Source organism: Gossypium hirsutum, chromosome A06, assembly GCF_007990345.1.
Source record: "Gossypium hirsutum isolate 1008001.06 chromosome A06, Gossypium_hirsutum_v2.1, whole genome shotgun sequence".
NCBI lineage: Eukaryota > Viridiplantae > Streptophyta > Magnoliopsida > Malvales > Malvaceae > Gossypium > Gossypium hirsutum.
The window spans coordinates 117,506,562-117,650,740 of record NC_053429.1 but is presented as its reverse complement, the minus strand read 5'-3'; the positions used below and the strand labels follow the sequence as shown (position 1 = coordinate 117,650,740).

Sequence of the window (144,179 nt, the reverse complement as noted above, 5' to 3'; positions counted from 1 at the left end):
CGATATATGGAAAAGATGGAACGTGGCATGTAGAAGTCCTAAGAAGCCTTAGAAACAAGAAGAATTCGAACCCCCTTCAAACAACTCTAATTTACCCTCCAAGAAAGAAAACTTGGCAAGAAAAAATTAAAGATGATCCCCACAATATGAAAATATTGTTAAAATTCCTCTAAAAGAAAACTCAAGAAAAATTCTTAAAAAAAGAAAAACTCAAAAAGAAGTTGAATAATAACCAATTGAATGAATTATGTACAATGCAAAGGCCTTTATATACCCTAGCTAAATAAATCTAAATAAAACTCTTAAGTATACTAGAAATCTAATTAACCTAAAGAATAAGTAGTTTTAAACTAAACTTTCTTGTTGACATAAAACTCTTAAATAACTTAAAATACTTAATAATTATAAAAATTCAGAATAATAAAATAATAAGAGCTGATAAATATAATATTAGGCTTATATATAATAAAATTTAAGCCTAAAACTCGAATCCAATATGATTTCAACTCAAATTAAAAGCCCGAAACTAGTAATTTCCGTCATAATCCTGTCTAGAAATTTTGCTCGCACGGTCTTCACTAAAACAATCATAACTTGATTTACCAAACTCAAAATCGAGTGATTCAAACAGTGTTTCGAAGCTAAGAGATAGATCTTCGAACACCATGAGACATCTTAACCAAGAAATGAATAGATCCATCTAAAAATTCGCTGCAAGTCTAATGATTTTCCAAACTTGAAAATTAGCAGTTTCAGAGAAAGAAATTTAATAAATTTCACCCCATCTGTGCATGTATCATTCCCCCTTTCCTCGAAAAAGTTCATCCTCAAATCTTGTCTTTGTTTGAATAAGAAAGAATCTTTATCATAGGTGGATGATTTAATAGAGCTCGTCGTAAAGGATAAATAAATTCCTGAAAGAATGGAACATGTCCACTAGACAAATTCAAGTTAGGGTTAGTGAAAACATAATCATTCCTCTCTTTCAAATAGGTTCTCTTTTTCAATGTGAATTGAACTCTCTAATTTTACCTCGTAGAAATTTTCACTCACCAAAATTGGACTACTAAATTGACTTTTATCGCTCAAGGTCTCTTATCTCTCAATTTTTTTACATGAATTATCCTTACTTCCCTTTAACCCCTCACAAAAAGTTAGTAAATTGAATTCATCATAATACAACTCTTTAAAAGGATAATTAAGGTCTAAATCGTCCAAATTTATAAACTCTAGGAAACAATTCTTACTATAAACTTTTGTTGGTTCACAATGTTCACTCTCACTTTCATCATAGTTCGTACTATTAGTATCAACTTCTTCGACATCAACTTTGAAACAAGGTGCAATGTTAGATATAGACTCAACAATAGGCATAAAATTACACTTACTGTATTTACAAATGGTGTCACTCGAAGTTTCTTGCTCATTTACATCATCATCGTCAATGATAGCAGTAGACGAAAACTTCTCAACAGGCTCTGTGTCATACTTACGTTCCTCGGCTTGCAATGATGTTTTCTTAAATGAATATGTTGGACATTCAGATGCTTTGTGATCCTCGCATTACACCACATGCACTTGCTAGCTCGTTCTCTTTGTTCTACCATAAGTCATTTAAGCTCGCAGAAGATGTAACACCACTAACCTGTAACTGTCGCCGAAACAGGGTTACGAAACATTACCAGAGTTTACAGAACAAAATAAAGATAATTCATATCATTTACTATTCATATCCAAAACTAATCATATCGTCCCTTGAATGGACCCTCGATGCCCGTCCGTTGAATAGACCCTCAATGCCCAATTTATGCATTAGAAATAAGTAGGGAGTAAATCGAGGACTCAGAAATTTTTTCACAAAATTTCAAATTTTTTCTTATGTACAAAGGTCACATGCCCGTGTGAGTAGGCCATGTGGCTCACACGGTCAAGTGACATGCCCATGTCTCAGGCTGTGTGGGCATTCGATGTGAAGCACACGGCCGTGTCCCAACCTGTGTCATTACCCGTGTAACTCTCTGACTTAGGTCACACGACTAGCCACACGCCCGTGTGCTAGGCCATGCGGTTAATTTTAATTTTCGAAATTTAGGTGCAGGTTTCACACGGCCAAGACACACACCCGTATTCTAGGCCATGTGTCACACACGGTTGAGACACACGCTCGTGTCTCTGCCCATGTGCCTAATTCTGAGCATTCTGTTTCTCAATTTTAAGATGTAGAGGACACATGGCCAAACCACATGCCCATATGCTAGGCCGTGTGTCTACCCGTGTGGACAAAACAAAGTCATTTCTTAGCTTTATTTTTTACCCAAATTTTGTCTTTTACCTACAACAACACTTGCACATATATACCAACCAATTACAAGCATTAAACCAAGCAAACATTATTAACATACATAATAACATTACATACATTCATATACCCAACTTACTATTTTAGTAAAAAACATATATTTTACCTTAATTCAATCTAACCATACCATATATATTAAGTATGACATAACATTATAATAATATATCAAAATATGCCATTACTAGTCATTCCAATGGCTAGATTACAAACATCCATTTAAATGCCAACATTTGGCCAAGTTGACCTATACATGCCAATATATCAAAATAAGTTTACTAATTATACCAAAATGCTCCGACTGATCTCCAACCTTTATGAGCTTCCAAACATTATAAAACAAAGGAAATAACACCTAGTAAGCATTTAATGCTTAGTAAGTTCATATAACATAAATTTACTTACTAATCATATTCATTTAAAGTATGCATACAAATATGTATTTAAAACTATATGGCCATTTGCCTAATACATAACTTCAACAAACATGTTAGTCACTTATTTTATATAAACATCAACAATAAGGATTAGCTCATCAAATATAAATATTTAATTCCATGTAATTCATGTATATACAAGTATTAATTCATCTTAATTTCACATATTCTCATGTAAGAATTTCACCCGTTGAATCATTTAAAATTTCAATGGATACTTGGATAATACACTTGAAGTGCACAATACTATAAATCCGTCAATTCATATCTGGGAGTGCTTTTGTAAGCACTTAAACAGAAAGCTCTCTCTTAAGCTCACATAGAGCCATTTCGGGAAGCTCATAAAGAGCCTATTGGGAAGCTTGTCCGGGCTATATAACGGGAAGCTCATAAGAGCCATAATCTGGACGTTCACAAAGAACATGTAACGTGAAGCTCCGAATAGCCATATATTGAAAAATTCAAGCAAGCATTATTGGGAAGCTCACTAAGAGCCAATTTAACAGGAAGCTCATGAAGAGCCTATAATCGGGATGCTCATAAAAGCTAAGGTGTGTCCACAACAAATGTAGGATCACAACCTATCAAGACGCTCCGAAGAGCTATAACCGGAAGCTTGCACGAACCTTATACATGAAGCTTGAGAAGGCTTATAATGGAACGCTCTTTCGATCTACGGTATGTCCGCAACATATGCAGGACCACAACCATTTTCGAAAACAGAACCCTGTATCCAATCGAATTTCATTCATTCACACGGGATTTAAAATTTATCAGGTATTTTCCAAATATGTGATCAAATTTCATATACATGGCCAACACACAATTCATATACAAATCATTTAAATCAATTCAAACATATAATTACACAATTAAATTACATGAACTTACCTCGATACTTGTTCGTATATGATAATCTACTAATCGGAAACTTTTTTGTTTTCCTCAATCCAACTCAGTATTAGGTCTTTCCGGATCTATATAAAAAAATTTAATATCAATTTAATCCATTTTATACTCAATTTAATTCAATTCACATCCTAGGTAAAATGGAAAAAATACCATTTTACCCTTATACTTTTCATAAATGACAATTTCATCCCTAAGCTCGGAAAATGAAATTCATGCAATTTAATCAGTATTCCAAGCCTAACTGATTTTTACATATAATATTTACAGCACATATATTACATAAAAATTAGAAATTTTCCATAAATTTTACATATTTACAATTTAGTCCTTAAATCACAATTTCATGAAAATTCATTTTACAAAAGTTGTTTATCTATCAACAACCTTTTATTTTCTAAAATAAATTTCAACTTTTCAGCATATTCATCCATGTCAAAACTTTTTTACTTTGTTAAATTTTCAAATTAATTCCAAAAATAGATAGATTAGGCTATCATTATTTCAAATATATAAAAATTACTAAAAACGGGACAAAAATACTTACCCAATTGAACCAATTAAGATTGCTTGAACACTTTTCTCTTTCCTAGGGTTTCTATGTCTTAATTTGGGGAAGATGATATAAAATGATAAGATTTTTCTATTATAATCTTTTATAGTCCTTGCCCTTTTCTAATTTTTCCATGGATGACTCATTAAAAATATCTACTAACTTTTAATAATGGTATAATTACCATAGAAGGACCTCTTATTTTAAATTTCATAGCTATTTGATCCTTCTAGCTACTAGAATTCAACTTTTGCATTTTATGCATTTTGGTCCCTTCCATAATTAAGTGATGATCGTTAAACTAACTAAAAAAAACTCAACTAAGGTAAGCACACCTATCGAACAGTAGTATAGTTATGGTGAGACCGAAAATATCATATCCACGAGGACTAAAAATACTAGTAATTACTATCTTTTTATTATCTAACCTAAGAGTTAAAAATATGTTTTTAAACCAAGACTAATTATCTAATTGACTTAAAGAAAATATGACAGATATGAAATTTGAAAAAATACTTTTGAAAACTGATGGAGAAGACAATACCCAAGGAAGAATCCACCTAGACTTCACTTATTACTTCTAAATTAGACGATTTATTTACTTGACTTAATCCGTAGAAATCCCTGATTTATGTTATTATCTCTCTCGAGACTAAAAACAACTGACTCTAGGTTGATTAACTAAAAATCTCTTTCTAAATAAAACCCCTATTGTTGCATTAACTCGATCTATGCATTCCCTTATTAGATTTGACTCAAATCCGGTAGATTTATGTCTTTCTATCCCTAGGATTGCATGCAACTCCGCTTAATTATAGAGGATCTATTCTTAAGCAGGGACTTTTTCTCCACCGAAAAAGCACATCAAAACCTGAATTGATATCCTGAAATATTAAAACAAGGATTAAAACTCACAATTAAGAATAAGAACAAGTATTTATCATATAATTCAAATAGTAATAAGATCTATTTTAGGCTTCATCTCCCCCAGGTATTTAAGGAGTTTAGTTCATAATGATAGGGGAAAACATCTCAAAATTGGGAAAACAACAAAACATAAAGAAACCCAAAGAACTTCTAAGGAAATTGAATAGAGATCTTCAGTCTTGAAGTAGATCCTACTTCCGAGCTGATTCCGATAGTTGTCTTCGAGTATTTTATACTTTCTCCTCTGCGTGCCCCCTTTGATCATCTTCTAAGGTGTTTATATAGACTTTGGAATGCTTCAAAACCCTCAAAATTAGTCTTTTTCGAGTAGAATTAAACTTGGGCTCGATAGGGACACGGTTGTGTTCCACGCTCGTGTGAAGATGCTCAAGCCGTGTGTAATTCTGAGTTGGTTTTTAGTCGACATGGTCATGACACACGGGTGTGTGACCTACCCGTGTGTCACACACAAGTGTGTGGATTACTCGTGTGGAAGTTCCTAAGCCGTGTGAAACACTGAATTAGGCCTATTTTATCCTTTTTTGGACTGTTTCTTGCTCTTTTTACTTTCCTAAGCTCTCTTGAGTATAAAACATGAAATTAAAGGATTAGGAGCATCAAATTCATTAAATCTTATGATAAATTATCCAAAAATATGCCAAACGTGAGATTAAAATATGTTACATTTGAGATTTATCAAATATCCCCACACTTAAGCATTTGCTTGTCCTCAAGCAAAATCCTCAACTCATAATTAAAATAAAGTCTTCTCAACTTATAACTCTCATCAATAATGGTTCGAAATAATCCACAAATAATCATACATTTAGAATTCAACTAAAAGAACATCAAAGTTTCAAACAATCCAAGTTGAGTATTTTAATCATAAAATTATAAGTATCTCCCCTTATTTAAATAATTACCTTTAATTCCAAATCAACAAGGGTTGACATCCTCACTAAAGATTCACTCAAATCACTCGAAGTGTTTAAGGTTCAATAATTATGCACTCAATAATCAAACATGAAAAGTTATTACCATAGGCTTGCATGAAAATCAAACCTCTACCACTATAAATGAGATGATACTCCAATCAAAAGGTCTTTAACAGGGTTGTAATGGGGCTTGGGTTAAAGGTGTGGATAAATGCTGAAAAAGAGGGTTAGAAATGAGATTAATTTAATAAATTACCAACTTAAAAGAAAAAAAAATAATTACTAAATTACAAACAAGTACTAGAATTAAAACTTTCCAAAAAGAAATGAACTTTCCCTAAATATAATAACTTTAACTTATCCAAGCTCTTTAAAACAAAATGTAATTGAATGAATATACAGTTTTTTTTTCTTTTTTTCTTTAATAAGAACAAGTATTTAGTACATAAATAAGATATAATTCAGTAACTGAAATGAATGAACATAGTTAGGTAACTAATCAAATCAAATTTTGATAAAAAGGGAGCCAAGGGGGAAATTCTTAATGAATCAAAAATAGGCTTATGGGTTAATATTAAGGGTAAATTAAGAAGGGGTTTGTAAGCCCAAGGGGGTTCACTAAGGGTTGACTATGAGGTAGGCATTTTAGAGAGTGAGTGGGTTAAAACCTAAGTGCCTTTATCATCTCGATATATCAAATCAATGGTGTGGTCTCGATATGTATAATCGAAGCAATTTCTAGATAACAAATCAATATTGACACACTTATAAACAACAATAAAAGTGAACAAGAAAGGGTATATGCTCTAAAGGCTCAATATCTCATAAAAATTATGGCTTTTGATGTCAATCCTGTGAATTCAAAACTTCAAGATAATACCTCAATTCAGGGAAACAACCTAGCAATTTTAATTCTCAAAAGTCAACTTCTCATGCTTGATTCTCTAATGTCTTAAAGTGAGACAATCAATGCATAATTACCTATGTTTTAATTCAAAACATATCAATAAAAATTATAAATCAATCAGAATTCACTCAAATAATAATATGGGACAATTATTTGAGAACGAGATGAAAATTCAGGGATTTTCTTATAATCATATAAATAACCTCGCCACTTAAGATGTACATTGTCCTCAATGTACAAAGATAGATAATAATAACACAAGCATAATATCATAGAATAGGGGGAGAAGTGAAACTGGCCTGAATTTGGATATAGTACTGGGAGTAGTGAAAGCGGGTTCATAGTCATTGTGAATGAAGCGCATGTGGAACTAGGCAAAGGTGAAGGTGGTGGTAGAGGTTGGATTCCACAATTATAGCGCCAAGCGAAGAGGTTATCGTGGTGATCGATGTCGTGATTGCTATGGTCGTGGTCGAGTATGACATGGAAGTCATGGATTCTCTTTACCCATAGGCTTGTTGGTATATTCCTGAGTAGCATCAATCGATTGAACCTTTTGAAACTGCGACAGCACCAGTAATATTGTAGGGAGTTATATCGATAGAGTTGTTATGGTTACTCATAGAAAAATAGCTATAAAATTAAGATATTTAAAATACACTAATCAAAGTCTTTTTAAAACATAAAAGAATGGAAATAGAAATAAAAAGAAAAATAAAAATAAAAACAAATGGAAAAGCAACAAAAGTGAAAATAAATGGACTCAAAAGTCCTCATCGGCAGTTGGATCGTGAGGTGGCGGTGCTGGAGGTGAAATGCGGAAATGCTGGCAAATCTGTTACAGGGTGCCTCTATGCTGTCGAACTGCCGAGTGCAATATTGCGCAAATCGATCTAGGTGGTCAAAAATTTTTTTCAATGAAGCAGCCGCATGTACTTGCGGTGACTTGGCAATGGCGGAGAAGGTGGGTCCTCATGAAATGAAGGGATATCATCAGGAATATCCAAAGAGTCATCTTCATCGGTGTCTCGTGCTAGTCGGTGTTGAAGGGGATCGAACCCGTGACGACTCTCTATTATCCTCATGTGGAGCATACTCGAGATACCCTGTGGAGACATCTGGCACATGAGTGTGAGCAATGAGGACTGTGCTGATGTGTTCAGGAGCCCAAAGTGTCAATCTAGTCGAGTCATGTAAGGGCCGATGCTGATGACTCCCTTTCGGTACCGTTCGATCTGATGGCGAAAGGCAAAGGCAATGAAGTAAGCGAGATCAAAAATATGCCTTTGTGTAACATCCCAAAATAGGGCCTAGTCGGAACAGTGGTTTCGGGACCATAAATTTGACGTTGAAATATTTATTTTATGATTATTATGAGGTTTAGAATATGAGTATATGCATGTGTTAAAGTTTCATGAAGAAATTCTATGAGTAAGGTGTCCAATTGGAAATTAAGGACCAAATTGAGTAAAGTGCAAAACTTGGATTCTAGAAGCAATTTGTATGAAATTGATTTAGATTATTAATTAGAAGTCCTTAAACAGCAATTTTTCCAATTTCTAAGTTTTTGGACAAAAATGGACATGTGTGGTTAAAATTTGAAAGAAAGGGCTTAAGGGCATTTTGGTCATTTGGCTAATTAATGAAATAAAATGGGAAAATAAGTCAAAATTCAGCTCACCTTCTCCACCTTGCTGCCGAAATTTGAGAGCCACTATACCTAGGGTTTCTTCACTTTTCAAGCTCAATAGTAAGTGCTCTCAAGCCCCGTTTTTAATGTTCTTCGTATTTTTAAAATCCCGGTAACTTACTCTCTCCATTTCTACCCATATTTTGAGTTAGGGTTCATGTATGTAAAGTGACCCATGTGTGACATGTTTATTCTTTGATAATTTATGGATGAATATGAAAGTTGGATGTGTGTTAAACATCTTTTTCTAGGTGATTTTCATGAAAAACCCATAAAATGACCTTTTTTGCAAAAGGTGTAAAATATGTGGTAGGAATGTGAAATAATGGAAAAATGTGGGCTACCATAAGAGTAAAGAACATTCATCTAGGCTTGGGTAATGTAGAAAATTCATGCATTTCATCATACGAGCCTAGGGACAAATCGTAAATAATGTGAAAGGTTAAGGGCAAAACGATCATTTTGTTCGGGGGTGAAATTTAGACTCGAAAAGAATAATGTGAGGTATTAATGATTCATTTTTATTGTTATTGACCCCTAGGAACAAATTCTGGAGGTTGATCGAGGAAAACAAAAGGTTTTGGAATAATCAAGATGCAAAACCGAAACGGATACTAGGTAAGTTCGAATAACTTTAAGTAAACTATTAATATGCCTAGTTACATCTGTTATGAATGTATGATAATTGGTTATAATGATGGCATGAAAATCCATGAAGTATGTTAATAATAATAAAATGATAATAAATGTCACGGTTGATGTCAAAAGGGAAATTCGATGGATAAACCATGGCTTACATAACTTGAGATCCTACATGTGTTGCAGAAAAGGATTTAGCCTGGACGGGTAATCCTTTGATCTCAAATATAGGAAGGATCTAGCCCGGACGGGTGTTCCTTGAGTGATCGAGTCTCCCGAAGAATATGTGTGCATTGTGGATTTAGCCCGAACGGGTAATCCGACTAGGGTCTGAATTTAGCCTAGACTAGTAATTCAGATTCGAGCTCATTATGGGTATTTGTCGCTTGAAGGGATTTAGCCTGGACTGGTAATCCCGACATCACCCTATGAGTTTACATTGCGGGGGATTTAGCCTGGACTGGCAATCCCGCTATATGATGTGAGGTTCGCGGGAGTGCATACTTGAGATGATCGCTCTTATGACTTGACGGAAAATGAATAATCCATCGAGACTTCTGAGAAACTCAGCGGGATTAACATGAGATATAAAAATGAAAATGTTGAATGATGAGCTCATCTAAGACAACTTAAATGGTGCATTGTTATGAGACTAACTTGTTGATTGAGTGCATGTGATAGGGAAACTACTTCATGCTTGTTGGTTTTATTGCCTAATATAGATGCATGCTAATTAATCGGTAAGTTTACTTTTCAGTTATTCGAGCTTACTAAGCATGTAAATGATTACCCCTCTCTTTTCCTTGTCTTACAAAGCTTGTGGACTCGCGAAGATTGTGAGACGGTTGGAGAGTCAACACACTATCATCTTGTCTAGCTTTGGTATATAGATACTCTTATTTTGTTCAATGGCATGTATAGGCCTTTTCTTATTTTGTTATATGTGTCATTTGATTAGCCAATATGAAGGCTTATAAAAGTATATATATTCACTTATATATGGCCATGGAAATTGGCTCATGTTGGTGTAGGTTATGACCTACCAAATTGTGCATGTTATGTTCCAATGTTCTTGTGATGATTAAATATGGTATATTACAATTAGCCATATGTAGCATGACCAAATTACATAGGGTGGTTAGGCCACAATTTTGGCAATGAGTTAAGATAACGAGCCAATCTTAATTGAGTCACAAGTCATGGAAATCTTTAAGATAAAGGGGACAACCTAGCATGTATAAAAACCGATGAGATGAGGTTTACATGCAATGAGGTATATTAAGGTCATTTAAGAGAATAATTTCACCATGTTAAGTGTTATTGAAAACTATAAGTGGATATGGTTATTAAAGGGTGACCTAAGGCTTGGAAAATAGCCTAACAAGGTCCACACGGACCGCCCCATGGGCGTGTGAAATGGTTGTGTGTCCCCTGCACCTAAAAATGTTAAGTCAGAATGCATGGTAGTAAACACATGGGTAGAGACACGACCGTGTGTCACAACCGTGTAGAGGGCACGGCCTAGCAAACGGGCGTGTGTCTTGGTCGTGTGCCCCTAAATGCATTCTGACATCATCAATAGAATGCTCGAGTTTTTGGACACGAGCAACCACACGGGCGTGTCTAGGCCGTGTGAAGGATACGGGCCAAGGACACAGGCATGTGCTTGGCCGTGCAAAAATCTCTCTAGGTTCGAAATAGAAAATAAATTCAATTAATTCCACACGAGTAGGGGACACGGGCGTGTCCCAAAGCACACGGGCATGTGCATTGCCTCTACACGGGCGTGTGAAGCTTAACTTAGAAAATTTTTCAAGAACTTTCTCAGGTCCTCGGTTTAGTCTTGAACCTTTCTCAATGTATATTTTGGGCCCCGTAGGCCCATAATAGGGATACTAAGATGTTGTTTGATTGGGTTCAAATTGGAACAAAATTTTAAAAATCGTATTTAAAAAAAATAATCGAGCACATGTCTGGTAACGCCTCGTACTTGATCTCGGTCTCGGGTACGGATAAAGGGTGTTACACCTTGCTTCATACTCTATAGAAAGTATGCGTCGTAAGTGTTAACGACGTCAGTGCTCTCTCGTCGCCCTGTTAAGGTTTGGGCTAAAAAGGCGTGGAGGTATGGCAATACTGAAGAGAGAGCTGATGACTTGGAGCGGCTAGGATCATAGATGCTGATAGCAGGCATGAGGGCTGCCCAACAAGAGGAAGGTGCATAATGGATGTGACGATGGTGATGGGGAAAATTGTTGGCCTTCATGAAGTCTTCTGTATAAAGTCCCAAGGCAACTACGAATTCTGGGACACTTAGTTGCCGCACAAAACCCCCAAGATGGAATTAGACTGTGCCTGGGTCGCCATACTCTGCCATAACCATCTGCAATTGAAAGGTTGAGCAAAGTTCCAACGTCAGCTCTAGGTATGTTGGCTCAATAATGTTGAACAACCAGTCCCAAGAATCGGTAGCGAGAAGGGCCCAAACTGAGTCAGCTAGGTGAGCTTGCTCTAATGCGGCCCAATCAATGCATCAGCCCACACCAAGGGGTCGGGCACGTAGAATCTGAAACAATTCCTCCTAGGGCCCTGGTGAAAATTGGAGGAATGGATGTTGTATTTCAGTGGTGGCACCTGATGAGGTCGCCTTTGATCCCTTTCACTTTTTAGAGGCGGGGACGGAAATTTTCTTGCCTCTTGTATTTGTCATAGTGTCTTGCGAAAGTAAACACAGAATTTAATTTGGACAAAACAACATAATGGGCAAACTAGTAAGCATCCAAGTTCAACTTTAATCAAACAGCCGAAATACATAGACTCTTAATATCTAGTAGAAAGCTAAATAAATGATTACTGAATATATATATACAGATGTGCCTAGCCAAATATGAATTAAATCAACAAAACAAATGACCCAAAAATATAAATGCAGAATATTGCAAACGTTTTAAAACTAACTTAGGCATAAAATTATCAATAAGAACCAATAATATAAGTGAAGCAATAACAATGTATAGAATTAATAGGATAAACAAGAATAAAGTAATACGAGTAATAATACTAAAAATAATAATAGTAATAAAACAACTAAAATAATGTAAAGCAACTAGAGGTGCAAAAGAGGAAACCGGTAGTGGTGGTCGGTGGTGGTCGCGACGGTGTACGGTGGTTGAATGGTCGGCATTACCGGTTGAAGGTATGGGTGGTTATGTAAGTGGAATGGGGGAAGGAGGGAGGAGAGGAGAGGTTTTGTAGGCTATGGGAGGTGAAAAGGAAGGAGAATAAAGAAGAGGCAAGTATGAGGAGGAAAGGAGAGTGGGGAAGGTTAGTCCCCGGCAGCTCGTCGGAGAATAGTGACCGGAGTGGAAAGGATGAATAGTGAAAAAAGGGGTGAGATGAGTGAATAGTGGAGGTTTAAATAGGAATGGGGGAAAATTAGGGTTAGGGATTTGATTTAAAAGGGGGACACGGTCGTAGAGGCCCAGTTTTAGGCTATACAGCCGTGTCCCACGCCCGTGTGTCACATTCTCAGCCCATTTTTTTGTGAAATTGTAAGTCAGTAACGTCCACGGCCTATAGCCACGCCCGTGTCCTAAGGTTGTGTGGAGCACACAGTCGAGTCGCACGGCCGTGTGCTCATTTATTCATTTCTCTCATGCCCGTGTTAGGTCCCACACGCCCGTGTCTTTGATTTGTGATTACTATATGATGATTCAATTCAGTGGTGCACACGGCCCGTGGACACGCCCGTGTGTCGACGCCGTGTGTCCAACACGGCCACATCGCACGGTCATGTACTGATTCGTTCGCTTCTCCTACGCCCGTGTGAGTGTTAACACGCCCGTGATATGTAATCAGGATTGCCCACGGCCGTGGCATAAGCCCGTGTTCCATTCTGACTTGTTGAAAGTTTCAAGGTTTGTGCAAGTTCCCACACGGCCTCAGGCATGCCCATGCTCATGACCATGTGACTTCCACGGCCGCCTTGCACAGCCGTGGTAATTTAACGCATGTCGTGCCTCTACTGATTTTTGGGAAATTAAAGTGCAGTTTCAGCACGGTATGGGACACGCCCGTGGCCCTTAGCCGTGTGGTGTACACGGTCGTATCGCACGACCGTGGCTATCTATCGCAACCCGTATGTCATCCTGTCTTGGAAAAATATTTGTCCTACTTTAACACGGCCATGGACACGTCCGTGTCTTCAATCTGTGGTGCGCACAAGGCCTAGGACACGCCCATGTGTCAAGTCATGTGTGTCAAAATACCTGCAGTTAGATTATATATAAAAAATGAAAGAGAAAAATAAACTAGATTAGTGGGGACAGTGCTCGGGTTGCCTCCCAAGGAGAGCTTATTTAAAGTCTAAGCTCGACTTTACCTTGTGAGCATATTCAAGCAAGTTCAGGAAGTCGTAGCTCATCTCCCTTATCTTCGAAATCCTTACTGTTATAAAGTTTGAGACGATGTTCGTTTACCTTGAAAGTGTCGTGGGTTGGATGACTTACCTCTACTGTGCCACATGAAAAAATGGTTTGGACTACGAATGGACTTGACCATCGTGATTTTAACTTCCCAGGAAATAATTTGAGCCTTGAGTTGTATAGCAGGATAATATCTCCAGCTTCAAATTACTTGTGTTGCTTTAAACGAGCATCATGGCGGCTCTTCATGGCTTCCTTGTATAATTGTGAGTTTTCATATGCATTTTCTCACCATTCATCTAACTCATTCATCTGCATCAATATCTTCTCACGTGTAAGTTTGGGATCCAAGTTTAGGAATTTTATAGCCCAAAATGCTTTATGTTCTAGTTCAAATGGTAAATGACAACTTTTCCCATAAATAAGTTTGTAATGAGATATTCTTATGGGGGTCTTATAAGCAGTTCTATGGGCCCATAAAGCATCAACTACTTTCACTACCCAATCCTTCCTATTTGGCTCTACAGTCTTTTCTAAGATATGTTTAAGCTCTCTCTTTGCGAGTTCGACTTGTCCACTAGTTTGAGGATGGTAGGGGGTAGTTGTTCTATGGTAAACTCCATATTTCTTAAAGGTTCTATCAAATTGAGCATTACAAAAATAAGTACCCCTATTACTGATAATTGCTCTAGGTGTTCCAAATCGAGAGAAGAGTTTCTTAAGGAACTTCACCACCACTCTAGCATCATTAGTAGGTAAAGCTTGGGCTTCCACCTATTTGGACATATAATCAACGGCTACTAAGATGTATTTATTCCCAAATGAGCTAGAGAATAGACCTATAAAATCAATACCCCATACATCAAATATTTCACATTAAAGCATATAAGTTTGAGGCATTTCGTATCGTTTAGAAATATTACCTATTTTCTGGCATTTATCACAAAAAGTAACATACCTGTTGGCGTCTTTGAATAGTGTGGGCCAATAAAAACCTGATTCGAGTGTTTTATGTGCGGCCCTAGTCCCACTGTAATGTCCTTCAGTCAGTCCTGAGTGGCAATGTTCTAAGATTTTAATTGCTTCTGACTTCGTAACGCATCTTCTAATGACTTGATCTGCAAATATACGAAAAAGAAAAAGATCTTTCCAAAAGTAATTTTTCACATCAGTAAAGAAGCGTTTCTTTTCCTAATGTGTCAACCCTTTTGATGCGACGCTAGCAGCAAAATAATTCGCAATGTCTGCAAACCAAGGTTTCTCTGAGTCAGATAAAGCAAAGAGTTGTTCTTCAGGGAATGAGTCATTTATCTTATGTTCATCAAGCTCCTTGAAATGTGGGCTTTCTAATCTAGATAGATGATCTACTGTAAGATTTTCTGCTCCCTTCTTATCTTGAATTTCTAAATCGAATTCCTGCAATAATAAAATCCATCTTATTAGTCGAGGTTTTGCATCTGTTTTAGTAAGGAGGTATCGAAGTGTTGAATGGTCAGTGTAAACAACTTTAGATAATATTAAATATAGTCTAAATTTATCGAATATAAAAACCACAGCTATCAATTCTTTCTTAGCCCTCGTATAATTTTCTTGTGTGGCTGTCAATATCTTACTAGCATAAGAGATCGATTGAAATGCTTGTCCTGTTGCTGTCCAAGAATCGCACCTATTGCAAAATCACTCGCATCACACATTAGTTCAAAGGGTAAATTCCAATCAGGTGTAACTACAATTGGAGCATTAATTAATTTATCCTTAAGAGTGTTAAATGCTCCTAAACATTCCTGGTTGAAATTAAAAGGCACATATTTTTCTAGTAAATTCGTTAAAGGCTTACCTATTTTAGAAAAATCCTTAATAAATCTTCTATAAAATCCAACATGACCTAAAAAGCTTCGAATAGCCTTAACTGAATTAGAGGGAGGTAATTTTTCAATGGTTTCAACTTTCGCTTTGTCAACCTCGATCCCCTTGCTAGAAATTTTGTAGCCTAACACAATTCCTTCACGAACCAAGAAGTGACATTTTTCCCAATTCATTACAAGGTTCGTTTCCTCACATCTCATTAGAACTCGTTTTAAATTTTTAAGGCAAAGATGGAAAGAGTCACCGAATATCGAGAAGTCATCCATGAATACCTCCATAATGTCTTCCATGAGTTCATCAAAAATGGCCAACATGCATCACTGAAAAGTAGTAGGAGCATTACATAATCCAAAAGGCATTCATCGATAAGAAAACATACCGTATGGACATGTAAATGTCATTTTCTCTTGGTCCTCTGGAGTTATTGGGATTTGGAAGTAACCCGAAAGTCCATCTAGGAAGCAATAGTACATATGTCCAGATTATCTTTCCAACATCTGATCAATGAATGGTAAAGGGAAGTGATCTTTTCTTGTGGCATCGTTCAATTTCCTATAGTCAATGCAAACTCTCCACCCCTTGACTGTTCGTGTTGGGATCAATTCGTTCTTCTCATTAGCGACAATAGTCATGCCTCCTTTTTTAGAGACAACCTATACAGGACTCACCCAAGAACTGTCAAAAATAGGACAAATAATTCCAGCATCTAGAAGTTTAATTACCTTAGCTTTTATGACTTATTTCATGTTAGGATTCAGTTGTTTTTGAGCTTGCACACAAGGTTTATATTCATCTTCCATTAAAATTTTATGTGTGCAGAAAGAAGGACTGATCCCTCTTATGTCAGAAATCTTCCAAGCTATAGCTCTTTTATGCTCATTCAACACTTAAAGTAATTCGTCCTTTTCGGTTGGCTGCAAATCTGAAGCAATGATCACTGGTAATATGGAATTATTTCTAAGAAACACATATTATAGGTAATTTGGTAGTTTCTTCAATTCCAATTTAGGAGGTTCTTCAACGGAAGGTTTTGATTTTAATTCATTGTTTACCTCAATACCCTCATAGCTCTTCTGTCTCAATGAAGGATCATTAGAATTTAGTTTAGCTTTTGTCTTACCTATCGCAGAATCATCGTCATTTACTACCTCTCCTTGGGTAAGACACAGTTCCAACGTGTCCTTATGTACGATTTCCTATAAAGAATTTTGGGTAGCATGATCAATAGAATCAATAAAATAACAGGAGTCATCTTGTTCTCTAGAAAATCTCATGGCATCATAAATTTTAAAAATAATCTCTTCGTCACCTACCCTAAGCATAAGTTTACCATCACCCACATCAAAAACAGCCCTAGCAGTGGCTAAAAATGGGCAACCTAAAATTAAATGCACCCCAACATCCTCATCCATTTCAAGCACAACAAAATCAACAGGGAATATGAATTTATCTACTTTTACGAGTACATCCTCGATAATACCTCTAGGATATTTAACAGATCTATCAGCTAGTTGAATACTCATCCTAGTAGGTTTTGGTTCCCCAAGGCCAAGTTTCTTGAACATGTTGTAAGGCATCAAATTAATGATAGTGTCTAAATCAGCTAGTGCCTTTTCAACATTTAAACTACCAATTAAGCTAGGAATAGTAAAACTCCCTGGATCTTTCAGTTTGGTTGGCAATTTATTTTGAAGTATGGCTGAGCACTCCTCGTTGAGTTCTATTGTAGACAACTCTTCAAACTTTCTTTTATTTGTTAAAAGCTCCTTCAAAAATTTTGCATATGTAGGCATTTGCGAGATAGCTTCAACAAAAGGTAAGTTAATATGCAACTGTTTAAAAAGTTCAAGAAATTTACCGAATTTTGCATCCATACGATCTTTCTTCAACTTTACTGGATATGGGATTGGTGTTTCACTTGTTTCAGGTTTTACCTCCTCATCTTCTTTTCTGGCAGCTTCTTGTGGCAGCTTCTTTTTAGATTCAACTAACACTTTCCCACTCCTTAGTATAACTACTTTCACATGGTCTTTTGGATTGGGTTCGGTCTTACTAGGTAGACTCCCTAGTGGTCTCTCTGAAATCATTTTAGCCAGCTGTCCTATTTGATTCTCGAGCCCTTGAATTGATGCTTGCTAATTTTTAAGTGCAGTTTCAGTATTCTGAAAACGGGTTTCCGCTACTGAAATAAACTTTGTCATCATCTCCTCAAGGTTCAGTTTTTTCTCTTGCTGGTAAGGTTGTTGTTGGAAGCCTGAAGGGGGTGGTAGTCTCTAATTCCCTTAGCCTCCCCATGAGAAATTTGGGTGGTTCTTCCAACCTGCATTATAAGTGTTACTGAAAGGATTATTTTGAGGTCGAAGATTATTACCCATATAATTCATTTGCTCGTTCTCCATGTTGGAGCCGTAGGGTGGGTATTCTGAATTGCTTATTCCACCTTCACTTGCATCGCACTGCATTACTGGATGTACCTGCGTAGAACCAAGTAAACCATCAATCTTCTTATTTAAGAGTTCTACCTTATTTGAAAGCATAGTAACCGAGTCGACGTTAAAGACGCCGATTACTTTTTTCGGCTTTGTCCTCATGACTTGCCATTGATAATTGTTCAGTGACATCTCTTCTATGAACTCATAAGACTCTTCAGGTGTCTTATTATTGATAGTTCCTCCAGTAGCTACATCGATCATTTGTCTAGTTGAGGGATTCAAACCGTTGTGGAAAGTTTGAACCTGTAGCCAAAGAGGTAACCCATGGTAGGGGCACCTTCTCAATAAATCGTTGTATCTCTCCCATGCACCATAAAGGGTTTCTAAATCCATCTACACAAAAGAAGAGATATCATTCCTCAACTTTTCCGTTTTAGCCGGCGAAAAATATTTAAGTAAAAATTTTTCGGTCATTTGTTCCTAAGTAGTGATTGACCCTCGTGGTAACGAGTTCAACCACTATTTAGCCTTATTTCGTAATGAAAAGAGAAATAACCGAAGGCGAATGGCATCATCAGAAACGCCATTGATCTTAAAGGTGTTGCAGAATTCCAAAATATTTGCTAAATGAGTGTTTGGATCTTCATCTTGCAAACCATCAAACTGAACAAACTGTTGTATCATTTGAATTGTGTTAGGTTTCAGTTCAAAATTATTTGCAGCAACAGCAGGTCTAACTATACTTGATTCAGTTCCTGTTAAAGTAGGTTTAGTATAATCATACATAGTACAAGGAACAAGATTCTGATTTACTAGGTTTGCAGTAACCACAGGAGGTAGCGGATTATTCTTATTATCAGTCATCTCCTCAATTGTAGTATGGATATTGTCCTCTCGCTCTTCCTCTATGTATTGTAGGTTTCGCCTTATTTCTCTCTGATTTCTGCCAGCTGTGATCTCAATCTTGCTGTCAAAAAGCAACGGTCATGACAGGTTTCTTCTAGTCATAAACTAGAGACACCTGCCAGAAGCAAACAGAAGAAAGATTAGAAAATAAAAATTAAACTAAAAACAAAAAGTAAATTGCAATAAAAGTAAAAATGGCTAAAGTAATAATATCAAGCTTCCTAATATCTTAGTCCCCGGAAACGGCACCAAAAACTTGATAATCGCTAAACTAACTAAAAAAAACTCGACTAAGGCAAGCGCACCTATCGAACAGTAGTATAGTTATGGTGAGACCGAAAATATCGTATCAACGAGGACTAAAAGTATTAGTAATTACTATCTTTTTATTATCTAGCCTAAGAGTTAAAGGAATGTTTTTAAACTAAGACTAATTATCTAATTGACTTAAAGAAAATAAGACAGAGATGAAAGTTGAAAAAATACTTTTGACAACCGATGGAAAAGACAATACCCAAGGAATAATCCACCTAGACTTCACTTATTACTTCTGAAATAGACGATTTATTTACTTGACTTAATACGTAGAAATCCCTGATTTATGTCATTATCTCTTTCGAGACTAAAAATAACTGACTCTAGGTTAATTAATTGAAAATCTCTTTCTAATTAAAACCCCTATTGTCGCATTAACTCGATCTATGGATTCCCTTATTAGATTTAACTCTAATCCATCAGATTTATGTCGTCATATCCCTAGGATTACATGCAACTCTGCTTAATTATGGGGGATCTATTCTTAAACAGGGACTTTTATTCCACTGAATAAGTACATCAAAACCTGAATTAATATCCTGAAATATTAAAACAAGGATTAAAACTCACAATTAAGAATAAGAACAAGTATTTATCATATAATTCAAATAGTAATAAGATCTATTTTAGGCTTCATCTCCCCTAGGTATTCAAGGAGTTTAGTTCATAATGATAGGGGAAAACATCTCAAAATTGGGAAAACAACAAAACATAAAGAAACCCAAAGAACTTCTAAGGAAATTGAATGGAGATCTTCAGTCTTGAAGTAGATCCTGCTTCCGAGCTGATTCCGATGGTTGTCTTCGAGTATTTTCTACTTTCTCCTCTGCGTGCCCCCTTTGATCCTCTTCTAAGGTGTTTATATAGACTTTGGAATGCTTCAAAAACCTCAAAATTAGCCTTTTCCGAGTAGAATTAGACTTGAGCTCGATTAGGACACGGCTGTGTTCCACGCCCGTGTGAAGGTGCTCAAGCCGTGTGTAATTTTGAGTTGGTTTTTAGTCAACACGGTCATGACACACGGGCGTGTGGCCTACTCGTGTGTCACGCACGGGCGTGTGGATTACCCGTGTGGAAGTGCCCAGGCCATGTGAAACACTGAATTAGGTCCATTTTGTCCGTTTTTGGCCCGCTTCTTACTTTTTTTGCTTTCCTAAGCTCTCCAGAGTATAAAACACGAAATTAAAAGATTAGGAGCTTCAAATTCATTAAATTTTATAATAAATCATCCAAAAATATGTCAAGCGTGGGATTAAAATATGTTACATTTGAGATTTATCATTAAGTACATAATCGATAAAATTTCTTATTAGAATTTTCATATAACATTCCTTTCCTAATGCAGACCATGCAATAATATTAAAATAAATTTTCTTTTTAACTCGGATTTGTGGTCCCAAAACTACTATTCTGATTTCACTGAAAACGGACTGTTACAGAAGATGTCATGTTTTTTGTACCAATTTCTTTCTTGATAAGTCCATGAATAATAGAAGGTTGAACGATATTGGAAACAACATGTCCTTGCTGGTTTTTTTACAAATATGACATCTATGCTTTGCCCAAGGTTTATTATTTTTAGTTTTCGTTTGAGCCAAAGTTTGGCTGAAATTTTGTTAAACTACCTCGTGATGAAAGACTTGAGTTTCCAATGTGTTGAATTTATTTTCCAAACGCTCTTGCGCCTCCTTGAAATTTTTCTGAAGTTTGTCGAATAATGTTGTAACTTGGTCCATGGTATCCATGAATGAATCATGCTCTTCGTCCTTACTACGTGTACATACCATTATTAGAGGCTGAAATCAAAACACTTAGAAAAAAAATAAAAATAAAAATAAAACCAAAAGCAAACCCCACTATTATGCACTCAGAAATAAAAATCAAATTATCAATGAAGTAAGAATTAATCTTCTGATTCTTTTAAAAGTGTTTATATCAATTAATCAGAATGCATTAGAATCAAACTAACAAAGTAAATCTAGTAGTATTATGAGTCCAAAATCAGCTAGACGCCAAAAAATTGTGTTGCACGCAGGTAGGAATGTGTAACGTGCTTTAACTTACTAACACAAAAAACAATAAAGTGTTAGAATGTGTAAAAGAACAATAAAAAGCAAAAACAAATGAAAACCTAAGACTAAGAGTCAATGAAATTCCCAGAAATTCGAAAACCTGAAAAAAAATTGTGAAGCAACTTGACAAACTTTGTTGAAGGTGTTCCCGATTTCCAAAAATCACAAAATTTAAATTGGAGCCTCCTCAAATAATGTATATTTGATTTGGAAATTTTTGCACGAAATTCAACCCATATGATTTTTTTTAGTTTGTTCTTTCTTCATATTTTTCTTTTTTGTACTTTTTCAATACTTTTTTTGTGGGAAATAATTTTTTATATTCTAAAATAGTGCCAATAAATAGTATGTAAAATTTCAAATCATTTGAAAAACATTTACCCGTTGAAAAATATTTTTTTTCCGAAAACTTTCTGGGTAAAACAAAATTGTTTTGAGGCTATTTGTTGGAAATCAATTTTATAAGAACACCTAAAATGCCTAAATCTAATACCAAATGATAAGGATGATTGCGGAATAAGAATAATAGTTTGTCCAAGTCGCAGATTTGACTTAAAATTCTAGACTTTCAAAAAGAAACTTGGATTTTGAAACAACCTGAAACACAAACGAATTCAAGTTAGATAAAAAAAATTGAAGAAAAAAATTGAAATAAATAAACTAAGATAAGTAAAACAGAACAATAAAGAAGAAAATAAGGAAGATAGATGGAAAAGATGGAACGTGGAGTGTGGAAGTCCTAAGCAGCCTTGATAATAAAAAGAATCTACAACCCCTTTCAAGCAACTCTAATTTCCCCTCAAGGAAAAAAAAAACTTGGTAAGAAAAAGTCTAAATATGATTCCCACAATCTGAAAAGATTGTTAAAACTATTCTAAAAGAAAACTCAAGAAAAATTCTTAAAAAAGAAAAACTCAAAGAGAAGTTGAATAATAATCAATTGAATGAATTGTATACAATGAAAAGGCCTTTATATGGGCTAGTTAAATAAATCTAAATAAAACTCTTAAGTATATTACAACTCTAATTAACCTAATTAAGAAGTAGTTTTAAACTAAACTTTCTTCTTGATATAAAATTCCTAAATAACTTAAAATACTTAACAATTATAAAAAATTCAGAATAATAAAATAATAAGAGCTTATAAATACAATATTGAGCTCATATATAATAAAAATTAAGCCTAAAACTCGAACCTAATATGATTTAAACTCGAATTAAAAACCTAAAACTCGTAATTCTCGTTATAATCCCGTCTAGAAATTCTGCTCGCTCAATATTCACTAAAATGGTCATAGCTTGAGCTCCCGAACTCAAAATCGAGTGATTCAAAGTGCGTTTCGAAGCTAAGAGATAGATCTTAGAAAGCCATGAGGAAATCTTATCCAAGAAATGTCTAGATTCCATCCAAAAAGTCGTCGCAAATCTGATGATTTTCCAAACTTGAAAATTGACAGCTTCGATTAATGAAATTTAATAAATTTCACCCCATCCGTGCATGTATCAGTTCTAGTTTTAACAGGTACATACACATAAGAAAGACAGTGAAAGCTCTAAAGTACTCAACTGAAAGCTTGTCTCCACTCCATGTTTCCTTTGGAGTCATATTTTTCACTACTCGCATAGGACTTCATTCAAAACATGTATTGTTTAATTAACTACATCAAGCCAGAAGGTCTTGGGAGTTTTCTTTTTTGAAAGAATACAATGAACCATATTCATTATGGTTCTATTCTTTCCCTCCACAACTTTGCACTTTTGTGGTGTGTATGTAGTTGTCAATTTTTTTACCAATCATGTTGTTATGTTAACTTAGCCGTTATTTTGGACATTGAATGCTAATTTGAATATGATAGAAAGCCTATTTAAAATATGTGCAACAAATTATAAACACATGTATACTTATAACATAAACATGTTGGATATGAAAAACAAATAGTATCAAAAAAAATTAGGAGGACCATTTTTTTTTCTATTTTTATTTTAAAAACATTAAATCCAAGTTAATGGGGAAGTTACACACATGTTTATAATTCAATTTGCGTATTTTAAATATGCTTCACATCAAAATTGAACTAGCATTAACACCCAAGCTAATGACTAAGTTAACAAAAGAACATATTTAATATGATATTGGTAATTTCAAAATTCAATTAGAATAATTTGAGGTTTAGAAACAATTTAATATATGTCGTACACGTACATGACTGATCACATTATTTTGTGTGTTCAAATTATTATGATTTTTTTAATGGAATTATGATAGTTTTATACTTTAGCAATTTTGTTTACGTAGATTTGACATGTTTATTTATATGCATCATATTTATGTAAATTTTCGGATAGTTCAAATAATGACTCATTTAAAAAATTATTTTATATAAATTATAATACATATTATAGTTTTATTGCGCATATTTTACTTTTAGTGTCATCAAATATTCCTTTTTCTTTTTTTTGACATGTCTTAATACATCTCATATTTTATATCTTTTATTATTGTTTGTTTTTAACTTTAAATTCATTTATTTAAAAATTAAATTATTACACATTAATAAAAAATATTATTATTTTTATAGAAAAAAATATTATTTAATAATCCAAAGCGAAATGAGAGAACATTCTACTGGTCTAAATTTTTAGGAAAATTAATATTTTAACTTTTTCTATGGACACATGTGAATCATTTAGGATTGCATAATAGGTTGTCGTATATGATTTCTTTTTCTTTAGCTATATATTTTTTTATAAGCTCAAAATTCAACCTAATTCATCTAAATAAATTCAATTTGACCATAAAAAGTTAAAGAATATAAACTCGAATTTGAGCAAAATTTAAAGTAGACATTAACTTCAAAACTTAAATAACCGACAACTTAAAATGATTTCAATCAAAATAGCCTTAATTTGAAATTATTGAAACTAATATTATGAGATAAGTCAAACCTAAATTAATCATAAAATTTTTAAGTTCCAACTTGAAATTTGAGTCTCAAAATTTATTCGAACTCAAAAATCAAACTTCAAACTTAAATGATGTGAACCCAAAATAAACTTAACTCGAAACAATTCAAACTTAAAATTAATATGAAATTGAAAATAATGTGAACACAAATCTATCTCGAAATAAACTGACTTAAGAATTTTACAATTTAATTTAAATCGACTCAACCCCAAACTAATTCAATTTTCCTCAATTGTTATATTACCCAAAAAACTGTCACGTGTAAATTTATTTATTATTTTAAATACCAATTGAAAACACAATAAATTTTAAATTTCTTTTTATAAAATTAAAAAACCTCACTACGACTATATCGAATAATTCTTCAATTTACATTTACTTATGTGCGGTGAAGATGAGATCTTACTAGTCTAGAATGCTAGTAGCACAGTAATTGAAAGCGTTAACTTCTTGTTGTTTTTCACATTGATATAATCCCTAAATCTGGTACTGATTTAGTCTTGTGGTAAAACCAATTATGATTCGCTCGCACAGTTCTGACTCTTGTTGTCCAACGCAATTGGTAATTGCATCAAATTGACATAAACAATGCCTTTCTATAAGGCAAACTTGACAATGAAGTCTACATGTCCCAGCCTCCCAGTTTCAAGCATCCTAATTTTCCAAATTATGTCTAACGGTTGCAAAACGTCATTTATGGACTCCAACAAGCACCTAAAACATGGTATGATGCTCTTACAACTTTCTTGGTGAAAGTTGGATTCAAAATGTCTGAATGCGACAATTCTCTAGTTGTCCTACATAATATGGGAGCTACTCTTTATATATTGATATATATGGACGATTTATTATTTCTTCGGTAATAATAAATCGCTTATTCAAAATGTTATTCAATTACTTGTTAAGCAATTTTCATTAAATATCTTGGATTGTTGCATTCTTTCTTGAATAATATTAAAGTTCTTTGTGATGAAAATGGGTTATTCTTAACTCAATCTAAATATAATCAAAAGGTACTTCATTATTATAATATGCACGAAAATAAAGGTATTCAATTGCTTATGAGTAAAGGTATTCAATTGCTTATGAGTATGTTTGAGACATTAATTGTTTATGATGAAGCTCCTAAAATAAATGCCAAGGACTATAGGAGAGTGTCCTAGAAAACTTCAATATCTATCTTTCACAAGACCAGACAAATCTTTCTCAATCAATAAGCTTACTCAATTCAGCAACTCCCCATCCGCCAATCACTAGAAAGCAATAAAAAGTTTCCTTCGATATCTCAAGGAAACGTCTTTTTTATAGCATACGTATTTCCTCTAAGTCCATTCTGCTCTCTACATGTATGACAATGTCGTTGGGCTAGTGATATCATCGATTGTTATTCTGTCATCGGGTATATCATCTATTTTGGGTCTACTCCAATTTTTTGGTGTTCTAAGAAACTAACACTACTTCTCATTTATTTATGAAAGTAGAATATAGTGCTGTAATTGTTGCTCTTTCCGAAACAAATTAGATAGCACACTTGCTCAAAGACCTCCATGTCTTACTTTCACCTTGCCATTGATTATATGACAATATTGGTGTCACCTATATTGCTACAAATTCAGTGCATCAGTCCAAATTAAAACATTTAGAAATTTATATTCACTTTGTTCATGAACAAGTGCGATGTTGTCAAGTTTGTTTTACTTATATTCATTCCCCTGACCAACTTGCTGATCCTTTCACCAAGATTTTGTGGAATTTTACCTTTCAATGAATCCTTCCCAAGTTAGGTGTTGTTGCACCACACCTAACTTACACTCATTATTTACTTTCTTTAATTTTTATTCTCTGCAAACTTTTTTTTTCTCTATAATGGGATTTTATGTAATTTTTATAATGATTTTACAGATGAATAAGATCTTCTCATGAGAAAAACAATGAGAAGGTTTTGAACTTTTGAATTACACTTTGTTTCTTGATTTCCATTTCACCCTTACTTTATCTCCCACAAACAAGTGATTAAATCATAAAACAAGTGATTTCCATTTCAGTGGTTAAGAAAAGGTGGATTATCTTTAGAACGATATCATAGCTTAATTAAACCCTAAACTTAAAAAAAGGAAAATACAACCATCAATAATAATCGAAGAAAAGGGGTTGTGAATTAATTGTTATTTTGGTATTCATAGCTGGGCTCATAACACGAAGCGGTCAAGAAAGAAAAGAAAATTATACTCCAAATATCTTTCCTTTCAATCTTTCTAATCTGTCAAATTGAATTCCAGGTCTCGCAGATATTGCAGTCTCTTTCTTTCCATTTCATTTTTCTTTTCTTTTTTGTTTAATCTATCACCTTCTTATCATGCAACTGTTGATGGATATGACGTAAAGTAATTCATAAAAAATAAAAAAGGGAAAAAGCTTTTGCTTAAGAACTGAAATAAGCCTACATTTTTATTATAGGATACTCAACTTATTGAGAATTAAGCTTACTTTAATATTTATATCATTTTCTTTTTACTATATCCATTTTCATCTTTTAATTTTAATATTCTAAAAATTAGATAATATGATGTTATAAGATTATACTACATTTGTATTTGAAATTTTATATAAATTTTTAAAATATTACAATTTTAAAGTGTTACATTCAATAATTTAATAACTAAATCAATAGTAAAATATATTAGACCATCAATTCTTATTTCAATCAATTCGATCGATTTAACCAATAATAATTAATTAATTAATTAAAATTTTATAAAAATAAAAAAAATTTATAAAACTCGTTCAACCTATATAACTGTCGATTTTTATCTTAATTTTTTATTCTTCCAAATTTCAAGTAATTTTTGAGTCAATTAATTTAATTTCTTTACTTAAACTGTTATATAGATCAATTATCGATTTGTCCAATCCTATCATATTTTAATAACATTAATTACATAATCAAATCTTAATAAAATCTAAATTTAGAGATCAAAATAGATCTATTGGTCAAATTTAAAAATAAAAATAAATAAATAATAGTATAAATTATTAAAATAAATAAATAATAGTATAAATTTAAAACAAACTAATTTATTAAATTTAGGGACTGAAAATTATATTATCCTTTTATTATATCCTATCAAGCGGCATTGCCACCCACATACATTCACTGCTTTTTCACTGCGTCAAAATTTATAAACCAGTGACGTCTCTCTTAACATTTCTCCTTTGCTTTTATTCTTATGCTGTTGTGATGGATTCGCGTACTATGCCCTCTTTTTTACCCCTTTATCTGTCTCTTCGAGCCCTAGCCCTGGGAACTTCTGCTCTTAGACCCCTAACCCTAACTCTAACCCTCACATAAAAACCCTTAACTCAGATGTTGCAATAAAAAGGGAAGAACCATAAGTTAAACCTTCTCTTTCTTTTTGGGTTTATTGGCTTTTATAGCAAAATAGCAGTATTAATGTTATGGAAAAACTAATATACATATATTATGTTTGAAGAAATGAAAAACGAAAAAGAAATGTTACTTTAAAAAAAAAAAGAAAAACGAAAAAGAAAGTTGTCCCACCCTAGGAACTCTTTTACTTTCTCTAGGTTTTCTTAATAATTTAGTTGTGGGACACGGGAATTTAAAAGTGATCATAAGTTAGATTTACATCATATTAATATATTTAGTTAGATTCTAAATATTAATTTAAAATTTTATTTAAATCCGTACATATTTATAAATGGCTAATTTAAGAGACTTGTTTATATTATTTTTAAAAATTTTAAATATGTATTTATATTATTTTTAATTTAATATTTAATGTTTTTATATATTTTTATTTATTAAAATATATATAATCACTTTAGTAATTTTTAATGTTTAAATCATTATTATATATTTAACTTTTATATGTTATAAATTACGTAATATAGAAAAATAGCATAACGTAAAATATTACTAACCTAAAAATGGGTCAAGCCGAGTTTGGATCTTGAATGTTCAAGTCTAAACTCGATCCATATTTTAAACGGACCTAATTTTTTTTGCTCAAACTCATTTTTCGAACTTAATATTTTTACCTAAATCCTTTCAAATTTCGAATAGATTTTCAAGCTTAAACAATTAACCGACCTATGAACAAGTCTAATTGAAGTTGAGTTATTTAATTATATAAAATATATTTAGAAAATCACACATAATTAAATATGAACCTGAGAAACTATAAATTTTAACATCTTTATTTTGCATTTTCAATTTTCAATTAAAATCTTATTTATATTTATCTATTCTTATAAATATATTTTATTACATAATTTTTTTTATTTACACTGCTCAGTATTGTGTTTTAATATGTTGTCAGTGGCCAACAACGTAAGGATGCAATAGTCAATCTCATTATTTTATACTCCAATGGTGAAAATTCAATCACGAAAGCCCTCTCTGATTTATGAGTTTAGAAAAATAGGGTAATATAATTTTATTTATATTTATTTTGGTGCCTCTAAATTTTTTTATTTTGATGCTTAAATTTGAAATATATAAAAATTTGATGATGTGATATAATTGGGGTCACATTTAATATTTTAATAATTAGATCAGTGGTTGAACATGTCATATCATTAATTTTTTATTCAACTAGTTTAATCGATTCAACTGACATATCAACAATAATTAAATAAGTAAATAAGAATTCATAAAAATCTAAAAAATATTAAAAAGTATATAAAAAAATCTTCAACTATTAATTTTTGTCTCGATTTTTTATTTTTACAAATTTTAAGTAATTTTTAAATCAAATGGTTCAACCCATTTGTTCAATTCATTATATGGATTAATTCTTAGCCCTACAACCTAGTCCTCTTATTTTCAGTACCACTAATTACATCATTAAATATAGATACTAAAGTAGAGCTAATTTTTAATTTTGAGAACAAATTATATTATAAAAAAAAACTGTCAAATGCATTTATTGCAGACTCTTAATTATGTTCAATGGTTTGTGTGATTTACACCACGAACATTAGACTTTGGTCCATCGTTGTTCTTTGGCTTTTATGATATTACAGTTAATATTAATAGTTACAATGAGACTATTAACTTTATAAAGCACGAGTGACTACTTTCATATCGACAATCCTTCTTTGAAATAACAAAATTATTAAGACGCTATCAATATTTGCCTTGATTATATGTAACTTTCAATGCAGCTAATGAGAGTTGGATTGGTTTAGTGCCGAGTCGAATTATCAAGTTGAACATGGAAGAAAATTTTGCAAACTGATACTGCAGGGTGTGCTGTATTGCGTACCAAGGTCTTTAGTGAAAACTATGCATGGAAAGTAGTTCAACAGAAAGTTTTGCATACATTCACATACGACTACAACACTTATGTACTCGATCCACTGCTTCCCTGGAAGAAGGACATGTATGTATGTTGTTTTGCCGTTTGTATAACATCCCTTTCAATGTAAGCAAGCTAAGCTAGCATAGTATAAGATTCTCCAATAATAAAAGACCTTTTTTTTTTCTAAATTTAACTGCAGCATCAGGATATATATATCGGAATGCATGAAATATTCTATATGCTAGACTTGTATTCATCGTGCACAACATGATATAGTCTTTGATAATGAGAGTTTGCAACCAAATCCCGTCTTGAAAGTGAAAGGAGAATATATATATGCTTATATATGTGAGCTAAAAAACAAGGATAGGTACCATGGTAGCGATTGCAGAAAGCAGTATTAATTCAGTAAGATAGGAGCATAGCATAAGAAGAAGGGGGTAGTGTTAGTGTGTGGCACAAAGAAATTTAGGTGGATTCATAGGGAGACAATTTGTTGAAGCTTGATTGGAGCCGTATCTAATGGACGCATGGTGCTCTCATACACACTTAGCTTTCATAGATGGGGAGAGAGAGAGAGAGAGACATTCGGGCTGTCCCACTTGGTTTACCAGCTTTTTGTAGTTGAAAACAACTTTATCTTTTCCATATTTTCTATGTTAAATAATTGCGGATTAGATGCTATGGGTGGGACTAACAATGAGTGTAAGAGATTTTTAATATCTCAAGGAAAAAAGATTTTGTCTAGCGTGTTCTGTTCATCTTCACTCCCCCTTGTCCTTTTATCTATCAAATTTTTGCCTCTTCCAAAAATCACACCCTTTATTACTCTTTTATTACGGAAGCTTCCATGAGAATAAAGTATATTTTATGATAAATTATTTATATTTTTCAGAATAATTGTATTGAGAAGATTTATTATTGCTGCTGGTGATGAAAACTCTAATTACAATAAAAAAATTCTTAAATTTTTTATGTTTTACAATAACATCAAACTTCAATTAAATTCAAAATTTAGCCTAATTAGGCTTTGAAATAGAAAAAAAGTTAATTTTATTACGTTAATTTATAAGATTAAAACTCAAAAGTTTATACTAACTTAATTCGTATTCTCCCTTATTTTTTCTCTAACCCTAATCATTTGGGCAAACAGTAATAACTCATCGACTCTCCCCTCTCTCCTTCCCTCCTCTTTGATCCTTTCTTTCATCTCCATCTTTTCATCTCACTTTCTTTCTCCTTTCTTTTACTTATTTCGGGCTCCTTTGTCCATCGTTGATCTTCATTTGTTAGTTGAGGTTGTTCTCCAACCTTTATCTTTCTCATTTCCTTTATAGGAATGAGAATAAAGTTGAACAAGGGCAAATATTGTTAAATTTATTATTGTTTTACAATTGACACATTTTATTCTATCATCCATCCACTCTATTATAAATAAATAATCTTAAAAATCATTATCACCTTCATAGATATTAAATGTATCATCTCTGCTTCATCTCACTCCACTTCAATTTAATTATTGTTACTTATTTTTAGTATTTGCAATTTTTTTTAAAATCAAATAAATATTTAAACATAAAATATATAGTTTTTTCTGTATGATGTTATTACATTTTTACCTTTTTAATAGCTTATATACACAAGAATAAAATGATAATTTTATATAGTAGAACAAGTCGGGTCGAGGCCTAGTAAACAATTATCCTAACCGTTCCATACCCATTATCCAAAATAAAAAATCCACCCCACCGGCCCCACATCCACTTTTCAAACAAAAAAATTCACTCCATTCGAAATGGATCAATTTGGGTTTTGTCATCTCTACTCCTTCCTCACCCATTTTCCCTCTTTCTTTCTTTTTTTCTCTCCCCCTTTCCTTCCATCCATCACCTCTCTTTCCTTTTTGCCATGTCTCCTTCTTCTTCATCCACTTTTTTTTTTTTACATGATAGGCTTGTGTTGCTCGAAATAATAATTTTCCTAAGACTTTGTCCCCTAGCTACTCCTTAGGAAGCTTTTTTGAGTCGACGAAGATCCAAGTTTTCTTGAGTCAATGGTGATTCAATGTTCTTGGGTATGTGGTAACTTGATTAATTGAGTCCAAACTAGTTTTTCTTTACATCTGATTTAAAGATTTACATTTTATGAGGTTTGAAAAGTTTTTGTGAGGGGCAAATTCATTGATGTCAGATCCAATACACTCATTCGTATATTTCATTCTAGTAGTTGAGCACCCAATGGCGTGGTTCAATACACCGATCCGTATTTTCATTATTATGGTTGAGCACCAATTATGTGACTTTCGCATTTTTATTAGTGTTATTTCGTAATGTTTGATATTTTCTCGACATGATTTGGCTTTCAACTAAGTATTTATTTAATGTATGTTTCTTTAGACATAATTTTCAATATACTAGTCTACATATCAATTAAAATTCTATTTGAAAAAAAAAACCTTGAACATTCACTTAAAAATATCAATTTTTTTTACTATTCAACCTAACAAATGTTGGTATTATAAATACTTTTGCAAGTTAATGTTATAGAGAAATAAAAACTCATTTCACCCTAAACGAGTTTAATATAACTTGGATCAATTATACTAGACATTCTCTAACTATTGTACATAATTTAAGTTAATCCCAAATTTCAAAATGTTATACTTGTATCATCAAATAATTTTATCAGTACATCTCTTTGTTAGCTTAGTCGTACCTTAGATATTAAATGTTTGTTTGGATCTAATGTAGAGCATATTTATAATATGTGATCAAATATTAAATCTGTATATATATACCTATTATATGAAAAGTCTGAAATTTTTAACAAAAAGAGAGAGAAATTTGAATTTGAGATGTTACAAAAAAAACATTGATTACACTATTTATTTTTAACACGATAGACCGAACTATTTATGCAGTAGGTATATGTTAGTAGTTTATAATGTTGGTATGTAGTAATATTTTTTTATCTAAAAAAATTTAACTAATTATAATTATTAACGGATAGATCATGTGTTGAAAATGCATAACTTTTGTATGTAAAGTTATTATATAAAAACATAACTTTATGTAAAATTACTTATAAAACATTACAACCTTATAAAAGATATCTTATTAAAAGATACATCCATATAAAAAGTATCTTATGAAAAGATACACCTATTGAATGATTATATCAATAACTTTTCTGTTAATCATTTTCATTATTTTACTTGGAGTGTTGAGGGTTTTGTTGTATTTTAAAAAAGAATTTCCATACCTTAAAGCCATCATATTTTAGTAACTTCATTTTTATTTTTCTTGTTTCAAGGTTATGATCTATTTTCTAATAATATACCCATGTTCTAAATATTCTTTGCATCAAATCGAATATGACATTTAGGGCTCAAGTTAAATTAAAGCTAATATAATGGCTTAGTTGATATGATATTAAGGAGGCGATACACTGAATGTAATATTACTTTTAGTAATATGATAAGATTGCGGGAACGTAATACGATTCAACATAGGGAACGTAATACTACTCAACATACTACTAAGTATGTTATATTATCTTTTATGATTTATTTGGTTGAAATGTAAGATTTTGTTGCAAGAATGTCCACTTATCCCTCTTCACATTTGAAGAAAATCCTATAAATCCTTTGAGATCTATTTACTACGGAATTTTTAAAATAAATATATATACCCTTATTGTTATTTATCCATGTTTTCTATTTAGTTTATTTATTTTCCTATTTTTACAAGATAATAAAAAATTGTTTACATATTGAAGTGGTATAAAATTAAATATATTTAAATTATTTTATAAATAATTATATATGTTTTAAAATTTACATTTAATTCATTTATATATTAAAATTGAGATGAATTAATTAATTTTTTATTTAAAATTAATTAAACATCATTAATTAAAAGATTCTGATCAAAAAATAATTTGATTAGAACATAAAATTAAAAAAAATAAAGAAAAAATTCATCTCAAAGTTAATATTATAAATAATTAAAAATTAAAATTTTAACATGTATTTTCATAATAAATTATTAAAAATAAACAAAATATTAAAAAAAGATAAAAACAAAATATAATCATCATTAATAACAATTTTTACATAATAACTTACAATTAATTAAACCTTAACTTAATAGTAAGATTAAGGCCCTAAGATCTCATGTTCATGTCTCACTCTATGTAAATCATAGGCAAGTTCTTAGTTTATATTTATTATGATTTATATTTCACTATATGTGGACTTTGTATAGTTTTATTCAGGTATAAGTCATATGTTAGTTATCAGTTTGGCCATACTTTATAATGATTAAATTTGATTATAGTTATTTGGATGTAGTTCTTTATAATTGTAATTGTGACTGTACATATAACATTAAAAAAATATTTACATATATTAATTTCAAAATACATTATGTTTAACATATGATAATATTAGAATATGGTGTAATTTATAACATAAATTAATAATAATTAATACATTTTTTATAGGTATTAGATTTTTATTATTTTAATTAAAAATGATTGGATATAAAGATTAAAAATTAAAAATAAATATAATAATTAATTAATAAATGGTAAAGTTGTTTTTTAATTTAAAATTCATTAGAAAATTAAACCCTAAAAGGTAAATGAATCGGACGACGGGTAAGTAGATTTTTGAATATATTTTTCGTACCTAAATTGTTCTTTTCATAAAATTTATTTTTAGCATGTATAAATAGAAAATTTGAAATAATTTCAAACGTTATTAGAATGCAAATTATTTCTTTCCCTGTAGATGAATTTTTGAAATTTACAATAAAATTAACAAAATAACATATATTTCTCAAAATATATATTAGAATTTATTTTTTAAAATAATTGTATTTTTGAAATAAAAAATTGTGATAAGTATACATATTATTAATTCCAATATGACGTAATACCTATTAAAAGTAGAAGTATTAGGTAAAGTTTTGTGTAAATCGAGTCGATCTAATCCAAAGATATCAATGTTAAGATAAGTTGTGTTGAATGCGTTAAGTGGCACTTGAAAATGCCCATTGCAAACAACCACTGAGGCAGTGAAGTTACTTGTCATATTTGAGTTGGCAATTTAATAAAGTAAAATCTTTGGATTAGTTAATGTGTTGATATTATGAAAATGTTATGGTATCTATAAAAACCAATTTGCGACTATTAAAGATTAGATTGGATTGGATTCGAATGAATCAAGATAGCCCTTGCTTTAAGGAGATTTAATCGAGATTGTGCTGCTGATTTTAAGAGATCATATCTTCGACAGATTGTGCTTTTAATTGTTTATATTGTAATAGCTATTTTCCAAGAGTTGCTTCGTATTCATTTAAATTCTATATTATCAAGTCGAAATTGATATATTCTTGGAGGTTTGTCTAGGTTATGTATGAGAGCATACTGAGAGCATTTGTATTCGTTCATTGAGGAGCTTTTTTTGTGACAGTGCAAACTGTTTTGTAAAACTTGTGTGTTTACTACCCAAATTCTAATGCGATGATTTGGAGGTGAGTGTTCTAGCATTTAGGTACAAATGTGAGATTTCTATACTTGGGAAGTAATAGAGTGTGATTCACTTGTTGTACTGTGAATTAAAGATAGTAAAATTACTCATGGAGTTAATCTTCACAGACATAGGAAAACCTAACTATGTAAACAAAGTCTTGGCATTTTTTGTTTTTGTTTGCATAGTTTTTGGCGTTGTCAAGCCATAATGACAGTTGCAATCAAGCACTTCCATTTGCCACTTTGATATTCAATAAACAACAACGGTAGGTAGCCACGATAAGTATTAATATAATTGAATCTAATTCATTTGATAAAAAAGATAACAAAGGTGTTGTTTGATAAACTAAAAAGTTAAGCATTGAAAATTAAAGTAAAGTTAAGCGTTGAAAATTAAAGTACGAAATTTATAGTACAATATTTTATAACTGTTGAATTTACATTATAAAATTGCTTGTTATGTTAGTAAAAATTAAATACTAAAAATAATTATATCATTTGATAATAATAAATCTTACTTTTTTATTGAAAGTTACTTATTTCTTAGTTTAATATTATTAATATTATTTTGGGAGTTTTGGATAAAAATTATATATAATAAATTGAACATTTCGTTTTATTAACAAAAGTAAATAGAAATTTGATTTTGAATATTGTTTTTAAAAATAAAATCAACTTATTTTTTAATATTAAGTGATAAATATCTATTTATTTTTTTCAACACTTTAAAAAAAACAAACTGAATTAAGTGAAAATTTATTACGATAACCAAACACATATAAAAAAATCAATGATTTATTAATCAAACGCTAAGGTTATGTTTGATTAAATGAAAAATTAAGATATAATAAACCAAAATTATAAAAAAAAATTGTAATAAAATCAATAATACCTTAAGGGTGCATCTAGTTAGTCAAATATAAGATTTTTGATAATAAAATTAAGGGGATGTAAGATTACAGATGAAATGTTGGATATTTTATATTACTTTATTGGATTCATTTAGCTAGAATGAAATATTTTAGTGTTTGATTAATAGAATGTAAAATCATCTAAAAGCATATTTTATTAATTATTATTATAAAATTTATTCTTTTTGAAAAGTTTAATTCATTCGATTTTTTAACTTTCAACTTTCATAAAATTGTGATAAATTATTGTAATTTTTATTTTTATTATAATTATTATAATAATTCATGAAAAGTTATTGCTTCACCGCTCATAATTTGTAAATCATACTTATAAATTTTAATCATAATCATAATTAAGATATTGATAAAAAAATCATTAAATTAAATATAATAATTATAACTTTAAAATATGGCATCTTCATATTGTTTCACCGTTAGGAGAATGAGAGTTTTTTTTAATTAGACTTCAATTTTATTTAAAAAAAAAGAGGAAATTGATTAAAATAATAAAACAGAGTAAATTTGTTCAAAATTTAAGATTACGTTTATAATCTGAGTTAACCTAATAATAAGTGATATTAATATTATTCTTATATTATGATATTTTGACATTCTTTAAGAATATAAAATTACGGGATGTTGGAATGTTGACATTTTAAACACTGTAATATCATTTTGAAATATAAAATTATAGGATAAAATGTTATCTTTGAATCAAATGCATCCTAATAATTTTACATTACATGAGAAATATGAAATACTGAAATTAACACGTATATTACCAAAAGATAGTTGGAAATGTGAATGTACCTACTTAAGATAATTTTTCAAAATCCAGATAGTTGAATGCAATTATAGAATATTACATTACCATAATAGATATAAATTTCCTTAAATTAAATATCATTTCATACTTTTTATAATATTTGAATTTAGTCGATTGAATCTTAACTCAATTTGTATAATTAGTGTAACTAAAAAAAACATGAGTTTAAATATTAAAACGTATTATTTTCTTATTTATAAATTAAAAATAATAATAGAATCTATAATAAAATTGTTAAAAAAATAAAAAAGTAAAACTGAAAAGAGTACGTACACTACATAACACAACATTTACATAAAATAAAAGAAAGTTGAAGAAGGAGAAGGAGAAGAGGAGTTTAATGAATTGATGATTTCGTGGCCCATAAAAACCTTTTCCCACTAGTTTGCCTTATAGTCTTCCTCGATTTGATCGTTTCATCCCTCTATTGTTGTATTATTATTATTTATCGGTTTCCTTTTTGTAATATATGGAGTAAACGATAAGATAACAAATTATAAACGTCTAATCTCCCTCACTTATCTGTTTTTTTCTCTTTGTAGTTTGCCAGTAAAATGGCAGTGCATCAGTTAGCGGTGCAAGAAAAGAGGGGAGAGTTTTCATCGGGAAGGTAAAGCTTTGCATATCCCCAGCCACAGGCAGTCAGCCACCAGTACTGCCTCAAACACACCCCCACTATTTCCCCCACACCTGCTTAATAGTAGAGCCATGAGATTTGAAGTTCTTTCAATGCCTTATTTTCTTTCTGCATAGCCCGCGTGCGTTCTGCAAACACACCAAACCCCCTTCCCCTTCCTTTTTTCTGTTTTTCTTTTCTTCCAAACAAGTGCAAAAGAAGCTCGAGAGACAGAGAGGATTTTGTAGTAGAAAGTGAGAATTAATGCTCTCTGCTAATGACTAGGAAGATCAACAAACAAACTCCCATTTTCCAAAGGAAATCTGAGCAGGCTTTGCCAGGTTAGCCCCAGAGAGTAAAATCCCACATTTTTCTCAAACTCCACTACCTCCTGCTGCTGCTGCTATCACTATTTAGGAGTTCCTATGAAAAGCCTGTTGTTTGTAGCATAAATCTTGGGAGAGTTGTAGAGATATTAACAATCTTTAGGGCAAAAAAATAGATTGCGTAGGAAAGAGAAGAGAGAGAAAATGGGTTGTGTTATTATATAGCAAAGCCCTTGAGGGAACAAACTAGAGGTGGAAACGAAAAGAAAGATAAGATAGTGAGAGATAATGGAAGGTGGTTCCAGTAGCACTTCTTGCATGATGGCTTTTGGACACAATAGTAATGGACTGTGTCCCATGACGATGATGCATCATCCCATGACTTCTCATCTTCATCCTCAACATCAACATCAACAACATCATCATCATCCTAATTCTGGCTCAAGCTCCTTATTTCTTCCCCAACCTCCCACCAACAATCAAGATCAGAACCACAATAGCAGCAGTGGATCCTCTATGATTCTAGACGATCAACACAACACCACCACCAGCAACAACAACAATACCGGATGTTATTTCATGGAGAGCAACGATGGAAGCTCTTCTGTCAAGGCTAAGATTATGGCTCATCCTCACTACCACCGTCTCTTAGCTGCCTATGTTAATTGTCAAAAGGTGAAAAACTTCAAAAATAGAAAAAAAAAAGCTATACTGATTTGACTTAGGGACCTGCTACCCAATTGCCCCATTAAACGCTCCCCATTCCAAATCTTTCTCATCGCTATATCCCTCTAGTTTCGAAAACAGGCTTTAATGCTTGTGCCATTGAACAATTTTTGGCTTATGAGGGGACTTCATTTTGCAACTATTAACACAAACTAGTTTCTCTAGTTTTGTTTGACTGCATCTAAAATATTTTTTTTTTTTGTGTTGAAAGTGAGAGGTCATTTAAGTCTTCCTGAGTAATAAATACGTAAGATGGAGACATGAGTTTTTAAGTTTTTCCCTAATAATTATGAAGATATATATATATTCCCTTTCTAACGGAAACAAAACCAAGCAGGTAGGAGCGCCACCTGAAATGGTGGCTAGGTTAGAGGAAGCATGCGCATCTGCCGCCACTATGGGTCCTACTAGGACCGGCTGCATAGGCGAAGATCCTGCACTAGATCAGTTCATGGAAGCTTATTGTGAGATGCTGACTAAATACGAGCAAGAACTCACTAAACCCTTCAAGGAAGCCATGCTTTTCCTCCAAAGGGTCGAGTGTCAGTTCAAAGCCCTCACCGTCTCCTCTCCAAATCCTGGTGATAACCTCTCTCTCTCTCCCTCCCTCCCTCCCTCCCTCCCTCCTTCCTTTGTCTTTGTAAACTGTGCTAATACCATATTAAATTTAAAACCAACATGCATGTCTATAGATCTTGGGACATGTAGCTTTATTAATTATCAAAACAATATATGCATTATGTTCTCCAAATTTTTGGTACACCTTGTGAAGTCATGTCGTTTGCTAGATACGGGACACTTTTTTTTCCTCCTTTTCGAAGTTCAACCTTAGAAGGAAAGCTTTGTCAACATATGCTAGTAAACATGGGAAGATGTCTTGTTTCGTTATGTAACTATGCTAGAAAAATAAGACCTTTGGCCAACAACGGGTTAACTTAGGTTTGGTATGTTGAAGATTGTAGAGTGAAGGAATATCTGGGGCAACGAACTACACTACTACCTAGTTTGGTTGCTAAGTCTTCTGAAAATGGAATAACAATGGAAACTATATATGCTGCACTGCTTGCTAGGGCTAGCCTACATCATGTTGTGAGGAAAGGTACTATAGTACTTAGAAGACTGAAATTATAACTATGCAGTCTATGCTGTCAAAGAGATTGAACAATACTTGTTTTTAGAAGAATTTAAGGTTTTGATCAAACTAGGGCTATAGATGGATTAGAGGCTTTAGTTTGGGGAATCAAAACCCTAGATTTGGGGTTCATTTGGAAGGGTTTTGCAAAGTGTCAAGGGACTGATACTTATTTTAACGGGTCGGGTATAGGGGTTGCCCAAGGATAGGGCCAGGGACAGGTGTCAGCTGAAGACTTGATTCCCATTTTGTGGCGCTTCTCAAAAGAATTTGATATTCGGAGGCTTGCTGCACTTGCCTTGAGTGATGGAACTCATTAAATTTGAAGCTTTTTAATCCATTGAGGCAGTTAATCATACTGGTTTCTATATATTATAAGATATTGTACTTAACAGGCCTTTAATTCCTAAGTTTATATAGAAATTATTATCCCCAAGAAATTGAAATGGATCATCCTTTAGTTCCTATAAATTAATTTCAGCAGTTTCTAGTTCATTTTCTGGTCCTAATTTTCAGGTTTCAATACACAACTTCATTTTTTAATGATTTAATGTTTTCTTCATGGTATATGGTATACCATTTCTGCCGTTGTCATGATCAACGTGTTGGCATCATGAAATTCCGGCTCCTGATTGTATGTTCAGTTCACCCACGTTCATTTGCTTTTATTATTTTAGACTGTCATTTAGGTTTTCTACAAATTAATCAAGCATTTGGGTTAAGTTCTTTAATTAGCATTTAGATACATCATACATTGCATCTACTAGTGGTTTGGGGTAGGTGTTCTTTCCTGTTTTCTTTTTTCTCTTGGCATATTAGAAGTTAGGGTTGCTTCATCTCATGAAATGTCTGATAATAACATTGTAGGAGGCATTAATATGAAACTCCATGAGACCATGGTCTTTGGTTTTCCGAAGTAGTAATTGAGGCATTGCATTATGGTGAGTCAAACTTGACTTTAGGGTGTATTCAGATTGCTATCATCTGAAATCTTATAAGGATCCCCGTCTCAAGATATGAAGTTTGACTTAACAGAAATTAGATCAGTTATATGATTCTCCCTTCTTTTTGTGTTGGTTCTCGAGAACAAGTGCCCTTAGCTTTAGAGAAAGCATGGCCAAATTCGGTTTAGAGACATCTGATGGACAGAAGTCTACTCAAAAGCATCTTAGGTCTTGACATGTGTTTTACATGATGCACACATTGATTCGGTACTAGGAGACATTTTCTTTTTGAAATTGCCTACTAATTCATTCTCTTTCAGCTTGTGGAGAGGGTGTCGACAGGAATGCATCATCCGAGGAAGATGTTGATGTGAACAACAATTTCATTGATCCCCTTGCAGAAGATCGAGAACTTAAAGGTCAGCTTCTGCGGAAGTACAGTGGATATTTAGGCAGTCTGAAGCAGGAGTTTATGAAGAAGAGGAAGAAAGGGAAGTTGCCTAAGGAAGCCAGGCAACAGTTGCTGGATTGGTGGAGTCGACATTACAAATGGCCTTACCCGTCGGTAAGTACAAATTGCAGAACTTTGCAAACTCGAAATGCATGCTTCGGCACATACTACTATTTGTGAGGAACAGTCTACTTGCTTCTTAATTCATGCCTTGGTAAAATATTACTCACTGCTTGCATTCAATGCAGTCTTGGGGGAATATATATTTTTCCTATGGTTCATTGTAAATCTGCAATTTATCTGCTAACCGTTGATCCATCTCTGACCAAACCGAAATTTCTAACAGGAGTCCCAAAAGCTCGCCTTGGCAGAGTCAACTGGTCTGGATCAGAAGCAGATAAACAACTGGTTCATTAATCAAAGGAAAAGGCACTGGAAACCATCTGAAGATATGCAGTTTGTGGTAATGGATGCTGCCCATCCACACTATTATATGGACAATGTTTTGGGCAATCCCTTCCCTATGGATCTCTCTCCAACGCTTCTCTAAAGAAAAAAATGTATGTGCTTCTATATTGCTGCTGCATTTACATGCAAAGCTGTCATATAATGTATTTGATGGAAGTATATTTATAGCATCGTATTATCGTATGCATGCATACCTCGTGTATGCGGTTCTAGGCTATTTATTATATGTTATTAAGCTGTGACTGTTAAAATCTAATATATATATATGTGTGTTTGATTTTTGTTTTTGTTTTCCATTGGAGGGGTAAATTGCTTCAAGAGAAATGTACTGTTGACATCGAACATGTTATTTTAGTTTAATCTGTTAACATTAATGCCATTGCCATGTTTGTAGCTCTTTTATTGTTTGTGTTTGAACTTTTTTTTTTTTTAACTTTTTAATCTCTCTGTGTTTGATTTTTCCAGAAACTTTTTAAAAATAAATTAAAAGCTTTATTGAATATATTTTGATTCCTAAGACAAGTTTTTGAGGTAATATAAAAATATTTTTAATGAAAAGAGATAAAAGACCCAAAGCATGAAATTAGAACATTTATTTTACTTGGTAAACCTACGTTCTTCTCCTCTCCAGGTTGCCTTCGAGCTTCCAGCCTTCCACCTTAACAACTTGATTTATTTTATTTGTGGATTTTGAGTTATTCTTTCTTCATCTTCATTTATTTTCCTTTTCTTGAATTTGAAGTCAAAGAAAGGTAGAGCTTGTTATATTATTCACTCTAAAAGCTTTTATGATCAACACATTTTTGCATCAAGGATTAGGTTTTTTGGTTGCTCATCCAAGATTTGCTTTTGGATCTGTTGTTGTGCCTGAGTTTGGGTTCAGTTTAGAATTTGTTTTTGTTCTCTTATTTCATTTGGGTTTGAGGCTTTTAATTTTTATTAGTTTTTGGATTGAGGCCTGCTAGGGTTGGATTTTTTAATTTTGGGTTTAGGGACTTGAGAAATAGCTATTTGTGATTCAATCGTGATTCAATTCAATCTTTAGTTTAAATAGTTTAACTACTTTCTCCAAATTGATATACTAATCGGTTCGGTTTAAATAACCATAGAAAATGGACATATTACATAATCATACTTTTTACTATTTAATCTTCATTGTTTTGATCTCTGCAAAATTGATATAAATAAAGTAATTATATTACAAATACACTAGATATAATGCTTGTACTTCTTTTGCAATAATACCTCTTTTATATAGCATAATCTTCGTGTATATTTCCTTTTGTATTAAAAATAATATTGAAATTTGAAATTATAAAGAACATAAATTATAATATTAAATTAAAAATAAAAAAAGGTAAATTGACATATAGCGATCATAATTTTCATGATAAATAAGAAAGACGTCTACACGAAATTAATAAATACATATAATATTAATGATTAAAATAATGGTCGAACAAAAACGGTTTTTTTCTAACCTTTATCTCATATGTTTTCAACTTCATGTAAAATGTGAACCTGCATTTATATTGCTTAAAAAGGAGTGTGCAACTGATGGTCGAAGTGGCAATGGGAGGCGACATTTCGTATGGTACTGCGATAAACAAAAAAATTGATGTTCACTAAATTAACTATAGTTACGACTAAAGCAAGCGCACTTATCAAACAATAGTATAGTTATGGTGAGTAGGAAATGTCGTATCCACGAGGATTAATAGTACTAGTAATTACCGTTTTTTCTATTATTTAGTCGACAAATTGGAGTGATTGTTTTTAAACTAAAGTTAATAAACTAATCTAACTAAGAACGTAATAGAGAATGAAATAGGAAAATAATCAAAGATAACCAATGAGATAGACAATACCCAGGAAAGAATCTACCTAGAGTTCACCTATTATTATGAATCTAAATTAAATGATTTATTCACTTGTATCTTGATCCGTAGAAATCCCTACATTATATTAATATATCTTTCGTCAAGAGTAAGAACAACTAATTTTAGGTTGATTTATGTCGTCCTATTTCTAGGATTGCATGCAACTCCACTCAATTATGCTAGATCTACTCTTAAATAGGGACTTTTGCTCCACTGAAATAACCACATTAAATTTGAATTAATATTTCAGAAATATTAAAACAAGAAATAAACATACATAATTGAGAACAATATTAAGTATTTATCGCGTAAATCAGAAATCAAATAATAAGATTCATCATAGGTTTCATCTTCCTTAGGTATTTAGGGAATTTAGTTCATAATCCTGAATAGAAACATCTCAAAGTTAGGATAACAACAAGACATAAAGAAACTCAATAAAACTTCAAAGAAAATTAAATAGAGATCTTCGATCTTGAAGGAGATCCGCTTCTGAGTTGATTCCGATGGCTTTCTTCGAGTGTTCTCTTCAATCTTCTATGAGTGCCTTCTTAGGTCTTCTTCTAATTGGTGTTTATAAACTTTAGAATGCTCAGAAAGCCTAAAAATTGAGTTTTTTTGTGTATTTGGGAAGCAGGGTGCGATATTGATATGGGTTGACACACGGGCATGTGGCCAGCTCGTGTGGATCCTGGAAAGAGCTCTATTTGTTCGGTTTTGACTTATTTTTCAATCCTTTCGCTCCCAAATGCTCTCCTAAGTATAAAAACATGAATTTAAAGGATTATGAGCATCAAATTCACTAATTTACAAAATTAATCATCCAAAAACGCATGAAGAATGAGATTAGAATATGTTACTTTTATAGCTTGTCAAATATCCCCACACTTAAGCGTTTGCTTGTCCTCAAGCAAAATCCTCAACTCACATTAAAAATAATATTTCTCAACTTGTAATTCCCATAAATAATGTCTCAAAATAATCCATAAATAAATAATCCATAAATAATCATGCATTGGCAATTCAACTAAAAGAGCACTAAAGTCTCAAACTCAAGCTAAAATTTTTAAACACGAAAACATAGGTGTTTATCCTTATCTAAGTAATTACCTTTAATTCAAAATTGACAAGAACCGACGTCCTCACTAAAGATTCACTCAAATCACTCAAAGTGTTTAAGGTTCAAGAATAAGCACTCAATAGTCAAATATGAAAAGTCATTACCATAGGCTTGCATGAAAATCAAATCTCCACCACTATAAAATGATATGATACACAAATCAAAAGGTATTTAAGAGGTTGTAATGGGGCTTAGGTTAAAGGTGTGGAGAAAGGCCGAAAAAGATGGTTAAAATCGATATCGAATTGATAAATTACCAAACTAGAAATATAACAAATACTGAATTAAAAACAAGTGCATAAATCAAGAACTATTCAAGAATAAGAAAACGAGCTTCTTTTCAAAATATGAATTTAACTATTCAAGCTCATAGAACTAAATAATAAACAAAATGTCAATATATATTTTTTCGATTTCTTTTTTTTCGATTTTTTTAACAATAAGAAATAATTCAACAAATCAAACAAAAGAGCATAGTTAGGCAACTAACCAAATCAAATCTCGACAAAAAGGGAGTCAATAAAATGGGAAAAACTCTCAACGAATAAAAAATGAGTTATGAGTTAACATTAATGGGTAATTTAAGAAACTGTGTGTTAGGCTCAACGGGGTTTACTAAGAGTTAGTTATGTGGGTAGGCTTTTTATGGGATAAGTGGGTTAAAACCTAAGTGCCTTTATCATCTCAGTGTATCAAATCAAAATGTGTGGTCTCGACATGTATAACCGATGCAAGTTCCAGAATAACAAATCAAATTGACACACTCATAACCAATAATAAAATGAGTAAGAAAAAAGTATGCTCTAAAGGCTTAAAATCTCACAAAAAATCATGGTTTTTGATGTCAACTTTGCAAATCTCAAACTTCAAGATAATACTTCAATTTAGAGAAACAACCTAAAAATTTTAATTTTTGAAACATAGCCTATCGTGCTTGATTCTCTCATGTCTTCCAGTTTAAATTAACCAATACACAATTATCTATAAATTAATCCAAAACACATCAATAAAAATCTCAAATTGATAAAAAATCATTCTAATAGAAGTATGAGAAAATTACTTAAACACAAAACATAATTTAGGGATTTTCTAATAATTATATAAATAACCTCCCCACACTTAAGATGTACATTGATAAACCGTAATTTATACATATTTTTATCCCAGGCTTAACACATTTATGGATGATTTCTCCTCAGATTTGGTGAATTCGATGCTCCTAATCCTTTAATTTCATATTTTATACTTAGATGAGCATAAGAGAGTAAAAAGAATGAAAAACGGGCCAAAAATAGAGAAAATAGGCCAACGTGGGAAATCAACATGGCCTGGACTTCCTTACACTAGTAGACCACATGCCCGTGTCTATTCAACAGACTCGAACACAGGTTGAAGCACTTCCACACGGGCGTGCCCCTGTCGAGCCCAAGTCTTGTCCTATTCGAAAAAGGCCATTCTTGAGGTTTTTGAAGCATTCTAAAGCCTATATAAACACCCAAGGAGGCACCTGAAAGCGACACATGGAGTAGGAGGCAAGGAATTACTCAAAGAAAGCTGGTTGATCCATCTCAGAAGTCGAATTATCCTTCAAGACTGAAGATTTCCCTTTAATTTCCCTTCAGGAGTTTTTGGGTTTTCTTTATGTTTTGTTATCATTATTCTTTTGAGGTGTTTTCTTTTACACTTATGAACTAAATCTTTTAAATACCTAAGGGGAATGAAACCTAAGACGAATCTTGTTATTATTTTCTGAATTATATGATAAATATTTGACTTGGAAATTATGAGTTCTTAATTCTTACTTTAATATTCCAGGATATTGATTCAAGTATTGATGTGCTTATTCAGAGGAGCAAAAGTCCCTGTCTAAGAGTAGATCTAGCATAATTAAGCGGAGTTGATTGCACCCCTAGACATAGGGCGACATAATTTTGCCAGATTAGGATGAAACCTAATAAGGGAATCCATAAATTGAGTTAATACAACACTAGGGGTTTTAATTAGAAAGAGATTTCAATTAATCAACCTAGGGTTAGACGTTGTTAGTCTCGAAAGAGATAATAATATAACTTAGGGATTCCTACGGAACAAGTCAAGTGAATAAATCGTCTGATTCAGAGTCAACTAACAAGTGAAGTCTAGGTGGAATTTCCCTTGGGTATTTTCCAAATCAATCAGTTTTTCCCAAAAGTATTTCCCCAATTTTCTTCCTCTGCATTCTTAATTTAGTTAATTAATTTAGATAAAACAAACCCCTTTTATTTTTTAGGCTAGATAATAAAAAGAGAGTTAATACCAGTACTTTTAGTTCCTTTGGGTTCGATATCCCGGTCTTGCTATAAACTATACTATTGTTCGATAGGTGCACTTGTCTTCATCGTGATAATAGTTAGTTTTTAAGTACGGTCAATTATAAATTCAAAACTTATCACAATTTGTTCAATCAAGTTTTTGGCGCCATTGCCGGGGAACTAAAATATTAGGAACGTTTAATTTTTATTCCTTTAGCCATTTATTTTATTGCAATTTAAATTTTATTTTATTTTTGTTAATTTTACTAAATTTTCTTTTATTTTCTTCTAACAGGTTTTTATAGTTTATGACTAGAAGAAACCCGCTAGGACCATTACTTTTTGATAGTGAGATAGAACACACAGCTCGTAGAAACCGAAGAGAAATTAGGCGAAGCCTACGTGACATAGAGGAAGGACAAGAGGACTGTAATAGGCCCAATTCACCCGGCCCATACATAAAACCAAAATAAAAAATAAAGTAAAAAAAAAATTAATTGTCCTAAGCCTGTTCACGAATAAAGGCCCAAATTTATTAATAGTCTAAGTCCTTTAAATAAAGCCCAATTTCCAACCCAAATAAAATAAGCCCGATTGGCCCAGCACATTTGGAGTCTCTGGAAGCCTCTTGCACTACAGCCTCAGCATCTTCTTCACTGCTCCATACAACATTAGAACCTGCGAGAAAGAAGAAAATAAGAATAACTGAATCCAGTAAATTGTATAGCTGGAAAAAGAAAATAATTTTGGATTTCTTTGTTATTTCATTAGATTTGGCTATAAAAGCCAAAGGAAAATACTGTAAAAGGGGGGATTATCTTCTTCTTTTCCTAGAAAGGGACCCGCATATTGAAAAAGCAGTAGAAAAAACCAAAAGAGGTGATTCAAGTTTTGCAGTTACTTTCTTTTAATTTTGGAGATCTTGTTTTTTTCTTTTGAAATATTTTTTTTCCTTTTCTTTTCTCTTATATTTTGCATGAATCGAGTAAAGAAAGGGGGGTACTTACCTCTGGCCTCTGATTGCATCTCTTCTGCGCATGGTCGGCCATCAAGCTTGATGGTGGTTCGGCGATGTCCCCGAATTGAATCCCTAACATTTGACTTGCTGTTTGTGAAAATGGCAGATTGCCATTCTTTTTTTTCTTCTTTTAATTTTGACTGCAAAATGTTGGGGGGGTGAGATCCGCGCGTCAACCAATTTTGCAACCCGGATCCGCGCCCTTTAGCTTCGAATGGTTAAATTGCGCGCCGAGTCCCTCTTATCCTACATTGATTTGTTTTTCAGCCTTGATTCTGTTTGTTTGTTTTTACATTTTCCCTGTGATTTACGCACTGCTGCAATTTGGTCCTTGTTTAAATGCCATGCTTTAAAGCTTGGGATATTTGTTATTTTAGATCCTTGACCATTGGTGCATGTTTCATCTTAGTTTAATCTTTGGTTTTATTAATTTTATTTGTTTATAGATCGTCCTCTTAATCTTATTTTTATTTCAATCAAGTTTTTATTTACTTATTTATGCTTTTATTCATTTTTATTTAAGATTTTATTATTTGTTTTTTAAAATTATCTTAACATAGTTTTAAATATTACTTTAACTTGTTATTTCTTTCATTTGTATAATTGCTTCTTGAAATTGTTTGGTTATGTTAATATACCTTTGCTTTAAAACTTTAATTGATATTGATCTAAAAATAATTTTATACATTGTTATTATATTGTTGGTGAATTTTACGTGTATATATATACATATATATATTTTATATGTTGATATATATTCTTTTAACTCTAAATATAATTTATTTCTTTTAAGTATTTTATTGAAATCGAACATTGTTTTATATTATTATTCTTGTATATATATTTATTTATATAAGTTTTCACCTTATATATTATTAATCCTATGTTATTTTATACATATAATTTTTATTTTTTTTAAATCTACTTGTATACGTAATTATTTTTTTAAATCTATTGCAAATATAATTTATGATAAAATTAATTTAATCTTATAATTCACATTTTAATTCCATGTTATCTTAGCATACAATTGTTTCTAAAATTTATTCATATGTAAATAACTCATATTAAATTATTTTTTTATTATAGCCCACGTTATCGATTTCATATTAATATTTTTTATGTATATATATTTTCCTCTTTTAAATTTATTTATGTGTATAATATATTTCTTTTAAGAACCATATTTTAAATCATATAATTTATTTATTGTATATATTGTCATATTTTATTATCCTTATACATGTACTATTTATATGTTTCATCAATCCAAATTAATTTATTACATGTAAAATTATGTTATATATTATTTGTTTTAAAATTTCCCTTTATAAATATAGCTTTATGAATATACACCATTAAATTTATGTATTTTGTAAATATAGTTTTTTTTACCTTTTTGTGTGAATGATTAGATTTTTTTTTAAGATTTGTTACATGTATAATTACTTATTTTTATATACATTATTAATTTCATGACATCTTTTACCAATAATTATTTCCAAATTTATTTATGCATGTTTTACAAATTTGCTATGTACATTATATCTTATCATGTGTTGTATTTGTCTTTTATATTCTATATATTATTTAAGTTATCATGCACATTGTAAAACTCTAAATAAAATTGCATTTAAAGTATTTTGCACATTATTCGATTCAAATGTTTTATTCTATAATATTATTTTAAATAAATCTCTAGTTTTTTTATACAAGTTTGTCAACTTATAATATGTGTTAATTAATTCGCCAATTTAAAAAAAAAGTCCTATAATATACTAAGTTCTAATTCCATTGCATTTTGTACATATTTTATGGATAATTTTATATTATGTCAAGTGAATTATTGTTGTATATCATTTTTATTGATTGTTCATCATCCATAATTAAGAATTTGTCACATTTTACTTAGAATAACTGTACATAATTGTGGATTTGTTAATTGTGACTTGTTGTGACTTATATTTCATGTTCATAAATTCTTACCCATGCAAACGTTTTGATACAATTCATTAAGCATTACATTTTAATGGATAAACGCGTTTTGAGCAAATTTCTAATTTTCTTTATCATTTAAAAATTTTGAAATAAGGTAATATCTAATATTTGGGGAATTCGGAAAATTATGCTCAATCGTACTGGGTATGATTTTTCGGTGAACTAAATATTTGGATAACCTTTTAATAATTTTAGTGTACGAATTTTCAAAAGTCAAAAATCAATTGTATTTAAAGGTATAAAGGATCGTATCCAATCGTACTAGGTATGATACTGCATATCTTTGAAACAAGAGATTTTTGACCACTAATTTGAACTATTCATGCATTTTAAAAAGAATCATACTTTGAAAATCTTCTCTTTAAAGAAAAACCTTTTGATATAGGGACAGCATCAAATCAATTTGGTACCAATTTTTGGGCTTAATGAGGGTGCTAACCCTTCCTCATACGTAACCGGCTCCCGAATCTATTTTTAATTTTTTTGTGGACCAGAATTGTTTTAAAATGTTTTATTAGGTGATCCAACCACACCTAAACAAAAGGTTGGTGGCGACTCCACATTTTTGGTTTCAAAAGTCGATCCCCATTGTTTTAAAAAATAAAAAGGGTTTCGACAAGGACGATATTCAAACCACAACCGAGGAGATGGCTGAAAATCAGAATAATCAACTTCCTCTTGTAGTTGCTGCAGATCTAATAAATCAGAATCCTACGCCTCGTACTATGTATGATTATGCTAAACCTACTTTAACAGGAGCCAAATCGAGTATAGTTAGATTTGCTTAGAGGTGTGCATGGGTCGGGCTGGGCCCATAAAAAAATTCAGCCCGTTTTTTAGGCCTGAGCCTGGCCCGGCCCGAAATATGAGCCTAAAAAATTGTCCAAGCCCGGCTAGGCACAAAATTGATAGGCCCGAGCCTGGCCCGGCCTGGCTCGACCAATATTAATTTCTTTTCCTTATTTCATTAAATAAAAATTTTAAAAATATAATAAATCAAATACATTTAAAAATACTAAAACAAAAAACAAATAAAAAATGAGACTTGTTTATTTGATAATTTTTTTTATATTTTTAGATATTTTACATATATTTTATTTTTATATATTTATCCCTATTTTTATAAACTTTTAAAACGTATCTTAATTATTTATATTATTTATTTTTCTTTTTTTTATAATGTTTTAAAATTGTTTTTTAGCTAATTTAGAACAATATATATTTTATAAAAGAAATTTTATATACACATGTGCTAAAAGAATGATATGTAGCGTGTGTTTCTTGTCTAAATTACCTAAAACAACTACCAGTTTTCTTTAATGATGTTAAAAAATAAATAAAATAAAATATTTGAAATATCAAAATGAAAGAGAAACGAGTATACTTGGTAGCAAATAGTGAATTTAAATTGTTTTAATTATTATAAGTTAAACAAATCAAGTTTTATAATTCAATGCTTAAACATGCCGCACGTAACAAATACACGCAAACTAATCATTCCTTAAGTGGGCTGTTGGTGGCCTTCTTAAAACAATATACAAATTAGAAATATAATAAAAAAGTGGTCATTAAAATTGAAACAAATTAGAACTAAAATAATAACCAAATTAATAATAAAATAAAAGTTTTACAATATCGAAATAATATTAAAAACGACAACAGATAACATAATAAATAGCTGCAAAAGAACAATAAAACACTACAAAAGTAGCACTAAAACAACACCAAGATAGCTTCAAAATAGCTCCAAAACAGCTCCAAAATAGCAACAAAACAGCACAAAAAAACAGCACCATACAACAGTAGTGAGAACAGCATCACCAACAACACCAAAAACCTGCAAAATATAATCAACCAACCAGAATATCTACACATTAACCAATCAATATATTTAATTTTATAACAAACTATAAATTATAAGCTAAATTAAATTGTCAACAATTAGAAAGGAAGGTAGCCTAAAAAGTAATCAAAGAAACATCATCCTCATCGTCCTCATCATCCTCATCGTCTTCATCGTCATCATCATTCTTGTAACAAATTTCTAACATGAAATAAGAACAAATAATTAGATAATCAAATTGATAAAAAATAATATAAAATTACAACAATAAAACGAGAGTAATAATTACCTGTTGAAAGTCCCTTAGCTCGCATCCAATCATCCAAGCAAACAACGGCTTGAACCGTTTTTGGCTTAAGTGAACTCCTCAAAGGTGTGATAACTTTCTTACCCATGCTAAAAGCCGATTCGGAAGCTACAGTCGATATTGGAATTGCCAAAAGATCACGAACCAATAATGAAAGCTTATTATATCAAACTGAACTTTTGCTCCAATAATCCAAAACATCTATTTGACTATTCAACTCAAGTGTCGGTTCTTCCAAATAAATGTCCAACTGTGACTTTTCACTCATAGTGCTAGATTCATTTAAATACTGTTTATAGTCATCACTCTCATCAAAATCTCCCCCAAAACCAAAATCAACACTATTAACATTGTGTTTATCCAAACTAGAATCAACAAGATTTTTATCTGAAACATTAGAACTCTTAGCCAAAGAGGAAGACGTGGATTTAGATCTCTTAACATACTCGTCAAACAAGAGTCTAAGATTGCTAAGAATGGTTTCAACAAAATCTGAAGCATGAATACCATAGATTGTAGTAAAGCAATACTGCACATAATTCAACTTGTAACGAGGATCTAAAATTGCAGCACATGACAATATCAATGAATACTCAGCCCACTATTTATTAAATTTCTCTTGCATTTGCTTAACCATTGGAGTTAAAAACGAATGAGGACCTTTAACTGTATCAAGCAAGAGCTTATGAACCTTCCAAACCCTTCTAAAATAAAGATTAGCCGTTGGATAATTAGAACCAGAAAAAACACAAGTCACATCATAAAAAACTTTCAAAAATTTGCAAAGAATAGCAACATTTCTGTACTCATCGTTAGAAAGTACAAATATTTGATAATCTTTATCTCGTTGGCCCCAATAATCTAGCACATCTTTATAGTAAAGAGAAGATTCAAGCATCAAATAAGTAGAATTCCATCCCACACACACATCTTGACGCAACTTTTTGGTTACATTCAAATGAAAACTTTTGTCGGCCACATCATAAAATCTTTTCCTATGAATTCTCAACTTTTTTATGTACTTAATTCCATTTCGAATCTTACCAACAACATCATCAGCAAGTTCCAAACCAGCTTTAACTATAAGATTCAATATATGTGCGCAACATCTAACTTGAAAAAAAGCACCATCACACAAAATAGCTCGGTTTGCTCGAAAATGATTTTTAAGACAAGAAACCATAACATCATTATAAGAAGCATTATCCAAAGTGATGCTAAAAATTTTCTTGTCTATACCCCATTGAGATAAACATAAAACAAGTTCATCCGCTATGTTCAAACTATCATACGGAGGAAATAAAGCTCTAAATCTTATGATTCTCTTTTGTAGCTTCCAATCTTTGTCAACCCAATGAGTAGTAATACAAATATATTCATCATTAGTATGATCCGAGTTCCAATTATCGGAAGTTAGACAAATTAAACCAGGTGCTTTAGCCAACTTTTCTTCAACAGATCTCCCTCTTTTGCATAATACATTAGGACATCCCTAGCAGCTGTATATCTACTTATATTCTTAAAATTAGGACTAGAAATTCTCATCATGTATCTAAATCCCGGTTCTTCAACTGTCCTAAATGCATGCTTGCTATACACAAGAAAAGTAGAAACAGCTTGACGACACTTATCTGCATCAAACTTGTAGTTTTTTATAAATGGAACACCTCCTAATGATGGTTGAGTGGCTATGGTGTATTGAGTGATGTCCTTATTAACTTTTTTCAAACAACTATTTAGATGACGTCTTAAATGAGAAGTTTCACTAGAAGATTTAGCAGAGAAGATAGTCTTACAGTGATTACATTGTGCCTTCAATTCATTTTTATTCTCGCATTCAAGCTTTGTCATTTCATCTCACACCATTGAAGTGGTAGACTTTTGACGTTTAGGAGCACTTTCATACTCATTAAACTCATCATCCACAGATATAGGACTGTTCGAACTAGCCATAGTCATAAAAATTAAGTCCTGAAATCCAAATAGACCAAAAGATAATTAATTTTCATACTAAAAATATCTGATAATTATAATACAATTTATAATTTTCATACGAAGACAATTTAATTTAAAGCTTTTTATTTAAATATAAATTAAAGTTTACTAACTTATTTAGTTCTAAATTAAAATTTTATGTTTTGGAATTTTATTTAAAAAAATTTTGAATGTTGATTTAAAAATTAAAATACTATTAAAATATAGTAAATACAGAAACAGAATAGAAGCATGCATCGACAGGAGTAAATTAATCCACAATTCCACATGCATTATTATTATAATAATAAGTATCATTACATTGGTTATAAGATTAAGTAGAGGTTGAGTATAGCATAATCCAGCAAATACACTTATCCTTTGGAATGCTCCTTAGTTAAATTGAAGCTTAATTAGAAGATTTACTAAATTCCCATATGATTGGATTTTTTTTAATTGAAAAAGAAAAGGAAAACATCGATATCATGATGAAGGACATTTCACTCACAAATCTACTAATGTATCCTAACGGAAAAAATTACGTGACAAATCAATTTCGTCAAACACTCCATTAAATAATAATAATAATAAAACATCAAAATGCATGCAAAATGTCAGTTATAATTTTTCTTTATTTTCAGAGTTAACCAAATTAATTATTGTAATAAAAATTAATTTAAACTCTAAGATAGTTTATATAATTAAGTAGCATTGATGATGCTTGGTTTCAGTGGTTGAAATTAAATAATCTAAGGCAATTAAATTAATGGTAATTGTAATTAGGTAGTTAACAGAAAACATATCAAACTTAATACCACCTACTAACCAAACATAATTAAACTTAAAACCAGGAAAACTAGTCCTTACTATCATGATGAATATGAGAATATGATTTAAATATGTAAAATAATTTAACTTTATATTTGAGTCTATGTGACATAAATGATATAAATAATTTAACTATTCCATACACGTTTCATTTTTGTATTAATTTTGCACTGTCAAAAACCTGCAAGAAGAAGATGCAGCAGTAAAGAAGAAGAAAAAGAAACTTACTGTGAAGAAGGGGCTTTCTGTGATAAAGGCACAGCAGCAGCCAGTAGTATGGGCCTATGGGGAGCCTTAGTAAGGACCAAACTTTGGGAGCACCGAGATTGGCTACCGAGACTGCAAATGAAGAAACAAAAATGAAGAAGTTGAGCTGAGCTTGAGGCTAGCTGGAGGTGGCCAACAGACACTGGATCAATGGATCGGTGGATTGGTGGAGGTGGTGTGAGCTAGGGATTTGGGTTTTGAAAATGGGAAAAAAGGAAGGAAGGCAGCAGCACTAACTGACAAAATGAAAGTGGAAAAAAAATGAGTAAAGTTAAAGAGTAAAGACTTAAAGTTAAAAATAAAAAATGATTAAAAAAATAATTTAATATAAAATTCGGGCTGGGCTAGGCCGGGCCCGGGCTAAAAAAATCTTACCCGGAGCCTGGCCCGTTTTCTAAACGGGCCTCATTTTTTGTCCAAGCCTATTTTTCAGGCCTATATTTTTACCAAAACCTTCCCATTTTTCGGGCGGGCCTTCGGGCCAGGCCGGGCCGGGCCGCCCAGCCATGCACACCTCTAGACCTGCTATTGCTGCAAATAATTTTGAACTGAAACCTAACATGATTCAAATGTTACAACAGTTTGTTCAGTTTGATGGTTTATAGGATGAAGATCCAAATACTCATTTGGCAAATTTTTTAAAGTTTTGCGACACATTTAAGATCAATGGTGTTTCTGACGATGCCATTCACCTTCAGTTGTTTCCCTTTTCGTTGAGGAACAAAGCTAAATAGTGGCTGAACTCATTACCACGAGGGTCAATTACTACTTAGGAACAAATGACCGAAAAATTCTTACTTAAATATTTTCCGCCGGCTAAAATGGCTAAGTTGAGGAATGATATCTCTTTTTTTGTATAGATGGATCTAGAAACACTCTATGATGCATGGGAGAGATACAAGGATCTATTGAGAAGGTGCCCTCACCATGGGTTAACACTCTGGCTATAGGTTCAAACTTTTCACAATGGCCTGAATCCTTCGACTAGATAGATGATTGACGCAGCTGCTGGTGGGACTATCAATAATAAGACACTTGAAGAGGCTTATGAATTTATAGAAGAGATGTCACTGAATAATTATCAGTGGCAAGTCATGAGGACAAAGCCAACGAAAGTAGCCGGTGCTTTTAGCGTCGATTCGGTCACCATGCTCTCTAATCAGGTAGAAATCTTAAATAAAAAAATTGATGGTTTACTTGGTTCTTCACAAGTTCACCCAGTAATGCAATGCAATGCAAGTGGAGGAGAAATGAACAATTCAGAATACCCATCGTATGGCCACAACATGGAAAACAAGTAATTAAATTATATGGGTAATAATCCTCGACCTCAAAATAATCCTTATAGTAACACTTACAATGTAGGATGGAGGAACCACCCAAATTTCTCATGGGAAGCCAAGGGAATCAGAGACCACCACCCCCTCCAGGCTTCCAACAACAACCTTACCAGCAAGATAAAAAGTCGAATCTTGAGGAGATGATGTCAAAATTTATTTTAGTAGTGAAACCCATTTTCAGAACACTGAAACTGCACTTAAAAATCAACAAGCGTCGATTCAAGGACTCGAGAATCAAATTGGGCAGCTGACTAAGATGATTTCAGAAAGACCACCAAGAAGTCTACCTAGTAACACCGAACCCAATCCAAAAAAGCATTTAAAAGCAGTTACACTAAAAAGTGAGAAAGTGTTAGCTGAATCTGAAAAGAAGCCACCACAAGAAGCTGACAGAAACAAAGGAGAGGAGGGAAAACCCAAAAACAACGACAATCCAATGCCAAAGGAATATAAACCACCAATTCCATATCCATCAAAGTTGAAGAAAGACCGCATGGATGCACAATTCGGTAAATTTCTTGAACTCTTTAAACAACTGCATATTAACTTACCTTTTGTTGAAGCTATATCGCAGATGCCTATATATGCAAAATTTTTAAAGGAACTTCTAACAAACAAAAGGAAGTTTGAAGGCTTATCTACAGTGGAACTTAATGAGGAGTGCTCAACCATACTCCAAAATAAACTACCAACCAAACTGAAAAATCCAGAAAGTTTTACTATTCCCTGCTTAATTGGTAGTTTGAATGTTGATAAGGCACTAGCTGATTTAGGCGCTAGCATTAATTTGATGCCATATAAAATGTTTCAACAACTGGTCTTGAGGAACCTAAACCCATTAGGATGAGTATTCAATTAGCTGATAGATCTGTTAAATATCCTAGGGGAATTATAGAGAACGTACTTGCAAAAGTAGATAAATTTATATTCCCTGTTGATTTTGTTATGCTTGACATGAATGAGGATATTGAAGTGCCTTTAATCTTAGGTCTTCCATTTTTAGCCACTGCTAGGGCTGTTATTGATGTGGGTGATGGTAAATTGGTACTTAGAGTAGGTGACGAAGATATTATTTTTAAAATTTATGATGCCATGAGATTTTCTAGGGAACAGGATGACTCATGTTATTTTATTGACTCTGTTGATCATGCTACTCAAGATTCTCTTCAGGAAATCGTACATAAGGACACGATGGTACTGTGTCCTGCCCAAGAAGAGGGGGTGGATGATGATTCTGAGATAGGAACCGAACTAAATTCCAAAAAACTCTCCCCAAGACCAATAGAATATGAGGGTATTAAGGTGAGCGATGAACTTAAGCAAAAACCCTCTATTGAAGAACCTCCCAAACTGGAACTTAAACAATTTCTGAATTACTTGGAATATGCATTCCTTGGAAATAATTCTACATTACTGGTAATTATTGCATCTAACTTGCAACCCAAGGAGAAAGAGGAATTACTTCAAGTATTAAGAGAGCATAAAAGGGCCATAGCTTGGAAATTTTCTGACATTAAAGGGATCAACCCTTCTTTTTGCACCCACAAAATTTTAATGGTAGATGAATATAAGCCATGTGTGCAAGCCCAAAGACGACTGAACCCCAACATGAAGGAAGTTGTTAAAGCTGAGGTAATTAAACTCCTAGATGCTAGAATTATGTATCCTATTTCTATCAGTTCTTGGGCAAGTCCAGTGCAGGTTGTTCCTAAGAAAAGAGGCATGACTGTTGTAGCCAATGAGAAGAATAAATTAATCCCAACAAGGGCAGTCACAGGTTGGAGAGTTTGCATTGACTATAGGAAGCTGAATGATGCCACGAGAAAAGATCACTTCCCTCGTCCATTCGTTGACCAAATCTTGGAAAGATTATCAAGGCACATGTACTACTGCTTCCTAGACGGACTCTTTGGCTATTTTCAAATCCCAATAGCTCTTGAAGATCAAGAAAAGGCGACATTTACATGTCCATACAGTTCGTTTGCTTATCATAGAATGCCTTTTGGATTATGTAATGCTCCTGCTACTTTTCAGCGTTGCATGATGGCCATTTTTTACGAACTCGTAGAAGATATCATGGAGGTATTTATGGATGATTTCTCAGTTTTCGATAACTCTTTCCATCTTTGCTTTAAAAATTTAAAACGAGTCTTAATAAGATGCGAGGAAACAAATCTTGTGCTCAAATGGGAAAAATGCCACTTTATGGTTCAAAAAGGTATTGTGTTAGGACATAAAATTTGTAGTAAAGGGATTGAAGTTGATAAATCTAAATTTGAAGCCATTGAGAAACTACCTCCACCTAAATTGGTTAAGGCTATTAGAAGCTTTTTAGGACATGCTGGGTTTTATAGAAGATTTATTAAGGATTTTTTTTAAAATAGCTAAGCCTATGACTAAATTACTAGAAAAAGATGTGCCTTTTAATTTCGATCAAGAATGTTTAGAAGCATTTAATACTTTAAAGGATCAATTGAGTAAAGTTCCAATTATAATTGCACCTGACTGGAATTCACCTTTCGAACTAATGTGCAATGCGAGTGATTTTGCAGTAGGTGCAGTTTTGGGACAGCAAAGAGATAAGCATTTTCAACTTATCTATTATGCTAGCAAAACTTTGATAGCCACACAAGAAAACTGCACCACAGAGAAAGCACTGGTAGCTGTGGTTTTTGCATTCGATAAATTTAGGCCATATCTAATATTATCTAGAGTTGTCGTTTATATTGACCATTCCGCTCTTCGCTATCTTTTAACTAAGATTGATAAAAACCTCGACTCATTTGATGGATTTTGTTATTGCAGGAATTTGACTTGGAGATTAAGGATAAAAAAGGAACTGAAAATCTCGTTGCTGATCATCTTTCCAGGCTTGAAAATTAAAGTACCAAAGAGCTAGATGAAGTTGAAATAAATTATTCATTCTCTGAAGAAAATTTTTTGCTATATCTGACTCTGAGGTAACTTGGTTTGCAGACATTACAAATTTTTTAGCCGCTAACATTATCCCAAAAAGGTTGACACATTAGCAAAAGAAGCGATTCTTTACTGATGTGAAAAACTACTTTTGGGAAGACCCTTTCATTTTCCGTATATGTGCAGACCAAGTCATTAAGAGATGCGTTACAAGGACAGAAGCATTGAAGAACTTGGAACATTGCCACTCAGGACCGACTGGAGGACATTACAGTGGGAATAAGACCACACATAAAATACTCGAATCAAGTTTTTATTGGCCCACTCTATTCAAAGATGCCAACAGGTATGTTACTTCTTATGACAAATGCCAAAGGACAGGTAATATCTCCAAACATGATGAAATGCCTCAGACATATATGCTTTCATGTGAAATATTTGACGTTTGGGGTATCAACTTAATGGGTCCATTGCCTAGTTCATTTGGGAATAAATACATCTTAGTAGTTGTTGATTATATGTCCAAATGGGTTGAAGCCCAAGCTTTACCTAATAATGATGCTAAAGTAGTAGTACGTTTCTTTAAGAAACTTTTCTCTTGATTTAGAACACCTAGAGCAATCATCAGTGATAAGGGTACTCATTTTTGTAATGCCAATTTGACAAGATCCTTAAGAAATACGAAATTCACCACGGAACAGCTACCCCTTACCACCCTCAAACTAGTGGCCAAGTCGAAGTGGCAAACAAAGAGCTTAAACGTATCCTAGAAAAGATAGTAGAATCGAACAGCAAGGATTGAGCGATGAAAGTAGATGATGTTTTATGGGCTTATAGAGCTGCTTTTAAGACCCCCATAGGAACATCACCTTACTGACTTGTTTATGGAAAAAGTTGTCATCTACCATTTGAGTTACAACACAAGGCATTCTGGGCTATAAAATTTCTAAATCTTGATCCCAAACTTGCAGGTGAAAACAGGTTGATGCAGTTGAACAAGTTAGATGAGTGGTGAACCAATGCATATAAAAATTCACGCCTATACAAGGAAGCAACGAAGTACCACCACGACGCTCATTTAAGACAATGCAGATCTTGTCCTGTTGTATAACTCGAGGATCAAATTGTTCCCTGATAAGCTTAAATCACGATGGTCAAGTCTTTTCGTAGTCCAAACTATCTTTCCATATGGCACAATAGAGGTAAGTCACTCATCACAAGGCACTTTCAAGGTAAATAGACATTGCCTCAAACTCTATAACGGTGAGAGTTTCAAAGACAATAGAGAGGAGCTACGGCTCTACGAACTTCTCCAAATATACCCACAAGGTAGAGTCGAGTTTAGACTCTAAATAAGTGCTTCTTGGGAGGCAACCCAAGCACTAACCTCACTAAATAGGGTTTAATTTTTCTTTAATTGTTCATAGTTTAACTGCAGGAAATTTTGACATTTGACAGGGGCAAACACAGCCTAGCCCACGGGCATGCTTTATGCCGTGCTCATACCACGGGCAGTGACATGGCCATGTGAAAACAGAGCAAACTTTTTTTCAAAACACAGGATTCGATACATTGCCACCACCGTGTTACATGGCTATGGGCAATCCTGTTAAAATAACACGGGCGTGCGACACGTCCGTCTCACCAACCGTGGTCAAGACTATCAAAAGTACACAAGCGTGCGCATATATGCATGGGTGTTGGAGAAACGAACCACATCGAGCACGATCGTGCGATACGACCATATGACCACACGGCCTAGACACACGGGCGTGTCCTCAGGCCGTGTGGTGATTTCTCATTTTGCAATAAACACGAGCTGGACGCAAGCCACACGGGCGTGTGACACGGCTGTGCGAGACCAGTGTTGGGTGACACGGCCGTGCCTATTTTTAAACTCGTTTTATTTTTATTATTTTACTTTTATTTCTATTTATTTTTGAAGACTCATGTCTTATATTTTTAAACTCTACCTATCTTTATGGTAATCATCGAATTATTCCCTTAACTCTCCTTCACAGTAGTGTCTTCTCATTTATCCCTCAGAATCATGCCTTTCCTTCAGCTTTATCTTCAATTCTTATTCTAGCTAATTCAAGGATTTCATCCACAATCTCAGGGCAGTTTCACTTCTTTTCCTCTCTTTCGATATTATATTTATATCGCTATTATATATCTTTGTACATCAAGGACAATGTACATCTTAAGTGTGGGGGGTCATTTATATCTTTATCAGAAAAATCCTTGAATTTTTTCGTATTCTCACGTGACTCACTCATATCACTATTAGAATAAATTTTGATTAACTTATGATTTTTATTGGTATGTATTAGATTAAAATATAGGCATTCATGCATTGATTATTTAAACTTTAAGGAATTATAGAATCAAGCATGATAAGTTGATTTTTTTTTTGAGAATTAAAAAAGAAAATTTTTAGGTTGTTTCCCCAAGTTTAGGTATTATCTTGAGTTGAAATTCACGGGTTTAACATCAAAAAGCCATAATTTTTTTCAGATCTTGAGCCTTTAGAGCATCTATTATTTCTTTCATGCTCACTTTTATTATTGCTATGAGTGCGTCAATATTGATTTGTTATTCTAGAACTTGCTTCGATTATGCATATCAAGACCACACATTTGATTTGATATGTTGAGATGATAAAGGCACTTAGGTTTAACCCACTCACTCCATAAAAGCCTACCTTCATAATTAACCCTTAGTGAACCCCCTTGAGCCTAACAAGCCATTAATTGATTTACCCTCAATATTAACCCATAACCCATTATTGTTGAAATCCCCTCAATTAATTTGATTCCTATTTTTGTCGAGATTCGATTTGAATAAATTGCTTAGCTATGTTTAATTTTTAGTAAAGTTCTACAATATTTAATTTGTTCTTAAAAAAATTATGAAATTATGTAATGCTTAGATTAAAACGATGTTATTCATGAAGAAAAGCTCAATTAGGAATGTAAATTTTCAATTGTAGTATTTTTCTAGTTAGGTAATTTTTCAATTCAATCTCGATTCTAACCTTCTTTTTCAGCTTGTGACCACACCCCCTAACTGAAGCCAAGTTACAACCCTCTAAAGACCTTTTGATTAATGTATCATCTCAATATATAGTGGTGGAGATTTGATTTTCACGCAAGCTTATGGTAATAACTTTTATATTGACTAATGAGTGCTTAATTTTTTGTCCTTAAACACCTTGAGTGATTTGAGTGAATCTTTAGCGACAATGTTGAATTATGTGATATTTTAAATCAAATGTGATTACTTAAATGAGGGGAGACACATATGTTCCTGTGATAATAAAAAAAAGCTCAACTTAGAATATTTGAACCTTCGATGTTCTTAGTCAAATTCTCAATGTATGATTACTTATGGTTCATTCTGATATATTATTGACAGGAATTATAAGTTGAGAAAAATGAATTCTTAATTGTGAGTTGAGGATTTTGCTTAAGGACAAGAAAACGCTTAAGTGTGGGGGTATTTGATAAACCGTAATTTATACATATTTTTATCCCAGGCTTAACACATTTATGGATGATTTCTCCTTAGATTTGGTGAATTCGATGCTCCTAATCCTTTAATTTCATGTTAGGAGAGTAAAAAGTGAGAGAAATAGGCCGAAAACAGAGAAAATGAGCCAACGTGGGAAATCAACACGGCCTTGACTTCCTTACACGGGTAGACCACACGCCCGTGTCTATTCAACAGACTCGAACACAGGTTGAAGCACTTGCACGCTGGCGTGTCACAATGGCGTGTCCCTGTCGAGCCCAAGTCTAGTCCTATTCGAAAAAGGCCACTCTTGAGGGTTTTGAAGCATTCTCAAGCCTATATAAACACCAAATGAGGTACCTAAAAGTGACACACGGAGTAGAATTACCCGAAGAAAGCCGATTGATCCATCTCAGAAGCCGGATTATCCTTCAAGGCTGAAGATCTCCCTTCAATTTCCCTTTAGGAGTTTTTAGGTTTTCTTTATGTTTTGCTATCATTATTCTTTTGAGATGTTTTATTTTACACTTATGAATTAAATCCCTTAAATACCTAAGGGGAATGAAATCTAAGACGGATCTTGTTATTATTTTCTAAATTATATGATAAATATTTGACTTGTTCTTAATTATGAGTTCTTAATTCTTACTTTAATATTCCAGGATATTGATTCAAGTATTGATGTGCTTATTTAGATGAGCAAAAGTCCCTGTCTAAGAGTAGATCTAGCATAATTAAGTGGAGTTGATTGCACCCCTAGACATAGGGTGACATAATTTTACGGGATTAGGGTGAAACCTAATAAGGGAATCTACAGATCGAGTTAATGCAACACTAAGTATTTTAATTAGAAAGAGATTTCAATTAATCAACCTAGGGTTAGACGTTGTTAGTCTCGAGAGAGATAATAATATAACTTAAAGATTTCTACGGATCAAGTCATGTGAATAAATCGTCTGATTCAGAGTCAAAAAACAAGTGAAGTCTAGGTGGAATTTCCCTTGGGTATTGTCCAAATCAATCAATTTTTTCGAAAAGTATTTCCCCAATTTTCTTCTTGTGCATTCTTATTTTAGTTAATTAATTTAGATAAAACAAACCCCTTTATTTTTAGGCTAGATAATAAAAAGAGAGTTAATACTAGTACTTTTAGTTCCTGTGGGTTCGACTTCCCAGTCTTGCTATAAACTATACTACTGTTCGATAGGCGCACTTGCCTTCATCATGATAATAGTTAGTTTTCAAGTATGGTCAATTATAAATTCAAAATTTATCACGATTTGTTCAATCATACATTATCATCAATGTACAAACATATATAATCATAGTATAAACATAATATCATAAGAGAGGGAGAAAACTGAAACTGCCTTGAATATTGGATGAAATTGCCAGAATGATGAAAAGCAGAATTGTAGACAAATCTAGATGTAATGAGTGATTTCGAGCACACTAATAAGAAAATAAACACAAATAGTGAAGAAGATTAAGGGGTTATTAATTCGATTAGAAACAACTATAAAAATAAAAATATAGTTCAAAAGATAAAAATGAAATAAGTCTAAGACGATAAAAATAAAAATAAAAATAAAACAAATAAACTTAATGTTCCTCATCATCAAAAGCTTCAGTGTTGTGAGTCGTCAGAGCAGAGGAGGAGATATAGAGATGCTAACAGATCTGCTGCAATGTCGTATCAATACTATCGAACAACTGAAAGCAGTGCTGCTCGAAGTGAGTGAACCACTCGGAGAGGTCTGCAAAAGTAGCATTAGAAGAAATAGGATGGTGACTCGAAGTTAGAGGATGAGGTGGGTCCTCATGATGGAAAGGGGCATCATCAGTGAAGTCCCCGGGTTCATTCTGAGAGTTAGAATGACATAATCGGTACTAAGGAGGACCTACTCTATGAAGGTGCCCGACCATTCTCATATGGGTCATGCTCGATCATCTCTATGGGGACATCTGGTCGGCGAGTGTAAGCGTAGAGGACTGCTCTGGCGTGTCGAGCAAGTCGAGTCACATAAAGGCCTAAACAGATAGGACCCTTCCTGTTGTGGTATGTCTGATGGCGGAAAGCGAGGACAATAAAATAAGCTAAATAAAAAATATGCCCTGTGGCCATACTCCATAAAAAATAGGCATTGGTAGTACTGATGACTCCAGTGCTCTCTCTCTTATCGGTCAAAGTATGAGCTAAAAGGACATAAATATACCGTAAAGCTGGAGGGAGAGAAGTTTCCTTAGAGCGATTTGTGTTATAAGGTGTCGTACTCGCCGAAAGATCCACCCAACAACTAGATGGTGAGTAGTGGATTTGCCGATGTAGGCGGAGGAAGTTCTTGGCACTCATAAACTCCTCAGTGTATAGTCCCAAAGCAACGTCGAACTTAGTGATACTCATATGGCGCACAAGGCCACCGAGTCTGAAAGTGATGGTGCCTGGCTCGTAATGAGTCATCATTTCATGCTGGAGAGTAAATGTCGAGTAGAAATCCAAAGTCATCCCCATATATGTGGGCTCGATGATATAGAAGAACTGGCCCCACGGGGCTGTGGTAATTAAGGCGTGTACATGATCAACTAAGTGGATCTGCTCCAAAGCAGCCCAATCAATAAATCGGCCAAAATCGAATGGTCGCAAACGAAGTAGCTGAAATAATTCCTCCTAAGGACCCGCTGAAAATCAGAGATAAGGGTGGTAAGCCTCGGTAGAAGCGCTCGAGGAAGAGGTTACGCCAGGTGTCTTTCACTTTTTTGAAGTTGGGATGGCGACCTTGGACTTACTTCGTGTGTTTTTCATGTTGAATCTGTAATAAAGCAATCAAATAATCAAGTATTAAAACAAAATGAAGTAGACGGGTGAAAAAAACATAATAGAAGCAAGCCAATAACTGATGCCACAATCGAAGTTAACATCAATAACTAAACAAATTAAAGAAATCGATAGTGAACAGGTTATAAACAAGAATTCGAAATACATATCAAAAGACATGGATTAGTACCAATCAAGAATAGTGGTACTAAAACTAAAAAGATGCTGTAAGAATCAAACGAAACCAAGAACTTTTAAAGCAATAAACAACAGTGTAAAAATAAGAATCATAAATAACTACTGAAACACATTATGCTAGACTAAAATTAATATTCGTAGACATAACAAAACCAAATGGAATAAGAAAAGTGAGAGGAACACAATATTAAATAGAATAAAATATAACGAAATAATAATTAGAATTGAAAAGAAAACTAAAATCAAAGCAAAAGAAAACTAAAATCAAAGCAAAAGAAAACAAGTAGATAATAATAAGAGAATAGACGAAATGAAATAAAAATAAATGATAAACAATTAAGAATAAAAAAATAAACAAATAAAATAATAAAATAAAATAAAGACAAAGAGGGGTAAACGATGGTTAATCGACGGTGGGATGGGGGTGATTTTGACAGGACGGTCGGAGGGATGTGACGGTGGAGCGTTGATGGGACATGGTAGGTCGTGTGCGTGGGTGCTTGAATGAGGGAAAAATACTAGTGATGTGGATAAAGGGAAAGGGCGAAGGGGAAGTTGTGTGGTGGTGTTGGGAGAGAAAGACTGAGAGAGAGGGTAGTTTAGTGAGCAGGGTGACGAGGTGGGGGTTTGGTCTACGTGAGAGTGTGGTACGGATGGCTTGAGTGAGGGAGAGGTGAGGAAGGAGAGAAATAAAGGGAAAGGGTGGGGGCGACGGTAAGGGTTTGGAGTCGAGCTTGAGGAAAAAAGAAGTGAGGGAGAATCGGGTAGGAGGAGGTGAGAGTGGGGGGCGACGATGGTGGCTAGAGTGTGGAGGGTAAGGAAGTGGCAGCGACTAGGGTTTGTGAGGAAGTTGGGGAAGAAGACAAAACAAAGGTAAAGAAAGGGGTCTAGGGTTTTTAAGGGTGACACGATCATGTAACGTGTTGGGCCACTCGGTCGTGTCAAAAGTTTGTATGGCTCCTTTTTAGCTCGTGTGTGTTTTTTTAAAATATAGGCCTAGCCTTCACACGACCTCAGACATGCCCATGTGTTCAGGCCGTTTGGCACACATGATTATGTCGCATAGTCGTGTGCAACCTCTTTCGCTTCTTTCACGCCTATGTGAAAGCCTACATGCCAATGTGGCTCGGCCGTGTCTCGTACACAGTCATGTGCCTTGCCCGTGTAACTCTCTGAATTGATTTAAAGATCGAAAAATTAGCTCCAGGATTCACACTGCCTAGGACACGCCCATGTGGCCAAGCTGTATTGTGCACATGGTCGTGTTACACGCCCATGTGGACTATTTAAACCATGTAACAGTCAAATTTTGGAAAATCTAAGTCCCAGGATCCACACGGTCAAGGACACGCTCGTGTGTCCAAGCTAGGTTGGTCAAAAACATTTTTTTAATTTTGAAACCTAATTAAATTTTTTAAAATATCATGAAATAAAATTAAGAAAATTAGCAGTGTTAACACTCGGGTTGCATTAAAAGAAGTGATTACTTAAATTCTAAACTCGACTTACCTCATATTCGCATGGTTATGGTGGTTCACAGAGTCGAGACTCCTCTTTCTCGATATCAATTCTATTATCAAAATAAGGTTTGAGTCGAGTACTATTTACCTTAAATATGCCGAATTTAGAATGAGTTACCTAGATTGTACCGTATGGAAAGACATCCAGTACCGTAAATTTGCATCAAGATCTAAAGTGGCAATTTGAGGATTTGTTTTATCTAGTAGTACTTTGTCCCCAACCTTAAATTGGTTCGTTCTATCCACAGGTTTGTCAAGACATCGTTTTGGCTCTTCATCACGTTTTTCGATTTCTTCTTGACATGTGTTTGTCATTCATCTAGTTCATTGATCTGTAACATTCGTTCTTCATGAGTCGTTCTGTTTCTGTCGTGTGGCTCCATTACTTTTTTTCAAGGTATTTCTTAAAAAGAAGGTTGAGCCACATGGTTACTCATATTAACAGAAGTCGTATAATCATCTCGATCACTAGATGTCTTAGCAGAATCACGAGCTTTAAGAGTAATTGCTTCATCACCTATACGAAGTATTTATTCACCTATACAAACATCAATAATAGTTCTAGCAATTGCTAAAAGGGGCCGATCTAAAATCAGAGGTACATCACCATCCTCATCCATGTCTAAAACAACAAAATCAACTGGGAATATGAATTTATCAATTTTTACAAGAACATATCCAATAATACCCCTAGGAAATCTAATGGTTCTATGTACTAATTGAATACATATCCTAGTTTGTTTAGGTTTCCCAAGACCTATTTGCTTAAACATTTTCTAAGGCATGGCATTAATACTAGCCCCTAAATCAACCAAAGCATTATTAATATTCAAACTACCAATGAAACAAGGAATAGTAAAACTCTCTGGATTTTTAAATTTGTTGCGTAATTTATTTTGCAAAATGGCTAAGCAAACTGCATTTATCTCCACATGCGATGAATCATCTAACTTCCTCTTGTTTTCCAAAAGCTCCTTTAAAAATTTAACGGAATTAGGCATCTATGAAAGAGCTTCAATAAATGGTAAGTTAATATGTAATTTTTTTAAAACTTTAAGAAACTTACCAAATTGTTCGTTTGTGTAGTCTTTTTTCGTCGCATTAGGATATGGAACTCGAGGTTTATATTCTTTACCAACTGGTTTTTGTTCATTCTGACTTACCTCAACCTTACCATTACTTATCACACTTTCTTGCCTCAGTTCTGATTCAGATTCAACAAACCCTTCTTCATCTCGCAGAGTAATTTCATGAATTTGTTCCCTTGGGTTAGTTTCATATTGCTAGGCAAACTACCTTGTGGTCGTTCTGAAATTAACTTAGCAAGTTGGCCTATTTGGTTCTCGAGCTATTGAATCGATGCTTGTTGATTTTTAAGCGCTGCTTCATTGTTTTGAAAGAATGTTTCTGACACCGAGATAAGCTTTGTCAACATATCCTCTAGATTCGACCTTTTCTTTTATTGGTAAGGTTGTTGTTGGAAGCCCTGAGGGGGTTGTGATATTTGGTTTCCTTGACCACTCCATGAGAAATTTGGGTGGTTCCTCTATCCTGCATTATAGTTATTACTATAAGGGTTATTTTGAGTTTTTGAATTATTACTTATATAATTTATTTTCTAATTCTTCATGTTAGGATCGAAGGGTATATAATTTCACTTCCATTTGCATCGCATTGCATCACCGAATGTACCTGCGTAGAAATACATAAACCATCAATTTTTATATTAAAGGTTCTACCTGATTCGATAACTTGGTGATCGCATCTAAGTTAAAAACACCGGTTGCTTTCATTGGCTTTGTCCTCATGACTTACCACTGATAATTATTCAGTGCCATCTCTTCTACAAATTCATAAGTCGCTTCAGGTGTTTTATTATTAAGTGTTCCACTGGATTTTGCATCGATCAACTTCCTAGTTGAGGGGATCAAACTGTTGTAGAATGTCTAAACCTGGAGCCATAGAGGTAACCCATGGTGAGGGCACAATCTCAATAAATCCTTGTATCTCTCCCGTGCATCATATAAGACCTCTAAGTCGATCTAAACGAATGAAGAGATATCATTCCTAAACTTGGTAGCCTTAGCTGGTTGGAAGTACTTCAATAGGAATTTCTCTGTCATTTGATCTCATGTAGTGATAGAACCTCGTGGTAAGGAATTCAACCATTGTTTAGCTTTTTTCCTTAACGAGAAGGGCAACAATCATAGGCGAATGGGGTCGTCAAAAACTCCATTTATCTTGAAAGTATCACAAACTTCCAAAACATTTGGATCTTAGTCTTGCAAACCATCGAACTGAACAAATTGTTGTACCATCTGAATAGTGTTCGGCTTCAGTTCAAAATTATTCGTAGCAATGGTGGGTCTCACAATACTCGATTTAGCCCCAGTTAGGGTGGTTTAGGCATAATTGTACATAGTACAAGGAGCAGGATTTGGATTTACAGGATTTTCAGCAACCATAGGAGGCAGTTGTGTAACACCTCTCACCTGTATTCAATGCTGGAACAGGGCTACGGAGCATTATCGAACTTATAAAAAAATTATACATTCACTTTTTCCACATGTTCACAATTCAAGAAATCATCATTCAATCTAAATTATAATGTCCCTAATACGAGCTTATGAGACTCTAAACATGCTTTGGAAGTAGTTTGGGACTAAATCGACAACTTTGGAAACTTTCACGATACCTTAAATTTTTTTCTCAAAACAAAGGACACACGCCCGTGTGGCCCAGCCGTGTGTCTCACACGGCCAATAGACACACTCGTGTCATAGGCCGTGTGGACATTCGAAATGGGAGCACATGGCCATGTCCCAGGCCGTGTCTAAACTCGTGTAACTCTTTAGCTTGGGTTAGACGGCCAACACGCACACCCGTGTGGCTAGCCATGTGCCCTAAAAATGGCCATACACACCCATGTGCCAGGCCGTGTGCTAGGCCGTGACAAACCTGGAGGGTATACTGACTTATGCCATACGACCAAGTCACATGCCTGTGTGTGAGGCTGTGTGAAGCATACTAACTTGATTTTAATTTCAACACCAGGGGACACACGGCCGTGTAACATAACCGTGTGTAACACACGGCCAAGACACACGCTCGTGTCTCTGTCCTGTGGACAAAAATAGGCTATTTACCAAGCCATTTTGCCACCCAAACATGCATGTACCTATACCACAATTCAAGGGCACCAACACAAGGCATAATTAAGCATTTAAACGAGCCAATTCAAACCTAATTCATGCATGTTCTATACCAAATTTCTCAATACACATAAGTTGCAAAATAGACCAATCCATTTATACCCAAAATCTCATAAACTTAGATCATCAATATGGCTACTTAAAACATATATTCTTTACCTTGATTCATAAACAAATAACATAACCAATATCAACATTCGACTTCCATAATACCAACTATTAATAAGCATCACATAACCAACCTCAATTTACATAACATAAACTACAGGCACATACACATATACACAAGCAAATTAACTCAAAATAAGCCATCTCTAATGGCTAATATATACAAACCATGACATAAACATTTGCAAGTCATTTCAAATGGCCAAAATCATTACCAAAACATAACCAACATGACCAAAGTCCCTATACATGCCATATACTTAAAATACCAAAGTTCATTGGTACCAAGTAATAGGTGGATAGTGTAAAGCGATCTCCGACGATCCCCGAACCCGAGCTAGCTTTGAATTCACTATAAAACATAGAAAAATAAACAATATAAGCTATAAAGCTTAGTAAGCTCGTATGAAATAAACTCGATATAATCATATCCACATAATTCAACAATTGATTATACATACATCAATTCACATCAACTAACAAACCTTTCAATTACTCATTCACAAAACTATATACCTACTTTGTCATTTCTTCGATTCAAAGCTAATATGGTTTATGCACATACCTGTACCATATTATACCAATCTCATTCTCAACCACATCATTCATTTACTCATTGAATCATTCGAAATAGAAGTCAGATAATCAGAAGTCTTGCACAATAAGTACCTATACCATGGCCCGAAGACAAATCAAGGTAACTTATATCCAAAGTACTGATATCATGGCCCGAAGCCAAATCAGCCGATAATCATGGCTTAGAGCCAAATTGGTATAACTCGCACCCGAAGTGCTAATATCATCTCCCGAAGCCAACTCAATGTATCCCTTAATGACATGTCATTAGTATCCTAAACTATTCCTAAGGTTCAACCGGGATTTCGAATGCTGAATTACCATCGAGTCATTTTCGAACTTATTCGAAGTCTCGTATTCATAACTTATACAATATCAAAACATTTAAAATACACTTAGAATAAAATTTATCACATACGAACTTACCTCGGATGTGAAAACAACGAAATAAGTCAATTAGTAAATAACTTTAGTTTTCCCCCGATATAGATCCGAATTCTGCTTTTATTGATCTAAATATATTCAAAATTAACTTATTTAATAATCTCTCTATTCAATTTAATCCAAAACACACATTTAAGCACATTTACACATATGCCTCTACTGTTTCACCACTTTTACAATTCAGTCCTTAATTAATAAAATCACAAGTTAATGAAATTGAAAATAAACCCATGCTATCCAAATTACTATTATACCGCTAGCAGCCCATATATTTCATTTATTTCACATTTTAACCACAAAGTCTCAACATTTCTCAATTAAATCCTTATTTTGCATTTTCACTAAAAATTACTTAACAAAACTTGTATATTTCACAACAAACATTCATAATCTATTATCAAACATCAAAACACTCATGTATTTATTAGTGGCATCATGCAAAATCTTTAAAAAAAATTGCAAAATAGTCCCTGGGAAGCTAGACCTAGTTGCAACAATTTCAAAAACATAGAAATCATTAAAAACTGAGTCAAAATCACTTACATGCTAGCAATTGAAAGTGTTGAATGCTTCAAGCTCTCTAATGGCTTTTCAAACCCATATTTTCGGTGGTGAATACTTAGTAGAGAAGATGATACAACATTTTCTACTATTTTACTAAGTTATTTTATAATTTATCATATTAACCTTTAATATTAATCACTTAAATCTCTTATTTAAGCCCATAAATGTCCATTTAGACAACCAATGATATAATTACAACTTAAGGGCTTTAACTTTAAGGTTCTATAGCTATTAGACACCTTTAGCTAATAGAACACAACTTTTACACTTTACGCAATTTAGTTCTTTTTATCAAATTGACTAATCAAACGATAAAATTTCTTAACTAAATTTTCACACAAACATATTATCATAATGTAGACATTAAAATAATAATAAAATAATTATTCTAACTTTGTATTTTTGGTCCCAAAACCATTGTTTTGATTTGACTAAAAACGAGCTGTTACAAGCTGATTATACTGGTTATAACCCATCTTTTCAGTAATAATAATAACGTCCTCCTTCTCGTCTACTATACTCTGTCAACTCTGCCTTCTCTACGATTTCTGCGAGCTACACTTTCAATCTTACTGTCAAAAAATAATGGCCTTGACATGCTTCTTCTAGTCATAAACGAAAGGAACCTACCAGAAGTAAATAAAAGAAAAATTAGAAAACAAAAATTAAACTAAAAACAAAAATGTAATGCAATAAAAATAAACGTCTAAATTAATAGAAATCAAGTGTTCATAATATTTTAGTCCCTGGCAACGGCGCCAAAAACTTAATGGTCACTAAACTAACTATAATTACGACTAAGGTAAGCGTTCTTATCGAGCAATAGTATAGTTATGGTGAGTAGGAAATATCGTATCCACGAGGACTAAAAGTACTAGTAATTACCTTTTTTCTATTATTTAGCCAAAAAATTGGAGTGATTGTTTTTAATCTAAAATTACTAAACTAATCTAACTAAGAACGCAACAGAGAATGAAATAAGAAAATAATCGAAGATAACTAATGAGATAGACAATACCCAGGAAAGAATCCACCTAGACTTCACCTATTTTTATGAATATGAATTAAACGATTTATTCACTTGTATCTTGATCCGTAGAAATCCCTAAATTATATTAATATATCTTTCGAGCGTAAGAAAAACTGATTCTAGGTTGATTCATTGAAATATCTTTCTAAAAACACCCTTATTGTCACATTAACTCGATCTATGGATTCCCCTATTAGATTTGACTCTAATTCGATAGATTTATCTCGTCCTATTTCTAGGATTGCATGCAACTCCACTCAATTATGCTAGATCTACTCTTAAACAGGGACTTTTGCTCCACTAAGATAACCACATTAAACTTGAATTAATATTTCAGACATATTAAAACAAGAAATAAAATACATAATTGAGAACAAGGATCAAGTATTTATTGCGTAAATCGAAAATCAAATAATAAGATTCATCATAGGTTTCATCTTCCCTAAGTATCTAGGGAATTTAGTGCATAATCTTGAATAGAAGCATCTCAAAGTTAGGATAACAACAAGATATAAAGAAACTCAATAAAACTTCAAAGGAAATTAAATGGAGATCTTTGATCTTGAAGGAGATCTTCTTCCGAGTTGATTCCAATAGAGTTCTTCGAGTGTTCTCTTTAATCTTCTCTGAGTGCCCCATTAGGTTTTCTTTTGATTGGTATTTATAGACTTTAAAATGCTCAGAAAGCCTAAAAAATTAGTTTTTCCTCGTATTTGGGAACCAGGGTGCGGTGTCGACATAACTGGCACATAGGAGTATGGTCAGCCCGTGGAGAAATGCCCAGGCCATGTGGATCTTGGAAACAACTCTATTTGTCAGATTTTGGCTCGTTTTTCACTCCTTTCGCTCCCAAATGCTCTCCTAAGTATAGAAACATGAATTTAAAGGATTAGGAGTATCAAATTCACTAATTTACATAAATAAACATCCAAAAACGTATTAAGAATGGGATTAAAATATGTTACTTTTACAGCTTATCAAGAACACAAAAATTTTGTTTACTCAACTTGATTTTCATACATCTGCTAGTCTAGCTTAACAAGTAAACATAATGTCTTTAATCTTAATACAACAAGTGATTTAAGTTTAATCACAACCTAATATAACAATCACTTTTGTACCTAAAAATTTAACTCACTCACATTTAAGTTACTCTTTTGAAAATTTAGGTTGTAAAATGAAGCAATAAAATTGTTTTACACTCTCACAAAAATGTTCCTCTATGAATTAAAAAGAGCTCTAAATACTCTGTGACAAAATCTATTCAAGTCTCTTATATATACAAAAGGCTCGAGACTTGTTAACATGATAGAGATTAATTTGATTTTAATTCCTATTAAACAATAGCTAAAATAAATAACTACAATATATTAATAAAGACCAAAATAAAGTGGATTGTTAAGAGCCATGTTTCCAATGTTCTTGATCCAATCTCTACAAAGCAAGGGATTCAACATATAAAATCATATTCAATCCAATCCAATCTTTAAAGACTCGTTCCACAAAATGGATCTTCAAATATAGGTCAACATATGTCCACAAAATCATTTAAGTGATTGTCCAATTGATTTGGTTAAAATATTTTCCAACAACAAGGTAAGTTATGTTTCTTATCAAAGTGCTAATTGAAGTGGCCACTTCTGTTGGAACTTGATAGCCACAAAAAACTTGCCTCGATGAGAAAACATGTATCAATGTTGAATAAGCCTTTCCTATTTAGAGCACAAATACATCTTCACAAAGTAACTCTTAGTCCATTTTAATCTGGCCAAATATCATCAAATCAATCATCATTAACATAAGGATACAAAATATCACTAAATCAACTCACATATCCATGGATTGCATATCTTAATTATAAAATTAATTGTCCTTAATATAAGGATACAAAAGATCATATAGTTAACTCATATATCCATGGATTTAATATTTTAATGTATAAGGTAAACAAACCACATACTAATTCTTGAAAAATAATATTGCTTGATTCAATCTCTTCTCTAATGACAAACGCGAGATTGGCTACAAGCAAATCATCAAAATATTTTGGTCAAACATGCCAAAAATTAAGGTAAGTTATGTGCCTGGTGTAGGGATAGTCAAAGTGGTCACTTTCATTGGCACATACACAACCACTTTAAAAACTTACCTCAACAACTCCCCTTTGACTTTTTTGACCAAAAACCCTACAACCAATTCTTCAAGTAGTAAACGCAACACAAGCTTCATCAACATCAAGTGTGAAACTCCCCCTCAAACTCAGCTTATTCTCCCCTTTTTTGGACAAAATTCCAAATGAATTTAGGGTAATTGCAACCGAAGAAACATCTATATAAGTTGAAGTTTTATCAACAACAAAAAATAATGACATGTGAGTAGCATCATGAATAAACAAATCAAATAATAACAACAACAAGCATAGAAAATAAAAACTCTCTATTTAATAATATCAACACTCTCTCTTTTAGTTGTAGCATCAATGCACTTCCCACAGTAAGATGTTTCAGAAAGGAACACAGAGGATACCAACTCATCAACACTTTTTTATGTGAGAGATGTAACTCGTGAAACAACAAAAATTTTTACCATGAGGTCCTGAGAGAGTAGTAATATCTTTATGTCAATATCCAAAAGTTGTTGCATCAGTTGCCACTTCACTCTTTACTTGTTCATCAATCAACTGTTGATCTTTTTTCACCGATATTTTTTTGGTTGAACCTTGAGTGAGTTGCAACCTGTCTTCTAACACTTCCCCTTCTTAGATTTTTTTTAAATCTTATAACAATATGGTTTGATATAATCAACCATGCTATAATAATGGCAAATAATCCTTATGATTTCACATTCCTTTATTTCATGTAATGACATTTCATTTTTCCTCCATACATTTTCTTACTTCCAACTTCGCGATGTGCCACGAGAAGTGAGCACTTCCATTGACACTTCAATTTTTTGAATTTGATCTCTCAAAATTTTGAAAAATACTCGGCAAAAGAACACTTCAAAAGCACACCCCTATTGTCCATGTATGGCTACCTTTAAATAGGCTTTGTATAATTTTATCCCAAGTCGAACTAGGATAAGGCAATAGTTTTCAACACATCCAATTTTACTTAATGTAAATCTTGATTAGCTCATTGGCAAATAAGTCTCTTGCTTGAAGTAAATCTGATCAATGACTTATCCTTTAAGATGTCAAGAAGTTCTAGTAAAAATAAAAGTTTTAATTCAAGTCGAAATTGTCAAACCCACATGAATAAGACTTTAAACCCTTTCAAATATACTTTCCTTGTTCATAAAAACATATACAACATGTTTTTTTATTTTCTGGTTAGTATAAACCTCTACTATTATATTTCTACGAGTCAAAATTGTCAACAACACAAGATATATTTTGACTACACTGAAAACAACAATAAAAGTTTCCAACATATCCAGTTATACAGATTTTAGATGTAATATTCTTTTGTTTGAATATATGTGCATGTGTGTTTAATATCTATAAAAATGATCTAGAGAGATTTTGATTTTGAAGAAAAGGAGAAGGGAGAAAAAGAAAATGAGAAGAGAGGAAAATAAATAAGAAAAAAGAAAGTAAAAGAAAATTTATTACATTGCTCAAAAAAGAAAAAGTATAGCGGCTATTTATATACTTTGATATAAAATTTTTGTCTAAAATAATGATATTAACTTGTCACATTAGCTTGCTATTATGTTGTTAATAAGAGTTAACAAGTTAATGACTATAACATAACAAATCGATAATGTTAGTGTTCATATAATATTTTTTTTCAAGTTTGATAAGCAAAACATAATTTAAACTATACTAAATTACTAAACCTAATGAATAAATTGATATTTCAAAAAAGCTATAAATTACATCTTTATAAATTGGGTTAGTGGACTTTAACCATTTATTTATTGTCCACTTCAATAGCTTTTAGGGGTGTGTATAATTTGATTAAAATTAAATTAATTAAATGGACAATATTAGTTCAATAAATCAGTCTTAAATGGACAATATTAGTTCAATAAATCAGTCTATCTCTGAAATTAGTCTTATCAAAATCATTTAATTTTTTTTAAATATCGGTTATATATTAATTTGGTTTGAAAGCAATTTATTATTAACTGATTAGTTAAAATTAATAATAAATATTATATTTTATATAAAAATAAAATTATAATAGAATGGACCCAACGATCAATTGAATTAATCGAAGTTAGTTTGTTTCAGTTAATTATTTTCGCGAAAAAGTTTGATTCTATTAATAGTAAAATATTTTAGAATTTCTATTAAATCGATTAATAATAGTTGATTTTAAATATTAACTAACTCATCTTTCGTTGTAAGTAATAGCTTCATCTAAATAAAAGTTCAGTTGATTGGCAGCCTAAATCAAATACTATAGTATCATTGGGGATTCTAAGTAAAGCCTAACACACAATTCTGTTTGACCCTAAGCACTAGAAATAAGAAATTTGTTTTGGAATTTAGTTTATTTATTTTTATTTTTAGGAATTTAGTCACTCTACTTATTAGATTTTAGAATTCAAGTAAAATTATTAATAAAGTTAAATTTTTTTATTAAATATATTGATATGACATTTTGAAATTAAAAAAATTGATAGCCATGTAAAAAAATAAATTTAAAATCCAAAAAAGAAAAGGGAACAAATTCCTTTAAATAAATAAATAAATAAGGGATTAAATTCTAAAGGTATGAAGTTTAAAACAAGGACTTAGAACATATTTTAACAAAAAATAAAACATGCAAAGACGAGCGGCAAGTGTGATGGGTTTTTTGCTATTCTATTTTTAAGACCACTTGTTAAACCCACTTTGCCTCTATTCTAAAAAATCGACGCCCCATCCCACAGACAACATTCTCTGTGCTTATTTCTTCAGTTTGGTTCCCTCCTCATCCATTTTCATGGTATGTTCTCGTTTCAGTTAGCATTTTATTTGATTGTTCCTATATTAGATTAAGAATTTATTAAGTTTTTTTTTGGAAGAATGGTGAAATTCATTAATCTAAGAATGCAGTTAAACTACTACAAAAGAAAAAAAAATATTGTACAGTAACTTTAAGCTATACAAACAAATTAACCAATGATACCCGAAAAAACACAAAGTGAAGCATTAACAGGATTAGTTCTATTGATTGGTCTTCCTCCTAAACAAGCCCACACAATCTCTTCAATCTGCACCAAGACAACATTTCAGTCAAGAAAGATGCCCCAAAATACCTCTTGTTTCTTTGTCCCCTTATAACATACAAATATGCACTCCAAGCAAGCTTGAGTATAGCAACAAGCAAGGACTTTCATTTTAAGTTTCAATATAGCCATGAATGGAGCAAAGGTGCAAAACTGACTGCCACACCTTCCTTGAAAAACTACATTCAAAGAAAATGTGATCACATCTCTCTGCAGCATCCATGCAGAAAAAGCAACAAGTATCAACCAAAATCCGAAAAGCAATCAAACGATCCCAGGTTGGGAGTCTATTAAGAATGATCATCCAAGCAAGAAGAGAATGTTTGGAAATATGCAAAAGGAACCATAGGAAATGGTGCCATTCCACCTTCATACCATGAGGTCTAATTGCCTCCCATAATCGAGAAGTACTTTCTTTAGCATTAGCAAACTGTTAAGAAGTGATTGCAACCAAAGGCTTCAACTTAAGCATCCTTCGCCAATTCTAGTTATTCATTGAAGTAAGAGCCACATCTAGAAAACTTCTACCCTTTAACACATATTCACTAACCCAAGCGATTCAAAGAGACCTCTCTCCTGCAGGCAAGGCACGAATAAGCTACAAAATACTAGTTTGATTCCATTCTACCACATTTTTTTAGCCTCAAACCCCCCTTAGATTTAGGTAAACAAATCGCCTTCCAACAAACACGAGCCCCTCGACTCGAGCCAACCTTTTATTTCCAAAAGAAGCTAAGACAATATTTATAGACCTTCTTAAAAACACTCTGAGGCATTAGAAATTGACGACTCCAAGAGGCTTGCACACTAAAGATCACAACCTTAATGAGTTGCAGTCTACCAGCATAACTCAAGTGCTTAGCAGACCACCCTTGAATCCTGTCCAGAGTCCTATTAGTTAAAGCAACACAGTCAGACTAAGACAACTTCTGAGAAATAAGAGGAACACCAAGGTACCTCACTAATAGCCTACCAGCTTTAAACCCTATGCAAGTAGTCATGAGAGTCAACTCCTCTTGAGGCGCCCCAACAACAAACAATTCACTTTTGGAGATATTGAGTTGTAACCCAGAAAGTAAGTAAAACTACTGAAGAACACAATAAACACTAGCCACCGAATTAGCAGTGCCCTAAGAAAAACAAGAAGATTATCGACAAATATTAGATTAGTCAACCGCACTCGAAGACACTTAGAATGATACTTGAAGAGAGCATTTATGGCAGCAACATCCAATAACCTGGACAACACATCCATTGCAAGCATAAAGAGGTAAGGAGACAGAGGATCTCTCTACTGAATACCTTTCCTCCTTCGAAAGAACCCCACAAGGCTTCCATTAAGGGAGACAAAGAACCGATGAGTAGTTAAATAAACTTCAATCACTTAAAGAACTTTTAAGGAAAGCCTTGAGCTCTAAGTACTGAAAGCAAAAAGCATTAGTGCAAATAATAAAACACCTTTTGAATATCAACCTTCAAGGCACATCTAAGAGAAATATGTCTTCTACCATACCCTCGTATTAGCTCATGAGCTAAAATGGTATTATTAGTGATACTATACCCTCTAACAAAGGCACTCTGAATATTAGAAATTAAAGCAGGCAGAAAATGAGTCATTCTATTAACCAAAACCTTGATTATGCAGTAATAAACTATACTACAATAAGAAATAGATTGAAAATCCTTTACATAGCTAGGATTATCACACTTGGGAATCAAGGAAATTGAAGTAGCATTAAAGGCAGTTAAAAGAGTGGAGGACGTAAAAAAGTACTGGACAACCTCAAGAAAATCAGGCACCACTATACCCTATGCAGATTTAAAGAAGAAAGTTGTGAAATTGTTAGGACCAGAGGCTTTCTGATTCCCCTGCCCAAAAATAGTTGTCTTTATCTCCTCATTGGTAATAGAGATAGCCAACACATGATGAGTATCACTAGACAATTTAGGAAGTAACTCTTGAAACAAAGAATCTAGGCATTCAACAACATTGGAATCAACTACACAAAGAAGATTTTGATAAAACCCCAAAATCTCTACAGAAATTTAATCAAAAGATTCTAACCAATTACTAGCTGCAAAAAAAAAGGGAAGTAACAGTGTGCTTATTCCTCTTAACTACAACAGTACTAAGAAAGAGATTTAGTGCATTGATCCCCCTCCTTGATCCACTACACTCGAGGTTTTTATCGATAAAAACATGCTTCAGCCTCTTGCAAAACCAAAAGATCAGCTCTCACCTAATCAGTATGACCATTTCTAACTAGATCATCTCGCAACAAAGCAAGTTGCAGGCTCTCCAGCTCTTCAGCCTTAGCCTTAACTCGAGTAAAAATATTACCAAAAGCCTTAATGTTGAGCATCTTCAAGACAAGCTTAAGTCTCTTAAGCTTGGTAAAAAACTTCAACATAGGATCACCTACCATAGTAGGCTACCAAGATTCAGTAACAAGCTACAAAAACCTATCATGCTTAACCCAAAAATTAAAGAACCGAAAAGGCTTTGGCAAGGATTACACAGGTCAATCTAACCAAACAATAGAAGGAAAATGATTCGAACAACCAAGAGCAGCAAACTCAACCCTTGAATGAGGCAAAAACTGCAACCAAGTTGCATTAACAAGAACACTGTCAAGCTTCTTCACAATCGGCCTATTCAATTGATTATTAGACCAAGTGAAAACAGGACCAAAATAAGCATGACCAAGTATTTCAATCTCCCTAACCAGAGCTTGAAAATCTTTCATATCAAAGTAAAAGACTGAGAATTATTGAAAAAAAGAACTTTCCTAAGGCGGAAGCTTGACATTAAAGTCACCACCTAACAACCATGGAGCATCACCAACATGGCCACTCATAGAACACAAGTGAGACCATCGCTCTCGACGAGAAACACCATCATTACAAGCATAAATAGCTGAAAAAAAGACTTTATGATTTTGCACTTGCACACTGCATGTAATATATTGACCAAAGACATACAACACATCCACAATACAAGCACTCTTCCAAATAAGCAAAGTTCTACTATTAACATGGTCATAATTGCAAACAAAGTACCATCCCTAAAAATACTTCCCCAAAATAACCAAAGCATTATTCCACTTAACTCTAGTTTCCAACAAACAACAAACATCAATCTTCAATCTAACTAACCTATCAACTACAAGTTTTTACTTTAGAGGATTATTAAACCCCCTAATATTCCAAAAGAGAATAATCATGGAACACGAAGAGAACGTGTACCTCCTTTACCACCTCTTTTTCCTCGCCCTTTAGTAGGAGAATTATTTATCTTCTTCTTACCTTTGTCAAGGTTCTCTTACTTTGTAGCTATCAAAGATCTCACAAGAGGAGCTACTGCCAGTGAGGCCAACCTAGGTTTCCGAGGAAAAAAATCAAGTTGTTCAGTTTCATTATCATCATCAACATCTTGCTCAACATCAATATCATTAGTAACAACATCATTAGAATCCACAAGCTTAACACCTAAAGCCTCAAATCTATTATTAGATCCCACAAGAAAAACATACTTCGATTTAAGAGTAGGGAAAAGTTCCACAACCACAACTTTACCCTTAGAGGAGACTTCAAAAGTTAAAGTCAAAGCTGCACCACCACTAGGAGCACTTTCATTTCAAACCACAACAGATTTTTTAGGAACAGAAATTTGAGCAATGTTTGCATCTGTAATGACCCAAAGTTTATGAGTATCGGAAAAATGTATTTCTGGGTTACCATTTCTATAAGATGAATTCGTAAATATTTATTAGAAATATTTACGAAGTTAGTAGTATGATTAATTGGATTTTTGGCTAAGAAAATTAGCTTGAATTAAGGCTAAATTAGTGAAAGGACTAGATTGAATATAGGGTAAAAGTTTAATTATAGACTAAAGAAAAGTGAAGGACTAAATTAGTAAATAAATCAGAAAAGGGACAAATGTGTGGTATAAATTAATACATTTTAAGAATTTTATTTATACAAATGTAAAATATATATGTATTTACTTATATTTTAAGTATAAGATATTTAATATATATAATAATATATTATTATAATAATATAATAAAATAGTTAAAATAAATAAAAGAAACAAAATAGAAAAAGAAAGAACAGAGAATGAAAACGAAATAGAAAGGAAAGAAAAAGAAAGGAAAAATAGGGTTTTGAGGTTTGAAGCTTAATTGCTAGCGTAGTACCGGGAACGTCATCAAAGAAGGGAAAAGAGAAAGTGAGCAAAGATAACGAATAAACTCGAGAACTACAATTTGTATTTCTATAAACTAAGCTTTTAAATTAAATGTTGTATATATTACTTTATTATGTTTGGTAAGCAAATTAAAGGTAAGTATTGTTAAATTTGAAATGTAATAACTGTTATACGAAAATTTGAAAGTAAAATGAAAACCCTATTAACAGTGTCGGGCTAGTCGGATATAGTTGGCATGCCATAGGATTGGAAGTGTTCAGGGATATTCCGACTTTGTGTCGATGAGACACTATAAGTGTCGCCTTACTGCTACTGTTACTATTACTGTTACTGTTTCAGATTCGTTCCAATGAGGTACTCTGTGTACCGCTACTGTTATTGTTACTGTTGGCCAATGAACCACTGAATATTATCTCGATGTGTGGGTTGGATCCGTATATCAGTCCATGTCCGAGTTATGTTAATAGGGGTAAACTACTGTACTGAACACTAAAAGATACTGAATGAAATTGTATTTTTCTTACTGAATATGATTTTATTGATAAATGATACTGACTGAATTGAATATTTTACTGGTTTTGATTCTAATGTTAAATGTTATTATGAAATGAAGACAATTAATTGAATGCTTATGATGTGTTTATTTATTGGATTCTATAGTTTAAGTATAAATACATAAATTAAGTATTGGTTTATAAAAATACCACTGAGTGTATACTCAGCGTACGGTTTGTTTTCACGTGCAGGTTAGGTACAAACGTAACTAACGTTTCAGCATCCAAGCCAACTCCTGAACTCAAATACTTGGTGATGTTTCTTAACCTAAAGAATGGCATGTACCTAGGTTGTTTTGATGTTATTTTATGTATAAAAGATATTAATAAAGAATGTTGATAATTGGCTCATAATGTAAAGTGTATGATATAATATAGTTTATTTTGATCTAATTTCAATAGTTCTTATAAATAAAATACATATGATAAATTGTTGTACTAGTGGTTTTAGTGTGTATTAGATATGTTTAATCATGTTTTGGACTGGTTGAAAGATTGTATTTTAAATTGATTGCTATTCAAGGTGTGCAGGGTTGGTAAATTTGAACTATAAGGTTCATTTTGAGTCCACACGGCATGTCATACGGGCATGTGATCAGACCGTGTAAGACACACGGCTTGCACACAGGCATGTTGATAGATCGTGTGTCCCCTGCATCCTTGAAGGTGAAGTCAGGATAGTACATGGGCAAAAGACACGACCGTGTGTCTTGGTCGTGTGAATGACACGAGTTTCAAGCATGGTTGTGTGTCAAAATCGTGTGAAAATGGCTTAAAAATGGTGAAAAATCAGTTTACCACATGGCCTAGCCACATGGGTGTGTGCCCAGGCCGTGTGCCCCTTTGTTGCTTAAGAAATTGCAAGTCAGAACTGCCCACGGGCTGGCCACATGGGCGTGTGCCCCTAACTTCAAGAAATTTTTTTCAAAGTTTTCCAAAGTTACCAGTTTAGTTCCAAATCACTTCTAAAGCATGTAATGGGCCCTGTAGGCCCATATTAGGGACTTTATGGTAAAATTTCAAAATTTTTGATTTGGAATGCAAATTTATGACTCGATTTTGTATAAATGCTAGTGTATGAGTTCGGTAATGCCTCGTAACCCTATTTCAGTGACGGATACGGGTTAAGGGTGTTATAGCATCATCTGGCTTAACTCTCCAAACTTTTACCTCATTCTTCTTAGAATAGTGCTTACCAAAATGACTGAAAGGTCGACACTGTAAACAACACATCAGCAGTTATGGTACTTCAAATCCAATAGAAACAAAAGAACCATCACACAATTCAACATTAATAAAACGAGGGAGTTCAAAATCAACAGAAATTTCAACACACGCCTTCGTATAAATAAGACGTTGCAAAGTTGTGATATTATCCGTATAAAAGGGAGTACCAAGTGCACTTGCAATGTAGCTAAGCCCTTTTTGAGTAAAAAGCTCTAAAATGACTTGACTTAACTGAACCCAAATTGGCATACTATCAAGGGAGAAATCCAATCTCTGGAGATTAGGCTCTCACTTTCTCAGCACCATCGACTTGGCCTGGATGTGCCAAGGGCTATAATTTAGAACCCAATCTCGAGCAACAGAAGAAGAAAATTGAAAAATAAAAAGATTTTCACCTACCATATTGACTTCAATAGCCCATTGTTTACTCCAAAGTATATCGACCAACTTCTACAGAGAACCAAAATTAATAGGCCACCCAAGAAATTGAGCCACAAGCGAGTGCTGCCACCTCCAAATCCCTTCATCAAACACCGCAGCTGGAGGATTGACAGTAACAAAACCACCATGGACTTTCAGTGGAAAAACTCCAAACTTTACTCAGAAGACGAATCGAAAAGCTTCCTTCAATCCAGAGCTTGTGAATAGAACATAACACAAAATCAAAGCCAAAAAGCAAAAATAACACAAGATCAATAAGAAAATGAAGAAAATTAAACCAACCCCCTCCCAAATCAAGAAGAAACAACAACGAACCAAAAGAACTCTTGCGTGCCAAAAGCCAGCTAATGTGCACCAAGATGATTCTCTTAACGTAATCCCTAACTCCGAACACTAAAAAGAAGCTTTGTTTCTACTCTATTAATTTATTAAGTTTATTCTTAAGATAAGTAATGATTCAATTAGCAACTGAGTTGAATTCCAACTCATTTAGGTTCTATTGTATTTGTAGCTTCTCAGCTTTTCAGGGGAAACTATTTTGTATTCTTTTTTGGTTATTCTTTTAGCTTATTTTAAGCTCATTATATATGAAATTTTATCAAATACTTCGTGCTCATAATATTAGATGCAGAAGTTTGAATTGGGTTTATAAATATATTATTAAAATATTTCGCTGAATTTATGATCTTTAGTCTCAGGATAAGTTTTTAACCGTGAGAAGCTTGAGGTGTGGATGAACAGGTGACTTTGTTCTTACTGCTATTGAATAAGTAGTTTCTGGTTTTTAGGACTATGGTTTGATATCTCAAGAAGGATTATACGTTCTTTTGGATCATTGTATGCCTTGGGGCTAAGCAATTCTGCAATTGTCACATCTCGTTCATGTCATGCTTCGGGTAAGAAAAATATACTAACGTGAAAATATTGTTCGTTTGCTTATTTGTGATTGCAGTACTTGACATACCTTTTTTTTGCTTTCTAACCAGACTCTAGTGGTCGTATTTCGGTAGATGACTTACTTATTGTAGAATATTTTAGCTTTTACAAGGTTTGTTGTCATTTTGTTTTTTTTTCCTTGAATGTATCTTACACAGAATCTATCTAATATGACAGGGAACCAATTTTAGAAAAGAGGTTGTTCTAGTGAACTAGTTAATGGTTCAACTATTTTAAGTACAGTTCATGGTTAATTTAGAAAGGATGGATAAGGATATATTATAATAAGCTTATTATTTCTGCATCTACCGGAGGTGCCAGAATACTCGTAATATACATTGTAAGATTTCTTTGTTTCATTCTGTTACTGCTCCCTTCTAGTTTGCGTTTTTGGTCTAGTAATGTCGCATGTTGTTAATGTGTTTAACATGCTAGCCTATTGTTTTCTTCTCTATCTCGGTCGTTCTTTGTATTTAACCTATACTACTAATATTTGATGTAGGATGGTCCCTTTGCTTGCCGAAGTTTTTCAACTACAATTTTGACTCTTCATTCAAGCGGATGTGCTTTTCCATCCAATTTACTGTCTTCAAACACTGTACTACCACCAGAGCGTACTATAAGTATGGGAAAAATATGAAACTGTATTCTTGTATGTACTATTTGCTTTTGAAAAAGTGATACTCGTAAGTAGTTGCACTTTCCTTTGTAGTAGTTTGAAACCAATTTGCTTTGGTTGGATTTTGGAAACCTTAGTGGTATTCTCCTTAGCTTTCTAAATGTTCTACAGATTGACAGATGGTGACCTACAATTTTTACTGGATCACTTCTTCTTCTTCTTTTTTTTTAAATTGCCTTATGTGGTTAAACTTGCCTCGAGAAATTGTCTTTAAAGATGCCAACTTTTGAGTCTGAGTCTCCATAGTCATTTATATTGCCTTCCATTTGGCATCTCATGCTTGTTAGACTAAGATCAGCTTATAAGCATTTTAGTAATAGGAGGGATAGGTCAGTATTATTGTAAAAAAATAGAATGTCGGTAATAACAATATATATCGTAAAGAAAAGAGAAAGAAAAATTAAAGAACACATAGATTTTCACGTGGAAAACCTTTCGGGGAAAAACCACAGGTAGAGGAGAAAAAAATTCACTATGTCGAATTCGAATGATCGCAAGAGGAGTAGACTATGTCTATTTATAGGCTTGTAAAACCGTATTCTAATAAGAGTGTAGTAAGATTGAAACACCTTATTCTAATCAGTATCAAATAGATGGAGTTTAATAAGGTTTAAAAAACCTTATTCTAAAATAAAATAAAAGAAGTGTAGTTCTATATGGATCTTACTTTTATTTTATTTTACCACTGTATTTTATTTAAATAAGGATTCGGGTCACTCAATTCTATCAATTTCCACCTTGACACAAATTCTCAATGAACAAGCTTTTCATTGCGAACTCTCAACGAACAAGTTCTCCACCTCTTCCATAAAACTCTTTAAGGGTTTAACTTCCACAATAAACACCAACCAAGCCTAATCAATGCTCAAATGTGGTTATAGGAAGTGGCTTAGTCATCATATTTGCAAGATTTTCATGAGTACTAATTTTGCTCATAACAATATCACCACGAGTAATAATATCAGGAACAAAATGATAGTGAACATCAACGTGTTTTTTTTCTCTCATGAAACATTTTATTTTTTGTAAGAAAGATGGCACTCTAACTGTTACAAAATACTGTACTAATTTGAAGGTCTTCATTGAGTTAACTAAAGATTCCTTTTAACCAAATGGCTTCTTTACAAGCATCAGTAATCATCATGTGCTCAGCTTCAGTGGTAGAAAAAGCGACTATAGTTTGCGAAGCGGCTTTCCAACTAATTGCACAACCTCCGATTGTAAAGACATAACCTGTGAGAGATCTTCTTCTATCAAGGTCTCCAGCCAAATCAGCATTAACATACTCAATAACTCCATGTCTAGTTCTTCCAAACTGTAAGCAAACATCAGTAATACCTTGTAAGTATCTTAAAATCCACTGTATTGCTTTCCAATGTTCTTTACCGGGATTCGGCATGTATCTGCTAACTGCACTGACTGTATATGATAAATCTGGATGTGAACAAACTATAGAATACATGAGAGATCCCATTACATTACAGTATGGAACATGTGACATGTACTCAATCTCATCATTTGATTGTGGAGACAAAGCCGATGAAAGTCTGAAATAGACCCTTCTAACTTAGGTACAATTTACTTTATTTTCTATCTCTATGAATCTCCATACCAAGTATCTTTTTTGCTAGTCCTAAATCTTTCATCTCAAATTCTTCACGTAGTTGGGCTTTGACCTTACTTATCTCTCATTTATCTTTCGCTGCTATCAACATGTCATCAACATAAAGGAATAGATACACAAAAGAACCATCACTGTTTTTTTAAAGTAAATACAACTGTCAAGGCTATTTCTTTTGAAATCATGAGAAGTCATAAAGAAATCAAACCTCTTGTACCACTGTCTTAGTGACTGTTTCAAACCGTAAAGGGACTTTTTTAGCAAACAAACATAGTCATCTTTTTCTGATACTGTAAAACCCTTTGGTTGATGCATGTAAATATCCTCCTCAAGTTCTCCATGAAAAAATAAAGTTTTTACATCTAACTTCTCAAGCTCCAAATCATGCATGGCCACAATACCAAGTAAAGCTCGAATTGAATTATGCTTCACAACTAGGGAAAACATATTTGTGAAGTCCATTTCTAGAATTTAACGATAACCTTTTTCAACAAGCCTTCCTTTAAATCTAGGTTCTTCAACTCCCAAAGTCCCTTCTTTCTTTTTAAACACCCATTTACAACGAACAGCCTTTTTACCTTTAGGAAGTTTCACAAGATCCCATATTCTATTTTTATGGAGTGATTCTCCTATTGCATAGCAAACATCCACTTTTTTGAGTCTTCACATGTAACTGCATCAGAAGAATTAGATGGCTCTTGGTTTGCATCTATATCTTCAGCCACATTTAAAGCATAAGCAACTAGATTAGCCTCGGCATACTTCTTTGGAGGTTTAATTTCTCTTTAGTTCTATTTTTGGCGATAGAGTATTGTGGTGAAGAAGCAACTCTATTCTGAATTTTTGTACTTGCTTGAGGAGTCAGCTCTGTTGTAGATTCTGAATTAATCTAATGCTTCAACTGCTTTTGATTTTCTTTTTTGGAAGAGTCTTTAAGAGATAAGTTAGGTAACATAGTAGTTTCATCAAAAATAATATCTCTGCTAATCGCAACTTTTCTATTTTTAGGATACCATAACTTATACCCTTTTATACCAGCTTTATAACCAAGAAAAACACATTTAATGGATCTCGGTTTCAATTTTCCATTATCAACATGAGCATACGCAAGACACCGAAAGATCTTTAAATCAGAATAGTCAGCAGGATTACCAGACTATACCTCTTATGGAGTCTTTTTTCTCAATGGAAATGGATGGAGATCAGTTGATCAAAAAACATGCAGTAGAGGCTACTTCGGCCTAAAACAACTTTGGTAAGTTGGCATTTGACAACATACATCGAACCTTCTCCATGATCGTTCTGTTCATTTGTTCTGCAATGTCGTTTTGCTGTGGAGTATGATGAACTGTCAAGTGTCTCATGATCCCTTCTGACTAGCACAGTTTATTAAACTCATCAGAACAGAAGTCTAAGTCATTGTCTGTGCAGAGGTATTTTATTTTTTTCCCCATTTTTTCTCAATCATAGTTTTTCAAGACTTAAATGCGGAAAACACATCGCTTTTCTACTTCAGAAAGAACGCCCAAACTTTTTTGGAAAAATTATCAGTAAAAGTTAGTATATAATTAGCTCCACCTCTCGAAGGCACTCTAGATGGCCCCTACATATTAGAATAAATATACTCTAACATTCCCTTCATGTTATGGGTTTCTCTGGTGAATCGAACTCTCTTTTGCTTCCCAAAAACGCAATGCTCACAGAACTTCAGTTTGCAAATTCCTTACCTATCAAAAAGCTCTTTTTTTTCTTAATTCTGTCATGTCATTCTCACTCATATACCTTGGGCTCATATGCTAAAGTTTAGTAATATCATCATCTGACAAGGAAGAGGAAACGACAGTTGCATCACCAGTAATAGTAGAACCCTGCAGAACATATAACTTGGCAGTCTTTCTGTGCCCTTTCATCATAACGAGGGAACCTTTGAAAATCTTCAAAACCCCATTTTCAGCTGTGTATTTGTACCCTTTTGAATCAAGAGTACTCAATGAAATTAAATTTCTTTTCAATTCTGAAACATGTCATATGTCACTAAATGTTCTGAAAACTCCATCAAACATCTTAACTTTAATTGTTTCAACACCTGTGATTTTACACGAAGCATTATTTCCCATCAAAACAACACCTTCAGACATTGTTTTGTAAGTTGTAAACCAATCTTGATTGGGACTCATATGGAAGGTGCAACCCGAATTAAGGATCCACTCATCGCTCACTTTAGAATTGTTGACAGAAGCAACTAAAAGTTCATCATCGCTAGTATTCTACAACATCAGCTTCACCGAAATTTTCTTGTTGTTTTCCCTTTTGATTCGCAACCTTCCTTTTGATCTTTTTCTGTAGCTTATAGCACTTAGATTTAATGTGCCCTTTCTTCTTACAGAAGTTACAAGTTTCACCTCTATTTTAAGACTTCGATCTACCTTTAATTTACTGCAACAATTTCGTTCCTTTGTCCTTCCACATCATCATCAGCATTCCGATCTTGTCTCCCACGAACAATGAGTCCCTCTCTTTAAGAGTTGAATTTAACCATAAAATGCTTCATCTTATCATACGAGGTCAAAGAATCATAAACCTCATCAACTGTGAGAAACTCACGGTTATATAAAATCATGCCTCTAAAGGTTGAATAAGACGAGGGCAACAAATAAAGTAGAATCAACCCTAGATCTTCCTTATCATATTGAACCTCTATGGCTTCCAAGTTTGAGAGAATTTCTTTAAACACTGTTAAGTGTTCATGCCCAGGCGCACCTTCCTCCAAAAAATAAACATCTTCATATGTAGCTTGTTGGTTAAAGTTTTCGACATACATATTTGTTCCAGCCTCTTCCATAATCCAGCGGCGGTCTTCTCCTTCATCACATCCTGCAAAATTTCGTTAAACAAATGCAGATGTAACTGTGTTAACGCCTTTCGATCCTTACACTTCTTCTCTTCCTCCGTCAATGTCGAAGGCATCTTATCTACCCCAAGCGGGCTTCCTCTAAGTCCATCTATGCAAGAACTGTCTACATCTTTATCTGCCACAACGTGAATCTAGTGTTGCGATCCAACAGCGGAATTTCATACTTCAAAGACGCCATTATCGTGATTGAGATGAGCAACCCGGAAGCTCGGATACCAATTTGTAAAAAAATAGAATGTTGGTAATGATAATATATATTGCAAAGAAAAGAGAAAGAAAAATTAAAGAACACGCAGATTTTTACGTGAAAACCCTTTTGATAAAAAACTACAGGCAGAGGAGAAGAAAATTCACTATGTTGAATTCAAATTATCACAAGAGGAGTAGACTATGTCTATTTATAGGCTTGTAAAACCATATTCTAATAAGAGTGTAGTAAGATTGAAACACCTTATTCTAATTAATATCAAATAGATAAAGTTTAATAAGGTTTAAAAAACCTTATTCTAAAATAAAATAAAAGAAGTGTAGTTCTATATGAATTTTACTTTTATTTTATTTTACCACTGTATTTTATTTAAATAGGAATTCGGGTTATTCAATTCTAACAATCGTTAAGTTTTTAAAATTAGCTGCAGTGTTCTATTGAATTAATGTATTATGTTGCAGGACTTTTTGAAGACCTAGTAATTCCCGTGACAAATTTTCATGATGAAGGCAAGGGATTCATGGTTTTGCCTGGTGATGTTTTTAATGTGCCTATTAGAAAGGATATCATCCATCGTGTTATATTATGGCAGCTTGCAAAACGATAACAGGTGCCGTGTCATCCTTCCTTTTGGATTCTTGAAGAACACACTTCTATGGCCTTCATGGAGTTATTGTGAAATTCTTTAGTTTATTCCTCATGGGTTTTTGAACTTATAGTTTCTTAGCTTCTTTCCTTTCTGTTCTCCTATTTCTAAACATGCTGTTTTAACAAATTTTCTAACAGTGCATTAGGTCTGTTACGTATGAAGTTTAGTGACAATTGAACGGTCAACAGGGAACACATTCAACAAAAACTATTAGTGAGGTTAGTGGGACAGGAAGAAAGCCTTGGCAACAAAAGGGTCTTGGTCGAGCAAGGCATGGAACTCTGCGTGGTCCCCAGGTGATTCATTTGTCTGCTCTTTGATTTTAATAAGTTTCATATTAGCCTTCTATGACCTATAATCAAATACAAGGGATTGATAACAGTTTTGAGGTGGTTCTACCATGCATGGCCCTAAGCCAAGAAGTCATGCTATTAAGTTGAAAAAGAAGGTTCGACGTCTTGGACTGAAGATTGCACTATCTGCTCGTGCTGCTGAAGGGAAGGTAACAGGTATCATCTGGCTTGTGTATAAACGGGCTTAGAATTAGAACTTTACTTATGCCAAACAAAGTTATTCAGGCCTCATTGAGTACTAAAACCTACTGATGACTATGGCACAATTTAACAGCTTCATGTCTTCGAGGATTTGGAGGCCCCTCCACGTAAGACCAAAAATATTGTGAACTATGTAAATCAATTGGAGAATACCAAGAAAGTACTGCTGGTGGATGGTGGCCCCATAAATGAGAATTTGAAGCTAGCTACCCAAAATCCACTTTATGTCAATGTCTTGCCATCAATTGTAAGTTGTGTTAATAGTAATAACACAGTGTTTCCATTGTTAATTACTATAATATAGTCAAACTACTGGCTCGCCTTTGTCATGAATGATGAGTGAAACACCATCTTATAAGCTTATTATAACCGTCATCATGATAGCTTTAGATTTAAAATTATTCCAGTGCTCCTTGTATTTGTTTGTTACGTACTGTCGTAGGGACTCAAATCATGTTGTGTGATTGCCTTAATAAGTTGTTTGTGTGTGACATTGTAGGGCTTGAATGTGTATAGCATCCTGCTGCACGATACGTTAGTGATGTCCCGTGATGCTGTTGACAGGATTGTGGAGCGAATGCGCACTCCGATCAACCGCTGAATTGCAATTGTGTGTTTTATCTTCTGTTAGTATCCTCTTGAACGTAGAAGCAGCAGAAAGAAATGAGAACCCAAATAATTTGGCATGGCTGGATGTATATTCATTTTTGTTGAGCCAAAACCAGAGGTGGTTTGTTACCTTCTCCCCAAATGTATGGTAAATTTCCTTCTTGGAACATGGTTTTGCTAGGGCTGACAAATTCGTAAATGTATTTGGTTCGTGGTTCACGGGTAAAACACCGCAATTATCTTAATTGAATTGAATTTTACCTTTTATTTAATTTGTAATTATTTTTAAATTCATTATAATATAAAAATAAAAATTATTTTATATTATATAAAATAAAATAATTAACAACTTGATGAAATGCAAAACCAAATTACTGTATGGAAATTGACAATTCTATTCCAAATTAATCTAAATCGAATCATTATCACTTGCTTGTACTATGTATATAGAAGCATCAATTCATAATTACTTCGTTTTTTCTCAATAAAAATGCCACAATAACATTTAAATACTTTAATTAATTAAGTTTTATACGATATAAATTCTAAAAATAATTTTGTTGAAAAAAATTTTAGTACGGTCAACCCTCTCGATAGCAAATTTTCATTTGTATGTCAAAATTTTACTTATTATAGAGAGATAGTTATTATAGAGAGATAATTTTGTAAATTTTCATATAACAGCTGTACGTGTTTTTTGATTTTATATATATATATATATATATTATTTTACATTTATTTATATGATTAATTACGAAGTTCATAAAACGAACAAATTCAATTAATTAGTACGAGTTATCTACCATTCAAAAAAATTAGTATGAGTCATCAAATTCAAGTAATCAATTTATAAGTTTATTGAATCGATATATTTAGCTCCACTAATTGAAGTTTATTTTCATTTAATAAAATATGATTAATAGGTTTTCCATGTGAAATTCAAACATTTTATTGAAATATTTTAATTAAGATAATTTTTATTAATAAATTATAATTAATAGGCTTGCTTATACGAGATAGCTATAATTTTACTAAAATTTTAGACAATATATTGTTATATAGAATTAATTTAATAAAGAATATACTTCATAACTATGGTTTTACTGTTATAAGTGAAAATTTATTATAGAACGTTAAAATAAAACATAAAAAGTCGATTCGGTTAGAAACTTGATTGTTATAACGAAATGCTTTTATAGCATATTGTTACATAGAGTTGACCTTATATTTTTAAAAATTTTATTCATAATAAATTTTAATTAATAAAAGGTTAAATTCTACTATTAGACCATGTACTTTATGTAAGTTGTTGATTTAGTTGATGTACTTTTAGAATTTGAAAATTCTAGCCCTAACCAAATGATAACTATTAAATTCAATAAGTCAAGTTCTGTTATTTTTAAAATTTGATTTGTCAAATATATTATCACATGTGTAATGCTATATATGTTTGTTATTTTCACAAATTACTCACAAAAAATTAATTAATAGATTTAATGACCGTCATTTGTATTAAAACTAAAATTTTGAAATTCAAATAATATAGCAACTAAGAATGATTCAATTGGTGAATGTAGACTAAATCTGTAACTTTACGCATAATATAATACTAATAACATAATTTAAGCAAACATATTTAACTGTTACCACTGGGTCACGATTAAAATTTTAAAATTCAATACGGGACTAAAATTGATCAAATAAAAATATAGGTACTAAATCTATAATTTACACAAAGTACGGGGGCTAATAGCAGAATTTGACCTAACAAACAGATAGAGACAAATTTAATCATAGGAGTAACTAGCAAGCATCAACTATGCTGAAATCTCTAAGATTATGGGCCTCATTTGCTGGCAATGCCCATTGACTGAAGCTGTAAAGCGTGAGTGAGTGTGACTCCGAGTGAACTCAGCATGCCAATTTCCAAGTCTCAAAGCTGGAGCCCAGCAGTGAAGTATTAATTACAGAAAAAAAAATGGGTTGGAAATGAAATGCGATGGCACTGATGAAAGGTGAAGTTGGAATATGTAATTAAGCGTAAGCTAAAGACAATATTATTGGAACTCTAACAGCAAGCATGCACTTGTTTTCATTGGAACATTCAGAATGATTACAACAAAAATACACTTTTAACTTATCCTCATCGTTATAATAAAATCACAATCTCTTCATTGTACAGTCTCTAGATAGTGTCCTTCCTTCTTGTCTGGCTTGTCTTTACTCCATCTCTCTCCCATGAGGGCAACTTAGAACTTTGTATTTCTTCCTTTAATTCTTGAAGACTTAGCAGTTTCACTTTTTGAACCTCAAGATTGCAGCTTTCCTCTAAACCTCTAGTCTTCAACAGTGTTCAAACCCTAGCTTCCATGGCAAAAACTAAACCAGGGGTCTCTGCACCCAAGCTCAAAGCAGGGAAGAAGGACCTCCATTCTTACACCATTAGAGGCACCAACAAAGTTGTTAGAGGTAGGTAAATGGTTTATTTGTATATATACGCCTACATCTTACTTATATGCCCTTAAAAAGTTGTTGAATCTTGGCATTTCGTTTTTGTCAATATGAAATTTTCAAATATGTTGGCTAACGTCGGTTATGATGGTTAAGGAGTCAACCCTTTGTTGATGGGTTTAATGGATGCAAAGACATTCGTGTTGAAAGATGTTAAGGTGGTGGCTTTGCACCTTGGGATCGTTCAATGCATCTATAACTCCATGTTAACATTAATGTATATGCAATTAAGTGGGTGTTAAGTGATGTTGCTTGTGATGTTTTTGCAGTAGGGGATTGTGTTCTGATGCGTCCTTCTGATATCGGTAAGCCCCCCTATGTGGCCCGGGTTGAGAAAATCGAATCAGATAACAGGAACAACTTCAAGGTTCGAGTGCGATGGTATTACCGTCCTGAGGAATCACTTGGAGGAAGGAGGCAATTCCATGGAGCAAAGGAGCTGTTTTTGTCTGACCACTATGATGTGCAGAGTGCTCAAACCGTTGAAGGGAAGTGCATTGTTCATTCTTTCAAGAACTACACTAAGCTTGAGAATGTTGGGGCTGAGGACTACTATTGTAGATTTGAATATAAAGCTGCTACCGGAGCCTTTACACCTGATCGAGTTGCTGTGTGAGTAGTATGACTTGTTGGTTTGTGAAATACGAGGACTACTATGACTTGTTCAAATATAAAGCATTTATTCCTTGGTGCCCCTGGGCTTTTCTCTTTTGAAGGTACTGCAAATGTGAGATGCCCTACAATCCTGATGATCTTATGGTTCAATGTGAGGGTTGCAAGGATTGGTATGGTGTTTATGTTTCCTTATATGATTTCCGGGTGCTACATGCCTGATAAATTTGTAAGGTTGCTGTAATTTTCTCCTTACCATTCTTGTAGGTATCATCCTGCTTGTGTAGGCATGACAATTGAAGAAGCAGAAATGTTGGAACACTTTGTCTGTTTTGAATGTTCCGAGGATGATTTCAAACAATTTCAGAATGGATTTCATGCATCACCAGTATCTGATGCAAAGGTAGGGCCAATTTTCAACCATTTTCTCGTGATCAAGGCCGATTGCTATTTGCTAATCCTCTAATACACAACTTGCCGGTTCAATTTCTGGTTTCCTATGGGAAGATTAGAAAGTAAGGAGAAATTAACAGGAATTTTCATCATGCGCAAATCATGCATCGAACTAAATGTAGCACGAAAACGGTATTGGCGTATTGTAGTTCCAATAATAATTTACAAATACTAACTCGTAGAAGTTACTTTGAGCAGTGATAAGAGTCCTTGATTTCTTGCATAATACGAAAACTTACTTTGGTTTATATTTCACTATATCAACATGTTTATTTCACTGAGCATACTGTATTCGGTAGTAGCTTACAAGTTCTTCATTAGGTGTCGCTATCATCGTTGCTTACTGATTATTTCCTGGCTATTTTAGGGGACGGTAATCAATGTACATACATTTCCTTAACCAACACTTTTATCTTGCTAGTTACGATTCCTAGCCATCGTTGATATATATGGTTCGACTGCCTATGATATCTCATGCTATGAATGTTGAATCATACCTATACACGCCTCTGATTTATTGATTGGTTTTGTGCCTATATCGAGCAGTGTACATGATTATCATTTCCATTTTTTTACGTTTTTAAGACTAGCATTACTTTTGGCTATGAAGAGGGAAATTTTAGATGTAAAAATGTCACTGCATATAACCGGAAAAATCCTTTTATCTTTATACTTAGCTTAGGAAACTCTAATGTGTTTTGAGGTTATGCCTCTACTTCTCATATTTATGATCTTTTTCCAGGTGGAGTCTAAAAGACAAAAGAGATGAGTAAACCATGGGAAAGTTTATTGTTGCATGAGAGAAGACTCATTACGCAGATTTAGCTTGTGGCTGGTTAGTAACTTATGTGTAGGAGACATCATTTGTATCTGTGTTAGGTTTAGGAGATTAATGTCTGTGCAGGAGGATCAATTGTCTGTAGTTCTCTGATGTTGAACCGATATTTTCGGGTAACTCATCTTATTGACTTATTGATTATGCTTTGCCATCTTACTTGGGAAGAAGTGCAAAAACTCTGTTGAGAACTCAAGAAAAGCATTTTTCCAGAGTTTATGAGATTGTGATTAAGAAAAGTTAGTGCAGGATTGATGGACTTTGTAATGATGAGAACTCGTCAATAGTTTCAGTTATTTTTTTGAAGCAATGCATCTTTCATGGTGGGTTTGGTGTGAATTGGCATGGGCAAAACATGATCAGCCTGATTCAATCTTTATTAGAAACCAGATTTTATTTGAATCTAAGCAGAAAATAAAGGTAACCGCTAGAATTCTTCAAGTGGGGCTCAATTTCATAAAAGGAAACAGCTTTAATCACGTTAACAGTGTGGCTAATGACCATTTATGAGTTCGTAACTTGCTATTGCCTTTTATATTTAAACACAACAAACTCCACAAAGTGAACACATTTTCTTCCATTGTAAAACATGGCAACTGGGGTCGATGTATTGGCTGCATCCAGTTATGCAGTTCTTCTCCTCCATCTTCTTGCTATCGGCACTATTGCATCTGTTGTAGAAGAGAGATCGATATATTTGATTTTGATGGAAGGAGAACCAGTAGCATTTCATGGTGATGTTCTATCTAGTCAACAAGGAAGAAGATTCGACCCCAAAAGGTTATAAAAGAGCATTTCAAATTATAGTTTTGGATTATCTCTTTAGTTATTTAACACTTCGCTTGTTTTCTGTATGAATGATTAGTGAAGCTTACAAAGTTCATGCAAACAAGTTGGTAGATTCTCATGATCAAGTTCTTGAAAGCACTCTAGATAAGGGAAGCTATAACAAGCTATACAGCTTCAAACATGTCCTTAATGGCTTTGCTGTCCACACTACACCATCTCAGGTTGTTGTTTTCTTAGTACTTTGTCAGCCATTGTTTCATTCTCTGACTGTAATAGCTATGAAAATTTTCAGGCTAAGAAACTACAACTTGCTCAAGGAGTGAAGTTGGTTGAAAGAGATCGAAGAGCCAAATCGATGACTACTTATACTCCAGAGTTCTTAGGGTTACCTCAAACCGTGTGGACTCAAGAAGGAGGTGATAGAAATGCAGGAGATGGGATTGTTATGGGTTTTGTTGACACAGGGATCAACCCCTTTCACCCAAGCTTTGCTTATGACATACTCAACCCTTTAACGTCCAATCTCTCTCATTTTTCTGGTGCATGTGAAACGGGTCCTCTATTCCCACCGTTTTCGTGCAATGGTAAGATAGTTTCCACCCGATTTTTCATAGCTGGGGCTCAAGCAGCCGCTTCTCTTAATGCTACCATAGACATTCCTTCACCGGCTGATGCTGTTGGCCATGGAAGGTAATATATGCAACAAATAAGGTAATGAATTCATTACTGTGTATTTATTTTCCTTGGTTTGTAACGCTGGAGACATGTCCTTTGGATCAGCCATGTTGCATCAATTGCCGCTGGAAATGCTGGGGTCCCTGTGACGGTTAACGGCTTCTATTATGGACGAGCCAGTGGGATGGCACCGCGTGCAAGGTCTGTTTTACTTGGTTCCTTGTTGCAGAATTTGTTTTCTGGTATTATGGGATCATTCTAGTAATGATATCGACTATTGGTTGCTTTTTGGAAATAGAGTTGCTGTTTATAAGGCTGTCTATCCAACAGTGGGAACCCTTGCGGATGTGGTTGCAGCAATTGATCAAGTAGGGCATTGAAATCTACATAATTTTCTAACATAACCATGTTACCAATATAATATTGTGCTGTGACACCACAGGCAGTAGCAGATGGAGTGGATATCTTAACGCTGTCGATCGGACCGGAGGAACCACCACAAGATACCGTCACATTCTTGAGCATTTTTGACATAGCCATGTTATTCGCACGAAGAGCCGGGGTTTTCGTGGTGCAGGCTGCGGGAAACTCAGGTCCTGGTCCTTCGACAGTATTGTCTTACAGCCCTTGGGTTGTCGGTGCAGCCGCTTCCAGGACAGATCGAAGATACGCTGCTTCTCTTCTCCTAGGAAATGGCCTAAATGTTTCTGGTGTGGGGTTATCAGGTAATAATGCATTCTTTTACCATCAGTGATTAGTTTAAAACCCTTAAAAGTTGACAATAACGTATGCATCATATGTGTCTTTGCTAGCTCCAACATTTGGAAATGGATCACTACTGTATAGGCTGGTGTTGGCTAAGGATGCAATCAATTTGAGTGGAGCATTCCCTAGGACCTCGGAGTACGTCGAAGAGTGCCAACATCCAGAAGCTTTTGACCCTAATGTAGTGAGGGGTAGTATTGTTCTATGCAGTTTCTCTGCCGGTTTCTATAATGAGACATCCACCTTAACGGCCATTTTTGACACTGCAAGAGTTCTTGGATTTATGGGGTTTGTTCTTGTTGCAAATCCAAGTTATGGTGATTTCATTGGGCAACCAATTCCTTTTTCTGTTTCTGGCGCTTTAATCCCAAAAGTTGCAGATGCAAAGGTAAAAAATAGTTTTATCACTCCACAGCAGGCAATTTTCCCATTGTAATCAACCAGTTCTTATACAATCTTTATGTTTGTTTGTAGATTGTATCTCAATATTACGAACAACAAACATTAAGGGATGCAAGAGGCATTGTAAGACAGTTCAACGCTAGAGCTGCTATACAAGACGGTGGAGTTGCCACGTTTGGTGTCCAAGCACCCATTGTTAGCAGATTCTCTTCAAGGGGGCCCAGTTTTATTGACATCAACCGGAACCCTTCTGATGTACTAAAACCTGATATTCTTGCCCCAGGAAATGAAATTTGGGCAGCCTGGAGCCCCGTGAGTGCCCTGGATCCAATTCTGACAGGTTACAATTTTGCTCTTCTGTCGGGTTCAAGCATGGCTGCACCTCATGTTGCAGGAATTGCAGCACTAATTAAGCAAAAGTACCCTTCCTGGAACCCATCGATGATTGCATCAGCAATCTCAACCACGGCCACCAAGTTTGATAACAATGGTGGGATTATAATGGCCGAAGGATTCAATATCGGGAGCTTGTATTCTTCTAATAATTTTGATTTTGGCGCTGGCTTTGTTAATCCAACTCATGCCATGGATCCAGGCTTGGTCTTATCATCAGGTAAACCTTTTCACATTTCCAAATTCTACCATCAAGCTTGACCAATATATGCAACTTTGTTCTTTATAATGTCATCATGAAACAGAATTTGAAGATTATATCAGCTTTTTGTGTTCAATGCCCTTCATTGATCGCTTTGCAATCAAAGCCGCCACCAGAGTGTGGTGCGGCCAGTCCATTGGCCACCCTGCTAACTTGAACATACCGTCGGTGACCATATCTGCACTAAGGAGATCACTGACAGTGAGACGGAGTTTCAAGAACGTAGCTACCAAACCGGAGACATACGTAAGCTTAGCGATACCACCAAATGGGACAACCATCACCTTGCGTCCACCTTGGTTTACTATAGCTCCGGAGGGAACCCAAGATTTAGACATAGAAATCAATGTGATTAAATCGACCAATGAGTTCACCTTTGGTGAAATTATTTTAACAGGAAGCTTAAATCACATTGTGAGAATGCCGGTAACGATTAGGCCGGTTTCAATTGTCTAATAGGGAATCACCAGAGAAGTATGACCAATTGGAGATCAAAAGACGAGACTAAACTAAAAATGAAAAACAAGACAGCAAAACAAAGGAATGTCTAATGTACTTTATTTCAATGAATTAAAGTAAAACCTTTTTTTAATTATTATTAAGAAGATGCAAAACGTGAATATGCATCATAATGTTCCAATAATACAGCTATATATTTGCAGTGTAAACTATGAACTTTCTGACAATGTGAGATATAATTACAGAACCTCTTTTTCCTTTCACTTTTTCCTTTTTTCCATTTCTTGAGTTTGATTCTCTTCTGGTTTCAACTCACTCAAAATGACAAGTCGATAATCTCATGATCTGGAGTTCTATATGAAAATCCGCATTCATCACTCGATCTCCTTTTGACCACGCTTGCTCTTTGCACTAACCTCACTAAAGCTTGCACAACCTCAGACATGGGAGGTCGAAACTCGGTTTCTGGCTGCATATAAGAACATTTCCTAGTTAGCAATTTTTCTTTTCTTTACCCTACAAAACCACTTAGGTTAACTTAATCCAACTTGTCCAAAGCTTTCGTAAATTCTTTTACCTGAACACAGAGAGCAATGATGTCAGCAAAGCGTGACAGAGATTTCGCGGGGTACATGCCATTTAGTGCAGGATCTACCATTTTTGCTAGGGCATCTATATCATGTAGTTGAGGTGTAGCCCATCTCACAAGCGATTGGTCGGATCTCACCCTTGAACTAAAAAATGCAGAATACACCACACAAAAAATTACTTACAGATAGTACCATAAGAATGCCAAGATAGTAAGATATAGAGGTTGTTCTCTACTCGTTGGAAACTGAAAAGGGTTTTACCTGTCTAGTGGCTTCCGACCAGTCAGTAGTTCCAACATCACTACCCCGAAACTGTATACATCACTCTTTACAGTATATACTCCTGACAACGCAAACTCAGGAGCACTATAACCGAATGAACCAACCATCTGTGTTGAAACCTGCGCAACATTAAACAAATAAAAAGAGTCAAGAGCTAGTGTAAAACTTCCCTTAACAGACAGCAGTGGAGCGCAACCTTGTTTGCTGATGATTCATTTTTATTATTGAAAGAAACTTTTTACCTGTCTCTCGGTATTTGGTGTAAGTGCAGCCAAACCACAGTCTGACAAGTGAGGATTGAGCTCTTCATCAAGTAAGATGTTTGCAGACTTGAAATTTCTATGTACAACTGAAGGCAAACACACTTCATGCAAGTACCTGAAACATCTTTATCAGAAAGGAACATATGCAAGCAAGCAGCCAAATGCTGGCATCACGTATGAGAGACTCAAAAATATCGTACACATATAACATACTCTAAGGCCCGGGCAGTGCCAAGTGCCACTCTGACACGTGCATTCCAGCTTAACATCTTGCTACCATCATCAGAAAAGTGCAGCATATCATGAAGACTGCCGTTTCCTATATATTCATATACCAGAAGACGCTGTCCATGCTCTGCACAGTATCCAGCCAATGTAACGATATTGGGATGCCTCAAGTGTGACATACTGGATATAGCTTCCAGAAAATTGTCTTCCTCTTGTAACGATAATGCCGCATTGTCAATTTTTTTTATAGCCATAGTCTACATCAAACAAGATGAAAAGAGTTACCTATCATTGTGAAAGAAGTCTTGTATTATTTCACAAGTTATCCGACACGGGTTTTTTCTACTGAGAGAACTTTAATATTAAACATTTATTACAATAAGTTACCTTTCCATTCGGAAACTCTGCCTTGTAAACACGACCAAGGGAACCTTCACCAATAAGATATTCTTGACTAAAACTATTAGTTGCAGTTTGTAAGGAAGCAACAGTATATGATGTAGCAGTGATGGGTGATTTCATTCTGTTTAGAGATCCATTTTTGGACATCCTTTCGACCATTACTGGTTCTGCCTGTAGGGGTTTCAAATCTACAACAGCAGCAACATTTTTCACCCTCTGCTCTTGCGTCTCGGTATGTACTGTAAAAAAATGAAGCAGGAAAAAGGTTCCAGTAAGATTATGCTGAGCAAAAGAAGGTGAACTAGAATCAATTCTCTCGAGTTTATTTTCAGTACGGGATAACGAATATCACCAATATTTTTTTCATTTTTTGAAATTGATAGCTTTCTTGAAGTGTTTTCTTTTTGGCCAACAATGACCAATTCTTTAAAATCAATAGCTCTATTGAAGAAATCATTGTTTTCAATCAATAGTAACCAAAACAACACTTGACTAATTGACATGAAAGGACTCAAACAATTTTCAAAATATATTGATTCACTAACTAAGCAACACAAAATTATAGAAATAAGACATCTGCCTATCAGTTACTCGAGTCTAAAATGTTCACTTTCATGAGAACTAAATAGATCCACTCCCCAAAGAATGTAGCTCCCCTTTAACATCATGTTTTCAATTTTCCAAACTAAAATACTGTAGGGAAAACAGAAAGATGAAGAAGGAAACCTACCATTGCCGGTGCTAACAGAAAGATTTGCCCTTGAAGCTCTTGCACCGCTCACCTTTCTTTTATTTTTGCGGATGCAGAAAATAAAAGCAAGTACTGCCACAACAAGAAGTAATAAAGAGCCAAGAACTATGCCTACAATAATTCCGGCTGATAGTCCATTATCTGAATCTGATGATTGACCATCAGAAGCCGGGGATGTATGACCTCCAGATCCAGAATTATGTTTATTATGAGATCTACCCGGAGGAGCAGGTTCATTGGTAAAGGAGTTGCCATCATATCTGTTTCATTTTTTATAATGAAGTTAAAATTTTGCATAAACTAGATTCAGAAAAGCATATTAGCAGGAATACCATATCGAGACTTACATAAAAGTTGGGACTGAAAAAAGCTCTTGAGGAATTGAGCCATTGAAGTGGTTCTTTGCAACATTTCTGTTAAGAATCAAGGTTGCATAAGAACAGACTGAAAGAGAGTAAAAACCCAAGTCGAGTACGAGAAAAGTAACTTACAGAGTTGTCAAAGATAAACCCGAAAGGACATTAAGAGAACCAGTCAATTGATTGTTCTGCATATACCTGCCATAAGTTCAGGTATCAATAAGTTCAGGTATCAATAGCACTTGGTCAAGCTCCATGACTATGATAGATTTTCTCTTTCAATTTTTACTTTTTTAAAGTAACACTTACAGTGTAGAAAGATTGCTCAATGAGCTAAATGAAGGAGGAAGATCACCACTAAAGTTGTTGAAGGAAAGATCCCTGCATTAACAAGGTACCCAAACTACACAGGTTAGGAAAATATTCAAACAGACTATGAGAGACCTAAACAACGTTCCAAACAATTCGGAATCGATAAGTGACATTACGAATTTTACAAAACCATCTAATCGCCGTACCACCATGAGAGACCTAAAGAAAAACATGGTATATGATCTTCAAAAGACAAACCGGGAAATTTGTTCATTGCATGGCTTCAAAATCAGTTCAGTAATTATCCAAATTCAACTGAAACAGAACTTTGAGTATTTGAACTGGACAGCAATAAGTGGAATACTGAAGCAGCAAGGAACAACAACTTAGATTGCATAATTCTACATAAGAAATGTATACGGTTAAGTTCTCTTACAAAGTCCCGAGTCTGGCAAGATTAGCAAAATAGTCTCCAACAGAGAGGGAGAGCATATTATGGCTTACATTCCTGTAACCATAGATTTAGAATTAGAGAATGAAAGAAAGTTCAGGTTCGGTTGTGTGATTAGTAAAATAAATCATCATGGCGTTCAAGATAATATCACTTACAAGTAAGTGAGAGTAATCATAGTAGAAATGGAATAAGGAAGATTCCCACTGAAGTTGTTACCAGCAAGATTCCTGCATGATCATATAATAAATAGGAATCTTAAAACCTAAGCAATTCCCCAAAAAATTAAAACAACAGCAAAATGAATCAGAGACATTACACGCTCGTAACATTCGGCGGCAACTGGTAGGGGATTGTATCATGAAGGTTGTTGTTACTCAAATCACTAACATAATAGAAAGAAAAAAAGGCAATGAACTAATTAGATGATTAAAAAAGAGTTACTATCTCAAACGAACATCAGCATCAGAGCAACGGAATAAGCTTACAGTATTTTCAAAGACATAAGATCAGAGAGCAAGTATCCCATGGTTCCAGAAAGTCCTAACCCAGAAATATCACTGTTATATCAACAATAAGAAGCATACATCAACCAAAACCATAAACCGATCAAACTACAAATTTCCAAAAGATAAATAGATATATCTGAAAATATATACAATCTCCTACAGAGAAACGACGGCTGAGCCCTCACAGGTAACCCCTTCCCATGATTCTCCACATGGATCACCACCATTAGTTTTCCAGTTTGTTAACGTTGAAGGACTGTTAAATGAAGTGTACATAACCTGAAGCGCTTGAACTGTCCACAAATAAAGGAAAGAAAACAACTTAATAACAAATCCCCAGGTTCCAAACAGAACTAAAATCAAGGAATCAAAGCAATTAAATTTTCCCTTAAATGAAACAACACAGCATAATAAAAGATCAAGGTCAAAGTTCATATCTTTACTAATCACATTCACATCTAAGCCAAAAAAGTCAAATATATATATATAGACTTGCCAAGCTAATCAGATAACCAAATCACCAATGCCTTAAACAAATAAAAAAACCCAGAAAAAGAATCAAAATGAGAAACGAGAAATACCATCGGAAGAATCAGTGACACATTGAGCTGGAGTGGAAGCAAAGATCAAACCGAGTACGACTAACTCATTGAGCAGCAAACGAGTCATGGAAAGAGAAAAGGGTCTGTTACTGTAACCCATTGCTAGCTTCTTTTTTTTATAACTTTTGGGGTTGTTGTTTTAGTCTTGTAGTAGTTGTTGCAGTTGATATTGGCAGCTGTATAGAGGTGAGGATCAGTTGAGGTGGAGCACATGATAAAGAACCATGGACATTCAAAAGCAGCTGAAGAAGAAATACAAGGAAGAAGAAAGAGAAGAAAACGGGAAGAAGAAATAGTTGTTGGGAGACATCGCCATTAAAGAAAAAAGAAAGAAAAGAGAGATCCGAAGCTTGAGGGGGATGGTATAGGGTAGTAAATGAAGAGAGAGTGTCTGCGTGTGTGTGTGCGTGTCCGTGTGTGTTTGTGTATTTGTGTGTTTATTACATGTGAAGAGTGTTTCGCGTTGTGGGTGTCGGTCAAATTTGAAAAAAAAAAAAAAGAGTCGGTAGTGAAAATGTTGTAAGAAAAAACAAGAGTTGTAAAGTAGACTAGAAAAAACAGGGAAAAGGGGTTTGGTTGAGACATGGTATGGAAGCAAGGTATTGACAATTTAGCACTTCTTTGCTCAGGTTCCTTTCACTGTCACATTCGAGTTTCCATCCTCTTTCTTTTCTCTTCATTGTCTTGTTCTTGGACTTTCGCTTTCACGTTTCACTGTGTTGGAATTTGGAATTAGCTAAACTGAGAAAGATGAGAGAGCCTCCGCTCTTCTTTTTCCCCTTTGCTGGTAAATTAAAATTTTAATTTAATCAGTTTATTGTCTAAATTCGTTTTCCATTCACAGTATATATACTTCCATCTATTATTTTTGTTTTTCACTGCAACAAGAGGTGAAGTAAGATACTTTATGTTGAAAATTAAGATAAATTTATAAGTTAAATATAATACTGAAATTATTTAAATTGAAATATTAATTTTGCGGGTAAAAATATAATTTTCCATTTAAAAAGATAAAAAATTTAAAGAAAAAATAAAATCACAATAAAATATAATTAATCACGTTGATTATTAAAATAAACTAACAGACCAATCAAATAATAACAAGTGACAGCTTTTGATTTAATCTAATATTTTTTCTATAAAAAATTATAAAAAATTAAAAAATAAAAATATTAAGATTAATATAATCTTAAAAAAACTATAAAATTAACAAAACGTACTAGATTTCTTAAAAAATAATAAAAATTATTTAAAATATTAAAATGGATATAAACTATAAAAAAATTAATAGAAATTTATAAAAACTTCAACATGATTGATTATCCCAAAATCAGTAAGGGTATTCGTCCTGTGAAAGTCATTAGATCAAGTGACTTGAGAATTGGACAGTTGAACCGATTTTTTATTTTTTAATATTATTATTAAACCAAAATTTCATTATCTAACTATTAGCATATGTCATAATAAAATATTCAAACCAAGATTTTCAGAACTAGAGTAGTAATCGAACCGATCAGACTATCAGTTTGCTAGTTCGACTGATCAATTTAGTTCAATTAAATAAAACATTAAAAAATAAAAAAAAATATTTAAAAAACCAACTCAACCGTTCTAGGTCAACTTATCTAATGATTTTCTCCAAACCAGTACTCTTGTTGATTTCGGTCTAATCGATCCAATCGACTAATTCGATCAAGTTCAAGTATTTATGATTTTTTTATAATTTTAATAAGTTTATTTTGATTTTAATACTTTTTATGATTTTTTATAGAATTTAATATGTTTTTATAAAATTTTAAATATTTTTTTATTAATTTTATGAAAAATTATTAATTATTAGATTTTTAATATTTTTATAGTATTTATATTTTTTATAAGTTGATATCAGTTTTCATATTTTTAATATTTAATAGTTTTACTTTTTTTATAATTTTAAGATTTTTAATTATTTTGATGAGAAAAATATTAAATTAAATCAGAAGTTGTCACGTGTCACAATCTGATTGATCTGTCAATGTAATCAATGATGAAAACTTAATTAATTATTTTAATTATCAATAAAAATTTAATTAGATATGAATTTAATTAATTTTTTACATTTCCTTAAATACTTTTTTGACTTGGTATAATCAAGGGACGAAGATTTTCTGTTGGCCCTAGCTTCGTTTGAGTCGAATGAACTTTGACGGCCCTTTGCGAGCATATAATTCGCATTTTATCAAATTTCATGGTCAAAACCAAACCAACATGCAATATGTTACTGGCTTTAATTCATTTGGCCTTGTAACAAAAACGACGTAAATACTTATATTTGGTAAAATCTGAACCCTCCTCAATACACTTTTTCTTTTATAATATTTAATTGATTTAAATATAAATGCAATAAACCCTAAATTCTTTGGACTTATATATATAATGTATTTGTTGTATTAAAAACTCAAAATGAGAGTGTGTCAATATCCATAAAAATGATCATGATTTTCAAAGTTACACATTCTCAAAGAAAGATACAATATTAATAAAACAACAATCACGAAAAACAAAACAAAAGGAGGCATATTGGGAGTGGTTTTGATATTGAAACCAACAATGTGAATAGTGTGATTATGTTGGAGATGTGGGGAAGGGCAACAAGGACCATACCAGAGCCTGCCTGCCTGCCTGCCTGCCCAGTTGATTTCGTCCGAATATCTGAGAAGGACTTAAAATCTCCCAATCAAGAAAACTTTCCCTTTATTGTCTTTTTCTTTTTGACTTTGGGCTCTTTTGAATAACTTTATAGCGGGTGGTGATGATTAAAAGCAACCTCCAGCTATTTAGTTTTTGTTTTCCTAACAAAATGAATGAATCATTAACCTAACAAAAGTTGCATAATTTTGAGAAAAACAAAAGCAAAGTGATTATTTATGATACTAATAAAATGAGGGTGCACTGAATTATAGATAGAGTAGAAATATGTATTAAAATCTTTAGTCTATCACATTGGTCGGAATGGGCTTCACCACTCTCGTATCGCACAATTACGATTTTGCCGATTAAGACTGCGCCTATGCCCGACATTTCGCGGATTATAGATATAGAAGATGCATATGTAGATGGCACGTGGAGGCTGGATCTCATTCAAGATATGTCTTAAATCTTTCTTTGCTTGGGTCACATATCAGCTCTTCGATTCCAATGTGGTCTAACTAGAAAGCTATTGTGTGCCTTGAGTTAAAAGAAAAGATTAACTTTTTCGAATTTTTAGTTAATTGAATAAAGTTATTCAATTTTTTCAAGTTAATTTAAATAAGATCGAGTCAAGTTGAATTTTATAATTTGAATAATTTGAATAATGTATTAATATAAATATTATTTTGGTCCTCATCAATTTCAAAAATGATCAAATTAGTTTCTTTGAACAAAAATTACAAAATAATTTTCAAAAATTCAAAAACTTTATAAAAAATTCCAAATTTTCATAAAATTATTAAAAAAACTATAAGATTCATAAAAATTTCAAAAAAATAAAAAAATCTTAAAGAATATATAAAAAATGGTTAAATTTTATAAATTTAAAAAAATTTTAAAATAATAAATTTTAGGACTTAAACAAACAAATTACTTATTCAAATTTATCATACTAAAATATATTGTTTGCTTTTAAGAACTTTCAAATATAGACAATTTCAAATTTATGTGTTCTAACTTGAAATTAGTTATATTGTAATAATATTTTAATCTAACATGTTTAAGTTTTTTAATTTAACTTGAATAATTTCACATGACTCGATTCAAAAAAAATTTAAATATAGTCAAAATGATAAAATAGGACTCGTCAACTCGACTAACCCCAAATTTTTTTCACTCAATTTGATTCAATCGAATGCTTATCCCTACCGTGAGTGGTTGACCACTATATGACTAACACCAAACACATGTTAAGATTGTTGGATCTAGTGCCATGAGAGTAGTATATTCGTTTGTAAAACTTATAATTTTTTGAACAGTTTGGTTAATAAAACAAATTCATTTATTACAATTAATATACTTTGTATTATTATCCTCAAATGGTTTTTGCATACAAAACAAAATAGAAGCAAATGTTGCTCATTGATTGTCTATTGTTTAAACTGATACTAAGCGATGTTATGTGGTCGGATCGTAGTACAGAAAGACAACTTGTATTAGTAGACAAACCTACACATGTCCTTAGTCTAATAAAAAATGAGCAAATTGACTGAAAAACTAATATGTGGTTTATCAAGTCCAACTGGGGAGATGCCTTATCTTGGGTATGAAAACGGATGACTTCCAAGAGATACAGACAGAGATGTAATTGAATGGACTGATAATATATCGGATTGGACCCAAAAAGAATAGATCTCAAATTTGTGTATTAATTTATTCACTTGTGATGTTTATAGTGCGACATACCTAAATACTGAGTGGATGGTAGACTATGTATGTGTGACTCATATACTCTGATATAAGTAAAAACTTGAGTTAAAATAGATAAGGAACCGAAAGCTGGTGCGTATAATGTATGACTTCTACAATATGTAGCGCCATTCACAATAATGAAATTCATAGTTCGAGACATGTAAATGATATCTCTCATAGGCATTACATGGTTGATGAAAAGTAAGCGTGGCCACAGGTCGTTCGTCTTTATGATTGATGACTTGATCACTATTTGATAGTGATTAACTTTTCATGAAGGAAGATGTAATGGTTACCATGAAATAAAATAGGATTATATTGGGAGAGCGGATATTATTCCAAAGAGATCAAGGTCATTGGATGAGTACTGAGTAGTTGTTTTCGTTATAGTATGTCGTTATGGAGAGCTTAATCATAATATTATAGTGGAATGAATTCATGACTAAATGAGTTTATAATTTAATAGGCGAAGAGCCGGCACTTAATTACAAATCATTTGAGTCCTAATTATATATGTCAAATCGGTCCGTCCTCTAGTTCGTTGAAATCAGAAATGAATTGCAAATTTGAATAGAAATGAACAGAATGAATAGGAAAAGATAAATGAAAAATATTCAGGAATGACTATGGTTTTTTTTGAAATGGAAAAATAGGATCATTCGGAAATTAATATAGATTTCCAAAAATGGAATTGGAAATAGAAATAATTCATTTGCAATTCTATATGGATTATTTAAATATGAAATATTGAACATATTTTCTCAAAATTTTATTAGGAGTAAAATCGTTAAAATTTCATTGGGAGTAAAATAGGAATGAAAAAATTATTTAATATAAAATATTAAAATTTATTTAAAAAAAAGAATGGAATTAAATCATATTATAAAATACTGAGTAAAAAGCTAAAAAAATAGTCTTAATTTAAATTTTTTTAGAATGACATCAATCTGGTTACGACATCACCTTTCCCCACGGCACATAGAGGTGTGCATGGGCCGGGCGGCCCGGCCTGGCCCAAAGGCCCGCCCAAAAAATGGGAGGGTTTGGGTAAAAATATAGGCCCGAAAAACGGGCTTGGACAAAAAACGAGGCCCGTTTAGAAAACGGGCCGGACCTAGGGTAAGATTTTTTTGGCCCGGGCCCGGCCCGGCCCGATTTTAATATTAAATTATTTTAAAAATTTTTTATTTTTAATTTTAAATAACTTTAGTACTTTTACTTTATTTTTTTTTTGTTGTTTTGATGTTATTTTGATATTGTAAAACTTTTGTTATTAATATAATTTAATTCTTAATTTAGTTTTAATTTGTTTCAATTTTTCAATTTTAATATAATTACTTTTTATTATATTTTTAATTTATGTATTATTTTAATAATTATTTTAGTCCCATTATTTATTTATTTTTTGTTTTAATGTTTTAAATGTATTTGATTTATTATATTTTAAAGTTTTTTATTTAATAAAAAAAGCAAAAAAAATTAATATAACCGGGCCGGGCCGGGCCGAGCTCGGGCCTACCATTTTTTCTCGGGCCGGGCTTGGACAAATTTTCAGGCCCATATTTCGGGTCAGGCCGGGCCCGGGCCTTGAAAACGGGTCGAAATTTTTTTATGGGCCCGGCCCAGCCCATGCACACCTCTAACGGCACATATGCCTAATGTAATTTTATTTTTTCGACATGCGTTAGATTACGTAGAGTATTAATTAGAAATATTTTTGTAAAAAATATGATATGGGCATTTTTATTGGGTATCTAAAAAGTTGCATCTTAGGATATCTATTATAATTTAAAGTTTTATATTAAATTGGGTAGAAATATGGTTAGCTTAGTACTGTTAAACTGTGAATAAAAAATAGAATGAAAGAGATGAGTTCGAAAGGTATTCTTATTCCCTTTTGCTTTTGCATTGCTGCCCCCATCATCTTTGTCTTTCACTTTCCTCCACCATATAACCTACCCAACAACAATCCAATTTTATTCCTATTTTTTTTACCGCATATTCGATGTTGGGCAGTCACAGTCTCGAGTAGTTCGGCATTTACTATGATAAAAAGGTTTTAATTGATTTTCTATTTTTATTTTTTGGATAGAGTTTTACTTTAATTATTTAAATTAAATTGTTATTTTGGGAGTGATAAAAATTTATATATATATTTGTTTATGGAGCCAAGTTCCTTCATCCTTGCATTAGAGGCATTAAGCTATTAACTGTGCCATGAAGACATAAGCTGCTTATTTTTTTTATCTCTAAATATTTAAATTTACGTCATTATATATATGAATGTACTCTTATTAAAATTAATACCAATTAATCTAGTGGTATCACTTTTGATAAGAGTGTATTTTTTTATGTTACTAGTGACGAAGTTTTATAAGATTTAAAACGATAATTCTAAATTATATTTTCATGACATGAGGATTAAATTAAATTGCGACATAATTAAAAAACCCTAAATTTAATATTATGAAAATATGGAGGAAAATGAACCGCCACCCCCACATGGTTGCCATCCCCTGAGAGACCTAATAGTTTAGTGTCAGCAAAAATAAATGAAAATAAAGGATGGCTAATAGGCTGGCAAGAAGGAGGGACCTCCTCTCTATATAATTGCCTGCACTTGTTTGCTAATTAGAAGCCGACTCTGATCCATAGATTTTCTACATTTTCTGGTTTTAAAATTCTGATAAAAAAAAAACTAAATTTGGGACAGCGTGAGTTGTTTATATTAGCTTATTATATCTTGAAAATTGCTTTCCTAACCCTTGTATTTTCGGTTCATTCAACATATAAATATGTAAACAATTATTTATAAAAATATTATATTTTAATCATTTATATTTGAAATGTTATGCTTTAGTTCACTCTACCATTAAACTCCGTTATCTCACTAACTGCAATCCTATATGACAGTCCAGATAAGTTTTAAATACCAATTTGGATGTTTTATGTAGTAGTCTAAATTAAATTTATTTAATTAAAAACTTATTTTTTTTCAAGCTACTAGACATCTAAGTGGTCATTTTAAACCCATTTGGACAGCCACATAGGATTGTCTTTAGAAGGCAATGGATTTTAACGGTAAAGTGACCACTTCGTAACAAAACGATAATGTAAGTGACTAAAACGTAACATTTCAAACATAAGTGACTAAAATACAATCTGAAACAAACAAAAAGTGACTATTTTTATAGTTTACCTTTCACTTATTATTTGATAGAAAGTTTTTTTAGTTTAAAATACAATTAAATGAACAACAAGATTGACACTACCAAACAAGCATAAGAAGCTCAACTAGGAATCTTAATTTAGTACTTGGAAATGGAATTTATAAAGAAGCTGGAATTCTTGCTGTCTAATTTTAGAATAAGGCATAAAGCGAACCAACAAAATCACAAATTCCCTCAATTATTCCAGACGTGAATGGAACTGGCCAGGGACTTATTCAATTAAAATTTTTGGGCTATTTCCAATTAATTGAGGGTGTTAAGAGTTGTATTGTATTTTGTCTCATTTAGTAAAAAAAAAGGGTAAACTAGTCTATGTACATTAGATTCACGAGCAAATTTGTCATTTCTATTAAAAATTTCATCCAATTTTTGTACTGTTAAAAATTAATGTGATTGATGAAATAACCGAATAGTGCCACGTGTACCTCATGCTGATGTATAAGGACCAATTTTTAACGGCAGGAATGGATGGAGTTTTTAACAAAATGACCAGTTTACTCTTTGATGTAACGTACATGAATTAATTTACTTATTTTTTTTGATGGAATGAGTAAAATGCATTTTGACTCCTAATACGTATACCGACGTACTTTTATGGATAGATTGACAATTTATTACTGCAGATTTTATGAACCAATTGGAAATCTTTCATCTTTGGCATGGGGATAGAAAAAGGAGAGGAGAAAGAATTATAATGTTCAAGATTTGAATAGTGAAATGGAGGAATCAAAGAATCCAACATGATTAACGAATATTTGCACTTTGTGTGGTTTGTCCTTTTCTTGAATTATAAGTAAGATTTATGGGATTAAAAGTAAGACCACATGAGGGCCATACTATTATGAGGTAAACAAAGGCTGGCTATTCGATTATAATATAAGATTGATCAAAAGTAGGTCGGAACTGATTAGGTTTATTGTGGAAGAAAGATTTAGGGTTGTCTGAATATTAATTTTTTTGAATGGAAAAAGCTATGTTCAACAATCTCCAGCTTTACCAGAAGAACAATCTAAGCATTGTTATTACAGATATTTTATATATTCAAATTAAACTTTCATATTCCTTCCCATAATCATGCTTGATTATATTAAATCGAGCCTGGGAAGGAGATTTTAAAAAAAAAATAAAAAAACTGAGCTAAGATATGCATCCAATACCTACTTTAGGGATATGCAATTTTATTTATCATATTTAAAAATTATTTTTTATTTTATTTAGAGAAATTTATATATTGTTTGAAACATTAAGAACAAATTTATAATTTTTTTGTATTTAGACCAGGGGCGAAGCCAGAAAAAAAATTTTGGGGGCCGAAGGAAATTTTAATTTTTTATAGTCTATATATTTATAATTTTTAAAGGATTAAATTGAATTTTTATAATTTTAAAGGGGCCAAAGTGCAATTTTACATTTACTAATTTAAAATTTTAAAAAAATCTAAAGGGCCTAAATGAAAATTTCCCATTTTAGGGGGGGCCGGGGCCCATGCCTGCCCCCCTGGTTTCGCCCCTGATTTAGACTCCTCATCCTTGGATGAAGCTAAACTTAGTTATAACAATTAAGTTATATAAGATATTTGGGTAAGGAACGATGGTGGTTCATATCGTGTGTGGTGTAGAGTAGATTTGTCCATGGGTCAGGTAGAGTTTGATCTTGACAAAATTTTAGGCCCATTTGATAGACTTGGGCCAATGGGCCTAAAATTTTACCCAACCTTAGCTCGAATAAAAATGCTAAAACCCAGGCCTAACCCGGTAGTATTAATTTTTTTATAATTTTTTAAAAATATAATACATAAAAAATACTAAAAGCATTAAAATAAATGTTTTCTAACAAATTGAAAATAAATTTTTTAAAAAAAACTTTATACTTAAATCACAGTAACATAGGTGTAATTTAACAAACAAATGCATCTAAAATAGTGGCAAAATTAACAATAAAATAAGAGTTATACAATATCCAAACAACAACAACAAAATAATAGTGAAATAGCAGCAAAATTGTGAGAAAACAACAATTTTTTTTCTTTTTGCAAATTTGAGTTGAGCCTTGGCCAAAAAGCCTTACCTAAGACCTAGCCCGTTTAGAAAACATTCTTTAGTTTTTTACCCAAACCCTCTCACTTTTCGGATGGGCCTTCAGACCAGCCCTATCCAAGGATAAGTCTAGTGTGGAGAGCCATTAACATTTTCAACTTTGCATATCTCATTTTCATATATCATGATAATCAACAATTTCATTTCACTTTTGTCAATACCAAATTGATCATGGTGAAATTATGTCCCTATTAATCAATTATGAATCAAGAACGAATATACAAATTAATCTTATAATACTATAAATAATTGGGCACAAGCCTCAAATAGTCAAACTACACCACTGCGTATAAAAACATTTCTTCCCCTAATGCTCCAATAATACATACAAGTGTCAAATATCAAGCTTCAATAGAATGCACACAAGTGTTAATCCTTATCCATCACAATAAACAAATTCTATGACATGTCAACTATACTTAAATCATTTTCAATATTGTTTAATAGGACATTTATTATTATAACGTATCGTAGAAACATCAAACATTATCAATTGCTATCATATATCATCAAGTTTCAATCATTTAACGAATGCATCAATATCAATTCAAAATAATATCATGCATTTTCAAAAAAAATAAACTTTACGACATGGCAACTATTGTAATGACCCAAAATTTACGGGTACCGGAAAAGTACGTTATTGGGCCTCCGTCTTAGTAAATCGAGTTCGTAAATAATTATTAGGAATAATTATGAGTCTAGTAATGTGTCTAATTAAGTTTTAATTAGGTGAACTTAGCTTAATTAAGAGTAATTAAAAAAAAGATTAAATTGAATAAAGGGCAAAGGTTCAATTATAGATCAATAGAAAATAAAAAGGACCAAACTGGTAATTGTACCAATTAGCATAGATGAGGCGGCATAAGCTGTTAAACATCTAAGGCTTTTCTTAGATAATTGTATATTAATTAATTAGTTAGTCATTATTACTATTATTTTATTTAAGTTATAAATTATCTTAAATAATATTATATTTAGAATTAAATTTAGTAAAAAAATGTTTGGAAAAGAAAATAAACATGTGTAATAATACATGAATATACACTTGTAACATGATTACATGTTTTCTTATTAATTAAGTAGAAGAGATTTATATATTATATAATTAAATTATTATAATATATTATTAGTAGCTAAAACAAATAAAAGAAATAGAATAAAGAAAAGAAACAAAAGAACAAAGAAAAGAAAACAGAAAGCAATCGAACAGGGGAAGGAAAGAAGAAACAAAAAAAATAAGAAGGGGGAAATAGGGTTTTTGAAGCTTGGAGTTTAATTGGTAAGCTCAATCAAGTCTTTTTCTCTTAATTTTGATGTTTTAAAAGTATTAAAACAAGGTTTTGATGGAATTAAGTTGGTACTTTAGAAGTTCTTAGGTTTTTAAACAAAGTCTATGTTGAATAAAATGATGAAATAGGGGTTGAATAAAATGATGAAATAGGGGTTTAATTGAATGAAATTTAAGTTAGAATAGAAAAAAGTGATTGAAATGTAAAGTAAGCTATAAGTTTTGTGTTTTAGGGACTAAATTGAAGAAAATTTAAAATTATGAAAATATGTTAAAAATTTATTAGTTAAATTTGAGTTTAAATGAAATTTGAATAGAAATAAAGTGTGAATTGGTGTTGTAAATTTGGTTATTAACATTTTACACCAAAACAGTTTTGGGCAGTAGTAGTGTTTTGACTTTGAAAATTTACCAAAAATTGTAGAAATCGAACTAGAGAATAAAAAAAATATATAATTAAATCTTATTGAGTCTAATTTCCCATAGAAGAAACGTTGTAAGCAAAGAAATTGTATATCATGAGATATTATAAGTTTTGTGAGACAAGGTCAGAATAAATTCGGGTTTTCCTGTTCTGACTTTGAAAAATTATTAAAAATGGTATAAAAATAATTATGGGCTGGAATTTGTATGTTTAAAATCCTTAATGAACCTATTTTCAAGATAATCAAACGGGAACATCGTCCAAATCTTTTACAATGAGATAATTAATTTTTAGTAAAAATGGTTGGAACTGTTTGATAGCAGAACAGGGGCAACTTTAAAGAATAAACTGTACTTATTGGTTAAACCAAAAATTCTAAAAAATTTATGGTAAGAAGATATGTGAGTCTAGTTTCAGGAAAAATTATCATATCTTAATTTGGAGTTTCTTAGCTCAAGATATAAATGATTTAGTAACAATGACTCAAGTAGACAGCTTTGAATGAACATATAAGTAAATAGTGGAATTATATGTAAAACAAAATGTTAAATTTGTATGTTTAGGCTCATGGATTAATTGAATTGTGTTGTATTGATGATTATAAATTATTATTATTTTTTTAGTTAACAAAGAACCTAAGACATCAGCGCACAAAGGAAAGGAGAAAGCTATCGAGGATTAAAACGAGAAATTCACGGTTTGTATTACTATAATTCAAATTACTTTTTATTAAATGTTTTATATAAATTCTATATTTAATAAGTGAGTTATAAGGTAAGTATTGATATTTGAGTTGAATGAGAATTGAATTGAATGGTGAATGTGTATGTATAATTGAATTTTAAATTGATTTGAATGTGAAATTGTAATTGAAAAGTGATCTTGGATTGGAAATGAAAGTGAATTGAGAATTGAAATACCCTATTAACTAGTCGGGCTGAGTCGGATATAATTGGCATGCCATAGGATCTAGAAGTGTACGGGATTTGTCGGCTTTACTGATCAGGCACTTTATGTGTCGTATTTCAGGCACCTTGTGTGCCGTATCAGACACCTCGTGTGCTGTTTTAGGCACTTTATGTGTCGTATACTGATTAGGTACTATGTACCGTTTTAGGCGCAATGTGCCGTACTGGTGTGTTTAGGTTGGAATCCTTATATCCGTCAAAGTCCAGGTTTGTTAATAGGGTGAACAACTGAAATGAGAAATTTAAAATAAATTGATTAATTATATTATTGAAATATTGAAAGAAATGAGAAAGTTGAATTATGGATTGAAATTGAGATTGAAAATGAAAGGCATGAACTTAATGTTCATGTAGTGATTGAAATTGTTACATGTGATATGTGATGGAAATTGAAGAATAGCTAAAAATTGTATTGTTATTATTAATTAATGAAAGTTTAAGAATGATTTGATATTTGAGAAATTGGATAGTTACATGTTTGGTAATTATAATTCTTTATTGCTATTATAATTTGAATTATGGTAATACCACTGAGTATGAAATACTCAGCGTGCAGTTATTTCCGTGCGTAGGTTAATAGGAGTCCAGTGTCCCGGTCTAGCATCCGAACGATCCCAACTCCAGCAAAAAGATTTTTGGTGATGTTTTCTTTTCTTAATTGAAAGTGGCATGTTCTAGGTGTTGTATAGGTTACATAGATATGCTTGTAATGTTGGTTGTAAGAATGGTATACCATATTTTGTTATTAGTTTGATAAAATGGTAAATATTATAATATATAATTTGGTATTAAGTTAGAATGAAAAATGAATGAAGTTATTAGTTAATTTTGATTAATATTATGAATGTTTAGTTATTAAATTATTATGTTAATGAATTGGTTATGATTTAGGTGTATTTAGGTTTAAATTGTTTTTGATTGTGCCATTGGTTTTGGATTAGTTGGTTTCTGGTTTAAACTTACAAGGGGTTTTATGTAAAAATAAGAAGAAATGCTGTCGAAATTTTTATTTAAAAAAAATTGAATGAATGAAGTCAATTACAAATAAAAATATAATTTATATGAATTTATGATTATATTAAATAATTAATTATTGAATTTTAATTTTTTATTAAGAATTATCCGTAATTTGTCTGATTTGTCTGGTAATGCCCTGTAACCCTGTTCCGGCGACGGTTTAGGGTTGAAGGGTATTACAGTTATTTCTGCTAGTTCCAAATCATGAGTAGGATAATTACGTTCGTGTAGCTTCAATTGACGAGATGCATAGGCTATTACCTTTCCATCCTGCATCAGTACACAACCCAAACCACTTAAAGAAGCATCACTATACACTACAAAATCTTTCCCCGACTCTGGTAAAGTCAAAATTGGTGCCTCTGTTAACATTTGCTTCAATTGTTTAAAACTTTCTTGACACTGATCATCCTACACAAATGGTACATTCTTTTGTAGCAGCTTGGTCATCGGCAAAGCTATCTTCGAAAATCCATTTACAAATCTTCTATAATACCCAGCTAAACCAAGAAAACTACGTACCTCTGATACGTTTCTTGCTGGTTTCCACTGTACAATCGCTTCAATCTTCTTTGGATCAACTCGGATTCCATCTGCACATGCTACATGTCCCAGAAATACAACCTCTGACAATCAAAATTCACATTTGCTGAGCTTTCCATACAACTGTTTTTCTCGTAATATCTGTAGTACAATCCTGAGATGCTGATCATGCTCTGATTCTGACTTCGAATAAACCAGTTTATCATCAATAAAAACTACTACAAATTGGTCTAAATACGGTTGAAAGATATGATTCATGAGATCCATAAAAGCAGCTGGAGCATTTGTTAACCCGAATGACATTACTAAGAACTCATAGTGACCATATCTTGTACGGAAAGTTGTTTTTGGAACATCGCTTTCTTTTACTTTCATCTGGTAGTAGCCTAACCCTAAGTCAATCTTCGAAAATACAGAAGCTCCTCTCAACTGATCAAACAAATCATCAATGCGAGGCAGTGGATACTTATTCTTGATTGTCACCTTATTTAGTTGCCGATAATCAATACAAAGTCTCATCGAGTCATCTTTCTTTTTAACAAATAATACCGGAGCTCCCAAGGTGATATGCTCAGTTGAATAAAACCACGGTCTAATAAGTCTTGCAACTGTATCTTCAGCTCTTTCAACTCTGTAGGTGACAGTCGATACGGAGGTATAGAGATTGGTAATGTGCCTGGATAAACCTCAATAGCGAACTCGACTTCTCTATCTGGCGGTAAACCTGGTAATTCTTCACGAAATACATCTGGAAACTCGCATACAGTCCTAATCTGACTGCACTAACTGCCAACTGAATCATAATTAATAACATATGCCAAGCATACTGAACAACCCTGCTGCAGTAATTTATTAGCCTTTATTACTGAAATAATTTGTGCTGGCCCACTAGTACGAATACTATTTACTTCAACCCGACCTTCACTCGCTGTCTGAATGCTGAATCTCTTTTTATAGCAGTCCAAAATCACTCCATGTTCAGATAACCAGTCTATTCCCAATATTATATCAAAATCCCCAAATGGCATAATCAACAAATCAACCGGAAAAGTTTTATTCCGTATAATCAACGGGCATCTTGGACAGACCTGGTTCACTAACACTGTTTGCCTCAACGGACTCGACACCTCAATAGACACTCTAGACATTTCAGATTTTAATTTTCCCAACTCAACAAGTTTTGAATTAGTATATGAATGTGACGACCCTGGATCAATTAAAGCATAAACATGTTTAAAATATAGTAAAAATATACCTATAACGACATCATGTGCATCGCCCTCTTCTCTTGTCCGAACCACATAAGCCCTGGCCGGTGCTTTTGCCTCTGACTGTTGTATAACTATATCACTACTCTTTCGAACACCTCCACCTCTAGATACTAAACCACCTCTGCCCGAACTTCTGCCTCGAGCAGTAGATACTAATCTTTGTAATGTGGCAGTAGTATCATTTTTAGTTTTCAGACAGTCTTTAACAAAATGCTTTGTCGACCCACAACGGAAGCAGCCTCCAATCACTTTCCAGCATTCATCCAAATGTCTCTTTCCGCAATGTTCACATTCAGAAATTCCCGCATCCTGGGGTGGACCTCTTATACTGCCAATGGATACTGTCGTCTATTTTCTCCGGCTTCTGCCTTATCGATCAAATCTAAAACTTAACCTCCAACCACCTTTGAATTCTCGAAATCTTTTCGGTAAAGGGTTTGAACTAGTTGTTACAACTCTTTTCCCAGCCGATTTAGTTGTTTCAAGCTTTTTATCTAATCCCAACACTTGTTCAACCATTTTGGCTTGCTTAATCAAGTCTACCATTTCAGTAATACGTTGAGATACCAACTGTAATTTGATCTCATCTCGTAGACCCCGTAAAAACCTCTTACAACTATCAGCTTCAGTTGGAATAAACTCTGAGGCGTATCTGCTGAGTCTCGAGAATTCCCTCTCATAATCTATTACTGACATGTCACCCTGTTGCAACGTCAAAAACTCTTGTTTCTTGTCTTTGATATACATTTTTTCGATATATTTCTTTTAAAACTCTTTCTGAAATAGATCCCAAGTTATCTAATTCTCTGGTAAATGTCGAACCACTGATTTCCACCATAAGTAAGCTTCTCCTTGTAGCAACGATACAGCACAAATCAAACACTCTCGGAGGGTACAATCTGTAATGCCTTAAAAATTTAGGGTTTGTAATTTTGCCGATTTTAGCAAAAGTTTCCTGTTTGCGTTAATGGTTAGTAGATTTAAGTGTGTTTGGGGGTGTTTGTAAGGTCTTGGGTTCAAGCTCCAGCTTTTGCAGCATCTTTGCCCTTGCGCTTAAAAGAACCTTAACGCTGGCACTTGTGCCTTTTGAATAATTATGGTAGTGCTATGTCACAAACGAGCTTGTGGCAGAGAGGCAAGTGGTGTGTGAGCATGTGAGAAGCGCAAGGGTTTGAAACCCATGGCAAACAAAGAGCATTTATTTTGTACTTATGGACGGCTAGTGGTTGAGTTGGAGTATACTTTTATGTAATGAAAGTTTGAATTCGTCTTGAGTTGTTGGGAGAAGATTGTGAAGGATATCAATGAGGGTTTTGAGGAGAGTTTCAAGGGATTTGGAAAGGGGGAGTGTTGTAGCCGAATTGTGCAACTCCCTTGTATAAATTCAGCTAGGGGAGCTCTTAGGGTGCGTTTTTCAGCATTTGGTGTGTGGTAGGAGCCGAATTCTTCCTTTTCTAATCTCGGGTTTTACTTTTTTGTCATTTTGGGTTCCATTGTTCTCTTGTGCCGATTTTTTGGTAGTCACTTGAATTTATTCGGGATTTATTGGTGCAAGTCTTTTAGTGTCAAGTGGCAAGGGTTTTTATACTGGAAAGCTAGTGATGTTTCCTCTAAAATTCTTCTCTTTTCCTCTTTGTTCCAAGGGTTGCCGAATTACTCTTAATCCAAGTGTTAGTGGCCTTCTTCTTTCTCTTCTAAACCGAATCTATTATTTCTACCAAGTCTCAAACAATTCCTCTTTTGGTTTCTAAGGTTGGTAAAGCCGAATTCTACCTCATCATCTTTTTCTTTTGTTCATTTTTCATTGCTTATTTCTTTTGGAGGGTAGCCGAATACTTGTCTTCTGGTGATTGACCGAATCGGTGATGAGCTAACTATTTCTTAATCTCGTGGAGTTAAGGTAAGTGGTTCTTTAGCCGAATCTTGGAAAGCTTCTTCCTTTGTGTTTGATTTTGTATCCCTTTGGCCGAAAGGCTGTTTCCTTTTTGGTTGCACGGGTTCGTCTAACACTTTTCTTTCTCGTTCTATGGATGCTAGAGATTTGTTTCCTTTAACCAGGGTGCAGGCTGATTACCTTTTTTTTGTGCAAGGGATCTTCTGAATATTGGTAAGTAGCGTTAGGGGAGTAAAGTGGTTTCAATACATTGATATTGGATTAGTTAAAGTTTGAGTGTGCTAATAGATGGTGGTTATCGTAGGTGATTGATTTTAGAAACGTTTCAACTTCAACCCATAGCAGGTGTGTAATCGCAACCCCCATTCTGTTACTGATCAATAGCCAAAAGTATGTATCCACACTACTGCGTGACTATACATCGGCAAAAGCCGAAAAGCCAAAACTTTGGCATACGAGGCCTCACGAGCATGCGATTGCTCATGGGTAAATCATGTCATACATTAAAAGTGACAACCACAGCGTTCTCGTGGGCTTGAGCCATTTTTGGGCTTTGTTGGGTCGAGATGAGCCGTGTGGGCCCGATGGGCTCGTAGGCCCCACACGGATAAAATGTGCGGTAAGTGCCAGACTATGGTTTGGGTTATGGAATCGCATAGTCGCGACCAAAAAGGGACTAGATGGGCTCGTAGACCCTTCAAGAGGTCGTTAATTGTATCGAGACCCTAAGATTGGTTAAATGACTGAAATACCCCTGAAGGGGTAAAAATTACGATTTTACCCCTAGCTGAAGAGATGATTATTATGTCCTAGCAATAAGTTAACTGATATGTGTTGATATTTATGTGATTGGTTGTGATTACAACATACTGCATACACTTAATAATTATGACATGACATACTGCATGGGGTTGGGTATATGACATGGAGGAAGTACTGTACTGGTGACTATGTCACGATGATTATTACTGGTAGTTCACCAAAAACTTACTGTTACTGGCAGCTATACTGTGTTATTATTATTACTGGCAGCTTTGCTGTGATATTGGTGTGCTGGTTGGGTGGGTCGATTGATATCCCCACAGGTGTGTTGGTTGGTAAGGGTGGTGTGCTGGCTGGTATGGGATGGGTTGCATTATGCATTTATACTAATATTGTATTGGGCTTAGGCCCACATTGCTACTGTTTAAGGCCTAAGGCCCAGATTGTATTGATACTGTGTTATTCACTGTTTGTTTGTTATTGGGATTACTCACCCCATTTCTAACTGTGCGGGTAATCCCTAAGCTTAGATGGTTTGGAGCTGCGAGGGACTCGGAGATGGCCACACTACTGTTTCTGTTTCTTTTATTTGCATTTAGATTTCGTTTTGGGTTTTTAATTTATGTAATAAGGCCGTTGGTGGGTTTTAAGTTTTAATTTGGATTGTGATTTCTTATACTAAACTGCTAGTCTAGGAAAACTCGAGTTTTCAAAATAGCATGGTTTTTCTAAGGAACACGAGCTTCCAACAACAAAATTTTCAAAATGCTTCCGCGGTTTTAAATGAAGTAATATACCAAAGGCAAACAAATTGGTAAACATTTTGATGCGAACTTTAGTTAACTAATAATAAAAGAATTTAGATTCAGTAATGGATTATCACCGGAAAGATCAAATTTGAAAAACGGTTTGATGTGACGCACCAGATTTGGCCGTAACGTCTAGGCCGGGTTTGGAGTGTTACAATCTAATTGTTGTAAAATTCTTTTAGTCAACTCTATCCAATTTTCAACTGTATACGGATCAACTCCTTTCAGACCCATAAATTCAGTGGCACCATACTTTCTCAATTCCTTTATTGGGGCTCGTTTTTGAGTTGGAACTGAAGTCGTAGCAGGAACAGCTTCAGCTACTCTTTGTAGTGCATCGGTGATTTTTCTCAATATATCAATATATCAAAATCATCTCTATCATTTCTTCTTTCAACTCTAAATGGTTGATTTCTTATAGGGTTTATGCTATGTGTTACCGATTCGATTTCATCTAATCCATACGACTCTTCATCACCAGTATACGTTTCCTGATCGATATTTTCTATTCTTTCATCTGACATCTTTAATATATAAAACAGAAGCAAATAAATAGGTCAGCATCCAAAAATCCTGACTCAGTTTCGACTCAAAAGTGGCATGTACTTCTAGACTCAATTTTCGAGCTCAATTTAGACCGAGAATCGGCTAAACTTGATAGCTCTGATACCAACAACTGTAATACCCTTCAACCCTAAACTGTCGCCGAAACAGGATTACAAGGCATTACCAGACAAATCAGACAATTTATGGATAATTCTTAATAAAAAAATTAAAATTAAACAATTAATTATTTAATATAATCATAAATTCATATAAATTATATTTTTATTTGTAATTGACTGCATTCATTCAATTTTTTTAATAAAAATTTCGACAGCATTTTTTTTTATTTTTACATAAAACCCCCGGTAAGTTTAAACCAGACACCAACTAATCCCAAACCAATGGCACAAAGAAAAAACAATTTAAACCTAAATACACCTAAATCATAACCAATTCATTAACATAATAATTTAATAACTAAACATTCATAATATTAATCAAAATTAACTAATAACTTCATTCATTTTTCATTCTAACTTAATACCAAATTATATATTATAATATTTACCATTTTATCAAACTAATAACAAAATATGGTATACCATTCTTACAACCAACATTACAAGCATATCTATGTAACCTATACAACACCTAGTACATGCCACTTTCAATTAAGAAAAGAAAACATCACAAAAAATCTTTTTGCTAGAGTCGGGATCGTTCGGATGCTAGACCGAGACACTGGACTCCTATTAACCTATGCACGGAAACAACTGCACGCTGAGTATTTCATACTCAGTGGTATTACCATAATTCAAATTATAATAACAATAAAGAATTATAATTACCAAACATGTAACTATCCAATTTCTCAAATATCAAATCATTCTTAAACTTTCATTAATTAATAATAACAATACAATTTTTAGCTATTATTCAATTTCCATCACATATCACATGTAACAATTTCAATCACTACGTGAACATTAAGTTCATGCCTTTCGTTTTCTATCTCAATTTCAATCCATAATTCAACTTTCTCATTTCTTTCAATATTTCAATAATATAATTAATCAATTTGTTTTAAATTTCTCATTTCATTTGTTTACCCTATTAACAAACCCAGACTTTGACGGATACACGGATTCCAACCCAAACACACCAGTACGGCACATTGTGCCTAAAACGGTACATAGTACCTGATCAGTATACGACACATAAAGTGCCTAAAACGACACACGAGGTGCCTGATACAGCACACGAGGTGCCTGAAATACGACACATAAAGTTCCTGATCGATAAAGCCATCATATCTCGCACACTTTTAGATCCTATTGTAACATCTCGAAATAGAGCCTAAATGGAATAGTGGTTGCGAAACCACAAATCTGAGATAGAAAAGTTTATTTCGATTAATTTTTATGATTTACCGTGTGATTAGATGCATGTGTTAGAGTATTGATAAGAAATTTTATAGATTGTATGTTTAATTTGCCTATTAGGGCTTATTTACAGAAGTTACTGTAACAGCCCGATTTAGGGCCGAAACGGAACGATGGTTTTAGAGCCACGAATTTGAAGTCAAAAAAATTTATTCCAATTAAGTTTTAAGGTTTATTTATTGATTAAAATATTGTGTAAAAATATCGTTAAGTAATTTTACTGATAAAGTGCTTAATCGGACTTTTAGGACTAAATTGCAAAAGTTGCAAAATATGTGTTCTAATTCATAAGTACTTGATTGAAATGAGGGTTTAAAGAGGAGGTCCTTAAATGGTAATTAGACCATTATATTTTGTTTGGACAAAAATGGGCATGAATATGATAAAATTTTAAAGAAAGGCCTTAAGGGCATTTTAGTCATTTGGTAATTAAAAAAATAAAAAGGGAAAATAAAGCCAAAATTAACTCATATTTTTCATGGAGGCCGAAATTAGCGTGGGGGTAGCCATGGCTAGGGTTTTCAAGCTTTCCAAGGTCAATAGTAAGTCCGTTCTAGCCCCGTTTTTCAAGTTTTTTACGATTTTGGAATCCCGGTAACTTGATTAAGCTTATTCTAGTAATGATTTAAGCTAGGGTTCATATTTGGAAAAATACCCATAGGTGAAATGTGTTTATTTTGATGTTTTATGGTAGAATATGAAGGCTGAAATTATGTTAAACAACTTTTGCTAAACAGTTTTAAGCAAAAATGAGTAAAACGGCTTAATCGGTAAAAGTTGTTATTGTTCATAACTATGTGTTAGAGTGAGAATTTGATGCTTCCATAGAAGGGAAAAATGATCAGCATGTCATAAAATATAAGAATAAGGGATGAAGTTTAATTCCCTAGCCTAGGGGCAAATGTGTAAATATGCAAAAGTTTAGGGGCAAAATTATAATTTTTCCAAAGCTTGAGTTAAGGACTGTTTTGAATAGTACATTAATTAAATAAGTAAAATATGATGTTTTAGATCTAGGAAAATGAGATTTGAATCTAGAATGGGAGAAAAATCGAAAATCGGAAAAGTTGGTAAAATGGCCGTTTTAGTATCGAGGTAAGTTCATATGTATAATAAGTATTAATTTATGCATGTTTCAATGTAAAATTGATATATTTACTATGATTGCTAAGGTGTTGAAAGTAAGTATAATTATGATGATTTAAATGTTCAATATTAATTCGACATGGAAATGAGAAAGTATGTAAGTTTGTATGTAAATAATACATTATCTTTATTATGCTTTTTGTATTTCAGCATATTTTATGTATTGCAGCTGATTTTTGAATCATAATTGACTATTGGAATTATGGAATCAAGTATTAGAAAGAGAGAGAAATCCCGATTGAACCTTCGGAAAGATTGGATGATACAGATGGTATGTAGTTAGGTCACATGTATGGTGCTGAGTGCACATCATGTGTACAAGAGCGCTACGAGACATTATGATGTAGCTAGGTCGCATAGGTGATACTATGTGTACACCATGTAGACAAGAGAGCTACGGGATATATGTAGCTAGGTCGCATGCGTGGTTCCAGGTGAAGGACACCATGTAGACAAGAGAGCTACGAGATAAACTGGCTAGGTCACATAGGTGGTACTAAGTGTTCACCATGTGTACAAGAGAGCCAAAATTATGTGTACAATCGAGCTAGGTCACATGAGTGGTGCTAAGTGAAGGTCACTATGTGTACAAGAGAGCTTCGATTTTAAAGGTGGGCTATGTGCGATACCATTGCATATCTGTTATTATTCCGAAGCGTTCAACTGGGAAATTGATTAAATGAAATTGTGTATGACTTTGTGATGATAAGTGTAAGTATATACGTGTGCAACTTATGAGCAATATGCTCGATATGTGATTGGAAATTGGAAAGATTGTTATGGGAAAGTGATGAATACAATTGAAGTGTGAAAGATCAAAATTGACAATAAAACTGTTCTGGATAGTTGCAGTGATGTGAATCTAAAAATTTACCAAAAATAGTATAAATTGAATCAGAGACTGAATGAGATATCAAATTAGAGCTTAATGAGTCTATTTTCATATAACAGAAACAGAGTAAGCAAAGGAATTCTATATTATGAGATATTTAAGTTTTTGAGAGATTGGTTCAGACTGACTACATGATCCTCTATTCTGACTTGGAAAAATCATTAAAAATTGTACAAAAATAATTATGGGATATAATTTATATGCTTGAAATTCTTAATGAGTCTAGTTTCAAATGAAATAAACTATAACATCCTTTGAATTCTTTACAAGGAGAAAATTGATTCGTAGTGAAGAGTGGTCAGAACAGTTGAGCAGTGAAACAGGGGTAACTTCAATGAATAAACTGTACTAACTAGCTAGACCAAAAATTTTGAAAATTTTATGGTAAGAATATATGTGAATCTAGTTTCAAGAAAAATTAACGGTTTGTAATTTGGAGTTCTGTAGCTCTAGAAATAAATAATTTAGTTGCTGGTACTCTGCTAGATAACTTATTTTGAACCTGTTTATGATTGTAATAGTGAAAGTATGTGTGTTTGTGATGGTAATATTCCGGGAACATATTGTGGCTTTGTTTAAAGTATGATAATGTATTGTTTATTAATATTTACATACTTACTAAGCTATAATGCTTACTCCCTTCCTTTCCTTTTTCCTATAGTGTCGCAGATGTTAGCTCGAGTTGGAGGTCACCGGAGGTTAAATCACACTATCAAACTATTGATCGATATATAAAGGTTTTAAAGTATTTTAAGTCTTTGGCATGTATGGAGACTCTTTTAATTGTTATTAAGTTGCTAGGAATTGGCTTAAAATACTGACCTATGTTATTTGAAGGTCTCTATTGTATAAAGTCATTTAATGTAGATAGTCTTGATTATGTTATTAATTATGACTCAGTTTTTATACGATGATTAGTGATTAAGTCTGTTAATGCCTCGTACCCTGTTCTGGCGTCAAACACGGGTAAGGGATGTTACACCTATGGCATGCCAATTATATCCGACTCAGCCCAACTAGTTAATAGGGTATTTCAATTCTCAATTCACTTTCATTTCCAATCCAAGATCACTTTTCAATTACAATTTCACATTCAAATCAATTTACAATTCAATTATACATACACATTCACCATTCAGTTCAATTCTCATTCAACTCAAATATCAATACTTACCTTATAACTCACTTATTAAATATAGAATTTATATAAAACATTTAATAAAAAGTAATTTGAATTATAGTGATACAAACCGTGAATTTCTCGTTTTAATCCTCGATAGCTTTCTCCTTTTGTGCACCGATGTCTTGGGTTCTTTGTTAACTACAAAAATAATAATAATTTACGAACTCGATTTACTAAGACGAATGCCTGATAACGTACTTTTTCGGTGCCCGTGAATTTTGGGTCATTACAACTATATTCCGAATTATTTTCAACATTATTTAATAAAACATTTATTATTATAACATATTATAGAAATATCAAACACTATCAATTGCTATCATATATCATCACATTTCAATCATTTAATCATTGGATAATATTGATTCAAAAACAACATCATGCATTTTCATAAATTGCTAACATGCACTAAGCATAAATTTGCATAGCATCAATCATGTATTAAAAACACATGTAATCAACATCATCTCATTATCAATGATCTGTAAATTAGATTACTTAATCTATTATAATAAACGTTGATAATGCTGGTAAAATGATCGCAAAGCAATAAGAAAAGAAAAGAAAAAGAACACAAATTTTATGTGGAGAAACCCTTTTGGGTAAAAACCACAGGCAAAGAAAAATAAATTCACTGATGTTGAAAACCAAATTATGCAAGAGGAGTTTTGACTACATCTATTCAAGGGTTGAAAAACCCTATTCTAATCAAATTTAAATAGAAGAATAATAGTTCTATACGAATTCAACTTATGTTGTATGGTCTGTACATCCCCGGTCACAACCCTAGTAAAATTTTGTACTTAAATAGGTCACCCTCACTGATCTCCTTAGTTTGTCACTGTATTTATTTTTTCAACAAGTGGCGAAATTCAAGTTACACAATCTGTAACATAATTGAATCTATATTATAAAATGGAGTTAAACTAGCACAAATCAAACCATCAATCTTTGATGATTCAATCACTTTCTTTACTTGCTAAAGAAATAAGGATTTGATCAAAGAAATCAAAAGGAAACTTTATTGTTTTGCTTTTCTTTTTAAAATTCCAACATGAGCAAACTGAAATCCTAAAGAGAAAACCAAATGTTTGATGGAAAGACCAATTTTTAAGTAGAAAACCAATCGTATAAATGCTTTGAAAAAACCCGTACCCTCCAAACCAATTTTTAAAATGGACCATTTACTATTAAGGGTTATGAAAAATTACAAATTAAAGATATCTCCTAACTATTTTTTTTTCTTCTAATTTTCTCACATTAACCCTAATAATTTTGCTACTCTTATTATCTAATCCATAAGCCTTAAATTCTCATTTTTCAATTTTAACTAATCAACCTCTCTAATTAATGAACCAGTTACCACTTTTGTGTCCATTTTTAAAAACTTTTAATTTTAAGAAATTTGATCCAAGACATGTAAAGTGAAGGCATATGGTTGATTACTCCTTCGTTTTCTTAGAAAGAGAAGGAATTAGAAGGTGTCTCTTATACCACGATTGTCTCTTTAGTAAGCTAAGATATAATTTGGATGTATCCTCATTTTCGAGCTTGATGAGCTTAAAAAGTTGAAAACATTAATGGAATTGAATTTAAAATGATGACCGACTTTGATAGCATCGTGATAATGCTTTCTCTGCGATGATGGATGTTCAGTAAAGTCTTTCATGAATTTTTACTTTGTCTTTGCACATATCCCATCTTCCTACCACAATCTAGTTTATACACTTTACTGGACGTAAATAACTAAGCTTCGATTAAAGAATCTGCTAGTGAAATATAGGGTTTTTAAGTGACTTTAGAAAAAAAGTTTCCCAATTTCGCCATAGCGATTGTATTGACGACGACAACAAGTCACAAAATGGATAAAACAGAAGCAGCAGGAAGGTTTTCCAGGGATAGATCAAAGAAATTAACCCCGCATCATGAAACTGTTCTAATTAGCTTCTGAGTAATGCTTCTATCTATCTATTTATGTACTATTATTTATATTTTCTATATGTTCTATACATATTTCAACACAATGAGGCTATACAGTACATACAGCACGGGTAGACCTGTAATGACTATCTTTCTCTCTCTCTCTATATATATGATGTATTGGATTATTACTAGTCGGAACAGCTGAAAAAGGCATCGGAAAGCTAGAGTCGGCTCACTTGCCGGTTTCTTTTTCAGTTACACGAGTGGTTTCTTGAACATATTCCCTCATTAGTTTTGTGTTGGATTCATCCACCATCTGCATCCCGAAAACAAGAATCATTTCTACATATAAAATATTCAAGGATTAACCAAAGGTGAAACTAAAAAAAAAAAAAAGAAGAGATTTCCTGACCTTGAAAACTAAACGCTTCAAGTTGTCCCACTCGAAATCACGTTTGGAATATGCAGATCTAACCTGTAAAAACATAAACCAGGCTTTTACCTATTAGATTTTAGCATTAAAATGTTGATAAAAAGATGGAGAAAATAATATCCCATTTTTGCTGACCTCTAAGATGCGGAGGGCTGTCATGTAGATGTGGTGCCAAATGGAAATTCCAATGAATTTCATAAGAAAAATTGAATATACAATAATCAATGTTCATCACCAAACCCTAAAACGTAACCATGTATGGAATGGAGTGAATAATAAAGGTATTAATATGAATAATAAAGGTATTAATATACCTAGAGTTTTACGCCTTGAAGATTCCCTCATCAAGCTGGCACAGAACTTGTCCCCATCATTCAACGAGTGGGTATTCATGAACTCCATCAAATCCTTGTAAGCTTCAGGGTTATAGTTCTGCTCTTACAAATCTTCTAAATTAATATATACATATACATGCATGATTTACGTTGAGTAACCCTAATACAAGAGCAATATGATGGCGAAGAGGACCTGAAGTTGAGCACTGACTATCTTAACTGTTATGTAATTGAAGAAATCGTGGAGGTTTTTGGCTGCCTTGGCCTCTGGTGATGCCCCATTACCTGCAGAAACAAGAAAACAAAGAACAACTCTCATCATCATTGAGTTGAAAAGGAAAAACTCATGCAACCATGCATGATAAGACCGAGGCATTGCTGGAGTCCGATGGAGTTTTATTGATAAGAAAATAAAGTTTTTTTTTTTTACTTCGTTTAAAGATCCGACTTACTCGTGTTCAAATTTAATTAAGGTTTAATATAATTATTGGATACCATAAGTGTCTTAGAAAAAAGAGCGAAGGAAATGCTTACCAGGGACATACATCTTATGGCAGTTTAACGGAGTAGCATGGGAGGTTCTTTGGTTCAATGGAGGAGAAGGTGGAAAACCCACATTACTTTTGAATGGTTTAGAAGGGAGAAAGGAGGGTTGAGTTAGTGGAAGAAGCGCAAGGCTCGCCATTGTTGATTGATAGATAGAGTTTAGAAAGCTTGAATATATTGGATAAGCTCTTTGTACTTGGAATCTGAACTCAAATATGAAATATCTCTGCTTCACCTCATAAATATCTGCCTACCTACACGTGGAAACTACATTTTCAAGTGGAAAGTAGAGATGTTCCTGTATGAGTTTGGCCACTAGTTTGTTATCCAATCAAATGATAAAAAGGCTGTATTATACGTAAATTGTTTTTAAATTTAGTTATAATTATAGTGTTTAAATTTAGGATTTAATATTATCAATTAGTTGAAATAGTTTATCTTTTAATTAAAATGTTGAGGTCCAATTTTTTCATAAAAACAATCATCATTTTAATATATATTGTGTTGGAAATGTGTTTTTAAGATATTCATGTAATCATTTTAATCAGAATAGTTAAATATGTTAATTATCTAGATTAATTAATATCATTGTAAAAGAAGAAGACCGAATTACGTCAAATTAAAATATAAAGACTAAATCTCAAATGCAAGCATAGTAAAGAGATCAAAACTGCAATTTTATCATTTCTTATAATGATTAAAAAGAATAAAAAATATCCATAATATTAATTAGTTCAAATAATTAGCACACTTAATAATCATGCCAAAATAATTTAATAATAAATTATAATGACTAAATAATAAATTTAAGGACCAAAAATAAAATTTAACAATTTCTCAATTATGTAAAAGAATGATGGACTGATGATCTTAGAGCTTTCCTTATATAAATTATAATTTTTATTAAATTTTTAAATATAAAGAAGGTAAGATACTTTTTGTAACAAGCCTATTTTACCCGGCTCAGGCCCAAATTAGATAACCAAAATATATAAAATAAACAATATCCAAACAGTCCATTTTACAATCCAAGTCCAAGCCCAATAAACCCAAACCCATTTTACAAAAAAATTAGACCCAAACTAAACATGGCCCAATAGCCCAAAATGTTAAACATTTTCAGAGAGCACCCTAACCTTAGGGTTTCCTTGTGCGCTACTGCCTTTATGTGCTAAGTCAGCACGCTCGTCGCCCGAAGACCACCATTCTTGGCATCTTGCACCAAAATGGTAACCTCTACTTCGTTGACTTCCTCCCTGATACCTACAAAGCAATAGAACAGGACAGAAGTGGCAAGAAACAACAAAGGCAGAGATAAACCAAATAGCAAGCAAAATCAAATCACTTGTGTTTTCGGCTATAAAAAGCCTCAAGACTCGATGTAATATTTTTACAAAACGATCAAATACAAAAAGAAAACAGAGATTTTAGAACAAATTCAAAAAGGTGCATTTTTTTTGCTTCATTATTAGAAATAAAATGAATATGTAATAAAAACTGACCTGTAGATCCTTCTTCCCCTCTGTCGAGTATGGCCAACATCCTAGCACCCAAGAACCTATATGGGTGCTGATGAGGGTTTGGCAAGGCAACAGGAAAGGGGTTCATTTTTTTTGTTGCGCATTATTTCTTTTTTTTTAAAAAGGGGGGTCGATTTAAACCCCCTCTTTACAAAACAAAGAACGAGAGTTGGAAAGGGGAAAAATAAACCCAGTTTTTGTAGCTCCAGCCACCTCCTATGGTGGAGCTACGGTGGAGCAACAATAAAAGCTCGCCGGAGATCCGCTCGGAGCTAGAGGGTGGCTAAGGAAAAGATCAGAGAAAAAAAAAACCAAATGTTGTTTTTTTTTTATTTTCTCGGTTTTCAAATGTTTTTTTGTGATATTTTTCGCTTATATACGGATGGAATACGACGTCATTTTAGGCCTGGTATTCAGGCGTCGAAATAGCATCGTTTTAGACAAATCCGACCTGACCCGACCCATGACCACCTAGGATCCACATGTTTTTAGACTAAGGGTCTATTTGCGCCCTTAGTCCTTCCGCTTTTGAGGATGGTTTCAATGGGGCCCCTTCGTTTATTTTCATTTTCACCCTAAAATTTTACTTCAGTTTCGGTTTGGTCCCTTTGAGTGGTGCGTTTCGAAAGGGCGAGGAATTTTCCCATTTTGGTCCCTTCAAGTTATTCGCCCTTCAATATGGTCCATTATTATATTTTATTCCAATTTATGCCATTAAATTCCCTTCAAGTTTCAATCTAGCCCCCTTTTATGTTTATTCATTTATATTTATTATAACTTAGGCTTCAAAATTTATTTTAATTTCAATTTAATTCTTCATTCGCTTAATTTCAAGCTTTTATTTTTTACATATTGTTGTATCTTATTTTATTTATTTATTTCTATATTTATTCATTTATCTAGTTTTTTTTACTATTCTTTTATTTAGAATTTATGTGATTATTCATTACTTTATTTGCATATTTTATTATTATTATTATTATTATTATTATTAGTGTTGTTGTTGGTTATTATTATTATTGTTCTCATCATCGTTATTATTATTCATGCATATGAATATTTAATTTATTAATATCAATGCTATATATTATATTGTATTACACATATTGCACTATCATTACTCCAAATGTACGCCGCATTATCATCATTTGCTAAATATGACTCCCTTTTTACGTTTTACCAGTTTTTATGCCATAATCGAATAAATTAAACATGTTATTTTAAACATTACATTAATCTTTACCCGATACATAAAACTTCGTTTTTTAAATAAGCAATCTTTCGTATTTTGGAATTCAAAAAGTCGTTCCCTAACTTACGGGATTTCGATTTTCTTGATAAATCCAAATAAACAAATGTTTCTTTAATTATTTTTTTAATCTCGGTAAATAAGAGAAGGTCATGTCCTAACTCACGGAATATGATTTTTCTTTCTAAAACCGGGATAGTTGAACATCTTTTAAAATAATTTTTTTTGCGTTTATTCGCGTATCGGGAATTTAAGACATTGTGTCCTAACTTACGGGGCATAATTCATTTTCTCGATTAACATAAAATATGTCCTTTTTCTCGAAAAATTTTCAACTAAATAGTATTTTAACAAAGAATCGTATTTTTTAAAAATCTTTTTAAATTCTCAATTCTCGATACAAAGACGTTAATTAATCAACTAGGTACCAATTTTGGGCGTTACGAGAGTGCTAATCCTTCCTCCAACGTAACCGGCTCCCGAACCCATTTTTCTGAATTTCGTAGACCAAAAACATCATTTTAATAAATCAAACTTCTTATTAAAATGATCAAATTACGAGGTGATCAGATCACACATCATAAAAAAATAATTGGTGGCGACTCCCATGTTCGTTTTCATTTTCAAAATCAAAGTTGAGCCATTTTTAAAAAAAAAATATTTTCGACAGCTTGGCGACTCCGTTGGGGACCTAAAAAAAAGAGTCAAGCCACAAGTTGATTACTTTTTGTCTTTTTGTAAAAAATTGATAATTTGGTTTAAATTTACGATCTTTCTGGTTGCATTTCATTTTTGTGGTTTTCATTTTAAGATATTTGTTTTATTGGTTCGAGTCTGTAACACCTCCTAACCCTTTTCCAACATCGGACTAGGATTACGGAGTATTACCGGTCACTACAATTTATAACACGAATCATATAAAATTAAGCATTATAAAGTTCAATAATTTATCTCATTGACTCTTAAACGGATATTCGGGGCCCAATGAAGATATTATAAAGTTCTATATTGAATCATTAATGGACTTCTTCGACATATTTGATTCACTAACATTGTTTGCCCCAGAAGACTAGACACTTCCACTGTTGCTCTAAACAGTTCAGGTTTTAATTTTCTCGTCTCAACTAGTTTTGTATTAAAATAAGAATGTGACAACCCCGGATCTATTAAAGCATAAACGGGTTCTGAATGTAATAGAAATATACCTGTCACCACATTGTATGCATCTCCTTCTTCTCGAGTTCTTACAACATATGCTCGGGCTGGAGCTCTAGCTTCTGATTGTTGAGTGGCAATTTCACTTGTTCTTCTAGCACCTCTTCTATTGACTGAATCACCTCTACTTGACCTTCGACCTCTAGAAGAAGATTCAGATCTCTGTGATCTATTAGTGCTACTTTATCAATATTTGGACAATCTTTTACAAAATGATCAGTGGATCCATATCGGAAACAACCTCTCGTTAATCTCCAACACTCACCCCGATATTTATTCCCACAATGTTGACATTTTGGGATTTCAATATTCCTAGATGGCCCTCTGACGCTACTAGTAAAAATTGACGTCTATCTATCACGATTTCTGTCACTTCTATCTGATCTAGAACCAAATCTTCCACTCTTTCGAAATTCTTTTAATCTCTTAGGTCGTGGATTAGAGCTTGTAGTTCCGGGACGCTTTCCAAGTGAACGAGAAATTTCAGGCTTTTTGTCAACCCCAACACTTGTTCCGCTATTTTGGCTCTATCAATTAAATTCGCAAATTCAGTAATCCGTAAAGACACCAACTGTAATCATAATTCATCACGCAGTCCTCGTAAAAACCGTTTACATTTGTCATCTTCAGTCAGTACAAATTCAGTTGCATATCTGCTCAATCTCAAAAAATCCCGTTCATAATCTACTACGGACATTTTACCTTGTTTCAGCATCAAAAACTCCTATTTTCTGTCTTCTATATATAATTCTCCCAAATATTTCTTTTGAAACTCTCTTGGAAAGAATTCCCAACTTATCTGTTCCTCCGGCACATGTTGAGTTACCGATTCCAAACATACATACGCTTCTCATTGTAGTAAAGAAACGACACACAATAAACTTTCCTATGGGGTACATTCAAGTTGCTTCAAGATTCTCTTTGTAGTTACTATCCAGTTTTCGGCTACAGATGGGTCAACTCCCTTTGATCCTAGAAATTCGGTAACACCATACTTCCGCAACTCTTTAATAGGAGCTCGTCGAGTAGTAAGGGTAAGAGTTATAGTAGGTATAGTTCCTACTGCTCTTTGAAGAGCATCAGCTATCACTCTGAGTATTTCTATATTATCTCTTTCTCTAGTATCACTCATTTCAACATTTGGCGGTTGATTACCTACCGGATTTACACTGGGTATTACAGATTCTAATTCATTTATATCATATGGTTCATCCTCTTCACTATACATTTCTTGATCAGTGTCTTCAATATTTTCACCAGACATCTTTAACTATAAAACAGAAATAACAATAATTTAGTATATATATATCAGTATCCAATCCCGACTCAAATTTAACTCAATAATGGCATGTACCTCTAGACTCATTTCTGTAATCAATTTAATCCTAAAATCGATTAAACTTAAATAGCTCTGATACCACTAAATGTAACACTCCCTAACTCTTTTCCGACATCAGAATAGGATTACGGAGCATTACCGGTCACTAAAGTTTATAACACGAATCATATAAAATTAATCATTATAAAGTTCAGTAATTTATCTTATTGACTCTTAAACGGACATTCGGGGCTTAATGAAGATATTAGAAATAAACCGAATCTATTCAGATGCTTATAAAATTTTTCATAAAATTTTTAAAATTGCCCTTAATGAACAGTACCACACGCCCATGTGGTTTCGAGACACGCTCGTGTTGCCACCCCGTGTGACTCACACGGGTGGGACACGCTCGTGCTCTTTACTCGTGTACTTCTTTGACTTATTGCTTATGATTAAACTAGTTTCACACAGCCAAGACACATGCCCGTGTGCTTAGCCTATGTGGATTTATTTTCAATTTGAACCTAGTGCAGTTTTCACATGGCCAGGCACATGCCCGTATACTGTGGCCATGTACTTCACACGGTTGAGACACATACCGTGTCTCTGCTTGTGTGGCCATACCTGAGCATTCTGTTCACCAAATTTTTAGATACAGGGGACACACGGTCTACTTACATGCCCGTATAAGGGCCGTGTGTCTTACATAGTTTGATCACACGCCTGTGTGCTAGGCCATTTGGACTCAAAATGAACCTTATAGTCCACGTTTACTAACCCTACAAACTTCAATAACAAAGAAAATTTAAATCCAATCTTTCAACCAATCTAAAACATGATCAAATACATCCATTTCAATTTAAAATCATCAATGTTACGATCTAACTTGAGTTTATTAGTAAGCGTTTAACATAAAACTTCCAGACATTATACTTTGGTATCATTCAAAATCAATTCAAATTAAACTATGAAAAGACCATATTATATGGCATAGGTCTTCACATATATATAAACCTTTATCATTCTTACACTAATAGCATTCATACTAAAAATAACCTCAAAAGACAACCTAGGTACATACCATTTTCTCAACATAAGATACATCACCAAGTATTTGAGTCCAGGCTTATCTTGGATGCTGAGTTATTAGTTGCTTTTGTACCTAACCTGCGCACAGAAACAAACCATACGCTGAATATGCACTCAGTGGTATTTCTATAAACCAACACTTAAACATTTATTATTACAAAATGCATTTAAGTTACTAATTTCAAACCTAATAGCACTAATTATATTCAAGTTCTTTTTCAATGAAACATTCGGTTCAATTTTACATCAGTCAATATCAATCGATTTCCAATATAGTAGCACAGTTATTCAGTTGTTCAGTACAATAAATTTACCCCTATTAACATAATTCAGACTTTGGCAGATACACGGATCCAATCAAACACACCAGTACGGCATATTGTGCCTCATCGGCTTTGCTGAAGTAAACAGTAGCAGTACGGTACATAGTACCTCATCGGATTAAACCGAAGTAACAGAAACAGTACGACACATAAAGTGCCTCATCGACACGAAGTCGAAGTAACAGTACGACACTATTAGTGCTTCATTGACTCAAGGTTGAAGTATCCCTGTACACTTCCAATCCTATGGCATACCAATTATATCCAACCTAGCCCGACACTGTTAATAGGGTATTTATTTCACTTAAATTTTCAGATAACAGTCAATGTACATTGCAATTCAAATATTCACAACTCAAATCGATTCAATACAATAATAGCATTACTTACCTCTACTTACCATATATATATAATAAATGCAATAATAATTTTTAAGTTCGGTTTATAGAAATACAAACTGTAATTTTTTGGATTACTTCTCATCCACCTTCTCTTTTCCTTTCTTTGTCGATGTCTCTGGTACTACGTTAGTTACGGAAATTAAACAATTCGTACCATTAATACAATAACAATGCACAATGAATAATCAAATTTTTATTTAATCCATACCTAAAATTTCAATTTAATGCTAATTAAGACATTTGTTTTTATCACTCAATTTCATACTTCATTTCTATTCAATTTCCTATCATATTCTCCTTAAACATTGAATATTCATGGTAAAACCTTAATCGCAAGTTTCTTTCAATTTAGTCCCTTAAACATAAAACTAATAGATTCTTTTACAATTTAATCCCTTAATCAATTCTAACTTGAAATTTATTCAATTATATCCCTAATTCAACAATTTGTTCAACATAACCCATGTTTAAAAATCTATTAACCTTCAAAATTTCCACTTACATCAAGTAATATTTGTCCCTAGGACTCCAAAAACATCAAAATAATAAAGAAAGGGACTTAATTGACTTACCAAATTAAACTTCAAGCTTCAAAACCCTAATTTTCCCTTTTCCTTTTCTTTCTTTCTTTTTCTCCCCAATTTCGTTTCTTCTCTGTTCTCTTTTTCTATTGTTTCTTTATTTTCTTTATTTTATTTCTTTTATTAGATTATTAAATTATTAAATTAATATATTATTATATTATATACTTAAGTATTAAGTATACATATATGTATATTATACATATACATGGAATAATATTTTCCATACATTTGGCACTATTCCTTTTTATGGGTTATTTGCTAATTTATTCCCTTTAATTTTCTTTAGTTTATAATTAAACTTTTACACTATATTCAATCTAGTCCTTACACTAAATTAACCTTAATTTAAGCTAATTTACTTAACTAAAATCTAGAAACTCGATTTTTGATACTCGTAAATTTTAGGTCATTATAGAGTCTTTTGGTATATTTCCGCATAATGCATTGCACGACCGCTCGGTTATACCTTTTTAAGTAGGAGTGAGAAACTATTCCTTCATGAGGACTTCACCTCCGTGCAGGATAGTAGATCGCTTTCGGAATACATCCGTACCTATGTCTTTCATGAGATTTTCATCTTCGTGCAACCATAGGGAAATGTATTCCCCTGAACTAAACTCGGTCCATATGAGCCTATAATGGGTGAGGAACGAGGAATATGTCGGTTTGGATACCTTTACTTTAGAACTGAACCACATGTAGCGAGCCTTAAGAGCCCACCTTAGATAGAGCAATACCAAGCCCTAGTGGTTACCCGAGTAGGTGCTTTACTTATTATTCATTACTTGCTTTAAACTGTGTATGAAGTACTGACTTGTTTCGGTTTTACATTGATTATAATTACATGGCATTTTCATCAAAAAAAGTTGTTGATTCACATTCGGTTGCTAAATAGATAACTTATCATGGAAAATGGGTTTCGTGATAAAGTAGAGGATAATGCGACTATCAGAATATGGGCCGAGACAACACAGCAAGAGAAAGGTGATAATCTTACAGAGAGGTACGTATCAGAATTATGGGATTTTACTCGTATCAGCATAACCCAAAATAATCTTCAATAGATGAAAGAAATATGGGATCAGTGGGATGACGAGATCAAGCAACCATTCTATTGTAATTACGGTGATTTGCCTTACTCAATATCAAAATGGACGAGCACTTATTCCAAGCTCTCGCCCAGTATTAGAACCCTGCTTACAGTTATTTTACTTTTGGAAAAGTGGATTTGGTACCTATCGTAGAAGAGTACACGACCTTGCTCCGTTCCCAGAAGATTCAAACTGACAAGGCGTATCTAGAAACTAGAAGCCAAGAAACTAAAAAAAGGGGAAAGAATGAGGCTGAAGAGGATTTGGACAGTTTGAAAATGGACTATAAAAAGCTGCGTTTGTCGATAAGAACCGCTGGTCTAGGAAAAATGTCAGAGCAATGGCGGTAAGAAATTAAAGAGGAAAAAGGTAGAGCCAGTCAATGGGAAAAGAAATTTTGAGATGTTCGAGCTCGAGAAGATACTTTGGAAAAGAGTTTGCTAGAAAGTCAAAACGAGAAGGAGGGATTAAAGACTCGGGTGTCAAAATTAGAAAGATCATTATATCAGCATCATGGTCATAACTCTGTAATCAAGTTGAAGGCTAGCCTAAGCAAAATTGAAGAGTTAACAGGGAAGATAGAAGAACTCGAAACCACGCTGCAAAACTGTGAACTTCATGTTGAAACCTTTAAGGCAAATAATAAGCAGAGGGAAAAGTAACTTCATCGATCTCAAGACCAGGTTAGGGATAGGGACTACATCATGGGTGCAGCTTTGGCTCAAGTACGAGAAGTGGTTGATCACTTACAAACCTTAGTAGTCCAAGCTGATGTACTGAGTTTGAAATATGAGTCAGAGTCAGACCTAGGCCAAGAGTTAGCTCGGCTTCTTAAGCAAGTCAAAGCCTTAAGTATCACAACGAGGCCTTATATGTAATCCATTTTATATAAAGAAGTTTGTTTTCTAGAAAAAGTTACTCTAATGAAATTGAATCAGAATTAATGCCTTTTTGTTGCATTCATTTCATGTATTCATACATCTGCATTACATTGCATCATATGCATTACATTTCAAAAAAAAAGACCCTAATTAATTAAAAGAGTTGAAATTCTTTGAAGATGTCAAAGACACGACAGGAATAATGGGAAATCTGAACATCAACACCATATCTGAAGAAGGAATTGGGGGAGAAAATTTATCAGGCATTTGCCCTTATGTACCTGGAAGCGTTTTAAATAATTGGACTGCGGAAGAGATTCCTGTAGTTTTTAGAGCTAATTCAGAGTAATGTTCAAAACACGCTTATTGCTATAGGCCTGAGAAAAATAAGAACCTTTTCGTGAAATAGGCTTATGTCCAACGATCTTTATTTTAATAAAATACATCTTTTGTCCCACTTTGAGCAAATATTCTTTTATTCTTTCATTCATAATCATACCATAAAAATATTTATTCTTGGATTCTTTTGTTCTTTGGATCTTCTCCTATTCCTATAATAGGTATGAGTGACACTGCTAACAACTTAGAATCTCTTTTTGAGCAAGATATGTGTCTAGAGAAACCCTAGGATTTTGAAGATGGTCAAGACTGTAGTTTATCTCCTGATTTGTTAATGATGGTTGAACAAGATGAAAAACATATCCTACCTTACAAAGAATCAGTGAAAGTTGTGGGTTTAGGAGAAGATAAAGAGGTGAAGATCGGAGCTTGCATCACTGCAGAGACAAAACGTGACCTCATTGAATTACTCCAAGAGTTTAAAAATGTTTTCGCATGGTCGTATCAAGATATGCCCAGGCTAAACACTGATATCGTGGTATACCAGCTCCCCATAAAGGAAAAGTGCAAACCAGTTTAACAAAAGCTCCGAAATAATGAGACTTGACGTCTTACTGAAAATAAAAGAAAAGGTCAAGAAACAATTCGATGTTGGTTTCTTGCAAGTGGTTAAATACTCAGAATGGGTAGCCAATATCGTCTCCGTCCCTAAAAAAGATGGAAAAGTACGAATGTGTGTAGACTACAGGAACTTGAACAAAGCCAGCCCGAAAGATAATTTCCATTACCATATATCGACACTTTAGTGGACAACATGACAAGTTATTCACTATTCTCATTCATAGATGG

The 144,179-nt window shown here is 33.2% G+C and overlaps 7 protein-coding genes, 1 long non-coding RNA gene, 3 other non-coding genes and 1 pseudogene across 13 annotated transcripts; 6 read left to right on the top strand and 6 right to left on the bottom strand.

Annotated features, from left to right (window-relative positions):
• The first annotated feature begins 18,394 nt into the window (after positions 1-18,394).
• Positions 18,395-18,501, top strand: LOC121231513 (small nucleolar RNA R71). Its single transcript, XR_005929571.1, has one exon. It is a non-coding gene; the product is annotated as a small nucleolar RNA R71 (small nucleolar RNA).
• Positions 18,502-37,261: 18,760 nt separating this feature from the next.
• On the top strand, positions 37,262-41,966 carry LOC107962021 (homeobox protein SBH1). Its single transcript, XM_016898231.2, has 4 exons — positions 37,262-38,546; positions 38,935-39,178; positions 40,994-41,238; positions 41,471-41,966. The coding sequence occupies exons 1-4, from the start codon at positions 38,160-38,162 to the stop codon at positions 41,672-41,674; spliced, it is 1,080 nt and encodes a 359-aa protein (XP_016753720.1). The 5' UTR covers positions 37,262-38,159; the 3' UTR covers positions 41,675-41,966.
• A 5,287-nt stretch (positions 41,967-47,253) lies between these two features.
• Positions 47,254-48,427, bottom strand: LOC107963443 (uncharacterized). Its single transcript, XR_001701918.2, has 2 exons — positions 47,891-48,427; positions 47,254-47,561 (listed from the first exon to the last, which is right to left on the bottom strand). It is a non-coding gene; the product is annotated as an uncharacterized lncRNA (long non-coding RNA).
• Positions 48,428-51,473: 3,046 nt separating this feature from the next.
• Positions 51,474-55,381, bottom strand: LOC107962020 (skeletal aspartic acid-rich protein 2). Of its 2 annotated transcripts, XM_016898230.2 has the most exons (4): positions 55,080-55,380; positions 53,846-54,020; positions 52,032-52,157; positions 51,474-51,943 (listed from the first exon to the last, which is right to left on the bottom strand). In XM_016898230.2, the coding sequence occupies exons 2-4, from the start codon at positions 53,898-53,900 to the stop codon at positions 51,858-51,860; spliced, it is 267 nt and encodes an 88-aa protein (XP_016753719.2). In that variant the 5' UTR covers positions 53,901-54,020; positions 55,080-55,380; the 3' UTR covers positions 51,474-51,857. The 2 variants fall into 2 exon arrangements, 1 of the variants encoding a protein (XP_016753719.2); XR_005928839.1 differs by having other exon boundaries at positions 51,474-51,929; positions 52,032-54,020; positions 55,080-55,381.
• Positions 55,382-55,945: 564 nt separating this feature from the next.
• Positions 55,946-56,052, bottom strand: LOC121231238 (small nucleolar RNA R71). Its single transcript, XR_005929303.1, has one exon. It is a non-coding gene; the product is annotated as a small nucleolar RNA R71 (small nucleolar RNA).
• Positions 56,053-69,388: 13,336 nt separating this feature from the next.
• LOC121231528 (small nucleolar RNA R71) lies at positions 69,389-69,495 on the top strand. The gene has a single exon (XR_005929586.1). It is a non-coding gene; the product is annotated as a small nucleolar RNA R71 (small nucleolar RNA).
• A 15,836-nt stretch (positions 69,496-85,331) lies between these two features.
• Positions 85,332-93,506, top strand: LOC107963112 (50S ribosomal protein L4-like; annotated as a pseudogene).
• Positions 93,507-95,063: 1,557 nt separating this feature from the next.
• LOC107962018 (chromatin remodeling protein EBS) lies at positions 95,064-97,960 on the top strand. Its single transcript, XM_016898229.2, has 5 exons — positions 95,064-95,708; positions 96,020-96,362; positions 96,467-96,535; positions 96,630-96,765; positions 97,558-97,960. Exons 1-5 carry the CDS (start codon positions 95,609-95,611, stop codon positions 97,582-97,584), a joined length of 675 nt encoding a protein of 224 aa, XP_016753718.1. The 5' UTR covers positions 95,064-95,608; the 3' UTR covers positions 97,585-97,960.
• Positions 97,961-98,093: 133 nt separating this feature from the next.
• Positions 98,094-101,658, top strand: LOC107962016 (subtilisin-like protease SBT2.4). The gene is made up of 9 exons (XM_016898226.2): positions 98,094-98,430; positions 98,516-98,660; positions 98,732-99,129; positions 99,220-99,315; positions 99,413-99,482; positions 99,557-99,839; positions 99,927-100,267; positions 100,354-100,894; positions 100,980-101,658. Exons 1-9 carry the CDS (start codon positions 98,240-98,242, stop codon positions 101,390-101,392), a joined length of 2,478 nt encoding a protein of 825 aa, XP_016753715.1. The 5' UTR covers positions 98,094-98,239; the 3' UTR covers positions 101,393-101,658.
• On the bottom strand, positions 101,507-106,609 carry LOC107962017 (protein STRUBBELIG-RECEPTOR FAMILY 8). 2 transcript variants are annotated; one of them, XM_016898227.2, is made up of 16 exons: positions 106,124-106,609; positions 105,703-105,835; positions 105,522-105,593; positions 105,353-105,418; positions 105,192-105,263; positions 105,019-105,090; positions 104,580-104,651; positions 104,403-104,468; positions 104,259-104,324; positions 103,891-104,171; positions 103,146-103,399; positions 102,744-103,015; positions 102,510-102,645; positions 102,247-102,386; positions 101,973-102,129; positions 101,507-101,864 (listed from the first exon to the last, which is right to left on the bottom strand). In XM_016898227.2, the coding sequence occupies exons 1-16, from the start codon at positions 106,242-106,244 to the stop codon at positions 101,712-101,714; spliced, it is 2,133 nt and encodes a 710-aa protein (XP_016753716.1). In that variant the 5' UTR covers positions 106,245-106,609; the 3' UTR covers positions 101,507-101,711. The 2 variants fall into 2 exon arrangements, with proteins under 2 accessions (XP_016753716.1, XP_016753717.1); XM_016898228.2 differs by lacking the exon at positions 106,124-106,609 and having other exon boundaries at positions 105,693-105,835.
• A 13,394-nt stretch (positions 106,610-120,003) lies between these two features.
• LOC107963111 (uncharacterized) lies at positions 120,004-122,153 on the bottom strand. Its single transcript, XM_016899698.2, has 5 exons — positions 121,801-122,153; positions 121,391-121,734; positions 121,044-121,342; positions 120,835-120,928; positions 120,004-120,218 (listed from the first exon to the last, which is right to left on the bottom strand). The coding sequence occupies exons 1-5, from the start codon at positions 122,151-122,153 to the stop codon at positions 120,004-120,006; spliced, it is 1,305 nt and encodes a 434-aa protein (XP_016755187.2).
• Positions 122,154-132,043: 9,890 nt separating this feature from the next.
• Positions 132,044-133,642, bottom strand: LOC107963442 (chaperonin-like RBCX protein 1, chloroplastic). The gene is made up of 6 exons (XM_016899961.2): positions 133,306-133,642; positions 132,965-133,056; positions 132,751-132,868; positions 132,572-132,588; positions 132,416-132,478; positions 132,044-132,319 (listed from the first exon to the last, which is right to left on the bottom strand). Exons 1-6 carry the CDS (start codon positions 133,454-133,456, stop codon positions 132,236-132,238), a joined length of 525 nt encoding a protein of 174 aa, XP_016755450.1. The 5' UTR covers positions 133,457-133,642; the 3' UTR covers positions 132,044-132,235.
• Between the last annotated feature and the right edge of the window lie 10,537 nt (positions 133,643-144,179).

Excerpts from the sequence above, each read along its gene's own strand:
- LOC107963442 (XM_016899961.2), bottom strand. The coding sequence starts at position 133,456 with ATGGCGAGCCTTGCGCTTCTTCCACTAACTCAACCCTCCTTTCTCCCT. Across the intron at positions 133,057-133,305 it reads CCATAAGATGTATGTCCCTG|GTAATGGGGCATCACCAGAG; the intron begins GTAAGCATTTCC and ends TTGTTTCTGCAG. Across the intron at positions 132,869-132,964 it reads TAGTCAGTGCTCAACTTCAG|AACTATAACCCTGAAGCTTA; the intron begins GTCCTCTTCGCC and ends TTGTAAGAGCAG.
- LOC107962016 (XM_016898226.2), top strand. The coding sequence starts at position 98,240 with ATGGCAACTGGGGTCGATGTATTGGCTGCATCCAGTTATGCAGTTCTT. Across the intron at positions 98,431-98,515 it reads AGAAGATTCGACCCCAAAAG|TGAAGCTTACAAAGTTCATG; the intron begins GTTATAAAAGAG and ends ATGAATGATTAG. Across the intron at positions 99,130-99,219 it reads GATGCTGTTGGCCATGGAAG|CCATGTTGCATCAATTGCCG; the intron begins GTAATATATGCA and ends CCTTTGGATCAG.
- LOC107962020 (XM_016898230.2), bottom strand. The coding sequence starts at position 53,900 with ATGACAAAGCTTGAATGCGAGAATAAAAATGAATTGAAGGCACAATGT. Across the intron at positions 52,158-53,845 it reads GAAGGCACAATGTAATCACT|CTTCCGAATCGGCTTTTAGC; the intron begins GTAAGACTATCT and ends TATCGACTGTAG. Across the intron at positions 51,944-52,031 it reads AGCTAAGGGACTTTCAACAG|AAATTTGTTACAAGAATGAT; the intron begins GTAATTATTACT and ends ATTTCATGTTAG.
- LOC107963111 (XM_016899698.2), bottom strand. The coding sequence starts at position 122,153 with ATGTATATCAAAGACAAGAAACAAGAGTTTTTGACGTTGCAACAGGGT. Across the intron at positions 121,343-121,390 it reads TGCACATGATGTCGTTATAG|GGTCGTCACATTCATATACT; the intron begins GTATATTTTTAC and ends TAATTGATCCAG. Across the intron at positions 120,929-121,043 it reads CGAGTGAAGGTCGGGTTGAA|TTGGCAGTTAGTGCAGTCAG; the intron begins GTAAATAGTATT and ends ATTATGATTCAG.
- LOC107962017 (XM_016898227.2), bottom strand. The coding sequence starts at position 106,244 with ATGGGTTACAGTAACAGACCCTTTTCTCTTTCCATGACTCGTTTGCTG. Across the intron at positions 105,836-106,123 it reads TGTCACTGATTCTTCCGATG|TTCAAGCGCTTCAGGTTATG; the intron begins GTATTTCTCGTT and ends ATTTGTGGACAG. Across the intron at positions 102,130-102,246 it reads GGTCGGAAGCCACTAGACAG|TTCAAGGGTGAGATCCGACC; the intron begins GTAAAACCCTTT and ends TGCATTTTTTAG.
- LOC107962018 (XM_016898229.2), top strand. The coding sequence starts at position 95,609 with ATGGCAAAAACTAAACCAGGGGTCTCTGCACCCAAGCTCAAAGCAGGG. Across the intron at positions 96,536-96,629 it reads TGTGAGGGTTGCAAGGATTG|GTATCATCCTGCTTGTGTAG; the intron begins GTATGGTGTTTA and ends CCATTCTTGTAG. Across the intron at positions 96,766-97,557 it reads CACCAGTATCTGATGCAAAG|GTGGAGTCTAAAAGACAAAA; the intron begins GTAGGGCCAATT and ends ATCTTTTTCCAG.
- LOC107962021 (XM_016898231.2), top strand. The coding sequence starts at position 38,160 with ATGGAAGGTGGTTCCAGTAGCACTTCTTGCATGATGGCTTTTGGACAC. Across the intron at positions 39,179-40,993 it reads CGTCTCCTCTCCAAATCCTG|CTTGTGGAGAGGGTGTCGAC; the intron begins GTGATAACCTCT and ends ATTCTCTTTCAG. Across the intron at positions 41,239-41,470 it reads ACAAATGGCCTTACCCGTCG|GAGTCCCAAAAGCTCGCCTT; the intron begins GTAAGTACAAAT and ends AATTTCTAACAG.